Source organism: Enoplosus armatus, chromosome 13 (genome assembly GCF_043641665.1).
Source record: "Enoplosus armatus isolate fEnoArm2 chromosome 13, fEnoArm2.hap1, whole genome shotgun sequence".
Taxonomy (NCBI): domain Eukaryota; kingdom Metazoa; phylum Chordata; class Actinopteri; order Centrarchiformes; family Enoplosidae; genus Enoplosus; species Enoplosus armatus.
The window spans coordinates 4,318,280-4,462,458 of NC_092192.1; the positions used below are offsets into that span (position 1 = coordinate 4,318,280).

The following is a 144,179-nucleotide window of genomic DNA, read 5'->3' on the forward strand; positions in this document are numbered from 1 at the left end:
CATACAGTACTGCATACAGTACTGCACACAGTACGGTGGCCTTTTTGTTTCCAGTTAACTACGTTCAGCAAAGTAGAAGAAGAGTCTTTACACAGTCACATTTTGCAGTTTTTAACATGGTGTACTTTACAGATGAAAGTGTAAAGGTAACATTTTATAGTAAAAGCAGAAAAACTACAGTTTAGTGATTTAATTTCTGCTGCAGCACATGTTTAAGTACAAATACCCCATTTTAAATGCCGGAACATTTAAAGCTATAATGGTTTAAATAGATCAATTTCAGTGAATTATTAAAGCAGAACTGAAGGGAACTGAGATGACCATCGTCTCCCTGATAATTCCTTTTAGGAAATACAAACAAGTTGGCAACATAAATAGCTTGTGTGGCTAAAAAAACCCAGACTGTACGAGTGATGAAGACAACCCATGTCCCAGGGGGAGGGGCTAAGTGTATTAATGATCCATTAGTGGTCCAATAAGTAGATTAACATTTAGTTGGATGTGGCACACTACAAATCAAAAGGAATCTGTATGTACAGACTAATTTTCTATATAAAAAAAGATCCACAGATTCATCTTGAACAGGGGCGGTAAACCTTTTGTAGAGCAGCAGTGAAGATTTACAGCATGCAGTTAATTTCCAGCCAAGTTCATCCATATGCAGCAAGTCACAAAAAGTTCAGCTAATGCCAAGACAGAGCGTCTTATCCAGAGCCACAGGGTGCCAATCTGGCAACTGTCCCAAACACAGACCTATAGATGTGCACTGAAATTTACTGCATCCACAACCCAAATGTACAGCAAACCGTTAGCATACACACACAAGCCTAAACTTCTGGCACTTGTGAAGTAAACAAAGTCCCACGTCTAAAAAGCTGCGATAATGACAGACCGCAAGGTAAAACTCAAGCTGCTGCTCCTGCTAACACCACATTTCACTGTAATTACATTGCAAGCACAAACCTGTGTAACTGAAATATTGATTTTTAATCCCGTGTTGAGGAAATAATGTACTTTCTCAACCTTTCCCAGGTCTGAGCCCCATGTATAGTAGGCTCACATGATATGCAAACAGAGGTAAATACATGCATAACAGATATATTATAATCACTGTGGAATAAATGTGGACCTTTCAGCATGCTCTTGAAAACAGAATACAGAAATATGCCTTATTCAAATTCACATTATAACTTAACAACTCTTTGCTGTGGTTAGGAGAGCTCTGCTAACCGACCTGAAACAGACAGGTTTGGTTATTTTCAAATAAAATGTATTACGAAATATTTGTCTTTTTCTCTGTAAGTGTGCCTGTAAGCCTGTAATGGATGACAGGTGATGACTTCTGGGACCAAACGAGACTAATTGTAGTTAACGTGTTAGCATGCTAACATCTGCTGATTAGCACTAGAGCACAGCTGAGCCTGATGGTAATGTCATTAGTTTTGGTCATAAACCAAAATTAAAATTTTGACCTGCTGGTGGCGCTAAAGGAAAAGTCAGGTGACCACCAAAGTGAGTACGCTTCATCCTCTGGGGACCATGAATGTCTGTACAGAATTTCATGGCAATCCTTCAAACACTTTTTGAGATATTTTAGTCAAGGCCAAAGTATTGGATTGAGCTAGCGTGGCTAAAAACAAGGTTATGGTCCAGAACAAGTTGAGAAACTCTGATTTAATGTTGGTAAAATGGGACTTTCCAGGTGCTAAGTGCTACCTTGGTAGTACTGCTAGTTTCTTAGCTCTATAATCAGCTCATATCTGATGATTTTATTATTCATTGTTTGCCATATTGTCATTTGCCAAGACTCTAAATAACGGTAACATTTTATAATTACAACTGCACTTAAGATGCTAGGCTAGCTTTTGGTTTAGCATGAACGTAGCTTCCCAGGTATCTCTCATTAGGCATTTCCCTGCCTGTTGTCTTTGACAGATATACTATGCAATTATTCTCGTAAATGATGCTATTGGTTAGCACGAACAGTCCACAGCAAACACAGTCAAAACTGGCATCAGTAGTTTCATAAAACACCAAATGAAGGGATGCGTCTGACTAACATCCTTCAGAATAAAACAGAGATGCTTTATTAGACCTCAGCTCTCCGACATCACAGCCCATGAGACCTCAAGTCAACCTGGTCAGAGAGTTTCATGTAATGGCCAACAGAAATCTTGCTAATGCCTCTGCCGCTAATCTCTGTGTGTGGCCTTTAATGCTATTCTAAGACTCTGTTGAGTAATGTATGTGTATCGGTTCTCTATCAGACTCACATGGCAGGGATTCAGAGGTACAGAGAGGCGTGAAGCATTCATCGTTGACCAAGAAAGCTTAATGTTTCCATGTCTTCCACGAGTTCTGTGGTTCAGTCTGCAAAAAAACAACACAGACGTCAGTGGTGCAACTTTACTAAGTGCTCAAGTACTCAAGAGAAATGTTGCTGTACTATGGTTACTAGTTACTTGTTGTTTTGCCCCCCACTTCAATCTTTACTAGCAAGACATTTGCAATATTTAATAATAACAGACACTGTTTGGGAAATACATACACTAATCACATGATGTCCATCGTTCATGCAGTCCTCTATTCATAGCTGCATTATGATCTTTTTTTTACATGCTATTAATAGTAATTTAACCAAATATCTGAACACTTTCTTCAGAGAAATAAAGTACCATACAACTCAAAGGGACCTTGTACGCTAGTGTTTCTTTTACATACCATTTCTCAAAACAGTTATTTTCTGACATTTCCAAAAATTAGCTGCTTACTTTTAACCTTCTTTACGTGCCAAGAGTCAAAATGCCTGTTGAATATGAAGCTGGAGCCAGCAGCCGGTTAGCTTAGCTTAGCATAAAAGACTGGAAACAGGAGGAAACAGCTGGCCTGGTTCTGTCCAACGGCTAGCTGTCTTCCTTGCTTCCAGGCATTATGCAAAACAAAGCTAACCATCTCCTGGCTGAAGTCTCATATTTAACGCAGAGACACGAGAGTCTCTTCTCGGCTAACTCTCTCTAACTGTGCCGAGCGTCTAGCTGACAGAGAGTGCAGTTTTAAGTAGAGTTATCGGTGATCGAAACACTGCAGCTCAGGAGAGAGAGGTAGTTAGTACTGAACCGGCGCTTTGTTTAAAGCTAATTCACATTTTTCTGAGCTCAACTGCAGTAACAGTGAGGCCCAAGCCAAACTAGGAAGTGTGACACAATACTAGCTTCATTATAAGGTCAGCACTGCTTATGTGAAATCACTGATTTGATCGTATTACTTGATGTTCTCATATTTCTCAGCAGTTGATTTTGAGTGTAAAAGTTCATTCTTGGCCTTTGTAAAGAGCAGTTTGACCCACTCACAAAAATCCTTACTTGAGGTCAGTTTACGAACTTTTCCCGGAGATTTTAAATGCATCTCATGTTCACATAGATGTGGTTGCAAGATCCGTAAAAAGTCATTTTTAAAGCAAAAATAGTAAAACATCCTCTGGTTTCATGTCCTCAGATGAGAGGATTTTCTGCTGTTCGTCATCATAATTCACTGAAAACTGAATATCTTTAGGTTTTGGACTTTTGTTTGAACAAAACAAGACATTTGGAGACGTCACCTCGGGCTCTGGGAAGTTGTGCTCAATATTTTTTCACTATTTTTTGACATTTCATACATATGTGCGATTAAGATCCTTTTTTTTGGTCAAGCCGTCTTCATTTTGTCTTGCTCTGATCCAAATGTTTACAGCTTTTATGCGGTCATATCTCCTTATCCTCCTGATTTTCAGCCTTTATGCTCTACTTAACATGATAATAGCTACTCACTTTTATAGTTCCAACTAACATCTTTTCTGTATGACATTTCTAACGGCCCCTGTGTTTAATCAACTCTCTCACAGAGACACTTAAAACTGTTGTCTTATCTGGAAAGAGGCAATCTCTAATGGGATCTAAATTGTAAGTAAGAAATCATTCAGACTTTATGCACACACACTGCAGCCAACTGTGTTTACTTGAAGGGTACATAATGGCTCCTTTAAGTGCTGGCACAGGACGACGAGCAGTAAGAGGCTTTGGCCTAAAGCTACAGCAGAGCAGCAGCACTGTGGCCTGGCCGCAGGCTAAGCCCTCGGCCTCGACCCACGTTCACCTGCCTCACTTCTCTCACCTCTCAACACACTTCTTCCTCCTGGTCTTTTCTGTCCCAGTTTTTTTTTTTGGCGCGAAGAGGCCAAAGTTGGACAGGATGGTTGATCGAGATGGTACAGGACTGGAGATGAAGCTGGAGGATGATCTCCCGGCTCCTGTCAGTTCCCTTCTTTGTTAAAAAAAAATCTCCCCCCCCCAAGGCGTCACCTGTTTCCGTCCTCTCGTGGTCCCAGCCTCCTGTAGGTTGTTCAGCGTTCGCGGCCCAGTTACAGTTTGAAGTCTGGGTCAGTGACGGGGCTCTACAGGCTCTCTCGCCGTGTCTCATTCATGGCTGCTGATCCTGATTAGCTGGGAGGTGGAGCCTGTTGGTGACACAGAGACCAGCTGGGAGGTGGAGAGGGAGTTGACCCAGGCCATGATTTCCAAGTTGTTGCTCTGTTACCACATGCTAAGTCAGTTTAAAGGGTCAGTTCACAGAAATTAAAAGAGAAAACTTTCTCACTTACCTCCAGTGGCATCTTGCCATGCAGATAGCTTTGATTTTATGTGCCCAGGCTCCGAGATTTCTGCTAATACTTCTCCACCAATACAAACAATTTGCCTTGTGATGCTCACAGCACTGAAAAGTTGCATTTAAATTTTCAATAACATCTCTTTCCAGACGCAGTTCTGCTGTTACTTTGGATATTAAACTCACCTCATCTACCGCCATCAGCTTGACCTGCTGATAAATCCAACTAAACATTATAATTAGCTAGTGTTAGCATGCTGCATGCTAAACTATGATAGTGAACATAGTAAACATTATATATTTTTTAATACACTTCAGCAGTGTAGACATCAGGCAGGGATTTATTTTCTTTAAGCCTGTCTTATCTACTTCATCACCTCATTTCTATTCAATATGTGATTCCTGTCTTACGCTGACATTTTGGCTAAGTCTCTCTTGTAAGATGTTAAGCCCTGCGTCCCTAAACTATCCTACTTTCTCTATATAAATGTGAATTGTGGAACAAAGGGCACACTATTTCACTGTCTTTGGGGCTGCCCAATTATCCAAGCTTTTTGGACAGAGGGTTTGGATATTCTTTCATATGTCGCAGATTGTAGACTAAGCAACAAAATGACTGTCACAACATACTATGGCAAAGTTTTGGGGATCAGTTAAAGGTACTAAATGTAACAATACACATGTATTTGCTTTTTATTGCCAATGTGTGAACAGATTGTGTCAAAACTTTAAAAATTAGACCCTCCCCGACTTTCTCGGACTGGACTGATTTCTATGTAAAGGATTCGAGACGTTTTTTTCCGGGAAAAAAGGATGTGACGTTATGCACTCTCCCGACTGCTTAGCCTCTCTTCAGTCTCCTCTGCTCCCCTACAGAGTCCACTAACGTCAACAAACGACCGGCACCCCCCAAAACACAGAGTCCAACACAACATCCATGTAGCTTGCTCGCTAACATGGACAATTAATCAAGACTCTTGGGGCTAATCTGGCTGGTAACTTGGCTCGCTTGCCGTTTGCAAATCACTTTATCAGCTAACGTTATGAAGCAACCAATGGCATGAAATGATCCATGAAAAGTCCATCTAGAACCTTTAACACACAACTAGCTTGATTGATGATTAAGTGAAAATACTTTACAGAAGCCTGTTTTCCTTGAATATTTGCTGATAGAATTTATGTAAATTCTTTTCATGGATTTGCTTATACTTATATATGTTGTAATTGTACATATTTGATGGCACACTGATGTGAAGTCTTTTGTTCAAGTACTTGACGATTTATGTTGAAAATCAAGAGACTTCTCAGTTATATAAAATGATGACAAAAACCCAGAATAGGTTTTCCTGTTTTATTTCAAAGTCATGCCACAAGTTGACATTAAATACAAAAGAAAAAATAATAATTTCAGATTGTAGCTATAAAATAACCACAGTGTAACCGAGAACCAAAGTCAACGAACACGCATTGAAAAAGAAAAGGAAAGCTCACGCTGAAAAGAAAACACTGACAAGCACACAGTACAGAACATACAGCACGGCTCTCTGAAACCTAGCTATCAGTAAACATACCAGTTTGGAACAGAAGGTAAAGTGGATATATAAAATTAACAAGGTTATAAAATACTGATAAAAGATACTTGTTATAAAGATCGTAGCATCTTCTAGAAGTGTCACCATGCAGTAGGTATTCCAGTCTCCAGTTAATAAACATCAGCAGAAAAATACAAGAAGAATCACAAGCTCATTCCTTGAGTGGACAAGACTCGATATCCGATAAAAATGTCAATGACAAGAATGCAGAAGGTTTCCGGTGACCTGGTACGACGGAGTCAAATTCAATACAGTCTACAAAATGCTGTAATTGAGATAAACATAACACCTGGTGCACTCTTTCTGGAGCTCCGTCACCGGTGTCTTGTAACATTAGACACATGCAGCAGTATCGAAGTTGACGAAGCTATAAGATCAGCGGGCAAGCGAACCTCAGCTGCCATCATGTCATTGTTCTGTCTAGAAGTGAGAAACGGGACAAATAATCATAAAATAATTTACTTTTCCACTCTGAATCTCACATATTTTCAGTTTTGTATCACTCCGTGTCCCGTGATACCTCGTTAGCGCTGTGCTAAAGGTGTCTTTTCTAAGAGGTTTTAGGGAAGAAAACGACACGGGAACACAGTCTGTCACACCTGAAACCAGATAATGTGATTATACCTCTGCCTCCTACTGGCAATGGGTGGGAGGACAAACTGAAAAAGTGGTCTCGGATAACGTACAGTAGCATATTTAGCTAACCCTGAGGCTAGTATTTCCACAATAATAAAGAATCTTGTCTATCTCAAAGCAGAAATGATGCCAAGTCCAGCATATATTACAAATGTTGAGCTGATTATGAATATGATCTGGATAATACAACTGATCGGACCAAGTTGGACCAGGTCTGTTCCAGTCTGGGTCAGTTGGACAGTCAAACAAAACGATATAGTGTGTGACATGTTAAGAGTCTAGTCTTGAGTCTTCAGGTCAAGTTGCTGCCAGATGTTCTAACGAAGATTTTTTAAAATATGTTCAAGATCGACATTGGCGAGGGAGATGCAGCTCGCAAATAAAACAGCTTTAAATTCAAGTTAGCTTTGTTTTTACTGTAGGCTATAAAGTCTCACCCAAACTGTGCTTTTTATTAAACGTTTTGGTCTTTACAATGCAAATTGCACCGCATATAAACAGTGCATATCTGTAGTATATCTGTACTGTAAATATGAAGCTGGACACTGGAAACAAGGGGAAACAGCTAGCCTGTCCAAAGGTCACAAAATCCACCTTCTAGCACCTCTAAAACTCACTTATTGACATGTTGTGTCTCATTTGTTAAATTCGTACAAAAACAAATTGTAAAAACGACAAATCAGTGTTTGTACAGATTTTTTTTTTTTTTAAAAAGGAGTAAAACATGTTCATTCGTGAGCTTAAGAGGTGCTGGTAGTCAAGCTAACCGGCTGCTGGCGGCGGCTTCATATTTACTGCACAGACACAAGAGAGGGATCCATCTTCTCATCGAGCTCTCAGCAAGACGGCAAATTAGCGAATTAGCAAAGTGTCTAACGTCTTCTTTGTGACAGGCTGTGTTCCTCCATCATTCTTCCCACAAGGTAAGACACCTTTAGCATACCGCTAACTCTTGCAGGTGCTGGTTTCCGTGAAAGGAATAACCGGAAGTTGAGCACATAATTCACGCAAGTTATCATGGGGTTAGGAATAAGGTGAATAATTCACTTGACTGATCACTAGAGGTAGTGAACAACAACATCTTCCTCTTGAAATAAATGTTTAGAATATACTGTATAATATCCATCAAAACATGGATCCCATAATAATAACTGATAAGTCAAGTTGCTGCTACTTTTATATACATACTGTATACTGCAGGTTACTGAATACAAAATATTAGAAAACTGGATACAGTTTTAATGCATGCAAGTGTGCAACATAAGCCTTCTACTTCACACAGTATGTTTATCAAAGTAGCAACAGCGGATTATGTTATACAACACTCAAAAACAAAAATATATATTCTGTGTTTCGTAATGGTGCGAGCAGATTTGAAGCGGTTTTGCTACATGCACTGGCATTTTTGGATTCGTACAAAAGTCACCACCGTTTGTGAGCAGTTCAACTTCATTCGAATGGTTTCGTGTTCTTAAAACCTGCTTTGGCTTGGCCGTGCGGAAAATATATATATATACAAGAAGCAGATAAGCTTTATAGCAACTGTCAAAAAACCAGTCAAGGTCCGCACACTCCAACCAAGCCTGGTGGTGGTTAACAGTGAAAGCCGTAACACTTTTGGCAAAGAATCACAATGTGCAACAATTACAAAGAGTAACCATAGCGACGTGATGAGGATCACAAAACAAAACAAAAAAAAAGACAGAGTAGTGGAGAAGAAAAGGTACAAATAAGTTGAAAGGATGACTTCACCTGTCTTACATTTGTCCAACAGTTAAATAGCAAACATGTTTACGATGTACAGTATGACTTCATCACCCACAAATGCATCCCTTTTCAATAGACCATTCGTCTTTTTGGCACTCCTGTGGCACATGAGTAGAAGCTTGAGGAGGAAAGCCTTGATGAGATTTCACATTGAGCTGGACACACTGTTATTTCGGCTTCTTACTCTTAATATTACTGCAGGATTGTGAGCGACACGGTGACTCTGAAGCCCAAACACTCGCATATGTCCGAGCTGTCAGGTGGGGCGTCAGCTGTTATATTTCTGTGCCGCATCCATACAAATAAAAAAAAATAGGGAGCCACGAAATAACACAACTGGTCGCTGCTGAAAACCTGATGTGAAACCTCAAAGTAGAATATGTTACTGGGAAACTCTGGAGTATAAAATCTATGATGACCGCAGGAAAGTGCACATTGTCAAATAATAATAACAACATGGCACATTCATGAATACTAATTCACTTCTTGTCAGCCTTAACCCCAATGTCCACTGGACGCATGGCCGCTCTTTTCTCCACTCTACCTTTACACATGGAAGATGCGCATGAAATTCACTTGTGGACGTACATAAGTTTACTAAATGTGTAAGTTAATATTCAATGATGCATTTTCATTCGCTATTGTCGTTGGGTATATATTGAAGATTAAGAGTCTACAACCATGCAAGCAGCTCTGGGAGGCTGACTGCAGTGCTTTGAGCTACAAGCTAACGTCAGCATGCTAACATATTCACTATGACAATGCTAACATGTTGATGTTTAGCATCTTACTGTGGTGCATTAGCATGCTAACATTAGCTAATTAACACAGCTGAAGCTGGGGGTGGTGCTATTAGTTTTGCAGGTATTTGGCCATTAAATTAATTTAACATTTTGACCTCGTGATGGAGCTACAACTACATCCAGTGGACACGAAGGGGTTAACTGGGATGTTCATACAACCTCTACTTCTTGTGACATAACAGGTAAACACGGTCAACGGATTCATTTACACAAACTGCACAATTCAAAGAACTTGGTCTGGCATTTGCAATAAGGAACTCAGGACGTGTTATTAAAGTTTATGGACATTTGTGCTCACAGTTCAATGAATTAGCTCCTAATGTAGCTTGCTAGCTGCTACATGGCTACCTGATTACTGTTCAAAACTCAGCTCGAGTCCATGTAGTAAAAACATTTGTCAAACATTGATGCAACAGCTTATAGCACACGAGTCATATTAGCTACTGTATATAGCTAATGTACAACACTTTGGAGTAATTCACTCATGCTTGCTTCCCATTGGTGGCTTATTAACACTGTGTTTAGGTTTCTTTGCCCTCCTCTGCTATGGCACATCCAACCTCGTCACATGTTGTGGTGTCACTTTGTTCTGTATGAAAATAAAAGTAAACTAGAATTCCATCACACAAATTTACATGGAATAAAAAATATAGAAAATATACCTACTGCCATGAATAAATGTTGGCACTATTTCACAACCATTACAATGGCACAAATATCACTTTAAACACTGATTGAAATTAGACATTAAGTTTGAATTGGCATTCATGAATGTACCATGTAGCGATTATTAGCCTAAAGTCATTTTTGTGTAATATGATAATATTCTAATTGGTTCTTTGACAGTCCAATCAGCAAAATAGACTAAATTGTGATGTAAAATATCCACGTTAACCCAGCAGGGTTTGGCAACAGGCTGCCGTTTGTTGTTGTTATTAATACAATGATATCTTTCCAAAAAAGTTGTGTGTAATTTTAGCAGGCCAAATCAGGGTTTCCTGTTTTTCCTGTTAGTCTTTAGTTGATACCAGTGTCACCAAACCCCAGTTTCTGCCTCTAATGTATAACCATTACTATCGAATCACAACGCTAAGCATCAATATATATATATATTAAACTAATAAAATAATCAAGAAGGTCGTCTAACAAAACTTACCACTGTGTGGAAGTGGTTTCCACAATCCTCCAAGACTCTTCTAACCATCGGGATAAGAAAATATTTGGTTTGCTGAACAGTTGTGACTATATTTCCTATCCAGGAAGCTGGAAATGTCTCCTTGCCCTTTTTTGTGCAACACAAGAATGCATTATTTAGTCTGAAAATATAAAAGAAAGTAACATCAAAATAGTCAGATATAAGTTTGTGCGAAACGTCTTTGACAGGCATCTGATTTTCCCAAGTGAGCCTTGTGTTCATTTCTTATTAAAAACTATAATAATTTGTAATATCATTGTAAATATTTCCATTTTATTTAAACGATATTGTTGGTTGGAATTCAGGGATGAATTAATGAATTTGTTCATTTTGTTAAGAGGATGCTGCAATATGATCATTATGCAAGATTCACAATGGTTTTTTTTTATGTTATTTTCTGGCTAAACCAAATTATGCATGAGGTGCATTTGTGATTAAGCCAATAAAATCACAGCATTACAGTTACACTTTTGTGAAAAACCTTCGTAATGCCCTTCGTACATTAGTCTTAACATAGTAAAGAAATGTACTGTGGACATCAAGATAACTACTGTACACAGCACAGTCGTCACTTATGACAATACCACTCTTTCAAAAGTGCCGAACTTCATTTTGTTCATACTGGATCATCCAGATGGTTAGAAGAGTCTCTGAGGATTCAGAACAGCTGTAAGTTTTGCTAAAAGACCTACTGGATTTTCAAAGATTGCAGGATATTTATCGGATGCTTAGCTGTGTGACTCCAATGTAATGCTAAAAATTGGTAGGCACAGACTGGGGCTGGTCTGTGTAAGCCTTCATTCCACCCTCAGTTAAACATTACTAGCTGATTCTGAACATATTCACAGTATTGACCTGGGGGGGTTAGAGTTGTGCACTCACACCTGGAAGCTGCTCTGTATGATAGCTGGCCATTACGAGGCTTCACTGGTGCGGTTAGGAGGTCGGTGCCTTGCACGAGGACACTTCAGCAGTACTCAGTGAGGGAGGGAGGAGGGCTTCTTTCTTTCCCCACCTGGTCCGTAAATAAAAGCCAGCAGCTATCCAGGCACACGCTCACATGTCTAACCTCACACTGCTTGGCACTACAGTTTCTAACACCGTCCGTCTGCAAGATAACGCGACATTTTCCAAACTCAGTCTTGTTACGTTTCCTGTCCCTCCGTCAGACTGAAAACAATATAAAAGAGCACAGAGAAGATAAATAGCACCTAAATAGTAGTCAACAACTGCTGCTAATGTTCACAGATGCTAGAGGCATTATGAATGCATCACTGTATTACAAGACATAACTGTTTCAAACCTGTTGATATGATCAGACTGACATGAGGTGCATTAGTGTAGACATGCTGACTGCCCAAAACTAGCATTTCCAAGACTTTTGAGATAGAAAGAATAAATATATATAGTAACAATTGAACAGTACAATACAAGGCCATGAACATATTTGGAAAATAACCCATGCAAGACACATTTATAAAAGATGCTGTACACAAAAGTGTGTGATCAATTAAATGCCATGTGTGACAGTTCAAGTAATGGAAAAAGGCGCTGAAAAATCAGGAAAACGGACTTGATAGTTTGAGATTAGTCCACTAACGTTTGTCTTACATTCAAAGGAAATGTCTTGATAATGAATGTAACTTACATTTTCAATTCTTATTATGAAACACAGGAGAAAAAAATAAAGACTAAGACAGACCCAAAAGTCAGTAAGACTTGGAATGAAAAGTCTCTGCGATGATATTGCACTTTTGAAAAACAAAAACAAAACACAAGTTGTGATTTTCTGTCTGGGCTTCTGTCACAAAACGAGCTAAAAGGTCAAATTGGATGGCCACATGATCTATGCAAGAAATGCCGTAGTTCATCAGAGATAGATTTAAATGTACCAGTGTTGGTTCAATATACAAAAGCCATCTGAAATCCTTCGACAATCACTGAACAGTTCATGTCCCGTGTTGTCTTCCTGCTGTGGAGGCAAAGCCAGGACCAAAGCGATGGCACAGGTTGATTGGCAGGACGTCTCCTCTGATCTCCCTCCTCTTTGTCATCCTTAAGCGTCTTTTTCCCGCCTTAAAATGAAATAAAGTGCAAGGTGTGTGTTCCCCTAAAGGGCTCTTTTCCTTTCAGTTCACACCTTTCCTCAGAAATCGTTTTCTCCTCCAGATACAACGTGGATTAATAGATATACATTCGCCCCAAGCACTCCCAGACACTCCCATTCAGAGCAAGGCTGGATCTAGCAGGACATACACACACACACACACTCTCTCTCTCACACACACACACACACACACATACACACATACACTCACGCCCGTTCTGTGCCAACATCAGAAGCACAGCTGCTGTCTCTCAGGGTCACGTGGCATGAGTCTTCAGCCCGGGCCAACAGACTCAAGTCAGAGGAAGCGTCAGGCAGTGGTGTTGCCGTTAAGAGATGATGTGGCACAGGGGGTGGCGGTTTGTAGCTAGGCTTAGCCCAGGCCGGGCCGGGCCGGGCCAGGCCAGGGCGGTCTGAAAGGGACTAAGAGAGCGGAGGGTCTGGCTCATCTTTGGTCCCATAAAGCACTTGATTATGTCAGGGTGAATCTTTGCACTCCACTAGACTGGGAAGGTGTACACATGGCACATGGGGGGGGGGGGGGGGGTCAAAGAGGACTGGTAGCACTATCAGAAGCACCGGCTGCTAAGCTACGACTGGAGACGTGCAGCACAGGCAGAGAGTTTAGTTGTTCTTTTTTAAGCCATGCAGTTTTGAGATCGTCCATAGCAACCGGCAGAAAGCGTCACGGGGAGTCTGAAATGGTACTAGTGATGAAAGACGGGAGGCAAGATTTCACACATGAGCGCGCTCACAGAACAACACAGAAAAGCTCTCAGTAGAGGGAGAGAATAGCTGCTGTTGGCTTTCGTTTGTAAAGTCCACAGTAAAAAGTGACAGACAGTGCTGCATGCTCTCCAAAGCACCGGCAAACTGGTGAAGACTTGAGGTGTCTGGGTGAGCGGACCGGGTGGGACGATTATCCACAGATATAAAAGAGTATACATCATGTTAATATATAGGAGATAAAGACTGAAACTGTGACAAAAAGCGGGGCGTAATGTTCATTTTAAGGAACAGAAATAGAGGCTGTGCTAACACTGTGGACAGCTGATGGAGAAGATAAAGAGTATTTAACATAACCCCCACCCCCCGCCTCCTCAAGGTGGAGAGACAGACTCAACCTTAAGGCAATGCATAGCCCTTGGAAACATTGGCACATGCATGGAGAGCGCAGAAATGTCTGCATACGCATCATATGTGCATGTATGAGTGTGTGTTTGTGTGTGTGTGTTTGAATATAACAATACGCGGAAAGAAGTTTGTAGATTAGCGTCTGACAGATAAAACTGAAAAATCAGTTAAACTGCAGCTCAGTTGTTGGAGATTCTGGCTACAAAATCTGCGATGAAACCTTATTTTACTTTATATTTTTGACAAAAAAAAAACACTAAATAATGGACAATTTTGGCAGGAATGTGTTCAGAGATATCAAATGTGAATACCAAATATTGTCTATGGACACCTTCCATCCAGAAATATAAGTACAGGCCTTCAAAAACCCATGAATTTAAATGCTGAAGCAAAAGAAAATAGGGAAACAAGTAGAGACACGAAGAGAGCGCAAGCAGCAGAAAAAAAGACACAGTGAGCTCCCGCGATGGTTGGAGGATGAACGGTGAACATGAGCGCCGGGCACGATTGAACGCCACCTTTGAGTGTTGATCATCATAATTACATAAACGATCGCATCAGATGTTGGTGAGCGTGGTCGAGGTGACGAGGCGCACAGTGAGCGTGCCCGGGAGGTCGTTGTCCTGGCGGCTGCCCTTGTCGCGGAGGTGAAGCGTGTGCTGCTCCTGCCGCTCGTTGGGGTCGCTGAACAGGATCACCTGACCCAGGAAGGTGTCCACGATCATGTTCTTGTTGTAGATCTGTTCGCCGCTCGTGGGAGGAAGGCAGAGATCCGAAAGAAGGCCGAAGGAGAGAGAGAGAAGACAAAAGGCAATAAGCAGTCACAACTAAAGAAGAAAACCACAGAAGGAAAAACACAAGGGGGACAGGAGGTAGTGACACCAGAGAAGAAGAGTGGAAGAAAGTGCTGATGTACAGGAGTTTCTAAGTAAAGTATTAAGTTAAAAAATAATAAGCTGTACTTACAGAGCACTCTTCGAAAGAGAACGAATTTATATAACACTTTATATTTGATTTATAAAATATTGAAAATCTAAAAACAGATGAGTGCAGAACAATAAAACGGTTGGAGAAAATAAAGTTCAGTCAGAAATGACCAGGACCACATGGTAGGGCTGCAGCGATCTCTTTAAAGCAGATCGGGTATCAGCCAAACTTCTCCACATTAAATACAGTTTTCTGTTCATTTACAGCAGTAAGATAACATGCGTCGCCACTTTCTGCATCTGAAATAAATGCATTTTAATGTGCAGGCAGTGGTAGGCCTTTACCGTGAAACCGCAAGTATTGACTTTGACTATCATGTTACCATAAAATTGACCCCATATAGGTTTTTCTAACAGTAGATTTAGACACTTTCTTTCAATGCAAAGGCAAGGACGGAATACATTTTATTTCGTGATGAGCAATCCTTGATTAAGGAGAAAGGCTCAGGGAACTACGTTGTCCAGCAGGTCAGTTTTGGTCTCAGGGAGAAAGACAAAGCCACGTGCAGGTTAAGTGGTTTGGAGAAGAGATGAAGAAGCATGTGATTACACTGAGGGAAGTCTTTTAAGTGTGTGAACATGGAGGACTGTGAGAGCAGCATCAACTGTTTGTACGGTCTGTATCTGTTCACAACACCTACAGGACTGACGAGGGATATATCCTTATAAGTCTTGTGATTATAAATTACATTTTCACAATCCTAAAAAAGCATGTGTGTGTGTGTGTGAACGTCACTTATAGTTAGGAATTGATCTGCAGTTGGAGTTGCATTACAGTTTGACACAGAGAGGTTAATAGATTTTACATTTTGGAAAAAAAGGAAGATTAGTGCCTCCCTATTACAGGACCAGCCTCTCCACAGAGCAGCACACTGCTGCCTCCTTTCACCGACATACAAATTATGCAATTTCACAGGTCTGATTGAGTAAATGCAACATCATATTACCGACAATAATTCCCTAACAAGAGCACTGGCTTACACATACTGCCTGATATTGAGCCTGTAATTGATTGGTCCTGGATGTTCGACAAATGTCCTAAGCAGCACCACTCTCATGTGATAACAGCCAGACACACAGAGATGATGGAGGGAAATTGGATGAAAAATGCAGGTGAGAAATATGGTGTTAGGGTTCAGGAGCTGAGGAAAATACAGCTGTGTATGAAAATGAGTGACAGCCTATAACGCTTCCACGGCAGGAACTTTCCTGTGGGAGGAACATAACATGCATTTTTTTACCAGAGGAACAACAGATTAAATTTAGTTCCAGGTGTAAAAAAGTCCAGAGGTAGAGCTTTAGAAAGATTCAGGAACTTTAGGGGTTGAGTCTGCAGGGCTGAACATTTTCCGATTGGAAAAACACAGGCGCCGCAGCAACTGCAAGTTGTGTACCGCTTCATTCACAAGATAAGAAAGTAGTGGGAAGTACTGTTAATATTAATTCATATTAAAAACAAAGTGAGGGGCTTTCCGACTGGATTAAAACACAGTGAGATAAAGAGAGAGAGAATGAGCTGAGAGCATGAGAACAATTTACTGATTGTTTCATCAAGGTTGTAAAGTGGAAATAAGTAACCACCAAACACGGAGCAGATCATCTAGTTTTCTGGTGTTTCCACCTGCTTTTCATTCATTCATTACATTCAACTCAAACATCAGAGTCATGCAACATTAAATACAAAATAACAACAACAACAGGATGACTGCGTTGTTGTTTCTTTGTGTGTTAAAACGCTGTTGTAATTCTTTTTTAAATCCATCAAATACAGTGGAAACTCCAACAGGAATGCGAAAAGGTGACATTTTCCTAGTTTGGTTCCTGAGTTTAAGTCCTCTGGTTGCATATTAACTATGGTAAGCTGGATAAACATATTCTTCTTCTAGGTTAAAATGCGGATCACAGCCACACAAGGCGAATACTGCCACCTACCAAGCAGAGAGTACACTAACTATCAAATTGAATGCCTCCCCTCCTACAATTTCAGACATTTCTCCTGTCTCTATTAAGAAAGCTGTGAAGTTCCTAACAGTCTTTTGTCCTGTTGGTTTGGCAACAGCAGCACAATAAAACATGCTTGCGGATATAATCATTGTCTCAGATGACTGATCTGGTCCTGCTGATGCCTGACAGCTACCATTCAGAGGACCTGAGCTGCTACATTGTGGTTGCAGCCATCATGAACGAGTGGCTGCAGAGAGTGACAGCTCACCTCGATGTGGATGCCCTCCTTGGGTTTCTTGCGGTAGAACAGGCCTTTGATGTCAAAGTTTGGGCACCGTGTGTCCTTATGAACTGGTGAACGAACCCTCTCTCCTTCACAGGTGATGATCACGTAGGGATCTACAGCTGAAGGAGAAAAAAAAAAAGTCTAAATGAGTACATTGTGCTGATAACAGACACTGTGATTACTATGCATCTGGTTTGTTTATGCATGTCTGTGTCAGATTATATGTGTTGATTAGGTGAAGAGTTTATTTACATTGCACTGTATAATTATTTTCATTATCAATTCATCTCCTGGTCATAATTTCAAAGTCGTAGGATCAAAAACTCCTGACTGTATGAACAATGTTTCAGGCCTGTGTTCTATTCTTGCGTACCACCAGATGTTCTCAGTACAGGTTTTGGTCATTAAAAAGAGCCCATTGACCTTCATTTGTATGGATGCCGGTGAGGTGCTGCTGGCGACCTCTGACCTCTGTGTTTTTCCCCCCTGAGCTACGTTTATGAATATACGTTACTGATGAAAATCTGAGGACTGAAATGTTGTTAATAAATGTTTTTTTTTGTCAATCTAATTTTGAAACGTATCTCTTCACCTGTACTACAATCACAATCAGTCACATCCTGCTCACCAGTGGTGGAAATGAACTACGTACATTTACTCAAGTACTGTACTTGAGTACTTTTACTTTTGTACTTTTACTTAAGTAAATGATCAGAGTACTTCTTCCACCACTGCTGCTCTCTCAGCAAAGCAATCTCAATATTAAAGCCACTGTGTGGAGCGCTTAAGATTTCTGACTTTGGCGCCATCCGGTGGACACTGTGGCAGTCACCATGAGGATCCGACCCGGGGATGACGGATGAACAGGCTGACAGCACTGATTTTCACTGAGATCGTCTCATTTCAGAACAATTTTAAAAATACTATGAATATAAAACATAAAGATTCTGCACACAGTGGCTTTAAAGGTGAGCGAGGTGTAAAAGTTACAGGTTTGTTCACACAATGTAAGAGCTTTAAGGGGATAAGGACTGTATACTGCAGGGTAGGACTAAATAAGTAACTACAGTTTCAGCAGATGGTGCTGTGGTACCTTGTGCTTTGCTCAGACGTCTTTTCTTATTGGGATTGAGGCAGTGAAGCTCTGTGGGTGTTCACAGGAGTTTGCAGTGCTTTACAATAAAGGAACATCATCATCAACATGCAAAAACACAATGCACAGGACTCAAAGTCATGCAAAGACACAGCTCTTATCCACTGTGTGTCGTGGTCCTACCTCCATTGGAGTCCTGTCCCTGCAGACCCTCAGCATTCAGTACATGGACCTGAGTGACCAGCTGAGGGTAGCCACACATCCCCGTCCAACATGTCTGAGGAGGCTCGTCCAGAGTCAGCTCTCTGGGAAAGAAAGAGTGTACGTGAATGTGAGAGAACTATTAAAGCCAACTGGACTTGTGTACTTTCGAGACATCTGTTTTACATTCGTGCTTCCAACCTCTGTTTCTTTAACAACATACAAGACAAGCAGATTAGTATGCAGACACACAAACTTAACAACACAACATAACCCCTTGTCCTGGGAGCTGAAATGAGAGCAAAAGTTGAAACTTGACCTTTTTGGGAAATGAAGTCAGCAGCTGTGCATGCAGCAAGCACAAAGAAAAGTGGGAGTTTAAACACATTGAAAAGGATAGGTTCACGATTTCAAAGTCTGCCTTAAGACAATCGTCAGATGCCCATGAGTAAATATTTTCTATGACTACGTTAGCATTGTGACTTGTTGAAATGCAACAAAAAAAAATCTATCTATTGGACTTAAAGCATTTTATAGTGCTATATTGGTTGTAAAACACTGATTAGTATGCTCGGAAAGCTAGCTATCTACCAAGTCTGCTAGAATAACACTATCACTAGCATGATGGGGAGCCAGCTTTAATAACAGACCCGTGCACACTGGTCATTCTGTTCTTATCCAGACAATCAATAATATAGAAATAAAAGCCTCCAGTACGTCTTTTGTTCACACAACTCAACTCAACTCAACGCAAGTCCAGGACTTGCATCCAGAGCGTGCACACTGCAGGTAGACCTACAGTATGTGACTTTATTCTGACACATACTCATACTCAGGATATTCAGGTCGTTACGCTACGTGTTCAGTGGTAAGATATCAGATTTACTTGCAGTCTGAAGGCACATCAGTGAAGACACGGAGCAGGAAGTCGCCCTGCTGCCCGGGGTCAAAGGTTGTGGGAATGATGACGTAACGGCCCTCCTTCAGCTCCTTCCTGAGGAAGACGCAGCGCGAGTTGATGTAGATGGAGCCCGCTACTTTCTGCTGGGCTGAGTGCATACGGTACTTCCGATTTAGCTCCACCTGCAGGATGAGAAGACATTATAGCAGAAGTCCACCTGAGGTATTCATTAGTTTATGAACTGCCGTGCGTGTGTTTTTGTGTGTGTGTGTTTCTACCCGGTGAATATCAAAGCCAATGGCGAGGTTTTCCCCTTTGCCCTCTTTGGGTGTGGCTCTCTTTTCTTTTTGCTGTAAGCAGATCAGCACCTCGTCCTCCACCTTCTTCACATCAAACACGTACTGGGAAGAGAGAGGGGGAAATCACATCACACTCCAACACCGGTCACACATCCCTCTGTAACACACACTACCTCGACTAACCTGAGGGTTCTGCAGGAAGGTGGCCTTGTGATTGATGCAGCCTCCGGACCGGTTGCGAAGGGGGTCCTGCCGGTGGACCCAGGAGCCCCTCATCACCTCCTCCTCCCAAGTCTTGTGGATGCTCAGGTAGGAAGTGTTGATGAGGCGGCACAGGATCAGGTCAGTGAAGTACTGGCAGAAGTCGTCGAACGTCATCCTGCAGGAGGGCAGGAAAAGGAGAGGAGAGAAGAGACCGGAGAGAGTGGATACCAACTAGAGGGAAAAGCTTGAAAGAAGAAGTCTTTGAACAGGTACAAAAATAGAGGAAATGAGATCAGGAACAAAGAAAAGGGTTACATGTTAAAGCGAGACTAGGATTTCTGGTGCTGACATAGAATGAGATGAAATGTTGACCAATATGTGCTTCTGAAAAACAGTAGCATAACTTACTTGATAATAATCATTTGACCATTTTAATGCCAAAAATCCCCCAAAATCTGTTCAGTGTTTCCTCTAAGACTTTATGTTAGTGTGGAAAAGCCTCTTTAAAGGAAGAGTTTTGGGAAATACGTTTATTTACTTTCTTGCTGTTTGATGGGAAGATCAATACCACTCTCATGTCTGTCCATTAAATATGATGCTAACGGCAGCAGCTATTTAGCTTAGCTTAGCACAAAGACTGGAGGCAGGGGGAAACACCTAGCCTGGGTTACCATACACAACCAGGACAGTATTAATCAATTAGTCAATAAACATGTAATCATCCTTTCATTTTTACAATGCCAGCACCACCTTAATAAATGCGTCTACGTTAAGGGAACAACTAAATCGTCAGTATATTTATGGTTCTCACCAGAACTCGCCGTCGTCCTGCACGGTGACACCAAGCTTTTCTCTCTCGCTCTTGCTCACCTTGTTCCACTCCTCCGAACTGCAGTGAACAAAGACATGAGAGCAAACACACACACACACACACACACACACACACACACACACACACACACACATATAAGACAGAAGATCATAAATAAGTAAATGTTAAATCTCTGCACATTCTCAACCCTGTAGTAATGCCTTAACTGCGGAGACAAGCAGGCCTTTATTTGAAACAGGCTTATTTTAGAGGCAAACCTTTATTTCTTATTTCACCTGTTTTAGAAGAATGTTTTCTGATCTGCACCCGTTTTAATTTGCTGCAAACACACTTCCTCCATGTTTACATGTTGTGTGGATAAATTGGGAGTAATTGTAATTGAGTTTTTTTTACAGGGCTAATTCCATCAGTATAACAGCGTTATGTCGAGGTCATCACTCTGCAGAGTTTCTCTTTTGAACAGAAAGAAAAATACTGTGTTCAGTACTTTCCAATCACAGTCAAACGTTTCCTGTACAAAATGTTTCATAATAAAAGTCTTCCAGCAGCTCAAAGTTTATAATACCCCTCTGTCCTGGTAGGCTTTTAAGAAAGGAAGTGTTGAGCTTCTTGATGCTGCCACCAACAGTTGGTTTCAGCGACCATTTTGTCAGATATGTGACCAAACAAATACTGACAGACATCTTTTAGCTACTCCCCAAATGCCCTTGTTGGAGCAACAGCTGTTGTGTTATTGTTGTGATTTAATAGAATTTCAGTTTTTCTATGATCAGCTTACTGCTAACCAAGCTAGCCACTATACTAGCTTTCTGAAGCTAAAGCAACATCCTAAGTAACTGTTGAATTACTGTTTTGTATTTTAACAGATTAGTTGCCGTGCTGTACTTCCTAGGGAGACTTAATGTCGATCTTTTACTGGTGATCAACAACAATCGCGCTTGTCTTCAACTTCGCATTTTTGTTCATCAACAAACAAGTGAAGAATTAATTATTCAAAACACTTTTCATGATTAGTAGAATATAGATATATATTAATGGTGGGACATTTAGCTGTGAATCTTTTAATAATCATAATAAATGTGAATACAAATTCTCAGTTACTGTATCAAGTTCAGATATATAAATGATGTATGTGTCTATCCCTCACGGGCACGATTATGTTAAAGAGTCTACTATGTTTGTTAGTGTGAATCATACCTGAACATCAAGGTCTGTTCTGTATTCACTGCTCAGGGGAAACGCGGTCATTTACTGGATGCATTAGCTCTGTGTTTATGTCCCACTGTTTATGATTCACTGACGAGCGTCCACATCTCAACAGCCTGTCAGACTCCATTTACAGTAACAGGTTTTATCAAAACATGAATAAATCATTCAGTGAGAGCGAGTGAATGATTGAGAAAGAGAGATGACTCGCGTCTCTTCAATAACATGTTTCTCTCTTTTGGCCTTATCAATAATTCAGACTCCATTATGATCCAGCTTTACCACCTCCCTGTTTGTTTCACAGAGCCTGGTCGCTAACAATTCAAAGACCACATGGAGGAGTAATGCAGAAAGTAAAGCTGGAATGAAACACCTGTTTTCTTGGAAGAAAAGACATCTTTGTCCACCTGATTGAATGGCCACTTGTGCAAACCAGTCATTTTGATTCACCTAGACGTTTGAACTGAAGGGTTAGTCAATTCAATTTCAGCCCGTCTGTTTTGGGAGGGTCTCTGGAAAATGATATCTGAGCTGCACGGACTCTTTGATATTGTTCTCTACAAACAAGGAACGCTCCAGCAGGGCTGAATTCAATCATTCTTCTTTGCTCTGTGGCCCATTAGCTTGATTGCATCCCTATTTTTCATTGTCTACATGACATTTCCCGTTGAGCAGCTCCTCGTCTACGATGTGGGCATTACATATGGGTGGGTCTGTGTTCAGTCGTTTGTTGTTTGCTCATTCATCACATGCAATCGCTTAGAAATGTGGAGAGACCAAGGAGACCAGTGTGCTTTGTCATTTTAGAAATTAATTTAGTGAAATTGGTTAAATTGGTGCAGGTCACAGCAAGGTCACGTACGAAAGGACAAATACATTCTTTGTGTTACTCTGGAAATGTTCCACGTCCGACTCACGTAGACCACCGCATGAAATTGGGACAGATGGATGAAAGAAGGCTCAATGAGACAAGATAAGATTAGATGAGCTGCAGTAGTTCATCCACACCTGTAGGTGGCAGTGTTGTGGTTACCTGTCGCTCCAGGGGCCGCTCCACTCCTTCTCTCCCCAGGGGTTCCTCATGCGGATCATGTGCAGCTTCTCCGATTTGAAGAAGGCCAGCAGTCCGTGACCGAGCCGCACTTTCCGTACGTCAGTCACAGCGTAGGCATGGCCTTTGACCAGGCCACAGTCCAGCCGAGCCTCCATGTCCTCCACCGTTGTTGCCTGCAAAACAGGAAAACGGGGAGGTTTAGTGGTTGAAAACAGATGCTTTTGTGGATCTCTAGAATATGTAAAAGAGGGAGGTTGGTATAGTTCCCTGGGAAATTACAAACAGGTAGGTGTTTGGAAAAAAGGCACACAGGGACCCTGTTGCAGCTCTGCTTTTGTGTTTGTCTGGGAGCCAGAAACAGAGTTTGTGCATTTATTACAGACAGTAGAGAGATGACAGGAAACCAAGCAGAGAGAGATGAAACAAAGTTCCCCAGCTGGACTCGAACTGTGGACGTTGCAGTTCACTTGCACGGGGATGCACCATGTTGCTTATATTGTGCAGCTGTTGCTTGAAGCTTTAACGTAAAAATCTGCTTTATTACAATGTGACTCTGTAGTTTTAGGCATTATTTCTACCGGTTATGATAACATTGTTTTCACCAAGGTTATTGTTGAAATCTGGGGACTTCTAGCCTCTAGAACCAAACATTTAGCTGACATTTGCGGATTATTTTTGCTGTGCCACTTTCTGGTGTGACTTCTGCCTTCATCAACATGTTAACATGCTAACACATTAGCAAACACTTTCCTGTTTACACATCTAGCACACAAGCAATGAGCTAAAAGAGAGCTGTCTTATAAACAGGCAGGCTTTCATAACGGCACCAGAAAGCACATTTAAGGGAGGATTGTTTTGTTGTTGTTGTTGTTGTTGCCTGGCAAACCACACACACTGAAAGAGTTTTCGGTGAGTGTGTGTGATTGAGCAAATGAGAGTGATGTGACACTTTCAAATTTGAGCAATGCACCATTTGTGAATGGAGAGCTTTGGAAGGTAAGAGGAACAGAGGAGAGGAGTCATTAAGCAGCGTTATCAGAAAATTGGTTCTTCGATCCAATAATTATGTGTTCAGTGCACTTGGCTTCTCTGTGATACATTACTCTGCAAAGTCCGCACGTTATTATCTTTGCAACAACTGAGAGTTTGATTAAGATGACACACAGGCAGTCGAACAGACAGACAGGACAAATAGGAGCTGTGTGAGGGAACACTGATCCCCAGAGTCCACAGCTCCTGAAAGACCAGCTAATAGGAATCATGGTGGCTCGACTATCTTTGTGTACAGCCCTGAATGGTTTATACTCCGATTATATTATAGTATCCCTGTTATTCCTTGCCCCATGATACCTTGTGTGAATTATGGGTTAGCGGTATGTGTCAGGTGTCTTCCCTTTTCTTAGAGATTTGGGGGAATTAAATGATGTGCTTGGATTAAATAAAAGTAAGTAAATTGATTTAAGATGCAGATCGTTTTTGGATGTTTCTTGACGAAATGCTCCTTGGGATTTGAAGTTAACTTCTGCCTCGAATACTTTATGTTCACAGACTTCTACTTTCGACTTTTTATCAAAAAAAATATATAATTTTTTGTACTGAGATTTAACCAGGAGAATTTCAAACCGTAGAAGTGAGTCGAGTAACATTGTCTATGGGAAAAATGAATGGGATTTTTACTTCTGGAACCAGGGGTTCCCAAAATAGCTCCTCTGACTTTGCAACTCTTTTAGGGTTTGTTTGGGTCAACCACATTTTGAGACCAGAACTAATTATCTTTGGGTCTCTCTTTTTTTGAAAAGGTGCGGTTATGTTTTCCACGGGTTGGTTTCAGGGTCAGATCCAAATTTTGGGCCCGAGAAGACTACTACTACTACTACTGGACACTTCTACAAGATCACAGAACCGCCATGCCTTTCTCTCCTGATTATTCCCTCCTGTTTTTCCCTTCGTCTGTCCAAGAAAGATGAAAATGAAATGAGACTAACAGCCTTGGGTCTCTCAGAGGAGAGGTGTGGAATTCATGCATCCCCAGAATAACAATTTATGATTGAGAAGCTAAAGTAAAAAGAACAATGGATGAAGGTGGAAAATGCATTTTTGTACGGTATGTATGGTTATGTTCTCTGAGCTCTCATTACTCTTGCAGTTGAATAATAGGCCCTCCAGTGTAAAAACTCATGCATATAAAATATGCCATATTGTTTAAAAATTGAACTGCACCTTATTCTGAATCACAATAAGGGATTGTGAATTAGCTGTTGCTGGAGCGGGACGCCAGGGAATAAGATTGGCATGAGACGGAAGACCAAGGGCCAAACAATGAAATTCAGACAGCATGCGCTTGTTTTCTCAACAAGCAGACGTGAATTCACAAAAAGCAGAGAGCAAAGAAACACTGCAGGCAAGTCCAAGACTTCTTTGCCTCGAATACTAAAGCATTATTGATTAAGCTCTATTTGAAACGCACCTACAACAACATAAAACTGAGACTTTAACATAGTACAATCAAACCGTTTCTAGACATTAAAGTAAACTTCATATATCTTTGTTCACTGAAATACAGTCCTTCAGGCTGACAGCTCCCAATCAATATGGATCATTTCAGAGATGATCTGCCATTCAGACGCAGGAAGTGTTTGAGGAAACGCAAAAGAGCTTCGTGTCTAGAGGGCACCAGCTGTAGCTCACACAAGCGGGAAGCAGAAGAGGGTCTAAGAAGCCCGATGTTTTGTCCACATCTTGACAAGACTTGCTCAATCGCACACTCAGGCAAGGAACTGGCTCTTAGATTAGTCTAATGAAAGTTAGGCAGTGACTTATTTTAAAAAGTTAACTACCCTACCGCTCTGAGCCAAGAACCACGTTTCCATGGTAACAATCAGTGACACCTGCTCACCAGTGGCACCAACGGACAAAAAAGGGGAAATTATGGCTCATAATCGACTAATGAAAGTTGGAAAGACGCAGCAGTGAGGACAAATACTTCCTGCTGGAGTGAACGGAGCTGAGCAGTTTGACGAGTTTTTTCAGTCAGTCTGGTTTTTATTGTTTGAACAAAATGTACCCAGAATTCCTAGCAAATTAGTCCTATTTAAGATAGTCAAGAACTAGACAGCTTTGTCAATTGTGTCTATTGTGGCTGGTTTGCGTGTCACTTGTGGGAGGCTGTTCATGAGCGAGAGGTGTGAATAATACCTACACAGTGTGACCACATTCTTAAGAACATTTTAACATTTTAAAAAAGGTTCCCTAACTCCACCTCTCCCTGCTCTCTCTACCATCACAAAGACAATACTGTACACCCATTTAATGTATGATAAATCTTTACCAATATCATTTCCTTCCAAAGAGATCAATCCACATCGTTCACCATAGTTTCCAGGCACCAAAGACAACTGTTAAACTTCTTCTTATGGCACTTTTTCATCTTCCTCAGAGAAGTGCTTTGGTTTCCAGAAAATGTCAGCCTCATCACACACTGAGTGGGTTCACTGGCTTCCTCTTGTACCTCTTTTTACATAGACTTGCTATTATCCGGGCATGAGTACATGTGCTTCCCTGTAAGAAGCACCTATAACAATACCCTGCCTTGTGCACATATTCTTGAGAGGAAGAGGCACACACAATACCATCAAAATGGACATATCAGAAGTGCCTGCTTTTCATTTGTGTGTACCTCACATAATCTCACACAAATTACTGCACCGCATTGAAGAGCTTTTGAAAAGTTGTAGAGAGAATTTATGCTGAGATTTGGCACCAAAGAAGGCTGCTATCTCTGCTGTAAGACACAGGCAGTGAGCATCTCCACAAAGTCAGTCACGACAGACAGAGAGAGGTTTTTTTTCTTCCATCCCTGGATTTTAAAATCATAGCAGAAAATACTCTAATTATTGAAGGGCTCTGGGGCACAAGACGTCGGCTTTGGTGGATTAGACAATTTTCAGAGAACAGGTATTGAAATGCTGCAAAAAATGCCAAGTGAGCATCCTTATGATTTATTGAAATGTTAAAATGTTACTTAGATGGATTGGCACAAAATTTGGAACCCAAAAAGCACAAAGTACAATGTTTTCGCCAATGGGTTTGAGCCATACGTGTGGCTCAGCTGATCCTTAGACAACAATAAATAAGACCTGGAAAGAATCCTCCATCTGTACAATGGCCAAGTAGGTATGATCAAAAACGCATTTTTCAGGGAAGCTGCAGTATCTGAGCCTGTCATGCAGCTCTTAGCTTACCCTGATGGAGCAGCTGATGAGACCGTCTCTGTTGTGGACTTTGAGAACTCTTTCAAACAGCTGGTTACGGGCCACTTCATCTGTTGCCATCTGACCCTCCAGCAGGTCCACGGGCTCTGAAACGCCACCCGTGAAATCCACCAACGCATCTGCAGTGTTTCCCCCATCCAAAGCCTCGTAGCAGCCATAAACCCTGCAGGGAGAGGAGGGGAGTCGGGTCATGTTTATTCTTTTGATAACACTGGGGAACACAATTTTTGTTGAGTTAGGTCTGACAGCTGTTTTTAACAAATTTTTGGGTGCGGAATCCAAAACTGATCTCAGTTTTTCTCTATCACGTCAAGTTTTTGAACTATAGGATCCCCGTTTTCTTAAAAAATATGAAAAATACTGTACTTAACAGATATGTGTGTGATAGTACTGACCTATTGGGAGCTGCACACACCTCTCACCGCACTGTCTCAATTGTGACTGCACAAACAAGTTGCCACGTAGCTGTAGATGAGTCCGATCGTAATCAGCTGGCAAGTCTTACTATAGCTAATCAGTGGAATTTTGCTTATCTGGAGGTAAGCTGTGGAGAAAAAACTTGACGTGCTAGAAAAAAACTGACTGCAATTTTGGAATCAGCATGCCAATTTTAGTTTTAATCAGCATAAAAATCTAACTCAACAGAATTTTTTTTTCAAATTGTTCCCCAGTGTAATCAATGGAGGAATTTCTGCTTTTCTGAGTATTATATCAAAGTAAACTGAATATCTTTGGGTTTTGGACTTTTGGTCAGACAAAACAAGACGGACATTTTTCACTATTTTCTGATTTTATAGACAAAACGATTAATCGATTATCAAGAAAATAATCCAATCAGCCAATCAATGGTTAATGAAAAGTTTTTACTTATGTTGGCAGTAAAAGTTTTTACTTATGTTGGCAGAATTTTAAAACAATTAAATCTGTTTGTCTGTTTTTCTTCTCTAAAACTGGATCTGTATATCTGCTGGCACTGATACTTACTTGGCGTAAGCCTTCTCCACCAGGGCACTCCAGAACTCGTTGCTGTCGTTGGAGTGGCAGTAGACCAGCTGGTTGTCCACCGTCGGTAGCCGGTCGTCAATCACCACGTCCACCCACTCACCGAAGCGCCAGAAGCGGAAGTGGAAAATCCCGGCATACGAGTCTGGCTTCTCTGTGTCCCACTCCTGCTCCTTCCAGTCGGGAATGACCTGGAGGAGGAAGGTGGCAGGGGAGGAAGAGGATGGAGGAAGAAGAGCAGAGGGCAGGTAAGCCAAACAAACAGCCGTTGGTCCATGGAGCATAAATAATGTCAAGGTGGAGTGGGCTGCCAGAGCGAGACAGCGTACCCTCATGTCTGCTGATGCATTTAGGATTAGGGGACAAATTTATCACCTTGGCTCGCTCAGTCATAAATCCAGCTGTAATAGGACATGGGTGAGAGGTAATAACTGTTTGACTGCAGTGTGTGTGTGTGTGTTTGTGTGGGTTTCAGCAGCCTGCATTTGCTGTGGTCCAGTGAAGCCCCTATGTAAGCCTCCATTTTGTAAACTGTTTTGACAAGAAAGGCAAAAAAAAACAAAAAACAACATATTCACACAAAATCTCAAAACACACACAAGCAAAATCCAGAGTAGTACAGAGCATATTGTACAGTCAAAAGGAGACATATAATAGATGGCTTTATACCTTTATACAAAGAAGTCAGTAAGACGACTTGGCTGAAAGGCATGTAATTAGTTTGGAGTTTGTATTCCAGTCATGTCCTTCCCCTCGTGAGGTGGAAAATGTGTATAAAATCTGATAGCTATGCTAGCTTAATTGGAAAGCACAAATCAAGGTTAACTGACAACAGGGGTTCTCGACCTTTTTGGCTTAAAAAGAATAAATGTCTACTGTACTGTGACCCCTCATCACAGGTCACAGCCTTCACCGATATATTTCTGTGTTGTCATAACCACTGTCTCTCAAGTCCTGCTAACGTTAGCGTTCATTTGGAATGAATGTAAGTCCAATATTCACTCCCCTTTTTGCTCTGTTTTGGTCTCAATTAACTTCCAGAGAAAAACATCATGCCTCTTTAGCTGCTAAATGTTTGATTTCCTCCACCAGCTAGTCACAAATTTTGTCTTTAGGTGCTGAGCAGGTCGTGTGCAGTGGAGTTTAATTTTCTGCATGATGTCATGTTGTGATTGCTCTTTCCAATTTATGAAGCGTCGCTTTCCCACTGTGACTCAGTGTCGTAACAGAGCACCCAACCTAGAGGCGACCTGCGAAAGGGCACCTGTGAAACCTTTACAGGTATAAATACGACACGCAATAAAAACTGCATATGATGCAGTGAGCGACACCGCATGTGAATTAACTGACAGTGTTCCAGCGGGTGTCCTTGGAGATGTCAAGGTGCGCTAACTGAACAGCAGTTCCTGTCAAACCTCTCTCCAGGAGGTGACACTCTGCTGATGGAGAGAATCTGGCCTCTCCAGAGGACCGGCTCTGTGAAGCAGCAACAGCTCCTTTAAAAAGAGGAGGAGGGGGAAGAAAAAAACAAAACAAAGCACTGCACCACAGAAACCTCAGAGTCATTTTGTAATCCTTCGGGAGGCAATCTCTCCTGCACTCCCCCCTGCTACTACTTACTCTCTCTGCACTGTGGATAGTGAGAGAGCCAAGGCTCCATCTATCTCAGCTTTCATCTGGGCCAAGTGTCGCTATGCAGCAACTGAACTCTGGTAGGTAAGTGACCTGACAACTGACCAGAAACACAAGCAGAAGGCACCTTGGCTTCCCCTGCTGTCTATCAATATGCACACCAAGGGGAATAAAGGGGCTTTCCTCTCACTCCTTCCTCCTCCCCCTCACCTGATCCAGAGAGTCCAGCACCAGCATAAACTCTTACAAAAGACTTTTGATGTTTACATTTACATTGCTGCTCAAGCCTCTGACTTTGGTGATACAGTACTTCATGTCAGGTGTTAGAGTCAAAGATCTATAACCAGACAAACAAATGTGTGACAAACAGTACCAAGCACAGCTCCCTAAGGGTAAACCCTGTGCTGTGGTTGCAAATTAGATCTTGTTGCCTAGTACCTCTGCTCTCCTGCACTTCTGTGTAAGACCCACCCTCTCCTATCGATGCTACACAGACATGCACGCATGCATACTGTACAAGCCTGCAGGCAGGAGCACAGAGTGAGAGTTACTGGACAGAAGGAAGAGGACAGAGAGAAAGTGAAGACGCTTAGTTTCGACATAGCTGCCAATCTAATCCAGCCTTGCGGTTGGTATCGACCTCTCTGCCTCCTGCGGTGCGCCGTCCAAGCATGTCTACAGAGTTGGAGCTGCCCTTCCGGCCGGACAACCAGCTGACGGAGGTGATGCGCCTGCGGGTTCAGTCTCTGCAGCAGCGAGGCCAGAAGAGGCAAGACGGTGAGCGCCTGCTGCTGCCCAACGAGATCGTGTACCGACTGGACTTCTCCAAACAGTCCCTCCGATTCTCGCAGTGGTCGGTGTGTCTGGCCCAGGCGGGTCGCCTCACCATCACAGCCATCTCACAGCTCTGGACGCCTGACCTCACCAACCTGATGACACGTCAGCTGCTGGAGCCCGTCGGGACTTTCTGGAGGGCGCCGGGTGATGCCAGCGACGCGCCTATCCAGTGCTACGAGGCTGACGCACACGAGTTTGGCGAGAGGATCGCTGAGCTGGCTAAAGTACGGAAGGTGATGTACTTCCTGTTTGCATTTGCAGAAGGCTGCAGCCCTGAGACTGTCGACTGCACCATCACCTTCACAGTGGATAGTTGAGACTGAAATACTGCAAACTCTTCTTCTGTGCTTGTGTGTGTAAAGTCGAGGAAGCAAAGTTAATTTTAGGTTAAACCTGCATTTTTTGTATACAAGGCTCCCTCTTAAGTGTCAGAAAATGACTGCTACAGAAGAGAAAGCCTTCAACGTCACATCATCTGATAACCTGTTAGGACAAGACTACACTCTGCATCCTCTCCTCCTCTCATCCCTCTCTTTTTGCAACAGAACTCATTTACAAAAAAATATATAAATCGCTTCTGTTACTGAACCTGTTGATCACAAAAGGTGTTTCTTTGTTCGATGTTGGGCATAAATACAAATAAATCCAATAAATCAACAAGGTGTGTCTGCATTTTCTTAACCAATGTCTGCACACGGATTGTTTTCTGGTCTTGAGACCAGTGTGTTGGGCAGAAATGTTATTCTCCCTCTCCTCCTGTTTGACAAACAGCCCGCCCTGATGGGTTTAGCAGAAATGAGTCCCACATGAGATAATGGATAGAGACAGCGTGTATTTGTGTGTGAGTATTCCCCGGTGGACGGGGAGAACAGGTTCCTGCTGCCTCATCCGTCTCCGTCTTGCATGGTGACCCTGAAAAACAAGCGAGTGGAGGCATGTGGATTTCATCCCACAGCCTCCTCCTGCAGGCTCGCTGCTTCACACCGCAACGGGGGATGAAACAGAAAACTGTGACCGTGAAAGAGAAGACGCGTGTCAGATGAGGTGTGAGAGAAAAGAAAATAACTGAGATGTCAGGCGGTATTACACTTGTTTCTGTTTCGGAAACAAAAAAGCATGTAACTAACTTGCAACCTGAACCGTCTAACCATTAGAGGCTGAACTCCCCAAATTGTTCAGATAAAAAGTCGAACGCTGCACATTCTCAGGAGTCTCAATTAAATCGATCTCGCCTACAGCCTTGAATGCATAAATATAATGAGTGTCCTCATTGGTATGTGTCCTTTTGCTCACTCTAACTTGTCACCCATCGGTCATCTTATTATTAAGTGATGATAAATACCATGCCAACATTTAAACATATACTGTTTTGAGTAATTACAAGGATCTGAGAAAGGCTAAATTAGAAGTTATAGCAGCTCTAGAGCTAAATGAAAGGCACTTTAAAGTCTGCCCGTTTTTTGCAGGTAATTAACGTGAGCAAAAGCAATACAAAATAACAATGTTTTGTACCAGCACTCAAGTCTCACAAGGGAACAGTGTCTGCTCCTGGGAGACTTGGACTATTACTTGTTTTGCTCTCACAGGAAGTAAAGCTAGTGGCCAACAGGAACAGATGAACATCTCTGCACAAAGGCTGCGTTAAATTACATGAGCCCCCCCCCCCCAAACCAACCAACATGTTTTTCAGAGTTTTTCTCATTTGGATTTCTCCCCAGTCTTTTGATTTAGGACAATCATTTCATTTTTTAAAAACACTGCAAATCAGAGCGTAGCATTTGGCTCTTTATTCATATTCAAAACAAAAGTTTGATATTTTGGGAAATAAGCTCATAGCTGTGTGTTAAATACAAGGCTACAGGCAGTTAGCTTAGCGCAAAGACTGGAGACAGGGGCAAACAGCTAGCCTGGCTCTGTCCAAAGGCAACAAAACCTCTAAAGCTCACTAATTAACATGTTATGTCTTGTTTGTTTAATCGACATAAAAACAGAGGAATAAAAATGAATGTTCACTGTGCTACAGGGGATTATGGGCCGGACAAATTTTTGGCTCTGAACAGAGACTCCAAGAAGAAATAGTTTCCAGTCTTTGTGCTCAGCTAAGCTAACCGGCTGCTGGGTGTAACCTTAAATTTAACAGCAGATGTGAGAGTGGTATAATTTTTTCCTTGTGACTCTCCACTAGAAAGTGAATAAGTATAATTACCAAAATGTCAAACTACTCCACTTTACAGTAGGTAGAGCCAACAGCCGTCTGATTTACCGCAGTGCACCGGACACTTGATATCAAAATGTCTCTTTCTAAACCCAAAAGACAGGTTGACCTGGAGGACAGACGGTTTCACGACAGGTGGTCAGTTGGTTGAGTTTAATGCAACAGTTTCCAAAAATGTAATTACTATCCTCAACCAAAAGGGGAATTAAGCAGTAAACATGCTGCTCATTGGATATGGAGTTGGGTGATGATTGTGTGTGACTGCGAGTTTGAAACAGAGAGTAAACAGAGGGGAACATGCCGTGTAAGCATGCCCGTATGTACACACTCTCTCCGAGCAGACTGTCACAATCCAGCGTCTCGCTACAACAGGCCGAGGCATCTTGTTTCAAATCCCATTAAACCTCAGTAATCACTTTGTTTCCTCTGTCAAGATGGATGCCAAAGAACATTTCAGAATAATCCTGACACCCGAAACTCCAGAGCTCAGTACAGTTCAAATAATATTGTCTTTTTGTTAATACGACACCACCAGTTTCCGACTGAAGCTTGCAACAGTGGATTTGTGGTGCCAATCTTCATGCAAAAGTTTACACATTTATTCTAATCGGTGTGTAAAGGGCTTCAAACTGCATTTACATTGCGTGACACTACATCTCTGAAACTGATTATTAAATTAAGTTAATTAGGGTCGATTCAAGGATCTCGATATTCTCTACAGTTAGCAGAAGTAGTTAACTCTTGCAAAGAAAGGACATCTAACCTAATGATGAAAGCTCTTATAACAACAACAACTGCACTGCTCCAGAACATCAATGAGTTCAAAAACAATGGAGGGTTTGATAAGTGTATTTTGAAACTTTAAACAAAGCCAAGCAAGCTGTTTCCAGTTTTTATGCTAAGTTAAGGCACCTGGCTGCTGGCTGTAGCTTTACAGTTAATGCACAAATATGAGAGTGGTATTGATCTTCTGTTCTTCTGTTGTAAATGTTGCTACATCCGACCCAGTTAACTTGCCATCAAACGTAAAAATGCCAGCATGTATGTAACAAAGGGCATGTTTGACAGGATTTTATCTATGTATATATTTGTTTCTCAATCCATCCATTCATTCATCCTCTATACTGCTGTACTTGCTAGCTTTGAAAATGTTTCTCTGCTGCTTAGCCATGTGAAATGAAAAAAACAACATACTAAAACATTCACCACCGACAGAAGCCGGGACATCCATCTAGCCTCAGTGCTTCCATCTCGTCCTGGGAGACTCTACTTTAGACTCCACCAATCAGGCCTCTACTGACTGATGGAGTCTGCTGAGACCACGGAGGCGTTGTGGTGCTGTAATGAGTCCTCTGGTGTTTATTTCTTATAATAATGGTTCCTAATGGGCATATTACAATTGGGTACACAGAAAGTTCCTTTTTCAAATTGCATTATAATGGCTTTTGTGCAGGAAATGATCTCTTTTCCAATATCTCTGGATTAAAAATTGGTCCTGTTTGGAAAAACTTTGACTCTTTTTAAACACTTTCTTTAAAAAGCAGCTTAATTAGTTTGATTTTAGCCCCCCCGCAAATAATAGAGATCTGGTTGTAGGGTGGTGTTGAGTCATCGAACGTCTGTGACCGACACTCGCCCAAAGTTTTTGTGTTATGTCTGTCACTGTTGGAAATTGTCTTTCTTCGCAGCCGTTCAGCCGACTGAGCATGTTGAATCAGCACCCGAGGCAGTCAGTGAGAGAAAGCTATCAGGGATTTCACCCGTATAGTGTGGTTCTCTTCTACCACAAGCAAACAACCACAGGCCGACACCACAAGAGCAAAGGCGATCACAATGCAAGTTTAAACTTTCTATTAGACATATATGTGAGAACGTCAGCCATAACCTCATAAACCATCAGCAGCAGTCATCTGTTCTTTTAAAGGAATAGTTCAATGTTTTTGTGAAAGTTAGATGTGACGAGTGACGCCACTTTCATGTCTGCGTGTTAAATACAGAGCTGGGGTCAGTACGTGGTTAGCCTAGCTTAGCATAAACACTGAAAGCAGGGGGAAACAGCTAGCCTGGCTCTGTCCAAAGTTTAAAAATCTGCCTACCAAGACCTGTAAAGCTCAGCCATTAACATGTTGTATCTGGTTTGTTTAATCCATACACAAACAGAAATGTAAAATGTGGTTTTAAGGCAGCAGTGAGCTATAACCATTTCTTGAGGAACTACAGTTTATCCATCCGCCCATATCTTCTGTGCAGAGTCTCCAGCTATAGTGCATGTTGCCTTATTTGGTCGGTGAGCACAGCTTTTAGTCTCGGCAGAGAAACCATTTCTCTTTATGTACAGATTAAACAAACGAGATGCACCGTGTTCATTAGTGGGGTTTAAAGGTGTGGGTTTTTTCACATTGGAGAGAGCCAGGCCAGCTGTGTCCCCGTTGCCAGACTTAATGCTAAGCTATGCTAACCACGTCCTGACTCCAGCTCAGTACTTAACCCACAGACGTGATGTTTAACTATGAGGCGGAGACATCCCAAAGCTGTTTGATCAGTAGTTGTTTGTCTGTGCTACTTCTTCGGGGTCAGGTCAGCGCATCAGGGACCTTAGAAACACCCATACGAGATTTACTTAACATTTTCATCTGGTGCTAAAAAAAACAAAGACAAGGCAAAGACAGAAGAAGAAACGGAAGAAACAGACAAACACACATGTACACACACTTACTTTTTGCCATAGGGATTCTCTGGAGGCCAAGCTGGAGCACGCCGCCACGAACCAGCAGTTACCCAGCTGTCCCTGATGCAAATCATGTGCGCTGATGCCATCTACAAACAGGTGAGGGTCTTCACACAGCTCCTACACTCCCAAAGACAGACAAGGAACAGTTAAGAGAATACGTTTGCTGGTGTGTGTCAACATTTGATTCATAAATGTTAAAAAAAAAAAAAAGCCTCTGAAATAAGGTTTATTGTTATCAAACTGTGTGTATGGTCAACAGTACAAGACACAGAGGAGCATAAATGGGTTATTGAGGCAAATTAATGAATCAGAAAGAGACCATCTGTCCTCACGCACCCACGTATCATATTCATGATCTTCTACCCAAGTGTGGGAGGGCCACGTGCATGTATGAAATCACATTTCCTGTGGCTGCTGTGTTGAGGTCCATTTTCTGCTACAATGTGCTCAGACAGACCTCTATTACAGCCAACAAACATGGTGGTCAATGAGCTGCTCTTTGTGTTTTCTCACTCGCATATGTACTGGACTCCCACACCTACCCACATCCATACAAAACACACACACACACACACACACACACACACACATAGTACAAACACACTCAGACATCCTGTGGTTCCTGTGATAATGCGTGGGATGAATACTACAAGCTGAGCGTCGACACTGGCCATTTACAGAGAGACGTTTACATTACACTACACATTATAAATCAATCTAAAGTTCTGTACTGTAATTACCAAAAAGAAAAAAAATGTAAGTTTTATGTTTTTTTCTGCAGTGATAGCGGAGCAGTTGCAACATTAGCGTTCTTCAGGAGGCGTACATCTTTGGTTCCAAGTGACTGTAATTTGATTGGTGTAATATCTGTGTAGGCGAGCACTGAAAGTAGCTCATTATATTACTTTAATCCCAGCAGCTACACAGGCAGTTAACCAGCTGGAGGGCTGATGCTGTTAGCCGTTGTTTAGTTCCATCTGTGAGCACTCCCTACATTACTCTGTGACTCAGTTTGTACATATATATATACATACACACACTCTGTGTTGTGATTTGAATCACAGAGTAACGTACAAAGAGCTGAGGTTACTGTAGAGGACTTCTTGTTGTGAGTTTTCACAGTCTGGTTATTTGCCATCGCCACATCTGGACAAATGAAATAGAGGCCGCTGACGCTATTTAGACCCCCATCCATTTTGAAAAGCAGGACAAACACAGCGCTGAGTGTACAGGAGCTGCAGATAACTCAGCAAGGGGGGAAAAAAAGTAACATCTAGTGGGAATCAATGCCCACCAGTGCCTAACTAGCTTCTACTTTCTGAGCTCAAACATGATTGGTCAATATTACTCAAACTACAAACGCTCCTGATACCAAGGTCTTGTCCCTTGCGTACAGATTCTATGCAGATATCTGTTTATAGGGATGCTTTTAAAATATAAGTTAAATAAACTCAAAACAAACAGCATCATACCCATAATTTCAGTGACTCGCCAATGTCAGATTTTTAATATGAAGGTTAACAACACCAGCTCAACATAAAACACAGAACATCTTAATGTTTACTACAGTCTGCAGAGCTCTGCTGGCAGTGGTCTGGGTGTGAACAGTCTGTGTGTTTTCTGCTCGCTGCTTTATGGGACCGGCGGGTCGATGGGCACCTCGGCCATTAATCAACAGACAGAGGAAAGCACAGCACCACTTAACAGCTCTTTATCTTTACACACTTGCAGCACTCAACTAGGGTTGGAAAAGTAAAAGAGGGAGAGAGATGGTGCATGAGGGCGTTGACTCATGTAACATACGTACAGCAGCCATCTGCACTGGGAACAACTGCCGTTTTATTAAAAACTTTAAAGACAGAGTCAATGAGATCATCTCAGCTTGTGAATGTTTTAGCCTCTTTTACACTTGTCATATCAAGTCTCTAGTATCAACACAAAATGCACTTTTGTTTACACTTCGCTGCACATATCCGTCTGTCGGATCACAAATCTGACTGCAGTCAGTCTTGGTTTTCCTGGGCTACATGCCAATCAGGGTCCACCCAAAAATGCCAGAAGAAGAATAGCTTTAGTAACAAAAATAACAGTTTAGCTAGCTAGCCAACAAGAATCCATACTAACTGCAAAAACTGTATGAAAATGTATATATAGTGTAGTACACAGTTAGTATGTGGTATGGAACAAATTCAAAGTCCTTGAAGATTTTCAAATGCGTCACAGGTCCTACATTTTGGCCAAAGTGCACATATATGGATGTTTCAGTCATTTCTGGCATCCAGTAAGGTGTGCAGAGTGACTCCTACCACTTTAATATGGTGTGAAATGATTTTGGCAATCACAAAACTGTGATTTTATCAAGCAAAAATGCCAAAGATTCGTGGGTTCCAGCTTCTAAAATATGAGGTTTGTAGCTTTTCTTCATTATATATCATTGTAAATTGAATATATAATATATTCACAATATATAATTAAATTTGGATGTCATCTTGGGCTTGGCAACTTCAGATTTACAATGTTGGCCAGCTGCAGCCTTTCTGTGGGAAGTCTGCATATTGTTTTTCCTCTGAGAGCTCCTCCGGTTTCCTCCCACAGTCCAAACACATGCAGGTGAAGTGAAGTGGAGACTCAAGACATTCCCCATAGGTGTGAAAGTGAGTGTGAATGTTTGTCTGTACGTGTTAGCCCTGCGATAGCCTGCCGACCCGTCCAATGTCAGCTGGAATAGGATCAAGCTCACCATCCTGCTGTAACCATAAACACTGGTGATGGTACCAGCCTTCAAGAGTCATGTGTGTAAACGCAGATCATCACATACACACACACTATGGTGTATGTTCAAGTGTGGGAAACCAAAACACACTCACACACACACACACACACACACACAGAGGACACAACCAAGGTCAGGAATTTGCTGACTCTGCAAAGCTGATTGCTGCAAAAGCAAACTTTTAATCAGAAGCAGAGGCCACTGCAGCGCTCCCCCGAGGCCTCCAGTCTCTACCTGCAGCCCCTCTCGCCTTACAAAGACCAGCACTGAAGCACTTCCTGTCTGAGATGCGTGTCTGTGCACGCAAGTCGGCACAACTGTGTGAAGCAATGTTTGGATGTCGTTTCGTGCTCCTCCGTCTGACCGGTGCCAGAGTTAAGATCTCTAATAACGTTTTTTTTTTCCGCTGTCCACAACAGCATTGATTGGTGGAGTCTGAGCAGCGGCGAGGGCTCCCTGTGGTGGCCTGCCGTCCAGGGATTGGCTCAGGTGGAAGAGTAATAGAGTATCGATCTCTGCCCGGCCCTGCAGACACTGAAGTAATGTGAATATTGTGGCTGAGCACAGCCTAATCATTTACCATGCTACTGAGAACCTTTCAACCAGCTTCATAGCCCTCCTCAGCAGCACCATCCATCAAAAACACACGCAAACACACAACCGAGGGCACAACCAGCCACGAGCACAAAAAGTGGAATCTGGCAGTACGAATTCAAAAGATCCTGATTGGGTGAAAAGTAGAACAAGAGTTTTCAGTTTTTCTCATCAAAAAACGCACTGTGTGTACCCTTGAGGCCTAACAAATTCAACATGAAATATTGTTTACATACAAGTTTGATAACTAGCAGTCTTCTTCTGGTCGATTGGTGGATCAGCGAGAAACTGCAAAATAAAATGCTCATCAACCCATTTCTCCGTAGCACAGCTAGTGGTCAAAACCTCCACTGGGTACCTTTAAGGGTAGTGAAAACATGTTATTTTAGCAAATACATGGATTGTAAATGTCATTTCTCATCAGTTAAGACCACTGGTGGGCGACATGGATAAAATCTTCCATCACAATTGGGTAATCTTATATGGTGTTAAGTAAATTTTCTGGGAAAAAAAGAATCGTGAATTAAATCAAAAGACTCTGGTTCATTATAACTTTCTCTTTTTGTAATTTTGAGCAGCATTATGATGACATTGTTTTTACTGAGGTAATTGCTGAGATCGAGGAACATGGTGGCATCGCTACAACAAAGTCAGACGGAGCAAGAAACGAGTGTAGCCAAATTATTTATACCACTTTATTTAGTAGTAAACCTGAAGACGAGCAGAGAATCCCTCACTGCACAGGAAGACTACAGCAAGTACAGCAGAGCAAAACTGAACCAGGACGTCGGTCTATAAACTGTGATGAATGTTTACAACGGAGCGTTTCTGTAAAAGTTACCTTTTTTTACCTTTAAAACTGTCCGATAGTCTGACAGCTCATGTTTTTTTTTTTTTTTAGCTATGTTGGCGAGTTCCCAGATGTTAGCAATTATTATTATTATTAAATAATATCTAAGTTGTAACAAACCATAATTATCTTTTCAAGATACTTCATCAAGTAAGTCAATGAAACACTTTTTTAGGGATACGTAAACAGATGGTGTTTACCAATACAGTGTAATGATCTGATAAAACCTGTATACCGAGTTGCATGGAACTCATGGGGTAATTGTTATATAAAGGTCACACGAGGGATTGCTGTGGCACTAAAAACAGAGTGAGTGGCCCACTGTGACGGACGGAAATCCTGAAGTTTATAATGATAAACACGTCTGGCCTAAACCGGGTCCACTTAATCAGGTCAGTATCAGCACCGATACCAATCAGGCACATTGGAGCATCCCGAGCAACTTTGCCCAAAATAACCTCATACATTCAGATATGTTACAGGGATAGCTACCGCGGTATAAATGGCATAGAACTGAAAAATTTCCATTGTCTCACAGTACACATCGTCATATTGCCCCTCCCTCGCCTAGTTAGGACATAAATAAACACAAATCAGTGGAAGAGATGCAGGGAGGAGGAGGAGGAGGAGGAGGGCAGCAGGAGAGAGACAGACAGGCTGAGAGACAATGAGAGACAGACAGAGAGGAGGAACGTTTTATTAGAGCTTGCTCTTTATGCTCGCATGCTCTGCCACTGGGACTTCACTGCAGCCATAAATATCGCCTAGATGCATCTGAGCAAGGATAACGCCGAGCGCAGCAACCTCTGGGGGGGTTTAAGCCTGTGAACCTTCACCCTGCCACTGATAACACGACCTCTCCCATCGTCACACTCACACTTGACTGTACCACTGTTCCTTTGGAGACATTTCTTCACATATTCTGTCAAATAAAAACTGTACAGACCAGGAAAACGTATACATGTCATTTTCCATTTTTTGAAAGAAGGTGAGAAGTCTGCGGATGCAAAGGTCCAGAGCGAGTCCCTTTCAATGCCGGTGTTGTAGTTGTTTGTATATAGAACGTAACATATTTTGTGCTGTCGGCAGGGCTTATATTTCAAAAAATGTCATATCTCCTGAACACTTTGTGCTATTGCAACCACATGGACGTTTGTAGATAAGATGTCTGAGTGACCAGAACAACTTTGGTGGCAGCATCATAAGTTTGAACAGCCATAATGCCCCCGTTTCATTTTGTTCCATGACAAAGCAAGTCCTCAATGGCTCACAGTCACCTCACCTGAGGATACAAAGGGTCTGGGTTCAAGGCCGAGAGTGATTGAGCCCTCACCTACTCTTCAAGCTTTTCAAGCTCTCTTCTTCTCTAAAACGGAGCATTGTGCTTGGGCCCCGTCAATTGATGATACCTGCACCTTTATATTTTCACTCTTTCCTACTTTGTGCTGCAACTGCTGCACAACAATTCACCTCAGTTCCATCTTAAAATCTCTGTTTTACCGCATCAAACTTGCGTGATTTGTTATCGATTTCAGGTTTAATCGTGAGAGATAAAACGAGGTGGACAGAAAACATCACTGCCATGTTTTTGCCGATGGAGACTGAAGATTCAGAAGTTGTTTGAGCTAAAAATGTAAAGTCTCTTATAGGCTTTTCACACAGCATATTCTTAGCCCTGGGCTCACTAACCCTGTGTTTTCAGGGGCTAACCCTGCTCTGGAGCAGGGCCAGAACGCCCTTGGCCAAAGTCGGGGTTAGCCCACTTGTGCCAGGATTGTGCCAGTGTGAAAGCTTTCTTAGCCTGGGGCTAACAGCTCCCTTAGCCTGGGGCTAAGTGCAGTGTGACAAGCCTATTAGGGAGCAGAAATCCATGAAGATGATTTTCCAGTTTAGATGAATCTGTTTTTTTATTTTATGCGTCCACTCGCTGCTACATATCAGACTGCTGCTGGCAGGCTTTTAAAAAGGAGAACATTTTCCAGTCTTTTGAAGCTGTAAAGGACACTGAAATGTAACTCCACATTTGGATATTTATAGAAATCCACACCACTGCACTACAACTGTCTCATGCAGAGCTAAAATAACATATAGTACACCACAGTACACCATACCATCACTATGTAATATACAGCTCTAAATATTAAGAATCCCATTAATGACTACATCACTGAGGTCCTTCAGGACCATCCACAAACACTGGGTTACCAGGGGAAACCGCTTCCGAGGAACTGCCTACTTATTGGACAATTCTGCAGCGCACAATTTAAATCAATGCATAATATAGCCAGTTTCAAATAGAGGCCAATATTAAAGAATTTACAAGACTGAAACTTTGCCCTGCATATTATTACATTTGTTTAGGAATAGGAATTAAGCAAAATGTGTTCAATAATGTTGTGTGACCATATTATACTTTGTATGAAGTTAGAAAGACTGAAGTGCACTGCAGAATTAGTGGGATATTCTAAATGAGCTTTTGTCAGGAACTTCATTAAATTTTGATTGTTCTGAACATTTCATTCTTTCAAACCCACTCCGTCCCTAAAGTAGTTTGAAGTTTAACATCATTATCATGCACTCGCCTCGGAATGAAACACTGCATTGAGAAAGAGCTTTCAGCAACCATTAGGAGGAAGAGGCAGACGGTTTCCAGTGAATTTGTATTAGTAGAATGAAAATGTTGGTGAAATTAAATTTGTCTTTTGGTGAGCTGCTGTAGCTGGCCAGCTAACTACTAACATGCTAGCCAACCAGGACATGCCAGGGATGTCAGGTCAGTCACAAAAGCCCCCCAGAGCTTCTTTCTATTTTTATCTATACTGTACTGTTTACTCCCCCCTGGCCTTTTGTTACTGGGATTGTACATCGCTTCAATCAATGAAAAGATTTATTGAACAGGGGAAAAAAGCTAGCCAGAATACGAACTGTCTTATAACGAGCCATTCCTCTTTTGTGGAGCAGGCTATACTTTGACAGAAGGGGTTAAATATAAGTAGATGGTGCAACACAGCTAATAAGCTACAATAGCTTCCTCCATTTTGGCTCTCCATTCCCTCAAAGGTCAGCACCTCAAATTGCAAACTCTCCCGTCACATTGCTAGATTTCCTGAAGCCTGAAAATGGAGCCATGAGGAGGTGCAGAAGTCTAGTTTCCTCTCAGACCACTTGAAATATACTGAAAGCTTATTATGTATTTTTTGACAAATTATGCCAAAATAAAACTGCCTACCCCAGCTTTAAGTGATTTTGGTGCAAATATGTAACTGTTTCAAATGTTGGTATGACACCTTGTTTAGTCAAAGCTAAAAACATAAATGCTGACAATTGTATGAAGCTGGATGCCACATGCAGTGGACCCCAACTCCTTTTTAGAACCATTTTAACTAATTAAATACCCTCTTAAATCTCCTCACATCTTACTGTATTCAAGAATGTGCTTCTCATAATGCCCATAATGGAAAATGACTAAAGCAAGTTGAATTTACTTGTGTTTGTAATTCACTAAAAATAGGTCCATACAGTACATGTGCTTCAATAAAAATGCTGAGTTAAAATATGTCTGTTTAGGGTTCCTGACCTCCTGCCGTAAACCACTGTCAGTGAATACACAAATCGCGTCCCGTCGAAAATGAAAAGGATGCTCCTCCTGCTTTTTCTCCTCTTGACTTCTTCCAGTTTTCAGTCTGCATGACTGACATCAGCACAGACCAAAACATATAATCTGTGTGACCCAGTTTCCATGGCAATGCACGCTGGCTGTCGCTGCAGCGGCACACAGGCAGAAGGAGGTTACTCCATCCAGAGCCACAGCCTGCTGTGTGAGGGGGATAACAGCGGCAGGGGAGTCAGCTCTCTAAATCCTGAGGCCCTGCATCTGATATCATCTGCCACTGAAACATACATACAGTACCGGCTTATACAAGAAGACTAAAGAGTGGAGTGGAGCAACGACTGATGACTACTGACATGCAGTTATTTGGTAAATTATTTCGTCAGAGATCTTCAAACTCTCCTCCTGGAGGGACCTTTGGCACTGAGAGCTCCCTGATGCAATAACCGCTGCCCATTTACTGTATGTCCAGAACCATAAAATGACCTTATCATGTGTTTGCAGGGAGTTTGGCCTGATGGTTAACTGACAACTGTCTCACTGATTGACCAGGTGCTGAGATTACGTAGATATTCGTTTATTTTGTTTACATCTGTAACAATGGTCACCGAGGCCCCATTAACGCTTCATTTCAAGTGCCTCGTATTCGGATAAAATCCAGATGAGATTCAACACACTTTCATTTAAACATGTCTACATCTGTCTTGATTTTCCCGGCTACATGCACATCAGTGTAAGCTCCACTCCAGCCCAGAGGATGGTGGTAATGCTCCTAAAGCTGTTGGGTAACTGCCAAAAACAGCAGAAGTAGGATAACTTTTACACTTCAGCAGTTTAGTTATAACAAATAACGGCTAGCAATAACAACTCTCTAAGTACTGACACACACACATGGAGAAATCGCTTGTTTGGACTACAGTCGAGACAAAAGTTCTTCACTCGTCTTCACTCTCTGCAATTGAAATCGCTTTTAGTCGCTTTTATCTCTGCTGGTTTACAGGAAGAAACATTTCAGTGTCAATTCAGCTGCCATTACCACAGGAGGCAGACGAGACAGAGGCTTCTTCTGCAGTCTGCTTACTGACGTAGTTAAGACTTCGAAGGAGTAAACGTTACATATGTGTTCATACCTTGTCAACATCTGGTGAGAATGTGTCTCAAGACACCTCCTGAGAGTTTGAGCAATTGGATTTCAATTCATCCTGAATGCTGCTTGAGTGCATTTACACTTCTATCTGATAGCTATCTGATCTGCCTAAGACCCAAGTGATGAAGTAGAAATAAGGTAGGATGGTTGTACTATAATTCTTTTTGTTTAATTGTCCTTGTTTGGCTGTTCCCGGCCCATTTTCTGGACATCCTGCTGAGTGAATTTTATACATTATATGTATTAGCACCCATTATCATTTTGTCCCACACACTTCTGTATATATTTTGAAACTTTTGGGGCCTGATAAAAGGTCAGAAATATCTATGAGATACCAGCAGCCTCAAACCATAAATATCCATCAGTTGTTATCAGTTGAAACTCATTTACTGCACACACCAACTTACCCGAGGCCTCTTCCAGACCACGCGTCCGATCCTGTTGCCCTGGTGAAAGAGCGTGTCGTCGGTGGCGGGGAAGCGGGGGTCCTCAAACAGCAGACCACTCTGCAAGCACTGCCTCTTCAGGGTGGAGTACTGCTGCCCCTCGAAGGCCTTCACTGAAGTGAACATACTGCAGCCCTGGAGGACACAACCAAGACGACGAGGACGGACACCAGTCAGACCCAGCAATCAGTTCAGCACATATCACAGGCATCATATCATCACACGTCCACTCACACATTTTATGAACACTGTATTTCATCCCGAAAACTGGTTTCTCTTCAACAAGTGACTTCCCCTGGCATTTGGAAAACCAATTTTCCCCCCTACACCTCTTCTTCCACTCACTCACTCACTCAGTCACACAAAGCTGACTGACAGCAGACTTTAATACCTTAACAGTGAAGGCTCACAGTGGAAATAGGAAGTCGATGTGCGCCGCTGCCTTGAGCACAGCCTTGGTTCACTGGGTCAAAATGATTAATCTGTCAATTCACTGATATCCTCCGGGGCCTAATTATCACTGCTATGCATTAAAGGAGCCATGTACACATTGATCAGCTCAGTACTGGCAGGGCACACGGTACAGAGGGACTGGTGAGTCAGCGTGGAGGCAAGCTAACATGGAGCTATTGAAGGGATAATCAATTCTGAAACACTGGATAAACACAAACCTTCCTACCTAAATGTTATTGTATTACCTAGTGTCCTCTCCAGTCTGCATGACCAACACAGAGATTACACTGTGCTAATTATCGCAATACAATATTGTCACCCCTATATTCATTTACATGTATTAATCAGTTAATCATTAATAATTAACTCTCCTTTTTACTTCTGTCTTTGGTCTCCACCAACTCCTAAAGGAAATATCTGGTCAGCTGCTAAATCATCCACTATGTTCACCGGAGTGATGACACTTTTCCCCTCAAACATAGTCATTTCAAAAACAAATATTTGCCGAAAGACAGTTGAAATATTACAATATTGGTATCGGCCTCAAACCATTTTAGTAAGGATGTATATGACAATATTGATTAGTGGAGCTTTAAGCAGTTGAAACATGAAATTTTAGATTTTCTTTATTCCCGAGCACACGCTGGATAAAGAAACAATCTGTGAGACCTCATTAATGCTTCACAGCCATCAGTCAGATTTGTCACTTCCATGAATTTTTAATGAAGACATTTAGATCAACAGGCTTCAGGAACATCTGGAAATGTATTTATCGCTGAAATGTACTGATCGAGAAGACATGATTACTGGCAGTTTTCTGGCAGTTGGACTGAAGACGTTATTTTGAGCTCTGATAACTTGCGATTTATGAACATTCACAGATAACACGGCTAATCAATTATTTAATGATAATAAATTAAATGCTCATTAGTTGCACCATTAGAAAAAGGTAACTGTGAGCACCATAATCAACTAGTCTTCATATTTCACAAGAGCTGTGCCATCAGAGAGCCTCGACACGTGGACAGTCGATATGTGTTCCAGATGAGAGAAATTATTCATGGCTGAACTTTTCATGGTCATCAATTTGCATACTTCTTAATCTATCCGTGTCATGTCATTGCATAATCAATACTTCTGAATACTTCTTAGAATTATTGACAATGAACAAGAGATTTATTACCTGCATTCAAAGCCTTTCAGGTCACCGAACGCTTCAACAACGATGTTTCAAGCACGGCTGCGCTCGTTACGGACTGACTAACAGTTTATGTTTCTTGACGGCTGCAACTAAGGATTACTTTCTTCACAGATTCATCAACTGACTATTGTCTAATTGTCAGGTCTGTTAAATGTCAGAGAATAATGAAAGTGTCCTGGATGACGTCATTAAATTGTGTGTTTTGTCCGACCAACTATTAAAATAAAGCAGTGTCTGCTTGCTTCCTGTCATTACAGGTGTCTACAAGTTAACCAAATGAAATGTGAGACTTTACAATAATAAGACTAAACAATATTACTGCCTACGACAGGCAAGAGAAAACATCTAAAGCCTTTTTTGAGGAAAACTGAATTCACTGCTTTTTAAGACTTTTCAAAGACCTGCAGACACCCTGTTTGGCTTTGGTTTGGTAAAAAGTTTTAATCTTTCAACTTCTCATATTGTCTTATCTAATACATTTCCCAGGAATTAAGAGGTAAAACTATTTCACCCAACACATTTTGTGCAAAAAGCAAAGATCGGAGATAAATCCAATTTGTGTGATAATCCAATTTGTGCAGCAGAACTTTATTTAACGTTTTTTTTTGTTCACAACCTATCTCATCCTGTGCCCACTGGAGGGGTCTCGAGCCCCAGGTTGGGAATCACTGACATGAGGCAAATCTTTACAACCAAGAAGCTGGAACAAGGACTTTTTATTTTACGGTTTTGCTTGAAAGCTTTGCTAAATGATTAATTAATTGCCATCAAAGTTTTAGCGATGCCATTTCCATCAAGGTAGCTGTCCCTTCAGTATCTCTGGTTATACTAGAAGCTTGTGGATTGAAAAGTTAATAAGGTGTAACATCAGCTTGTCTAAGCTTTGTCAAAAATGTGATAAAATGTGTTTCTTCCGTGCAAAAAGTGCAGAAAATCTACTTTTAGAAGAATTACATGAGAGTGCATCTTTGGTAACATTAGATAAAACCTAATGACACGGTCTACTCTTGCAGTTTTACGGTAAAGGCCTACCACTGTTTTCACATTAAATGCATGCATTTCAAAGCACAGTGTGGGAGTTTGTATCAGCAGTAGCTTTACTCATCAACACTCAGGCTCACTGCAGCAAAGGAGTTGCTTGAGCACACAGTGTTTCCATGCGATGGTAAACTGTTTAAGGAGCTTTAACAGGATTCCTCTTAATCACAGTAGGGCCTTAGCTGAACCGAACAGTGTACAGCGCTCACGTTAACATGAACTGGTTGGGTGGGGATCTGGTTGAGTGCAAAAGTCTCAGGACTTAAAGATATTGTGTATTGTTCGGGATGATTTCTGCCTAATTTGAATGTATAATTTGAGGGGTGGAGATGAGGTTGAGGACACCTTTGTAAATCCTAAGAGGTGGTAGAGATCAGGACTTGACAAATCCATATCTACATCTACATGCAGATCAATACAGGCCTGCTGTCCTCAAGGTTAATTTGACAGCCAGCTTTATTCTGATTGAATTGCCAATAAGCACCTAAAAATGATAGAATTTACCTGAACAGTGCTTTTGTACACTATATAAAAGGATTTCTGGCATGACAATAAAGTTCGAAATTTTAAATTTGTTTTCTGTAGATTAGTTAGTTTCTGAAGAGATCTGAAGTAAGAACACAATTTTATAAGGATCTTTAAAAAACTGTGACCGCACGCGAGCAAGTTATTTAACAACTAAAAAACAAACTTTTTGGAGCTCTCTGATGGACTGTAACAGCGACACTGTTTAATTATCTCAAACATAACTTTAATTAAACATAAGTGCAATGTTTTGGCCAACAAATCGAATAACACTGTATCTCTGATAAGTTCTAGTTTTAAAGCCAACACATTCTGCAAGAAAAAAAAAAACATACTGAATGCAAAAGACACCACAGTATCATCCAACTGCTCGAGGCACTTGAGTGGTAGGAGTCAGCTTTTAACGGACGCTCCAGCAGGGAGGCGGGGGAGGGATGTTCAGATGATGTAGGAGGGATCGTTCCTTTAGAGCTTTTCAAACTCTTGTTAAGCTCTCAGATGAGGTGTTGTTTGTCGAACGGGAATGTGTTGACAGAGAATAGCACACGGATGAACCAGTGCAGAAACATCCCATTTACAACTGCTATTAGCATGCTATCTTTATCTGGATATCTCATCTGGGTCAGGACAAATACATGTTGATCCCAGTGTAAATACACGTATTAAATGCATGCAATCAGATCTCAGGCAGGTGACCTCATTCTTAAAGGAGTTCTCCACCCATTAGCATCGCACTTCTGTAACACTGTCGGATTCACGATGCACAGTTTTTAAAAAAATGCTTTCGTCTTTTATATTACATGCATTCTTCATCCTTGTCAAAGCTCGGCACCTACATTACCCAGAATGCAACTCGACCGCCTACAGTTCGGTCAGAGATTCAAGTGTGTTAAGCTAGTAGCTGCTAATATAGCCTTGAGTCGCTAGCCTCAAGCAGAGATGAGGAACGGGCTACAGAGGTCTGGTAAGCTCACTTCTTTCTAACTCCAACATCCCAGATTTTTTCATTTTTTTTCATTTTCAAACTTGTAGTCTTCAGATATGAAGCAGTACTCCAAAAGACCTGTAAACAGCCCCCCTATAAGAGGAATATCCTAACTCTGCCCCTTCCAGCTATCTGCTAGTCAAGAAGCTACAGACAACCAGCCCATATATACAAAGCATCGCTTTAGGAGACTCTCAAAGAGACTGACAAGGTTAGCTGAGATAGCACTAATGGTACCAACCTCCTTACACCATAAGTGATGTTAGCCTATTAGCCAAGCAACCGAAAAGTAGCCTATGTAACCTTGTCTGTTTTGACCCTTGCCTTTTCTGTCGTAGTGGTCCCTTGAAAGTATCTCATATTGCTTCCTTGATCCCATGATCCGCCGACCCAATTTGCATATTAAAATCCATATTACAATGCGGGTAGAATTGAACTCAATTGAAAACGTATTAATACCAGGTGTAAATGCAAAGACCCAATAACCAGATGTCATGATCCTTTTAACATGTTGATACCAGGTGGAGATGGAATAATCCAATGTATCTAGGATCAAATTCAATTAAACCTGTCCAAACATTTTTACTTCTTTTTACTAAAAAAATGCTCATTTGTATGACACTTTGGACAAAAGCCCCTTTTGTCATCATTTAAGCAAAAATGCAAAATATTCTGGTTCTAGCCCCTAAAAGGAGAATATCTGCTGTTTTTCTTCCTAAAGTCTTCTTTGATAGTAAGCAGAATATCTTTGGGTTTTCAGCTGTTGGTCAAACAAAATAAGCAATAGGAATATGTAAACTTGGGCTTTGGGAACTTTAAATAGCTCCTTTTCACTATCTGATGACATTTTATAGACCAAATGATCAATCGATTAATCAAGAAAGTATCCTGTAGATTAATCAATAATGACAATATTTGTTACAGCCTCTGATCTAATTGAATGAAGTCATACAACATGCAACAACATAAAAGAGAAGAAGAAAACATAAAAAACATGTACATTTAGTGCATGTTACCCATAATATAACCGTTTAGTTTAAAATTCATCATCCATTCCAACCTGCTCACTGCAGCAAAGTAATAAAACCAAATCCAGTTTAAGTCTCTTAATGCCACATTACCACCAAGCAGGACCATCAAATGAAGTATTTTTTAATTGGGCTGAGTTGACCTTTTCACCTTCCAGCGGTGCTCAGTGACATCTAATATCTGGGGAAAATGAAGTGAACAGAAAATGGAGGGACGCCAAATCAAAAAGGAGCAACTTGAAATCTGACTACTGTACCTTTCAAATATCATTAAGCTGAAGACATCAAGAAGCAACTTTTCCTGACATCCAGGGAGATCCAATTCTTTCAGTAGAATCCAAACAGGCTGTGAAACTGGCTTTAGAGCATTCAATAATCTTTATTATCAAACATGAATATGAATAATATGAAGAAGACCCCTTTATACAAACTGCGGGAGCAGGTCTACAAGCGAAGGTCTCAGATAACACCTGGTCTGTGTTGTTACCATTAACTAAAGCCTTGAGTCTGCACAATCTTTGCCCTTAATTAAAGAAAATATCCAGTAACTTCAATTCAGAGGCATTAACAAGCTAGCTCGCTCTTGAGTGAGTGGTAAAGTAAATTCCTAGGGGAATGAGGAGGTCGCAGTTGGAAGTTAAATCTGACAGATGGTCCGGTGTCTTGGCTCGTGACTGCAATGGGGAAAACCATGCTGTCATCTGGCCTCTGCAGACAGCCAACAGCATTACCTGCAGAGAACGAACCCTGAGAAGCTGCTACACTGGATGCCTTTACTACTGCACAACAACAAGCTCTGAATTAAAGCTGAAAGGCTTCTTTATGACAAACAGAACACACTGTGTTATCCTCAAATCTTCCAAGAAATACCCAATCATCCATCATCAATGATCAGTCTTAACATGCATGGTCACAGCTAACAAGCGCATCTGACATATAATGACCTTATAAAGCTGATATAATATAATGTGTGAGCTAATAGTTTCCTATTTACAACATTAGCACTCATCTGGAGTCGTGTTTCTGTCCACTTGACCAACCAACGCCTAAGAAAAATATCTGGGTCTGTTCCACTTTTTTCACCAGCTCATTTTGTTGAGAACTCTGACTGACAACAGCAGGAAATGAGGAAACCAAAAACAATGAGCTAAAAGATGCAAATCTGGTTAAACAGTATTGTTTAAGTTGAGTTTTTCCATATCTGCAGACTTGATTCTTTTTCAGATTGACACTCCTGTTCTGCACTGTTGTTCCTGTTATGATTAATTCATTTAGAACTAATTATTTTTAAATTGCGTACACGTCTTACAAATTGTGCAGCATCTGGGGATGCCAAGCGTCTCTGCTCTAAATGAAAGTTATCCACGCTTGACGATTGTGCTCGACGTGATGCACAGAAGTCTTGAAATTGTTCAGACTTTTGCCTGTTGGATCATTAAAGAAATCTCACCATCAACTGCTTCATTTTTCATCTGCACACCAGTCTTATCTGACCCAGGTAAATGTCAAGTATGTCAACATCTGAACTGTGATAGTTTCTAGATTCACTGAGAGAAGTCACCTATGAAAGAGAAATTCTATCTATCTTTATCTAAAGCCTTCATCGCAAAAAGGCACAAACGTTCACCGATACATTAGCGGGCACAGATGCTTTAATGTGGAAAAAAATACTGTTGGACTGCAGGCAGATGTTTGGGAAGACGTGATCTGTGATGATATAAGACTTCAGCTCTCCTACGAGTGGGGAAGCAAAACAGATGGCAAAGTATTGAAAGGAATAAGGAATAAATATAATAAAAACCGCCTACGCTACAGGAAGAATGGGACTGCAACAAACCACAGGAGATGGGACAGATCCTGTTAGTCAAAAAGTGGCTATAAGAGGCCAGTTTGTTTATGATTATTTCTGAGATAATGGACAACATAAAGCCACGAGAGAGACAAGATGGCTGGGAAAGATTAGATTAATCAAACTAAGTTATTTGATCACCAAAATTGAGAAAACTGAGAAAGAGGCACAGCACTACGTTAATGAGAGTTTCATTTATTTTTGTACAAATAATCCGTCTATGGCAGATTATGTTTAAAGGAAAGTGTAAAATATGCTAAAACATGAGAAAGAATATGTTGCAGAGGAGAAATTTGCAGAGGAGGGAAACTTCTGCTGAGGACGAAATGACAGTTTAAGAATTCATGAGTGAAAGATGATGCAGCCAGCCCCCCCAAAACAATTCAGTCATGATTCAGAAATGACAGCTCCTGCAGAGGAGAGAGGTGAAAGGCTGGAGGGGAAAGTCACTCAACCAATGATCAATAATCTGAGGAGCGAGTAGAAGGAAACAAAGTGGCCCTTCCAGCAGATGGGAGCACTGTGGACTTATTAATACAGTGTGTAATGCAGTGTTTCTAGCAATGTATGTTAATCATTAGCTACAAGTCTAACGTGTTGATCTGGGATGACAAATAATTCATGATGCTTACTCTCTCCTCATTTCTGACTGTGTGCGCAGCTCCTCTGGCGTTTCACTGATTGTTTACTGAGCAGTAATAGAAGCTTGTGAAGTTGGAGACTTTGGTGGAGAGGCCAAAGCAGTCCTAACAAACCAATCCCAGTCCCAGACTGGTCTATGATCTGTGCTGCAACTGAACAACACACCTGAAGAAATGGGTGAATATGAGCCACAGTCCGGCTTCATTCCGCTCTGCTAGCCTTACTGAGCAGGAGTAACTGCTGGTCAGCACATGTCAACATTCATCTCTTTCTCCTGGTGTAGCACGGCACTGTATTGGCATACTGGTATACTGGCAAAAGTACCACAGAGTTTTGATAATGGTACAATGGCAGACGTTTGACTGACAAACTGATGTATGGCACAGAGCACAACTTCTCTTTTAAAAACAAATGCTTACGGTGGTGATGTGACACTATTGGTGTGTGTGTGTGTGTGTGTGTGTGTGTGTACCTGCAACAAGCAGCGGCATGAAGATGTACAGACTTCATGAACTAGACTCGAAGAGGTGACAAAAGAATCCCACCGTTGCCTCAAGAGACAGCAGCACCTATTCTATTCAAATAAGAGCTATTTCAATTGTAAATGTACATTATCTGTTTGTTCCTAAACCTTCTTTAAACCTGTAATAACTGCAGCGGAAACAAGCTGCAAAGACAACACTGACATATTATCACCTTTTAAAGTTGATGTGGCTAACTTGTTAGCAGTCAGTTGCCTGTTTATACATCCAGCAGAGCAACATTAGCATTCATTTGTAGTTGTGTTTCTGGCTACTAAACAGTTCACTCTCCTTTTAGCTCCTTTTTCTCCACCAACTCCTGAGGGAAATATCTGGCTTTTCAGCTGCTAAATGCTCCACTATGTTCACCAGCTAATAGCCAGCTTTGTCTGTCTGCTGTTTAATGCTGGGCAGGTAGTACAGTGAGGTTATCAGAGCATGTTTTGCTGAAAACAGCTGCCTGCTGTTCCTGGAAACGATGCTATAAGAGCGGCGAGAGTGAACCAAAACAGTAAAGTTGCGGGCCAACCAAAACAATGAGCTGAACGATGCTTTAAGCTCAGTAGAGCTGAGACTTCAGAGTCTTTCACTTAACTTTCATTTGTCTCTTTTCATTTATTCTGCAGGTAATGGGACATCACATTCAAACATGGCAGTTACAAGGACATGTTACTGGGAAAAATTCAGCAAAAACAAAAAAACTGATTTGGAAACAGTAAATTTATTACTATCTAAGAGTCGACAGGAGCATCGAGACATGCTCAGGAAAGTTCCCTTGGACAAGCGACTGACGACGTCCTCACTGCTGCATATTTCCAACAGTCTCTAAAAACTCTCTCATTAGTCGTTCCACAACATTATGAGCCACGTTTTCCTCTTTTTTTTTTGTCCTTTGGTGCCACTGGTCAGCAGGTGTCGCTGATTGTTACCATGGAAACATGGTTAACTTTTCAGGCCTACAGTATGTCAGTCTTTATGCTTATGAAACTGTTTAACTTGCTTTAGACTAGTCTAAAATTAAGGCCACAGACCAGTCTAAAATATCTCTGTAAAACCATAAAACCAGCCCCTGGTTCCTGATTGGCTGAGCATTGAGCCACTGTGGCAGCACCATGGACAGCATTTATCTATGAACTACATAGAGCAAACTGAGCAACACCATGGACAGCTCCTTTGTTACAACAAAAGGGGACCAGAGTGTTTAGCCCTGGGCAGCTAAACGCTTCCTTTTGACCAATCAATTGATTTAGAAAAAAGGTCAAATCTACTTATATCTAGGGAGGCAGACTCACCGGAGGATAATGGTGCACCAGCCTACACTTTTCCCCGCACTCTCCCTGGCGTCACAGGGAGAGCCTGTTACTTTAACTGTTTTATTCTGGGTATGATGTTGCCATGTTGTTGCTAGTGACTCTAGGCTACTGAGTTTCTCTGGAGTGACCATTTCAATGCAGATGTACAGTGTGCATGCAGGAATCAACGTTAACTCCCACTAAGAAATACAAAGAGAAGCGTAAACACATGTATATCCAGTGGTTACATCTGTATTATAGCAGTATAGTAGTATATATCTGTATGTTTGCTGCAGGATCATAAAATTAGAGAATGATGCAAATATTAGACAGCACATGAATATTATTATTAATGATGCCATCAGAGATAAGGAACAAGAGCCACATAGACTCTTTGAGTCCTCAAAGGGAACATTACATTGTTTTGATGTCAAGGAAAACATGATTTCTTCTCCCCGATTAGATATCATGATTATAACTGTTCACCAAACTGTGCATCACCTCATTAACATGCACAGCAGGCAGCAGCAGATTCTGGCAGTGTTCTGGTCAGAGATCAGGGAGGAGTGTGTTCGGGGGTTGGTGTCGGTGGTGGTGGGGGAGTGACTGATTGAGTCTGCTTCTGCTGACAGACTGATTACACTCAGAGAAGTGAACAGTGAGCAGTAATGCACCAGTATACCAAAGAGAGAGAGAGGGAGATAGAGAGAAAGAGAGAGAGAGTGGGAGAAAAAGGGAGGGAGGGGTGAGCCAGACCATCCCTCATCCACCCCCCCACCACCACCACCTTCCTGCATCAGGGAGGAGGGCTATCCCAGCCTCCCATCCCTCCCAGCATCGTGATCTCCTCTCTGCAGTATCTTCTCCTGCTGCCAGCTACTGAAGGCTTGGCCATGACACACGACACTTACACTGAAAGTCACTTCCCTCTGCTTACAAAGTCCGCTCAGCTTGATTTATTCACTTTAATTCTGGTTAGCACAGGATCTCCCATTCATTTGAATGGCATTATTACCTGCTATGAGTTCACGTAGTGAGGGAGAGTATTATCAAAAACACTGTCCAAATATCAAGTTATAAACTATTTTATTGACTCTGGTAATACAATAAGACACGAGGTTGCTATGCACTTGTTATTGGAGTCACACTTAATCCTGATAACAGCACAGCATTGATTTTTTTCTTGTGGATCAATCACGTGGGATATTGTTTTTTTTATCTTTTTCTAATGAACAATAATGCAGAATAGGCACATACGCTTGAAAGGTCAGGTCGCCAATTTTTTTTATCTTTAGGAATCTTACTTGAAGTGCACTAAGGTTGATGCTGATCACTTTTCCAGTGAAAGACCCCCAGATCGGGACACAGTTGGGCCATGGACCCCTATTTGATAATAAGTCAATTTTTGCAGTTATTTTTGTATGAAATTGGACTGTGTATCATTATATCAGATAACAGCAGTAAGACTCAAATCCGTTTTTAAATCAGCCACTGTTGAAAGACCTCTTGACAATTTATAGTGATTTTAGAACCCGTAGAAACCCCTATAAGACCTGCTGGGAGTCTCAGGACTCCACTTTTCAGACTATTACACCTGGCAAGCAGCCTAAACTGGGGTTTACACATGGGCATAGACTATTAATGTGCATTCATTCCCCTCCTGGTGCTCTGCAGAGCAATACACTTCTGAAATTATTAATTGATTGCTCCTCATGCAGAGGAAAACAGGCTCCACAGCATCAGACGGAGGCAGTAAAGGCAGGGGCGTCCAAAACATGACACAAGAACTCACAAACAAGTCCCAGTTTGATTTCAGCTGACACCAAAACTTACAAGGGGAGCCGTTATTGATGACTGATATGTTCAGTGTTATTTTGTTTAATGTTACCAAACTATGCTTGAAGATATCTCTGCTCCTGATTGCTCCCCTGATGTTATTTTCAGATGTGGCTCCCATATAAGTATATGGCAACTGTGGCTTTATCTTCGCTCTACATGGTAATTATGAAAACAATATAACATGTTTTAAATGGTATATTGAAAGCCCCACCTTTGCCAAACCCAATTAACGCCCATATATTCTACTGACAGTGAAAACAAGCTCAGCAGCATACAGATAGAAGCAGTAAAGCGCCAGCAGCGGCTCTGAGATCCGATATATGCCGCTATTTTTTGCGCAAAGTAAAAACGTAAAGCACATTTCACACCGGTACAATTCGGTGGTTTGATGAATATTTCTTCTCACCCCCACCCTCATCTCACGCTATCGGCTCAGCCACCCCGGACAGAGAGGCCACATAAATCAGACGACTACGGTAAGTAAGTAATAGGATCTCGGATCTCCTGAGACATAACAAGCCGCTTCTTGCGGCTCGCAGACCGCCGCCTCTCCATCTCCAGCAGCCCTTCAAAGCACCTGCCTGCTCGGGATGCAGTGAGAACCGGTTTCACGGCACGGTTACCTGAACTGAGGCCTCTCCCGTGGCAACGTGGTTCTCTCTCGGGTCCTCCTCCGGGGGTCCAGCCGGTCCGGCTCTCACTCTCCTGGGGCTGCTGGGATTCCTCACCACGCTCTCCCTGGTCCGCTGGCGGAGCTCCTCTCTCCTCTCCTCACCCGAGCAGCGTCAAGCTGCCGCGGAGTACACAGCGCGAAGACAGGAAGTTCTGTGCTCCTAATTTCAAAATAAAATGATTTATTTTTTAAAAATGCAGCTAATGTTGGTGGGTGTATTTATACCAGCTATGTTTTGCAAAATTTAAAAAGTCTATAATCGACATTTTTTATAATAACAATGGATTCAATGACTATGTGTCATGCAAAATTGTGATGAACCCAAAGATAACTGTCACCGGACTCAGTTCCTCTCAAGCTAGCTTCAATCAGTTAGCATTAATATTTAGGTTTTACATCCCGCAACTTTACAGTTTTGGTTTAAAATGCTTAATAATCACATATAAACTAAGCCTAGCACCAAACGACGAAGTTAGCGATGTCATAGCAACTAGCTAACTGGTGAACATAATGTTAGCGGAGCAGCTAGCTTAACAATCAGTTACTTCCACAAGGAGTTAATTAGCAAAGACCAAAAACGGAGCTACGGTGAGTGAACATTGGACTTACATTTGCCAGGTAGCCAAAAACACAACTCCAAATTAATGCGATATTATAATTCAGTATTTGCTGGATGCGTAAATGAATAGGCAACTTTGCAAAAAAAAAAGTTCGCCTTATCAACTTCAACAGTGTCAGCGTTGTTTACAGCTTGTTTCCGCTGCCCCTAGGTGACCAAAAAAAATCAGTTTATCTGGAAGGCCTATATCAAAAATGTTACTTATGGATCAAAAGATCATTTCATCATCATTGATATTATAATATGATAAATTTGCTATTAATATAAGTTTAGTATCGTTTCTCAAACGCCTCAAGAAGTTTTATTTTGAAGGTAAGAACAGGAAGTGTTATGTTTCCTGTACTAGTACCTGACAGTGGTCCTCAGCTCAACCGCGAGAGGAGGTTGCGTGCGGATGGGGGGGGGGCTGCTGCAGACTGAGCATGCGCACAGCTAACAGGGCCTGCTGTAATCCCCTTTGTCACCAATAACAAGAGGATGCAATATGCAGTAATTAAGAAAAAACTATCCTCCTAATTACAGCCTTCCTTTTTCATTGCTGTCTCTATGTAACACCTGAGAAGATGTAACTGAAAAATAATCACAGGCAGTTTTATTTCTTATTTCTGTATATTTCACAAATATCCGCAAAAACAATATGGGCCAGAAGATTTTGGATATGGGACAAGAAATACCGTCTGGTCAAATACCACATAAGGATATTAATTTAATTAGATGTTACATTACATTATTAACCTTTAACATATACCATGAGGTGAACCTTTTCATTCAAAGGGCATGAAACATTATATTTTCCCTGTCAAAACCAAACAATCTTACCTTAAGTTATTTAACATTTCAGTTAAGTTCATGCAGTGTTGGTAGTACTGTACTGTACATAAGTACAATTTCGAGGTACTTGCCCCTTACTTAAGTATTTCTATTTTATGCCACTTTATACTTTAACTCCACTACATTTTGGAGGCAAATATTGTACTTTTAACTCCACTACATTTATGTTTATATAAAGCTTTAGTTAATAGTTACTTTGCAGAGTCACATTATTAATACAAAATATAATCAACCAATAAATTAGGATATTATGGTATTATTATGGATTAAGCTACACAGCATTATATAAAGTAGTTAAAATCAGCCCCACTTTACCAGCCAGAACATTACAGTGATGTACACATTCATGCATAATTGATGCATCAAATGAGCCATTCGGCATAATGAATACTTTAACTTTTGGTACTTTAAGTATATTTTGATGCTACTTTTACTCAGCGGTGGAAGAAGTATATACTTTATATACTGCTGAGTAGCTTAATCTACATCATACATCATAATTTATTAGTTGATTTATGTATCACAAAATGTATTTAAGTACAGTATTTGAGTAAATGTACTTAGTTACTTTCCAACATTGCTCGTATTCAATCTGATAAGAACCCAATAATTTCAGCAGAACTGTTCCAGAAAAAAATAAAGTAACTCAGTTGACTCAATGCTGACAGAGCAGTTATTTAGCATTGATATAAGTTTATCTTCATATATGACTATTTTTTTGTGATCAACACATGATCAAACAGAGAAAATAACATATTATATATTAAATATATATTAATAACAAAAAGCCTGTAAAGCAGTCACTTTACAGTGATAATAAATAAACCAATGCATATATGTGTGAAATCTAAACCAAATGTGGTTATTTGAAATTGCTTCAGCCCCATTAACAATCAATACAATATTGAATAATTCTATAATAAAAATGCAATCAATCAAACTGCATCACATCAATCATACAAGAGGTGGTCGACGCTAAATGGTGTGTTATTGCAGGCCAATATATTGACAAACGGGAATCCGTGTGATGATATTGATTGACTAGAAGTGAATCCTTAAAACAGTCCTGACAGAAAATCTATATCTAAATATATCTATATAGCTTCTTACAACCTCAACACAGAAACTGCATCCGTCTCAGACGCACATCTAATACGCCAACAGTTGAAAACGGAGAGGAGAGAGACAGTGAGAGGAAGAGGAAACACTTGCTGCTCATTCTTCAAATCAAGGTTTGGAGCAGCATTGCTCTGGTGCCATCTACTGGTCAGCCATAATTAAATGCTCCTCTTGTCTCCATGAAGGGGGGGTGTCATTTAACTTGGTTTAACATCACTGTAAGCATGCTGATGTTAAAACGTAGTTAGTCCGTTAACTGAAGGTCTTGTATTTCACTTATAAATCACTTTTCAACCTTAACAGTTCTCAAAGTGCTAGTGTTCAGTGTCTTGCTCAAGGTGCACCACCACATGTGGTATTCAATGTTGTTTTTGTGTGAATGTGTTTGGACTTATACGGCACTTGGCTGGTAACACTTCAGCCTTTTCAAAAAAGATGTTACTTACTCCAAACAGCTAGCCTACTGGTTGCTTCACATGAGTCATGTCTTTATGACATATCCATCTACAAGATCTAAACAGGGAGTGGTGAGCATAAACACACATATACTGATAAGTATGTGCATGTATACAGTCCCATAGTTAGTGGACTAACAGCTGATGTGGTTACTGTTCACCTCTGAACCACCTGCTGGTAGATATAAGAAGTTTTCTTTCCATTAATGGAATGAGGAAGAAAATGATGCAAGAGGGAGAACAGCAGAGTTGACCGTTGTGTAAAATGTAAAATTGGTTAGTTATTGGTGACAATTTATGTCACTTGCTTTGCTTGGTTGAAGTCCGAAGCATTCTCCTAAATTATGAAGCTGTTTAAGAATCAATTAAATGTGAAAAGTTGTATTTGAAGACAAAGGATGGAAGTCAATGGCAGAAAAAGAAGAGAACTAATGGTCGTCACAGCAGGTGAGGTCCAGCTGTCATCAGCCCAACTTGGATGGGAAACCTTTGTGAACGGCTACATACTGTATTTTCTTCTTCTTACGCGCAATTGTTAGAAGTTTGATAAATACAGGCTCTGATCTTATAACTTTCTACTCCCAAGGCCTCCTCACACTTCTGTGGTTGTCTGCTAAATATGAAGCTACAGCCAGCAGCCGGTGAGGAGACTGCTAGCCTCTTTTTTTACCTCTGCCCAAAGACAAAAACATTCACCTACCAGCACCTCTAAAGCTCACTAAGTAACACTTTGTATGTTATTTTATTTAATTTTTTAATCCATACAAAATCAAAAGGTGGTAAGAGCTTCAGTTGGCTAGCTATTTCCCCGTTTCCAGTCTTTATGCTAAGTTAACCAGCTGCAGGCTGTAGCTTCATATTTACCGTAAAGACATGAGCGTAATCAATCTTCTTATCCAACTCTCTGCAAAAAGAGATTAAAAAAATGTTGAATTATTCTTTTGAGTGTAAAATTGGCAGGGGTCCCCTTCAAAACACTCCCTGGAAGATAAAACGTTAATAATTTCATTTGTATGCAGACCAAAAAACAAACCAAGGTTAGGATGAATGACAAGCCTGCATGTGGTTTTATAATAAGGTGCTGTTTATTTAATCATTTCATTATTCACATCTCATGGTACACTCTCCAATAGCTTTGAATTGTAGTATTTACCACATGTAATACTGACCTCAGCCTCTTCTCCCAGGCTTCCTGCAGAAAGGAGAGCAGTCACAAACATGAGCTGAGCTCCTGCTTTGACTCCAACACCACCTCTGTCCCTGGGTACACTTGGTAGAGGGAAATGGATTCTGGATTATAGCAATATGCGCCCCCCCCCCCTCTCCACATTCTCCTTTTTACCCAGGGACAGAGGCTTGACGGGGGGTTTGGAGCTGGCTCTGCGTTGCTGTCTGGTTCAGTCCTGCAAACTGTGAAGTGCTTATCTGCCTCTTTATACACACTGAATATCCGGATTAAGTGTTTGATCACTTTAACTATGATTGCAGAGAGTCACAACAGCATCGGGGCCCCCCGCGACAAACCGACTAGCTGGGTTAAAGCAGCCATTGAGTGAAGAGCGTTTTGTTCAAGGTTCAGATGGTCTGGGGTTTTTGACGTGGATTAAAACTGGACTGCAGATATTTTGAGATCCAACGTTCCTCAGCTTTTCCTGTCAGCATGCCTTTTAGACTTGCACAAGCATCGAGTGTTGTAGAAGTAGCTGCCCAGATGACACACCACGGCATCAAAAACAGACCATCAACAATTAATAGCCTCATCTGGACAGCGAGGAAACTCCCTCCAACTAAAAACAGTTATAACCACTTGGTGAAGACTCCCACTGCAACTTCTGCATTCTTCTTTTTTTCTTTGTACAACTTTAAGGCAGGAAGTTCCACGTTTTTTTTTAAATAGGTAGGTCTCAGTCTTAAATTCATGCCTCCCTGCACAAGATTGGATTTTTTTTTTTTTTCTTTTTTAAATAGAGGACGGGGAGCCTGGAAGTATCCTAGAGTCCATCAGGCCTGATCCACTGAAACCAAAGTCAACACGAGTCATCCTAATGTGCTGTGCTACGCCATGTAGATGAAGGTGTTTATATCGGTCTCATCCCGCTTGATGTACTTGTGATCTATCAGCCACTCGATCTGCTCCTTGATCATCTTCTTCTGAGGTAAAAACATGTTCTTTAGGATCTCCACCAGCTCCGTCTGCAGCTGGGCGTTGTTGATGCGCTTCCTCATCTTCATGATCTGGATTATGGCCTCCTGCACATCAGAAACAGACAGAACGGTGTGAAAAATGATAAACAAATGGGTCAGAAAGTGCACTGTAAAAGAGATGGATTATATTCTAGTTTATTTTAGAGTTTATATAAACATGACCGCAGGTGTCTGTTGAAAGTGCATGATGGGAACTGGAAGGTGAAACCATTTATTCACAGCAGGTGGTGTCCGTCAGCACGCTGTGAGCTCATACCTGCGTTCTTAGTATCCTGAGCTGGACGATGCCCTCGTTCTCCTCCTCTCTCATTCGCTCTGTGGTGAGCTGCAGCCGACCAATCAGATTAATCTTCCCCCTTTTCTGAACCTTTGAGTTTTTTCTGAATTAAAAAACACAAACAAGTTTGTCATTGTACGGTACGGGTCTATATTTTTTAAATCAAATTAAAAAAAAGGTACAGTATGTGTAGGTGTACATGAGATGTACCGAGAAGCATGTGAAAAAAACAAAAAATAACATTTTTCTCACAGAAGACCAGATGCCAGGATGTTATGGGCATTTCTACTCAATACAAATAAAAACTGTAAACAAGAAAGCCACGTGGCACACAGTTTAAAGGTAACAGAGGAACCCCACAGTCACAAACTATGTTTTAGCAAGACGAGCATCCAAAGACCAGACTCATCGCACAAAAGTGATTTGCAAGCTTGGGAAGTTCTCTAGTAATGCATTTGTTTTGAGTTGTTAAACTTGTAAAAAATTAATGGAAGACGACGTTATCTCGTGTTGCAAATTGCAGATTGCATGTTTTGGAATTTAAGGCAAATAGTCAGCCAAATATACATTACAAGTTTTTACCTATCATAGTCCTCTCACTGTTCAACAGTTATATTCCGGAGTGTCGGAGGTTTTAAATAATTAACGAAGGTACTCGCCGTGTGAGAAATGCGTAAAAGCAAACACTGCGTATCAAAGAACTAGAGACTAGAGATGCAGTGCAGTGTGTGTTTCAGTATTCAGTATTTGATGGATGCTGGTGTTTAATCCATTTTTACTTTGACGTGTATCTAAATCTGCACTGCATGCACATATAGGAGGCCTATCAAAGTGAAAGTGGCTAAACTGAAGGTCTGAGTGTGTCACTCAGCCAACAAGTCATAATGATTGCACTTTGAGAGACGGTGTGAGTGGGAGTAAACAAGTGAACATAATCTACTGACAACACTGAGCCTGTGTTTGCCTCCACAATTTTCATGGATCGCTGCGTTGTTCTCGTCTCCCTCTGCCTCCCCACACTAATTAAACGTATGACTTATGAATCACACATCAAAGGCCAGGTGAAAGCAGTGTGCAATGTTTGATTTGTTCAACCTAAAAATAAAGATAATAAAGAGCAACAACACAACAAACATCTATTGAGTTACAAGTTCCTGTGCCTTTAAATTTACTGCAAAATGCAAATAACAAAATTAGGCACAAGAGAAAGGCATGCTGGACATTGTTTTCCTTACATGAGAGAAAACTCCTGGTTGACGTAGAATAGCGTTCCTTCCGCAAAATCTTTGGGTGAAGACACCACTGGGTCGTACGACAACACCTGCCGCTTGAGTTTGGGAAACGCCACCAGAGACTGTGAGAGTGAGAAAAGCACAATGGTTCAGAGAGAAGTGGTAAAAACTACATCAGGTTAATTAAACATATCAAAAACTAAACTCAATGCTAACAGCAGTAAACGAAATCTGTGGTTCAGAGATGTGAACTTGCTGATTCATTTGTGACAACGATGATGGGGCCACATTACCAGTTCTATCGTCAACACCTATGTACCCCTCGTCTACATTTACCCAGAGAGTGCGTCGCAGCTCGGCGTCCGGCAGCTCGGTGGCTAGCTTGAGGTTTTCAAAGCTGATCCTCTCCCTGGGCCTCTGGTTCCAGGCAAACAGCACAGCCAGCTGGAAGGTGGTCACCTCCAGGTCGTACTGGCCCACCTCATTCTTAAAGGTTATCTGGAGAAATTACATTTTGTTTAGTTCCTTTCTCAGGTTTTTTCACAGAGAGAGAGAGCAAAACATGACAGACTGAACCATGACACTCCCCACAGTAAAACCTATGCTATCGTGATGACTAAGTTTGTGTGTTTCTCTGTGCAGATCTGGTCCACTCACAATGCCGTTGGACATGAGGTGATGCCAGTGAAGCTTCCTGCCACTGTGGTTCTTCTTGTAGAAGTCTTCTACCTCTGGTATCAAATCTTCCAGCTCTGTAGGCAGAGAGACGAAAACCTTCTCGCTGCTCCTCGACCACGCTCCAGCATTCAGGATCTTTATGTTGACCGAGTCAGCTGCAGGGGAACAACAAAGATTAGCACGTTAGCAGTTAGCACGGCTTGAACTATACAGGTACATACATTGTCTTTACTACAAGGATTAAAGTTGCTGGACTATGTCTTGGCAGGACACAGGGACTCCACTGCACTCATTTGCTGGTCGCCAAGAAATAATAAAACCACAATTTTTACTTTTCTGTTTGTGTAGGGATTAAACAAACAAGATACAGCATGTTAATTAGTGAGCTTGGGAGGTGACGGCAGGCGTTTTCTTAAACTTTGTGCAGAACCAGGCTAGCTGTTTCCCCCTCGTCTCGTCAAGCTTCATATTACACAGACTTGATCTCGACTCATGGCAAGGAAGTACATTTCTCAAAATGCTGAACTATTCCTTTTCTGTCTGTCAAGGAATCAAGTAAAAATACTACATTTTTACTGGTTACATGTAAACATTATGTGTTGAAGACTTTTTCGCCTGCACCGTGTATATCAAGTGTGTGAGTGAGACTCACTTCTACCTCTTACCTGGTAAAGCAAGCTTGTTATGTTTGTGCATTTCTTTGAAAGATTGGTTGAGGTCCTCTGACACCTTGATGTCTTGAAACATCCTGGCCAGCTTGTTGACATAATCAGCTGGCATTCCTACTTCCTGTTGGGATACATGACATCACAGGTAGACAGTTTTTAAAAACGTCATGAAAATCTACCTCCTCAAATAATTACATTTTAGTTTTTTTGGCCACACTTTTGTTTCTGATACAAAATAAAAACAGTATATTTTGCACTCACTCTCACTGATACATACAGCCATCCACCCAGATCTTACCCTGAGCCACTCCACCATGTTCTCCTCTATCTCGCTGTCTGCTGAGATGTCCAGGATGAGTCGACGGGTCAGGTGAGCTTTGTGGTAGCGCATGAACACGTCTTTGTTCTGGACATACTTCAGCACTAACAGCTGCAAAGAGCACACGGATGTTTACTGACATTAAAAGTAAAGTTAGACCTTTTTGCTGCTGCACCTACATGAACCAAAACGGCGGCTGGAGACGCCCACACAGTCTGTGGCTACCACTTTACTCTGGCCCAAATAATGTTAAGTGTCTTGTGGTTTCAGACACAAACCAAACAAGGATTACCTGCAACTAAAAAAATCATTTGGACCATCCTGAAAAACATTAAAAACTTGCAGCAGATGTTGAATGGGAATGAGTTATATGCGGTACAGTACATTTTAACTGACGCACAGGTCGGTATCAACTGACCAGTAAATCCATTAAAAACATGAAGGTTCCCTGAAACATACCACTTCCTTGAGCTTGGCCTCTATCTCCTCAGAGGTGAGCTTCTTGCTCAGAGGGGTCTTCCTCAGGAGCATGTCGCAGTAGTTGGCCAGCAGCTCTGGACACTTGGACTCTGGCTGAGTTTTCAGGCCTACCCTGTAAACACAGGTGAGGAAAACTAGTGCAGTCAGACATTATTGCCTTTATCATTCAAAGCAAAACCTGAATTTAATACAGGGAGCATCTCTTACCCTTTCTGTTTCATAGGAAGTTCTAATTTAAATATAGTGGCATCATTCACAACAGCTTTATATGCCTGCAAAGAAGTTTGAAAAACAGAACTGCAGTCAGTAAAGAACATCTTCTGACAGGTGCATCCTACAATGACGTCGTATTGTTAATTAGAGAAGTTAGTAAAAGCGGGGCTCACCTTGTCTCTAGCTGTCAGGAAGCGCGGGTCGTCCTGAAAGGCCTCTTTCACCAGTCGGCTGAAGCGGTTAAACAAGGTGAGCAGCTGCTCCACATATTTCTCTGAGTCCTGCAACAAAGAACAGATGATGTAACCAGTCAATGTGATGAGTATGAAAGTTCATCCTTGACCTTGGAAATAGTAGTTTGACAAAATAATCTTAGCTCAAGGTCCAACCTTCATTAGTTGACGTCTTACATATTATTTTCTTTATATTTGCACTCTTTCCTGCTTTGTACTGCAGCTGCTGTTTGCCTCTGGATAAATAAAGTTCTATCTTATCTTATCTCTGAAAATATCAGGTTACTCAAATTGATGCATCGGTACCCGAGGAAGGCTGCTAATGTTTTTTCTTTCCAGGCCACAGTGGATTTCAAATCCCTAACACTGACAATACAGTTTTACTGCTCTAATAACCAGCTATCAAAACAAGCCCATGTGACTCTCTTGGTGAATGACAGGCAAATTGCAAATCAATTAATGGTTAAACAGTTGAAATAGTCAGCTTAAAGTATTGGATAAACAATGGCAATTGTTAGCGTAATGTAATGAGTAAATAGACAGAGAAGATAGCTAACACTAATAGATAAACACAAATAGTCAGCTTAATGTAATGGGTAAATTGTAAATGATGGTCAAAACCCTGAAAATAAGACCTACGTTGTAATAAACTGGAACCATCATTAATCTGATCAGTCTGTGTGTATGTGACACTCACAGAGGTGATCGTCTCTGCTGAGGCCACCATGTCAGCCAGGCCGGCGCTCATGATGTGCTCCTCCAGGTCCTTCAGCATGGGCTCGATGCCGCTCGGCACTTTGTCCATAAGAGAGAACATCAGATGCAACTCTGACGGAGAGAAAGGGCAACATCATCGTCACTTTTAGAGTCCACAGTAAACTAGTAAACCTACAGAGACGCTAAAGGAGCAAAAACATGCTGAAAGAAACTTAATGATTCTGGTGTTACATGAAATCAATGTTTGTTGTTATTGTTTTGATATTTCATAGATTAAATGAAATCAAAAGATAATATGAAGACAATCATTAGCTGAAGCCCCACAGGGTTGTCTTATAGTGTAACAACAGAAGTGTAAGCAGTACTTGATCTGATGTATTGAATACTTCAAGTTCTTGTAGTACTACTTGTGTTTAGACAACATTTGAGAACTTTGGCTTCTTTTGTTAAATGAAGAAAAGAGTTTTGCAGAAAACTTAAAAACTAGGGTCTCTCCGATGCAATGTCAACTCTGTCAAGCACTGCTGACCTGAGAGAGTTTCCCCCCCTTTAAAATGTGACGGAGGATATAAAAGATTACAAACTATAACCTTTATGGTCTTTCTGAAAAGCTCAAGGTTACAAATTCAAATATGTGAAGGGAGTTGTGAAAAACTGCTGATAGTAGATGTTTGTCGACCCTTCACATTGATTCCAAAATGACCCCCAAGCAAACAGGTGACTGCTGGAGGAAAACATGCAGATTAATTCTGTAGGTGTCAGATGGGACATTTTGAGCCTCAGTAATGTAAATTATTGATTTATTGTTAATATTAATGGATTTTGTTACTCTTTGTCTGTCTTCTATTTGCGGAGATAATCATGCTCTATATTTTGGAATTACAGCACCCATAATTTGTGAGCGTTGGGGAATGTAAACAGGAAGTATAACGGTGCCATGGAGTCAGTTAGTTAGCTGTGGGCTACAACTTGACGGCTGCTTTTTAGCCGATATTTGTTTATATTTTGGCAAATTGGCACCATTAAAAGTAAGCCGAATCAGCTATTTGCACTTCCTGTATTTCCTGATTCATGTCCCATTTCGGAGAGAGCGTGGACACTCATCATCACACATTGATTTAAAGGGAGTGGTGGCAACACACACGGATGTTCTACAAGCGTTCAGATGCTGGACAAGAGGGTTCGGTTAGGGCTATTTCCTGGTCCTGGTGCAAACCTGAGCTGGCTGTGCCTTTGGTGGGAGCAGTCCTGCCGTACTCACTCTCTGTCTCATTTCGTTTGATCATGCCTGGACACTCTGCTAAGATGGTCTCCTTGAATGATGTTACCAGTGCATTGACGCAACACTCCATTAACTGGGAAGATACACGGAGGGAAAACAATTCAGCAGACACACATTTGAGATATGTGCAGTACATCAATTAAATATTTTGGGAAATGTGCTTTATTGTTTTGTTTCTGAGAGTTAGATGAGAAGATCGATATCACTCTCAAGTCTAGTTTGTTTGATCTGGACACAAACAGAAATGTAAATTACAGTTACGCGCTGTAACTCTTCCTGGACAGTTTATCCATTCATAGAGCACTTCTGTGCAGAATATCCTGCTATAACGCGGGTTGCCAGATACAGACATGATCCTATCAAACCTGGCAAGCGTACAGTCACTGCAACTGTACACCAACAAATATTTCCAGCACATAACTCCCTCTAAAAACATAAATTGTCATTTTTACATTATGGTTCGTGTACAGATCAAACAAACGAGAGACAATATACTTAATGCACAGACATGAGACTGATATCTGTCTTCTGATCTCACAGTCAGAAAGAAAGGAAATAAACATATTTCCCAACATTACATTATTATTATTCCTTTAATAGAAAAAATAAATACAAGTTGTCGTTAAAGTATGAAAAAATGTGTAAAAATGTCTCGTGTGTAGAAATATGGGTACAATGCTGTGAAATAGGATAAATATCAATATCTTCACAGTATGAGGAGCCCTTTTAAAAATAAACATAAAAACTAAACAAAAGAATAATAACAGTGGACAGCATTGTGATTTCAACATTTTACCTGTAGAATGTAAAATAAGATCCACCTCATTCACGTGAAATACTCACTGCTTGTACAGAGTTACAGTCACGTCTCGTCTCCAGGTATCGAAGTGCACGTTTCTCCTCTTCCCTCAGCTTTGAATCAGCCTGGTGAAAATACACACCGATGCATGCACATTTACTTTATACATTTACACACATTTATTTATATATACACAATATACAGTATCTTTTTCTGTTGTGACGCATGAAACCACAGAGGAGAGGCAAGTACTCAGAGTACATCTCTACCAGAAAAGTACAAATAAATGATGAATTTTAACTAATTTTGATTCACTGGAAATGCAACCATTAGCACACCAGCAGTCAACAAAATAACATGACAAAATTATTTGACAGTTTCAGTATGCAAGACTTTCAACCTGTCTGTGTACTTCGTTTTGCCCGAGTAGTTCAGGACATTTGAAACATTTTTAAAGCAGAATCAGATAATCAAAAGCATTGTGATTCCAGTGCCTACAATGACATATGCATGAAATCGATCCTATGCCAACAATCAGTCCAGTATCCTTCCTCAAAGAAGGACATTTTCCAAATTCAGCTGAGCCCCCTTTGAAGTTACAGAGCCCGATTCACATTGACTTACATCAAGTATTAAAGCTTGACCAAGCCGTGACTGTTTCTCAACAGAGACTGGCTGCGCTTTAACAGACACAACCCTTCAGTTTCGTTTGGGTATGAGGGATGGTGTGAAGAAGACAAGCATGATATCAGCCACAGCAGGGGATCTGCTGTCTGACTGTTTTCTCTTTTGATTCATCCAACTGGCTTCTGGCCAACATCATCAGAACAGGGAACAGGAGCCTCAAGTTTCTGCTTCGTGTTGTCAAATGCAGCTATAGGACAGCAGCTATTGTCTTTGTTACGAAGAGAACTTCAGGTGTTTTTCTTTCAGTGTGAGCAGAGAGCAAACTGGGAGCGGCAAATAGAAACCGCAGAGTGGTTGGAAGCGAAGTGATTACAAAACGGTTTGAACAGGGAGCAGAAATTATTTCAGTCTTAAGTCTATGACTAATGAGAAACATTAGCTCTATCATATGATAGCGGCTGTAAAACAGTGAATACACCCTGAAATGACTCTTTGTTTGATCAGAATTTGATTTTAAAAAAATCTAGAGGAGCCAAATTATTAAATTATGTGTCCAGTTCCTCTTAAGGCCCCTGACAAATTGCCTCAAAATGGACTGCCTATTTCTCTATAACATGAAATAGTCATGACTAAATAAGCAATAATCAACATTAAAAACGCCCGCCTACTTCAAACCAGTCAGGAGAACAGAGAAAAAAACAACAACAGAAACCTCTGATGTAAAATAACCAAAAGTGTTTTAACTTTGGCAGATAAATTGTGTTTTCATGTTTGATCCCATTACTCATAGCAAGATGCTGATTGAGAAAATATGTTTTCAGGGCCTTTAATACATCCCTGACTCATACTCACATATTTCATGTAGTTTTGGACCCCGTTTTGCTGGAGGTAGGCGGGTGCCTGTGTTCTGTAGAACCTCTCAGTAGAATCCATATATGCCTTCTCAAAGTTGTCCCTGTAGATCTGCAGCTTGTCATCAGGGTTGGAGCACAGGTTAACTGCGCGGAAAATAAAGACACAGTCCCATCACAAAGAGCTATGGAGAGGTAAAATATTTAAGGGAGCTCAGCAAATAGTAGAAACTTCAACATCACAACCACAGATCTGAGAGAGGTGCTACAACTTCATATAAATTGCTTAAAGGTACTTTGTGGAGTTTCTGATCACTAGTAGTGCTATTGAGCAGAATTTTTATGTTTTTATCTGTATCATGCACACAAAAGGACGCCCATGTACGTGGACATATGTTGCTGCCAGTAGTTTCACGCTATTCCACTGACTCACAGTTGGTGGCGACAACGCACAAAGAAACATAGTAATGCGCCAACAGAGGTAAAGAAGAAGACTGAAAGCTAGATAATTTAAAATATCTATAAAATCAACTTTGCAAATGTGTTTTGAACTGCGTTTCTCACCGTAGGACTCCCGCACTCCGATGACCAGCTGCGAGTCAAAGGCCTCGCCCAGCCTCTCAGCGTGGACGAGCTTCATGGCACTATCTTGTAGCCTGTTTTTAATGTTGGAGAAGATGGACTCGTTCCACGTGTCCAGCATCAGCTGAAGTCCCCACAGTGAGGACGGAGACAGAGACACATGATCAGAATATAGTGATGACAGTGTACATGCTCAACGTGCTTACTCGTAGTGTACTCGTAGTTCGCCCTCTCCTGCTCCTCCTCACCTTGCGGACGATGCTGTCCTCCACGTTGGACTTCTTGTTGCTTCCTTGTTTGCCCATCAGAGTGATCTCCAGCTGACAGAAAGGCTTGGGCAAGATGTCACACTGTGTGAAGAACTTCCTCCACTCCACGATGTAGGCCTTCAGCAACGCCGTGTCATCCTGGTGACTCAACACCCGCTGAGAAAGAGTAAGAAACATAAGGCAGGGTTGATTAGCGCCTGCAGAACCTCATTGACACATTGACAGATTTAGCAAGAGGAATAGTTTATGACGGTGAGAATTAGAAAAACACAGAAGTAAACCAGCAACAGCATCAGGTCAACCAATAGTGAAAGTCAAGAGTTGGTGCCATGATCTAAGATCTTTACTGAACTGCGCATATGATAGAAAGAAATATTTGCATTAAACTGTGCAAACAGATTAATAAACTGCATTAATAAATCAAGTGGACAGTTTAGAGGAAACTGGGGCTTTTAATTCTTTTTTAAAAAGCATTTTTAAGTAATGTAATGCAGTAAGACAGCCATTGTACAACTCCTCTTTGATTGTTCAAGCACAAAATATCTCAAAATATATTCCCTGGCCTGTACTTTATCTTTGCATATAGATTATGCATTAACAATCAAACAGGAGTTGCACAGTGTCTAATTTATATACACTTCAGGCTGGTTGATGGGCACTCTATTGTGTGCAACATACAGAGGAGGATACGTGTTGTAGTATTGTTACAGTATTATCATTCAGTGGATATAAATAACAAATTAAATTACCTTAGCACTATTCTAACCTACTGCCTCTTTGGATCTGAAGGTCCGATGAGCAATCCTCCAAATATTTCTTTCCTCTTAAAGTTTATTAATCTACGTGCTCAGGCTATAAATAAATTTGCTCAGTTTATTAATCCATTTGCACAGTTTCTTTCTACCATATGACCCTTTGTAGTAATGTATCATAGAATCAAATAAAAAGACCACAATGCAAAGCAGCTCCAAGAAATGTCTTTTTCTCAGTGAAATCTTTGTTTTTTGTTTTGTTTACAAGCTAACTAGCCAGCTAACTATATGTATGTATACATTCACCTTCCTGTTTGTGGAAGCAATAACTTCACACTCTTTTCTGTGCTTATTGAAACACCTGGCATGTAAAAGAAGTGGACTCATGGGGGAATATGGGAACAGCAAGAATGTAGTTTAGACATGAAACAGCATCATTTCACAGATGCTGAGACAAAAATCCCTTTATGGTTCTAGTCTTACTGCTTGTGCTTGTTTGATGAAATCTAGGATGTCCTCTTTGAGTGCCTGGTGGATCTTAGCTGGACCTTTGTCATCCCACAGGCATACAGCATGGACGTCTCTGTGGAAACAAAGAGGAGAAACGATGTTGGAAGAACTATTTTTCTTAAGAAATGTACCTATTCCTGTTTGCCATCAACATCAATGCCTAAGCTGAAAGCAGATGCATTACGGTAAACTTACGAGAACAGGTCAAACCACTGCTGTTTGGTGACGGACTCCTGCCGTAGCAGCTTCAGTACTATGGGACGCATCAGGTCCCATTTATCCTCAAATTGAAGGGAGCCTTTGTTCTGGAAACAGACAGAAAGGAAGTGAACTATATGATTCAAACCGTTCATGAGCTTTGTTGCCAAGCTAAGGTTTATTTATCAAACATTTGAAACATGAAGCAAAACAAAATATTAGGGTTAATTACAATTTCACAATACAAATTGATATTTATCCTATTTTTTGACAATCCTCTTGGGCCATTTACCTAAACAGTAAAAACACAATCACAAAGAAACAATACAACAAAAAGTAAGAGAATCAGTGTACATTGAAAATTGGCATTGGCATAACGTTTCTTACTCCAGTGATTTAGTATTGCACTTCCAGAAAATTGGGGGCCTCGCAAGACACAGAATGGGTCAAAATTGATGCAGCAGAATAAAAGTCAGGCTCCAAAATCACTGGATCCTACATTCCCCATAAAGTCAGCCAAGCAATAGCATCTTTCCATTAGACCTTCCCTACCTTGTAACTGCCAATAGCTGTGTCACAAATCCATGGTACATACTAATCCTAAGCAGGTTTGGGTATGTTCTGTGTTCATGCAGGAAAAATGACTAAATTAAGCATATTCAAAACAGTCAATATGTATACTTAAAAAAAAACTTGATTTGTGAGTGTGCTGTTGGTGTACACTATTCTCCCACAATGGGCAAACCAGCTGCAAAAAATGAGAGAGCTAGAGGAAGAGCTAAAGGAACACCTTAGAAAACATAAAATAACAAATAACCTTTTGGAACAACATTTTAGTATGCTATAGATTAGATTCAACTGTACTGTCATTGCATGCAGTAAGTATCAGCAGAACAAAATGCAGTTTAGCATCTAACCAGATAGTGCAACCAGCAGCACAAGTGCATTTAGAGATGAATAAAGATAAACAAATGAACAATGAATGCATAATAGTCCAAATTTGATATATACAAAATAAACTAAAGAAAGCAGATATATGTCAGTATATACCTATGATATGTACTGTATGAACCCAACCTAATAAACAGTATGTACATTCAAATATAAGTGTAGTACATACATCAGACACAGCACATTCAAACTCCACGACAGCTGTTTGTAACGCAGGCTTTCTGCTATGTATTTGTAGTTTCCTAGCCAAAGCTGAGATATCCCTGACCGCATCATCAGGGGTTATTTTGTCAGTCTTGAAAAAGCTCCCTTCAGAGCCACAGACGGCATTATAGAACAACTGGCTGTGTGACTAGTAAGCTGACCTTTATGTGCAAAGTTATGGGGAGTTCCCCTTTAAAGCACTGGCTGAACTTAGGGTGTGGATGGTCCTGCTGTGGTGTAAAGTATACATGATAGGTATAAAACATGCCAAACTGGCATATTAACTCATGTTTGACCAGATGTGAACATGAACAGGAGGGAGATAGTCACCGTGTTGCTGCAGTGCAAGAAAGAACAGAGGTGGGATAGCAATTAATACACTGAGGCTAGCCAATAGTGCAGATTAGCTTACATGCATGTTCTGGTATTGCCTGTCTGCTCATACTATACATACAAATACTATATTTCCTTGCAAAAGTCTTGTGTTTTGACTGCGATGCCATTTCCCTATAACCGGCAAACAGCTCTAGTCTGTGTCTCCTAGCTGTGTCACCTCCCCTGTCCATCTGCTTGACGATATGAATTATGACCGATTTAGACACCGTGCCATAGGTTCCTGTCAAGCTAAGCTTAGTTAGCAAGATAGCATCTGAGGATTAACGTTCACACAATGCACAGAAACTACTACGACTGTTGCTTTAGGCAGCCTTTAGCGTGCCTGTCAAGGGGCTGGTCAGCTGCAGATTCCTGTTCCACAGAGTGACAGATTTGAGATTTGTAGCTAACGTTTACACAGATAATAGTTGTACTTCAGCGCAGGAAAAGCTAACGATATGTCCCACACCCGTTATCTTTCTCTCTGTGTCTCCGTTTCCCCCCGTATCTGCCTCTTTCCTTCATATTTAGCTGTGTTGTAGCTATTCTATTTAGCCAGCTAAATCACTGATAAGTAGCTAATGTTAGCCAGATGTAAGTTAACAGCTCCCAGCTAAAGTCAACGCTGACAGCACAGTCGTGTACAGGCGCTCCGTATTGTTCGTTAAGGTTAAAGCTAAACGCCAACATCACACAACGCAAGTGACAAGCACTTTAGCGAGCGTTAAATAAAAATAATTGAATTGAAGTGGGTCCTACCTTTAGCAAATTAGACGTCGCCATGTTCCCTCAACTTATCCTCTCGTAAAATCTCGCGTGAACTTCACGGAGGATGAAGATTAACCTTATCACATCACTGACTCTTTCTGAACAGTGTTTGAGTTCATTATAAATATTAAATCGATAAAGAACATAAGCATATAACAGTTAAAACTACAATTTCAGTCTACTGAACATACTCTTTAGATTTAGTTATGACCTATTTATATACAGAATGTAATTTACGTTTTCACATATGAGTATTTTAACATTATGTAGCCTACAGCCTTTCTTATTTTTTATTTTCTCATTATCGTCTTGCAAACTCATAATTTTGTAAATATTTATTCTTATTATTATATTTATTCCTAAACGTCCTTCTATGGTATTCAAACAGACAGTGGTGTAAATGTAACTAAGTATTAAGTACTGTACTTAAGTACAAATGTGAGGTACTTGTACTTTACTTGAGTATTTTCATTTTATGTTACTTTATACTCCACTACATTTCAGAAGAAAATACTTTTTACTTCTTACGACATTTATTTCACATTTATAGTAACTACTTACTTTTCAGATCAAGATTTTACATTAAAAAAGTATACAGTATAATATAAAACAGTATACAGTATAATATGTATACATGGTAATATGTAAAGTAAAATTGGCTTCGCATTGACAAACTACATGATTAAAATGCTCTTACATGTATTTGTTAGTGATAAAAACTGAATAATATACTGTAATAATATAACTCTCTGAAAGGAGTAATTCTGCATAATGAGTACTTTTACTTTTGATACTTTAAGTACATTTTGTTGATTACACTGAATACTTCTTCCACCACTGCAGGACCTGCACAACCTTCATCTGTTTATGTTTACTGTTTCAGAAGACTTTCCACTTAAGACTAAAACTCTGTTGCAAACACACCTTTAATGTTTTAAAACTTTTGAAATAGTCAGATTTAAAGATACTGAATTTTCATACAAAATACCTGTTGTATAGTCTAAACATATCACTGTCAGCCAAAATACCCCGAGTCTCTGATATGTCTTGGTTGTGGTGAACTGAATGCTTGGTGAGTTCAAGGACCTCATGGATGTCAGTGTGTTTCTGTGTGCTGTGAATTTGAGTCACTACATACTGGTGTGCTCTGTGTACCTGGACAACAATAAGACACCTGAACTGTAAATAAACAAATCTATTAATGACATTTAGTCCACTCTTGGCACTGAGAGGCCATATGCACGTGGAGTAAAACTGGAGGCAAAGAGAACAATGTTTGCACAGCTTCAAGGACAGTTACAATCAGTGTGATGTTTGTTATCATTCTTTCTCTGTCTGGCCATCTTGGTCAAATGCTTTCTCACACAACTTAGAAGGATTTTAACCTTCATGTAAAGATAACAAGGGCAGTTTACAAGGGCAACAGTGGCGGTTTCATAGCAGAAAATTCTGAGGGTTGAAAAATATAAAGCTACTTGAAGATTTAGTAAAGGGCTTGAGACATATTTTCTTGTGTTGAGACAACATATATTTTAATTAATTATTAAGCCCTACTTGGTTGGTTGGTGGAAGAAGTACTTAGGTCCTTTAAGTAGTATCAATATCACTTTTTGAGAAAATAGTTAGGACTCACAGACTGAAATGATTTGATATTTGATATTTAAAAGGTGTGATGTGTAAAATCTTAATTAGTAACGAAACTACAGCTCGTAAATAAATGTAGTGGAGTAAAGATTTACGATATTAGAAAAGTAGAAGTATACAGTAGCTTAAAACTGACATGAAGTGAAGTGAAGTACCTCAAAATTGTACAGAACTTGACCAGTTTAAGTGTGTTTACACTGTTGGCGAGTAAAGAACCATGTGATTCTCATCAGCACCACACCAAGTTTGACTGCACGGTGCAGACGTCATTCTCTTCTTTGACCAATCAGCGCGCAGAAGGCGGTCCTAGATAGCACGAAGTTAGATTGACTCTCTCAGGAGTGGGAGAAGTTACCCCGCGTGGATGAATGGAAGTAGGTGCGATCTTGACAGACATGAACATTAATCGCAGCTGGAGAATTTCCCCGCACCTGTCATGACGGAAGGAGGTATGTACACTTACATTATTTGTAATTTATTAGAATAGAGCTCGTAATTACGTTACGGTTTTATTTAGCTATTTGTAGTTTAAAGAAGCCCCGATAAATGACGCTGTTACCCGCGCGTAGAACACGATGCACCAAACTGCCTTTAAAAAAAGTCACAGTTTAATATTGCTGTGGTTAATGCCAGTTATCCATACCTGCATTAACGTAATTAAGGCCATACTGCGAATCATTAGGAGACACATTCAAATTCGGGATATATCAAATGTCGTAAGTATGGCTTATCATGGTTAAACATTTACAAAACATGCTTACCTGTCCACCCTAAAAGCGCCAGCGCCTCAAATGTAAACATATTCTGTAAGTGAGATAACTTGAAAGGACAGTTCTGCAGCCTATGCCGAATTGACCACATGACCGAGCAAGTTAGTTTGAAGCCTCCTGAAGTCTTCCTGTATGTATGCTTTAGACTCTAGAAACAAGGTAAAAAAGGTTGTCCGATTTACGTTTTGGACTTAATTTTTTTTAAATACAGAGGAGAATGAATGGCAGCTCTCAGGCATATTTATCGTGGACCATAATTTTAGTGAGACCCTCAACTCATCAGCCACATGAGGCACATTCCCATTACTGTGGAGATTTGGCACCATGTTCTGCTTGGATTGTCTGATGAAGACAGTAAGCGTGAAAGACACTAATTCTTTTTTTTTTCTCTCTTGGTTTTCATCTTTCTGTCCAGGTTTAGCTCTCAAAGACATGGAGGTGCTTGAAGAGGATAGACTGTGTGGGAAATGGAGGGTTGGCTGTGGTTTGTACAGTTACAACATGAGGGATGTCTTCACATGGTGAGCACTGAATCCAGCTGTCTAGTAAAGTTACTGAATTGTCAATAGGTGTCAGTAACTTTTTCACAGAGTACATTTTGATGTGTAAATAGTACAATTAACTATGCCTGAATTCAGTTTATCTGCTTACATTTAAGGGTCCTGGTATTGTGCATGCTGGCAGAGCTATTGATTGGCAATGTTCTTAATAACACCTGTGGTTTTCCCACTCTGAGTCAAAATGTCTGTTGAGAGACAGGCCTACAGTGCAGGGTCAAGTGACCTACACACACCTTGTGTTTATTATGTTGCAGTTATGTTCATTATTTTGGTATGTTACATTAACCACATTTAAAATCTGTTTTGCTCTATGCATGCTGTGTACATGATACCATATTTATGTTTAAAAATGAAAACAATGTGAATAATGTAAGAAGAAAGAAAAAACTGTGCAGTAAAAGAAGACATAAATGAGAATCAAATGTGCAGAATCACCGCTATGATCACACAGGAGAAAACCGGGGAAAACTGTAATAGACAGTATGCAGTTTTTTATTAATCCTATTAGAGAAAAAGAGTACAGATACTGTCTTAAGGAGCAACTTAACACCCCCTGAAAACCTTGTTTTTGCTGACCTCAAGTGGTTTAACGTCTCAGCTTACTGCAGTGATGTAGAAGTGTACTCCAGGATGTGTCAGTACACTGGGACATCACAGTTGGGTGTGCAACAGAGCACCCTTCTGACCACACTCGTCAGTGTTGTGATTGTAGTGAAAAAACATAACAAAAAGCTTGCAGCCTTCAACCAGAGAGGGCAGTGAAACACAGCTTTTCAGCCTGGTGTTAAGTCACTCTATAAGGCAAAGTACCCCCACTGACTCTAGGGTCTTTTCAGCCTGGAATACCTCCACAGGGACACATCTTGATCAGATGCCCACTCAAAGCTCCTCCCTGTCTTATATATGTGTTCCTTTTACATAGCTCGCGGTCACAGGTGAGCACTGGAATGTAAACAGACTTGTAAATCAAGAGCTTCAGGCTCAGCTCCCTCTTCCATTAGTCTGACAAAGAGTCAACGGGGGGGGGCTGTTGTGTTGTGTTGGAGTTGACCCACAATGCTCTTACTGACTCTCCAGGCGTCTGCTGAAGACCATAGTCATGGGGCAGGTGTTGTCCCTGCTGATCTGTGGGACAGCAGTGAGCTGTCAGTACCTGGCCGATGCCGGGGTGGATACGCCCATGCTGCAGAGCTTCCTCAACTACGCCCTGCTGCTGCTCGTCTACACGACCATCCTCAGCACCCGCAAAGGTCAGATTATCTGGACTTCTAATTGTTCTCCGTCAAAAGCTGGTGATAAATTACGGTTCCTCTTCATTCTGTCATTGTTGGGGGGAAAAAGTGTCAAAAAAAGGACATGAATTTGTTCAAAAGTAGCTTTTGGAATAACACTTTTTCATTCCTTTTTTGAAGTCAACCTTATCGGTTTCTACAGGTGACAGAAACATCCTACAAGTCCTAAAAACCAAGTGGTGGAAATATTTGGTGATGGGTCTGGCAGATGTGGAGGCAAACTATACAGTTGTGAAGGCCTACCAGTTCACCACCCTGACAAGTATACAGGTAAGAGAAAACATGAGTCATCAGTCCAGCGGTCTGGAGGTGTGAACTGCTGCTTTAATATAAACAGAACAGAAGAAGTGTTATATACTGTATAAGATCCAATTCCAACTTCTGCTGTCGGTACCTTAATGCCCAAAATATCTAGAACATGGGGAATGTGACCTTCAAAGCTTCCCGTCATTGTGCTGTCACTGTATGTTTCAGCTGCTGGACTGCTTTGTGATCCCAGTGCTGATGGTGCTCTCCTGGTTCTTCCTGAAGACTCGCTACAGGCTGGTCCACTTTGTAGCTGTGATGGTGTGTTTGTTGGGGGTGGGGGCCATGGTAGGGGCCGACATTCTGGCTGGAAGAGACCAGGGATCCAGTAAGGACACGTTTTCATCATTTATACCTGTAAAGTATTGAAACTTGATCAGTTTATAGCGCATAACAGCAGTATACCATTAATGAAAATATAAAAAAGTGTGTTATTGTGACCATAATGTCTGTGGATGGCTGACAATACCTGATTACTCTGTTAGACGCCTTTTTAAAGACTTCTGTCTGTAGCTCAGATTGTTTTGGAACAAAGACTTTTTGTAGTGTGTGCTATGTTTTATCTTTTAGAGGATCTTTCCAGTTTATTGCAATGTGGAGTTCATTTTAATAGGTTTCATTCAGTCAGTTATGATAATATTGTAGTCTCCAAGTTAATTGCTGAGATCTTGGAACTAGAAAGAAGTCTGACAAGAAACATGAGCAATCGGACGGGTTGTAAACGAACCCTCAGAACAGTCAAATTTACCAGGAAGAGAAAATGAAGGTGAACAATAACATTTTTACCCAAACTGTCTGTTGTAATCACACTTTGACCCACCATACTGATCGCAGTTGTGTACATTCATGGTTTTTCTGTGCAATGAGGATTTATCTGCTACTCTTTGGGTGCTTTACCTCCAAATAAAGTGTTTTTATCTGTCAGCTTGTTTACAACCTGTCTGATATCAGAAATTACTTTGGTGAATACAGTCTTATCATAACTGATGGAAATGACGACCAAAACTCAACCCAAGTTCTAATAAACTGGAATAATCCCTTAAATATATCTTGTTCTGTTATTGAAGGATTTCCTCCCTTTGGAAACCATTGTGCCTCTTGCTCAAAAGCTGCTTTATAAATTGTTAATATTATTAATTTGTCAATAACTGCCTGTCTTTCTCTGTGCAGCCAGGGATGTGGTGCTGGGAGACGGGCTGGTCCTGCTCAGTGCTGTCCTCTATGCCGTGTCCAATGTGTGCCAAGAGTACACGGTGAAGACCTTGAGCCGAGTCGAGTTCCTGGGCATGATGGGCCTCTTTGGGACCCTCATCAGTGGCATACAGCTGTGGGTGGTTGTTTAAATCCCTCGTGTATTCTCACAGAGAGAAGTACTTCTGATACTGTAATCAATTAAGCCAAATAAATCTAATTTATAAGTTATATTGCAGATATCTGCTACATCACATTACAGTGATTCATGCAGCGTTACAATATAAAAAGCTTTTCATGGACATAGTGAAACAAGATGGCGCCATAATGACTGGCAGTGGTTGAGAGCTCTATTACATTTTGTTCTTGTCTATAAAGAAATGAGAACATATATTTAACCTTATAGGCTTCTTTTGACAGTCATCCGTGTGTACTCATAAATATTACAAGTTGCCATATTAGTAAATCAATAGTTTGAACAACAAATCTGAACCTAAACTGGTTTTGCTTCAGGAGCTGGCACCAGAACCTGATAATGTAAAACTTTAGATGGATAAAAACACTCTATCAAACTTAACTGCAGCTGTACTGTAAAAAAACCCAACAAATATATATAAATATACACCACCGTACTACAAAAGACACTCAGAACTTAAAGCTGCAACACTTTTGTGTGTTTTCTTGTGTGTAAATGTGTCCTGTGTTGGTTGTCATTGCAGAGCTGTTCTTGAAACTCACGCAGTCACGGCGATAAAGTGGGACTTCCACATTTGTAAGTAAACTTTCCGTCTTGTTAAATTCGAGCGTTTATGATGACGGCGGTGGAACAGAATCACAGCCGCTGAAGTTGTTGTCTTTGTGTGGAATATATCGCTCCGCTGTCTCTCACTGAAGTCCGCTCACTGTGCTCTGCAGCGATGCTGTTTGCGGCCTACGTCCTGTGTATGTACGGACTGTACAGCTTCATGCCTGTCGTGGTGAAGATGACCAGCGCTACTGCGGTCAACCTCTCTCTGCTCACCGCCGACCTCTTCAGCCTCTTCTGTGGCATCTTCCTCTTCCACTACAAGGTGAGTGTATCACAGTGTTAGCAGCAGACGCTTTACTGTCGCTGTCAGGTACTTCTTCATGTTTAATGGGCTTCATAACTTCTAGTTTTTCTGTTTTTAATGTTGCATAACGTGCGGAAATATGCTTTCTTTTGTCATGCAGCTCTGCTTTTGTCTCTGACTTTTATTTCATTTTCAGCAGCAGGAAGGGATATTATTCATAGTTTAAAAAAGGCACTGTAGTGGAAAATCCATTAGTAGCTGTTAGAGTGAAGAAAGCAGCAAGATAATATGTGTGACAGATACATTATGACTGAAATAAAAAGCAGTACATCCTAAATATTACACTGTCACACACCGTGTGGCTCTTTAAAGTGGAACAGAACTTCTCACCCTGGCAATGTTACTAGCATCTCTTCCTCGTGTCTCATCCTCAGTTTTCAACCCTCTACATCATCTCGTTCGTCGTCATCACTGTGGGTTTCGTCATGTTCAACGCCGTTCCCACCTACTCTGCTTTACCGGAGTCCGGCTCCAGCGAGGACGACCCCGCTGAAGTGTTTGCTGATCCCGCGGCTGAGAGCTCCTCAGACCTCCTACTGTCACCAGGCCGAGACCCTCCGAGAGCTGAGACACTCGCAGCTGCACTGTGACTGAAACTGCCTGGAGAGAGAAGAAAGGTCTCTGTGTTGTGAGAGAGGCAGAGAGAGGTTGATGTCTGTGGGTGATCGTTTTTCTTCCATTATAGGTCAGTGGACAAATCGGTCAGTTTTGACGAAGTCCCTCCGTTTTCTTACATCGTTACTGAAGCGCACATTTTCTTGTACTTGGCCAGAAAGTTCACTTGTTTTTGGTATTTTGAAAATGCAGTTGTTTGACATCGTTTGCAGTGAGACAATTTTTCATTCCTATTTATGTCACGTCATTTTTAAAAGATATTTCTTTATGAACAGTGATCAAATATCACCCGTTACTGCACTTAAACACAAACAACACACCAATATGATGATGATATGGCTGCTATTTATTGTCCTTAAACTGATCATTTATTTGTTAGTTCAAATCTTTTTTATTAATATATTTGATATTTTCTTTTTTTAACACTGCATCATGTCATTGTTTTGAATTTAAGCACAGACCCATCACAAAGTTGCATTTTACTTTCGTTTGCGTATCGTGCTGTTACAGATCTGATGTAAATCACATGGCTTTCCTTGCCTTGTATTGCCAAAAGTAAACCATGTTAACATGCAGCAGGAGGATTTACTTTTTTACTATTAAATTAATTTTTATATTCTCTTTGGTTCTACATCATTTCTCTGTGAAGTTACACTTTAAATGCGTCTGTTATTGTACATAAGTGACAGTCAGTCTGTCTCAGTGCTGCATTATACATGGAAATGTGTGTTTATTCTACCCGGAACTACACGCTGCTTTAACCAGAGTGCATGTACACAGGACATCTGATAAGTTGAAAATATTAATTTTTTTTACAGGAAATACAATAAAATATATTTGGCTTTTTATCAAGTGTAGGTAGAACAAGGATTCTCACTAATTTGGACCAATAATCCAAGTGGCACAGAGCAGCACTGCAGCTCCTCGACGCCGTCGTTAAGAAGTTAAATCCTGTTACTTTGTTTTTCAGGAAGGCGAACAGTTAAATCAATAATTATTTGCAAAGTTGAGGAAATAGCTAGCTAGGCACTTAAATTAAGGCAGTGCTTAAAACGCGGGCGATGTTGTGTTTATTACAATATTTACTTTTAAAGTACCAAAAAAATAAAAGTACTCATTATGCAGACAAATGGCCCATAACAGTGTTACTATATTAATATTGATGGCATTAATAATAATGTAATATAAGGTACCTAACATTATATTATTAACACAAAAGGAAAACACTCAAGTACTTCAAACTTATACTGAAGTACAGGACTTGAGTAAATGTACTTTTAACAGGTTGGATGTATCGGCTTTATAAAGTGATATCTTAGTGTTGTTTACTGCTTGTTGCACTGCCCCCAAGTGGCCAAAAAGGGTAATGCAGGTTAACAGGGCAGGTGGAGGGACAGGAACTCCTAGCATCGCCCCTGCACCCTCCTTACAGCAATGATGCTTCTGTCCTACAGCTCACAGGTCCTATTCCCAGCAACAGAAAGCTTTATTTTAACTGGTGTTGAGCAAGACACTAATCCTCTGGTTGCTTTGTGATTTTAGAAATGAGGAGTGTCAGCAAAACCCCCGGAGTGCCTGTAAATACATAAAAATACATGTTAGATGGGACAAAATGTAATCATTCACTGAATGTAACGGTGTTTTAAAGCATTTCCTAAAGAAGGATGATGTATAAATCGATCAGAAGGCGGTGTTGGTGGAGGTTTTGACCCTTTGTACTGTGCACTGCATTGCTGTGCTGTAGCTTTTAGACTGGACGTCAGTGACTGTCATCATGGAGGAAGAGCAGACGACTGTAGCCGAGTGAAGAGGACAAAAACGCTGCACCCCCATCTTTGTTTCGCCTGTTATTATTTGAGATCGGTAAGAGAAAAATATCCTCTATTGTAGCATCGATTTGATGGCTTGTGTTACCGCACAGCCGACGTTACAGCCACCGTCCGTCGCTACGGATTATAACGTTAAGTGTTCGTGCTAATCAGACCGGAGGCGATGGAGCATTAACCGCCTGCTTTGCACTGGATTGCGGCTCTCTGAGGGGTGAAATAAACGTTCATACACCTTGAAAATAGGTGTCTTTTTGCTTGCAGCGAGTAGAAACGCTGCGCACCGGCGGCACCGAGGTAAAGCGCACGGCCGCGTTAAGTGTCCAGCACCGCGGACAGCTCCGGAGCCGCCGCGGGGCCTCCGCTGCCCGCTCCGGTCGGCCTCATCCAGACACATTAAAACACTCATCTCGTGTGTTTACAGGTGATCACTCCTCAGAAACCGCACCGAAGACACCTGCGGGGTGACAGCGGACAACATGAAGCATTTTCTCAGGTAAACAGACAAAAGGTGCGGAGCGAGATTTACATTTTCTTTTGTCAAAACGTGAAGGAGTTCATTGTAAACCTCTTCCTGTCTTTATATATATGTTTGTCTTCGATCTACTGTAATGACCTGTGTATACCAAATAGCAGGCTAGGATTCCCAGTTCTCCCATTTAAGATCTTCCCAATCGATTACGGCATTGTGTGGCCGGTAAGTGGCCGTGTTGAAGTGTCAATTGGTTTGAGTGGGTCGCTCAGAAAAGAGGCCTCTTAATTATGGAGCACCAAGTGGTCTCCCCCGGTGCCTCTATTAATAGTCCTGTTGCTTTCTGCGTGTTTCTGTACAATATTATGTACTATAGTACAAACTATACTACTATACTATACTATATTAATGAGCCTTGTTATTGGTTTACTGTACATAAGACATAACAAGTCATTAAGACAATATAAACAAGAAACATACAAATAGGATAGAAGATGTAGAGAAAAGGCAGAAATAAGCTCCAGTGAATTTAAAAACAGAGAAACCAAGAGAATAAACAGCGCTGCCACAGTGCAGTGCAAGATATGAACAAATAGTTCCTTATTTAATTAAATTAAAGGAACTGGGAGGAGTTTTAAACCTTTATTTAAACAAACTGAGAGTTGGAGCTTTCTGTGAGTTGTTTGTTGACCCTTGAGGCAGAAGGCTGGAATATCTATTTCTCTTTAGACATCAACATTTCATTTTAAACTTATTTAATTTATTGACAAATGACAACACTATAGATATTCAGTGCTTATGTAAACGTTTAACTTCCCATAATTCCCTTTTGCTTCCTGGCCCCGTATTTAAGAGAATAAATCTGTTACGAAAACATTTTCTAGTTGATGTTTTATTCCTTTTATATTTAGATTAATTTGTTTTCAGTGAATAGTGGAGCCCAGTAGAAGCTGCCAATTTGTTTTTCACTGGTGGCTGTGATTGTTTGCAGTAATTATACTAATGCGTTAAAAATGAATGTGGTAATAGTTTACTGATGTAAAACTGATTCGTGCAGCACCTTTAATGGTTTCTGGCTGATCAGAGTGTTCAGAAGGTTTTAAAGGGGTACTTCTGTATTTTAGGGATGCAGATTGAATAAACAAAACTATCAAAATTAGAGCAGCAGAGGTGGAGATATCCTGACTTTTACTTCGTAGTTTGAGTCAAACTATCTTTTGTTGCTGCCTTTCTTTTTGTTGGACGCCCACGTCTTAGAAACTCCACGTTTACTGACTGCCACAGTCCCAAAGTGCCAGTTGAAGGGAAATTCTGGTCATTTTAAACCAGGGCTCTATTTGTACATATTTTGGGGTCTAAGTAGTTACCAAAAGTAACCCTAACCCTTGGAATTGGTCCTGTAGATCGCCTCAGTCGGCTGCTGTAAATGAGCTGCAATGGCTGCAAAGTAATCCCTCACAGCACATCCACTAAAAGTGCTTGTTTTGGCCAGTGACAGGCTCAGATTACAACGTTATTGAAAGCATCTGGACATGAGGTTGCAGGTTCTTTTTTTTTCAAACCTGTCACAGTTTGGTTGCAGTATAATCTCTGAATCCTCCTCCCATCTCCCGTTCATGGCGCTCACTTCCTTGAAGGTTAAGAATAAGAAAGAGCGTTTATATGAGCTGTTTAACATGCCAGTCTCACCATCCGCGGGCCTGCAAGGAGGAATTAATCATTCAGGACTGTGCTTACCTTCTTCTTTTTGTTGACATGGAAGGTATTGTTATGCTGTGATCCCTCAGCATCAGGAGGATTTATTTCTGCCTGAAAAGGTTGTAAACTCTATTCCATTAAAACAAACAAAGAGGGAGGTGAGGCGCTGCTCGTGCGGCGCACAGATGGAGGTTTGTAGGTAATTCAAAGTGCAGATGCATTTCCCAGCTTCACTGCTAATGTAATGGCTCTGATAATGGAGGAAATATGTGTTCCTATCCATAAGTACATTTCCACATCTCTGGCATGTTGCACAAACTACGTCCTGTCCTGGATCTTTAGTAACATGAAATCAGAATAAAAGGTTTTACATTAAAACAACATGAAGTGCGTCCCTTCCTTCCTTCCTTCCTTCCTTCCTTCCTTCCTTCCTTCCTAATGTTCAGTGCAGCGTGAAGCAGGTGAAGGCTGGAAATCATTTAGCCTCCACAGTTTCTTAATGGGTCACTATGCATTTCCCAAGACACACATCTCCATTTTCATTCCCAGTGTCACCTGTAAAAATAGATCACTTTGATCCGCTGCCAGTCCAACCTGGTCGACAAGACGTGCAGCACAGTTTTCTGACTCTCTTTGCTTTATATCTTCCTCCCTGCTCCTCTTCTTTCCTTTCGTGTCTTCATATTATTTCTCTTTCCCTCTTCATCCTCTACGTCTGGGTACTCGTGCAGTCACACAGTTGTATCTCTACAGTGATTATTTAGCCCATTTTACCTGTTTTTGTTCTATGAAATTGTGCATTTTTTTGTATACTAAAGTACAAAACTCTCAATTAGAGAAAATTTGAGAGAAGAAATGTATTATGGCTGCAACTAACGATTATTTCCATTATCGATTAATCTGGCGGTTATTGTCTTGATTCGGTTTTAGGTATGTAAAACACGAAAAACTGATCTTAGAGCACAAGATGGATGATTTAACTGTACTGTCTGGTCTAAGGCACTCTGTACCAGTGGTTCCCTATCTGACCTCCATGGGTCAAAAGATAAATATATATAATATATATTATATATACATATATAAAGGGTCACAAATCAAAACATTTGGGATCAGTTCTCGATACTAAAGTACATTTACAGAATCTGTCTAGTCTAACCCCTCCCGTCTTCTCCTCTCCAGAGTGGTGACCCAGTTCTTCGTGTTCCTCTACTGTAAATGTCTGTGGCGGGGCCTGAAGTTTGTCGCCAGAAAGTTTACAGGACGCTGCGAGCTGCAGCGAATCTGCTACAACAACAAGCACGGAGCCCGCAGGACCCTCAAGATAGGTAGGCCCACGCACTGCCAGACATTTGTTCTTAAATGTAATATATTTAGTTCATCTATGTATAAACCAACTATCATTTTACAACAGCTTTAGATGGATAGATAACAGATGGCTGTAGTATGTTAATGTCATGTTGTTCATGTCTAAAAGCGTATTTGTATTTAATTACATATTGTTCCTATTTCTTATCCAGGCTTTTAGTGGAACCTTCACATCTGCCTTGTTTTTGAAGCTACTAAATAGCGCTGCCTTTAATGTTACTGTGTGCAGTTGTCTTATTCTTTGCAACTCTTTCCCTTCCAGAGTCATCTCTGAGGTACTCCAAGAATGAGGTACGGGTCTTTAAATCTGTGAATGTGCTGCGTATAATGCAGGTGTTTCGCTCAATATTCCAGCTTCAGTCTGTCTTCAGCTGTTCTCACTCTCCTCCTCCTTCTGTTCCTTTTTGTTTCTGCCATCTTTCTGTCTTTTCTGCTCTTGTCTTCTCTAGCTGCTGCAGTCTGCCCTCAGCGTCCATCCTGATAAAGTGGAAAAAACCATTGACGACATTATGGCCTTGAAGAAGATTAACCCCGACACCAACCCACAGTGAGACTCTACGTTTCATATCACGTGTCTGTTATTTTATCTTCTATGTTAGGGTGTTGTGGTACTGGACTGTCAACACGTTGAATCCTTGTGGTTGTGGGCAGTGAATAAATAACACGTTCTTCTTCCTCAGCAATGAATACAAAGCTGCCTTTGAGCAAGGCACTGCACCCCCGCCTGCTCAAACTGAGCTGATAAGTGGTTCAGAACAAGAGACTGTGCTTACACATGACAATTAGCTGCATTAATAGATCTAATATCCCTCATACAAACAGCCCTTCCTCTCCCTGTGTGTCCCCAGGCTGGGCATCTCTCTTCAGGCCAGCCTGCTGCAGATTGTAGGCTACAGGAGCCTGGTGGCGGAGGTGGAGAAGCTGCGCAGGGAGCCTTATGACTGTGAAAACCCAGAGCATGAGGACATGCTGATGAAGGTACACAGCTCTCTCATGTATGACAAATATGACGTGTTGGAATAGGCTACACCCAACTGCAACCCTCGACAGGGTAAACCAGTGGTTCCCAACCTTCTCTGACAATCCCCCAACTCAACTACCTCTTCATCGACAGTGTCTGTTATTTAAACCATTTAGCCATTACTTTTAGCTAACTATTCCAACCGTTTAGCCATTACGCTTAGTTTGAATAACTATGTCAACATTTATCCATTACTTTTGGCTAACTATGTCAACATTTATCCATTACTTTTAGCTAACTATGTCAACTATTTATCCATTACTTTTAGCTAACTATTTCAATCATTTAGCTGTTACCTTTAGCTAACTATTCCAACCGTTTAGCCATTACCTTTAGTTTGAATAACTATGTCAACATTTATCCATTACTTTTGGCTAACTATGTCAACATTTATCCATTACTTTTAGCTAACTATGTCAACTATTTATCCATTACTTTTAGCTAACTATGTCAACATTTATCCATTACTTTTGGCTAACTATGTCAACATTTCTCCATTACTTTTAGCTAACTATGTCAACTATTTATCCATTACTTTTAGCTAACTATTTCAATCATTTAGCTGTTACCTTTAGCTAACTATTTCAACCATTTAGCTGTTACCTTTAGCTAACTATTCCAACCGTTTAGCCATTACCTTTAGTTTGAATAACTATGTCAACATTTATCCATTACTTTTAGCTAACTATTTCAATCATTTAGCTGTTATCTTTAGCTAACTATTTCAACCATTTAGCTGTTAACTTTAGCAAACTATTTCAACCATTTAGCTGTTACCTTTAGCTAACTATTTCAACCATTTAGCTGTTAACTTTAGTTTAAATAACTATGTCAACATTTATCCATTACTTTTAGCTAACTATGTCAACTGTTTATCCATTACTTTTAGCTAACTATTTCAACCATCTAGCCGTTACTTTTAGCTAACTATTTCAACCATTTGGCTGTTAACTTTAGTTTAAATAACTATGTCAACATGTATCCATTACTTTTGGCTAACTATTTCAACCATCTAGCCCTTACTTTTAGCTAACTATTTCAACCATTATCCATTAATTAATTGACCCTCTCATCTAACTCTTGGCAAATAAAAGCAAATATGCGTACTTCCCAAATTGTCGAACTACTTCTTTAAATCAGTATTTAAATATTCATATACTCAGAAAGCTCATATGTATATGGTATACTGTTAAAATTGGCATTATAGTTAAATAATTATAGCATTGTCATAGTTTACAAATGTAATCTCTTGTCAAGAGAGGACATAATTTAATTGCACTAAGCTGTGGTGTGTGTGTGTGTGCGTGTGTGTGTGTGTGTGTGTGTTGCAGCTATGGAAGGAGCTGCGTCCTGACACACCTCTCACTGGCCGTATCTCTAAACAGTGGTGTGAGATTGGTTTCCAGGGCAGCGATCCCAAGACTGATTTCAGAGGCATGGGCCTACTGGGCCTGCACAACCTGCTGTAAGCACTCAGTCACTTCACTTTACATGTTTACATTTGGGAGAAATGGAAATCTTTAAATCAAGTGTTTCCTAAATTCCCTTTTTCTTGAATCTTCTCTCGTCTCCTTGCAGGTATTTTGCAGAACATGACAAGGCTACTGCTTTGCAGATGCTGCACGACTCCCTGCAACCAAAGCACAAGTACGGAAGCCCTCTTTTTCCTCAACTTTTACCAAAGCATGATCAAATCAAAGGAATACATCCAGTGTTTTGGTAGAAAGTTCTCATGAGATCACCAACTCCAGGGTAGTAGGATCCAAAACAGACGAAATGTGAATTAAATCATATAAAATCATGGAAAGTATAGTGCATGTATAAGCATCCAAACCGTCCTGATCATATCAAGCTCTGCACTCGTCCTCTGGCAGCTTTAAACAAACAGTGAATGTGGTCCCGTGAAACAGAAAGGGAGAAATTCTTCGTCACTTGTCAAATTTGCAGTGAAGTGATGTCATGCCGTAAGGTCATTTGTCAAGTACTCCCACGATCCCACATCGTGGCCAGAATCATGACTCCAATTGAATGATAATGTTAATCCCTGTCTGCTGGATGTGTAAATAGGCAACTGTTTGCTAACAACTTCACAATATCAACTTTATAAGACGATAACGTTTTCAGTTTGTTCGGCTGTGCCTTGTGGCCAAAACACCAATTAATTCAACTTTAAAATCTAACTTATGGAAGAGTACCTTTTTACCAGACACATGGTGTACGCCTTCAACTTTAAACTGCACTCACTCATCCATAACTCTGCATTTACCACGTTCTGCTTGATTATATCAATTCCTACAGCTTGATGTCATTCACTGCGTCATCTTTTATTGACTGCTGCTGCTTGCATTGTTTGTCATCGGCATTTCAGCGAGCTGTCTCATTTCACAAGTGAAGATTCTTCTTCTTTTTTCTCCTCCACCTCCACCTCCACCTTTCTGCCCATGCCTCCTTGTCTGACTCTCACATGCACTGTAGGAGCACACACAGAACGCCAAGGTACTTGATTTCACTTTCATTCTTCTCACTGCATTCATAGCTTTCTCTCTTGGGTTGTTGTTTCATGCATTTAAAGCTTCACGAAGCATCATTTACCTATATGTAAACACCCAGCGGTGTTATCAGCCTAAAACACGGTGCGGGGCTGAAACAGAGAAGAAAATTACGGAACATTGTTTTAAATTAAACTCTCCATTTGTGACCCATTTAAATATTTACGTCCTCAGAAGGAACAAGTGGGCACGGGGCTGAGTGCCACAGTCATGGTAGAGAAGTTGGAAAGTATTGAGAGACGGACTAACACTTTGTTGGTTTTGGTCTTTTTGTTATCCTTTAATGGAAACCAGGAAAAGCTAAAAATATTACATTTGACTGGCTCAACCTGATATGATTAGTGGGAGTAGAGTTATGCTTAGATGATACTCCTTTGGTACAAAGTCACAATAAACTGAGAAATTACCTTTGTCTCTTTTTAGCTAAAGTTACTTGTAATTATATGCAATTTTCAATGCATTTTTATATCAAATCCTATTGTTGTAAACTAAGTGAGATGTGTGTTGATCAAAGTTTGGTCAGTCATGTTTCATCTCTTGACTTTAACACTCTTGACTTGGCCTTTGCTCGTCAGTGGCATTTTATAAAGCACACTGTGTATTATGTAAAATTGTGTGTAGTATCTAAGCTGAGAGAGTCTTAGTACAACAATTTAATTGGATAAATTCCTGGTGCTTCCTGTAGATAACAATAAAACTCATATTTTATTATGAATAAATAAATGGATAATACATTGATGGATGTCCTGCCTAGTTGTTTGTTATGGGCTGCCACATTTGAATTAATAAGAGAAAAACGTTAACTTTTAAAATATACACCTTTTCTGATTAAGTCAGTTAAACATGCAGTTTAGAGTCACTGTTGTAAATGAACTGAAACTCAATTTGAGGACTTGAGACTCTCAGATTTGAGAGTTTTTAACTTGGACCTGAGCTCAGATTAAAGCCTCCGAAGCTCCACTGGACTTCGACACCGTTTAACTGTGACTCTATAATGTTATACAGGCAAGAAGACCATCACAGAATATTTTAAGTCCATGTAAAGTAAACTACCCATGTCGCCCTCAGTGTGGTTTCACCTGTAGACAGTACATGACTCAAGTGTGTGTCCTTCACAGTGAGATAAACAAGCCTGAATGGGAACAGAAGAACCTAGACAAAGCTATTGGGTAAGTATCTTAACATGTACTGTATGATGGCATGAATGTGTGTGTGTGTGTGTGTGTGTGTGTGTGTGTGTGTGTGTGTGTGTATGTGTGTGTGTATGTGTATGTGGAGTGTGTATGGAGGAGGCAAAACTGGGCTGCTGCTACTGGAGCTGTGTGAGATTTGGCAGGAGAGCCTGTGTGTGTGTGTGTGCGTGTGTGTGTGTGTGTCAATAGACAGGAAGTGTTTTACTGCTGTGTGTCCTCCTGCTCTGCCTTCTGCCTCCAGTCTGCATCAGCTCTGATAAGCACCGAGGACTGACTCTAAAAGCACAGTCACATAAAATCCTCCTACACCCACAAGGTGTTGTGAGGACACTCCAGCAGAGCAGCAAGCTGTAAACTGCAAGTAATTTACTGAGTCTGAAACTGTACCCTGTCTATACTGAAGCGATAGTTAATGATTGGTTTACAGCCTTGTCCTCTCTGGTCCAAATGGTCCACCACATCCCACACATTTGGACCGTTTGTACTTTGCCATGAGGGGAAATTCGGGGGATTTTGAACAACAACAACCAAATGATGACTGAGCCTTTACAAAAAGGGACACAAATACTGTATTTTCACTTTCACTTTCACAAAATTATGTTAAAGATATTATATTTTTTACACTTTTAGCCTCTGTTCCACAAGCTTTTGTCACTCTTCTGTCGAGCCGTGACGTTGAACCTGTGAAAGCTTACGTCTTATGGCGAATGATGTTCAGTAAAGTCTGTTAAAACCCACATCACCCACACTCCCCCAATAAAACCAAACAAACAACAAACAAACGGCTTCTTATAAACTAACGTCTGTATTTTTATCACCTCCCTCCAGCTACTCTTTTGCCATCGTGGGCATCAACATCACAGACCTGGCCTACTCTCTGCTGGTGAGTGGAGCTCTGAAGACCCACCTGTACAACGTGGCCCCAGAGATGCCCAGCCTGCTGCACTTCCAGCAGACCTTCTGTGAGTCCAGTTGATTGGGATATACAGTATATTAAATGTATTTTATTTTATTTCCTGCAAAATCAGATATTAATCAGGATTATACGCATTTTTTTTGTTTTGCTTTACTTGTTGCCATAAGATCATAGATATGTCAGATGTTGTGTTTTCAGCCTGATCTGCTGCCCCCAAGTGGCCACAGAATCTATTAATGCAGCTTTAAACCTGCATCAGTAAACATAACACTGACATGTTTATCATGTTTGAAGTTAATTTGGTGACTTTGTTTGTAAATAATTGCTTATTTACACACCGTGCTGGAAGTGAACAGGTTTATTTTTTAGCAAAACAGTAAAATTGTAGCTTCAGTCGGGGATAATTCTTTGTGGGTTCGTCACTATAAGTGACCCCTTTCACATACAATTAATCATGTGATCCCTTAATAAAAATTGATTATACTCACTTTAAAGAACATAAAGGATCAGCTGTTGTTCCTTTTCTTCATGGCAGGTTACCTGATGCAGGAGTTTCACCGTTTCTGGATCGAGGAGGATCCCAGCGACATCATGGAGTTCAACCGGGTCCGCTCCAAGTTCCACCGGAGGATCCTGCGGCAGCTGAAGAACCCGGACATGGCTCTGTGCCCCCACTTCTCCGCCTCCGACCTCCACCTGGTCAACCTCTAAACACACACCCCTGACCTGTGACCCCCCCCGCCCCTTCTCACTGAACCCCTCTTATCCCCTCAGAGGTGTCCCCTGGATGTCTGGTAGGCCAACTAAAGATCAGAAATCAGAAAACCCTTCCCCCTTACATAGATGATTCCTTAAACTTCTGGACACATCTGGGGAGACTCTCTTCCTTCTCTGCTCAGCCCACCTCGTCCCAGCTAACGTCATGTCGCGTCACTGCCAAGAGCTCACTCAACTACTGCACACACACACACACACACACACACACACACACACACACGTACACACACACACTGCCTCTACGCCCTCACTGCAGCGTTAGACCACCAGCACCAGAGATGACCATAGCGATTGTAGCTGTGCATGAGGAGGCTGCACCACACCGTCACAGACTTACCATCGTTATCTGTTGCTTTAATGATTCATGACGATTGTATCACAGCCGTTACACCTCAGTTATGAACCTTGTGCTTATTCTCATAACAAACCAAATTTACTTTCTCAGCCAAAAATCCCTTTTAGACTGCTACCTAGTGATCATCAGCTCAGAATATTTTGGCAATTAGCTTGTCGGGCTTTCAGACATGAACTCAAACCCATATTTTATATTCAATAAAAATGAAGAGCTGTAGATATATAATGTAAGTTTAAATGAAACATAAAAGAAATGTTGCTGGCGCTGATTCAATCAAAAGCTATCAAAAAATAGAGAGCCAGTTCATCTCTTACTGTAACTTTGTCTGTATTAGGTGATTAATATAGATTGTACTGTACTTTTTATGTCAACATGACATCAACACCTAAGACTTCTCCTTTGCCAAAATATCGAATGTGGAGAACTTACAATCACAGCTGTAGTTTGTTTCTTGTGAGCTCCAATGTAAGTTTTGTAAACCTGCTAAATGATGTTCATAAATATTTAGTCACACATATTGAATGTGAGGCATTATCCAGCCGTCTTTGGATCCTAAAAGAGCTCCTTCTGTTGCTATTGATACTCTGACAGCTGTTTTATTTCCTCACATATATTTATGTCCAGGAAAATAATTCAAAAATATTTCATGAACATTTGTTTTTACAGGTTTGCAAACGTTTTTTGTTGGCCTTTGATTTGACCTCATGCAGAGATTCTGTTATGAATGTTTCTCACAAGCTCACATTCACGATTGTTTGATCCTATTTTAATTCATTGAATGTGACACTGTTGTATCAGCCAAAGCAATAATTTACATTCATGTCACTGCACATTTCTTTAAATGTATTGATTTGCACCATGCGTGCCTAAGTCTTTGTTTTGCTTTCTAACTCAGAGCTGGAATGCTAATCAGTTTATAGCTGCTACGTGTAGCGTTTAAAAGACGTAAAGTATGACCACGCTCATTTTAAGACATTAGTGTAATTACTGCAAACAAATGTGAAGTCGCTGCGCTGCATTTTATGTCAAGCCAAAGACACCGGGGGGTGCTGGATGTGACAGGGAGCAGTGGGGTTCATGGAGAATGTAGTCTTAATGTGGTCTTACCTTAAAATGCTACACATAGCAGCTTTAAGAAGCATCTGTTATTATCCCTTCCACAAGAAATGAGACGTTTAAATGTAGAGTTGCTCCACGGAGAATGAATTAGGTGATTAATGCAGTAGAGAGCTGACAGTGAAAATATAAAATGCTAAAGACGGAGGCGTTGACCGGCCAGTCAGCGCTCCAGCTGCAGAGCTGTCACTGTCACATTGACCAATCACACAAGGGCAAGAGCTCAATACAAATTTTATTGTATTCCTAGATGTCACTGTCAGCTCCCTACTGTGGACTGCACAAAAAAGCCCCACTGAGATTAGAAATCTCTTTCTCAGGAGTGTCATGACCAAGACAGGCACCAACACCGGCTTTGACCAAAGAGGGATTTTTTTGTTTTAGAGGTAAAAGTGTTTCACAAGAAAAACGCACAGACTAGACAAAACTCTGACAAAAAAACCCACCATTTGGTGCAGCAGAAATCTGTTTTCCCTGCTTTCCTTTCTTGCTAATCATCTTGTGACCCCTTAGATTTGCCGTGCGACTCCTTCTGGGTGCCCCAACCCCCAGTTGGGAACCACTGCAGTAGATGACTCTCCATTCAAAGAAAGATAGGACACCAAAAAAAACCATCCTGTTCATTGTCTCCGTAGCTTCAGTGTGATTGTTATCTCAGCTCTGAGTCATGCTTTTACTTTTCAAGATAAATCAACAAAAGCCCAAATCTGACACACGTGTGCTTCTTCACGTCATGTGACCACTGTATTTAACATTGACGAGCGTTCACGTCGTGTGTGATGCTGACAGCTCTGACAAAATGTACCATATTATTTCACCGCCATGCTTGCACTGTTGATTGTGTTTTAATAGTATTGAATATCTTTGTCTCATTGAAGTGAACGTTGATGCTTTCTGTCAGTATTATGCTGCTGTTTACTTCAGTGCTGGTTTCATCTCCTGCTTGCATTTTAGTTTTGCTTTGCTATGGTCAGCTTTGCACTATTGTAAAAACAAAAATGCCGTTTCCTATATGATAACGAATCAGTAATTTGTGGTATTAGGAGTATAAGGACCAATGTGTCCGACGATACTGTAGATGAAGTCAAGTACATGCTGCTGTATATTCTGCTTTGAAACTGCCTATAAGACCACACAATCTGCATGAGGATATTTTCACTGTTACTGATGTGGCATTCTGTATTCTTCAGTAAAGCCTGAAGAACTTCTAGATATTGTAACTGTGTGCTTAATTTGTCTGTGCTGTACTTTTTGAGACCACAATAAAAACTAAATGTCAGGTCAAATTATAGGCGACTATTTATTTTCTTAATTTTTTTGGCTACACCTGATGGGTTAAGAGCTGTGTCTCTGTGCTGCCTGTTACTGTTAGCCGTGGTGGAAGAAGTATTCAGATCCTTTACTCACAAAAGTTGGTGTCTAAATGATTAATAGTTACCAAAAGTTTTGGAATTGCTCCAGTAGATCGCCTCAGCCAGCAGCCGCGAACCAGCTGCAATGACTGCAATGTAATCAATGCAATGTTTTTGCAAGTAACAGGCTCAGATAGTTATTATAAATATCTAACAACACTATGGAAAGTATCCCTATAGAGTTAGACCTTTTTGTTAAAGAGTAAGATCCTTTTTGTTTCACCAGAAACACTGTTTCCGGACACAACTCACTCGTACGGATCCTTTCCATAATGTTTTCAGACACTTAGCCCGTCACTGGCAAAAAAAAGCACTTTTAGTTACTTTTCAGAGGCACAATTGCCCACAAGGATTAGGTTGCAGCTGTTGCAGCCCGTGTAAAAATAGAGGCCAGGTTTAAAAATATCAGAATATCCCTTTGAGTAAAAGAAGAAATACCACAGTATTGTATAATATTTCATTACAAGTAGAAGTCCTGAATTCAAAATGTTACTTATTATTAGGAAAATGTACTTAAAATATCAAGAGTAAAAGTACTCATTATGCAGAATGGCTCCTTTCAGAGTGTTACATTATAATATTATATTTTATCATTAACAAATACATGTAAATGTAAATCATTATACTGACAGCAGAGGGCAGTGAGCTCACACGTCATATGAGACGGACTCACTGACAGAGTTGACATGAAGATGAACGGCGGAGGGATACTCTGTACATTAGGTTTGAAATGGTGATATTTGACAGGAGAAACGTGACTGTTTCCACATGAGATCATCATGGGCTGTTGATTATCGCTGGATGAAGTATGGAAGTTGTTTGTTTTACATACCAACATGCGGGATGAGGTTAAATGTGATGAGCAGTTTTAGTGAGCCACTTGATGCATTGCAGCAGCAAAATGTTACAGTAGAAGTACAACAGAAACAAATCACTGTTACTTATGGTTACTATCTAAAGCACTGACAAATGGTTTCCTCCAGCTTTGTTATATATAATGTTTAAACTGCATAAACCTGAGACTCTGTGTGTATGGCTGCACCATTCATCAAATAGAAATATTCTTAGATGTTCTTGTGCATCACATTTCCCAAAATGTTAGCCTTAAATATTTGGCCTCTTTGGAAACTTCAGGATCTCCACTAGAGTGGGGTGGGGGGGGGGGTTATTGAGACTATCCTGTGTTGGTACTTGAAGGAATGTTGTTGGTCAAGTGGCCATTTTGATGCAATGTTACAGCAGCTGATCAGACCTATGCACCAACCAAGCCAATGCGGAAGTGCCTTAAAACTGCATACATTCTTTCTAATGGCCAGTAGGGGGCGACTCCACCGGTTGCAAAAAGAAGTCAGAGAAGCCCAATTGTATAGAATTCTATGAGAAAATGACCCAACTTCTCACTTGATTTATTACCTCAGTAAACACTTTCCTAATGACTTTATGGTCTCAATCCCTAGTTTCAAGTCTTCTTCAATACAGCATGATGTTCATTTTGTAAATTATGGCCCCATTTGGAGTAAAATAGATAATAAAGCAGGAGCCAGGTGCAGTCCTCGGGTTCTCAGATCCCCATCTCCACCCTCTCGTCCGAATATGGTCACGGCTTCAAAACGGTTGTCTGCAAACCAATGGGTGGCTACGCCCATGCTGACTCCATGCTGATGTTGGAGCTGGAGGAACATTTAGGAAATAAAAAAAAAGAGTACCACTTTCTAATAAGGCACTACTACAAAGGCTAGTTAGCTGCTCTGGAGGATCATCTACCTCCTACCACACAAACTATGTTTGTTTGGTCTGAAACCACCATAAGACAGCTGCACATATGAAAGGTTTACATTTATCCACAATTTTTCCATCCACAGTAATGAATCCCAAATGTTTCCACACATTACTTCTCAGATGTTTTGGAGTCATGATTATCCGTTTAACCAGCCTCCATTTTGCATTGCTTAGTTTGCTGTGTAACAAGGCATGAAATACATCAGAGTAATGGTGCATTTTATGAATGTCCCACACTGGAGTTCAAACAGCAGGTCGTGCTGCTGCGCTCGTACACTGAGAATATTTTATTTGAAAAGATGATTAAAAATTAAGTTTAAAATTTCCTCCCAACATCGAAAGGTAATTTCAGATAAAAAGTGACAGCCCTGCCATGCGTCAACATGTTAACTGCATCCTCAGGACAAACTTGGTAAGTCTCTACAAATACTAAAATCAGCAGTATGTTCATGCCAAAACTTTACACTGTGGAGTATAATGAACAGCCTTGTCAATAAAGCTTTAGACTTTTAGTCCTGTATCTTGAAAACCCCAAATGGTTCTCACAAGTATAGAAACACAAACACACTTGTCTGACAATTTGTCAGAGGAGATGTGTTGCCAAATTCAGGAGTGTCTCCAGTTTGTGTCCTAGAATCAAAGAGAGTGAAGGCTACAGTGTGTAATGATAATGCAAGTGGAGATACATGCGCATCACATCAAAGCGGTGGATTAGTGCGGATCAGCTCCAGACAAACTCCGTGGTAATGAGAGCTAAGTCAAAACTGCAGGCCAGTGTTGCTGCTTGACACATTGACGTCAGCGTTGGCAATCCTCACGTTAGTCAGCACTTCTTAAGCTTTCTGCCTGCAGAAACCACATTTTACTGATTCAGACAACAAAAACCTGTTTGCAAGAAAAAAAACCCCCAACCCAACATTTTGGAGCAATAACTTTATTTATATTTATAAAGCTCCTTTTCAAAGCATGGAGTTACAAAGTGCTGCTCTTAAAGGATCTTGTCAAGACTAGCTTTTTTGCATCTGTTTGGGCGGGAAATTGCACCTTTATCATTCTCATTAATACACGAGTCCCACGACTTTGTGTCGTTCCAGCGTTGCTCTGCTTACCTTCAATCTGAGCCAATGGGCCGCTACGACCTTCAGGGCGAGGCTAACGTGGAGTGGGTGGGTGGATTCAAAGTTTTGGACCCAGGCAATGACATTAAAATAAAAACGATTGAAAAACAACATTGTCAAACCCATATAATATTGTAATAACAGCTCGCAGAGCCACGAGTGGTCAGACAGTGGTAAACATGAGCAGATCAGCTAGGTAGCGGTAGCGCTAACTCAGCTAACCCCGTCGGTCACGTGAGCCCATTGCAGGTTGTAGCGGCCCCCCGAGAAAAACATCTGTGTGGGTGTGCAAATCCTTCAATAAAATCATATCAAATAAATATTAATAAGTCTGAATATGACGAACCAACCATATAAAATCAATTAAAAAATCTAAGATAACAACTCCAACCACAAGCCAGAAACAACAAAATTCACATCCCTTTTTACAACAACTATGCTTTGTCATTGTTTGATTTTCTGACAAGAAGGCACATGAATGTTCAGCCGCCGATACATTTCAGATGTCGGAACTTGTCACAAGCAACTTAACACTTTGAGGATTTGCCTTCAAAACAGTTTTACCAAAAACCAAATTACTGACTGATGGAGTTCCCAGCTCATGCAAGTTTCAAGTCTCTGCAAGCTGAACTTTTTCAGACTTTTGGCCTCGTAGACGGAGATCAATCTACAGACTTTGAAGTTAATGAGCTAAAACATGAAAAGCACAAGGAGTGTTATGTCTTTTAAGGGTTGACACAGTTAAGATGATTCCTGCAATAATTTGAAATGTTTCTGTGTGGTTAAAACATGAGTTTTAGAATAATTTAAACAGCTGTCAAAAGTGAGGGTGAGGGTGATCCGGCGTGGGCGGAGCCTCAATAACACACGTCAGATGTCACTTCAGTATGATTTAAGTAATGACATTTCAGTTCAGAGAGCTCGCTTCCTCTCCACAGTTTCTCCTCATCTCTGCTGTGACCTTTCACTGAGGAGGAAATCCAACAGATGAAATGCATGCTGGGTAAACTTGGTAAAAGAAATGACATACAGGTAAAGCATGGGGGGAGGGTATCTTTCAGCAGCTATCACTGATGCTAAACTAACAGCTGCAAAGGACAAATACAAACTGCATTTGAAGGTTAAACCTGCAGCAACTGATTTTATTTGGCCACTTGGGGGCAGCAGAGACAAGATGTGAACGCAACACTGACATTTCGTCATCTTTTAAGTTAATATGGTGAACTTGATAGCAATCAGTTGCTTATTTACAAATCCAGAAGTTACATTATTATTACATTATTATATATACTGTGTCCACCTGATGAATTTAAGTCCAATATTCACTCAGCAAACCAAACCAGTGAGCTGAAAAATGCTACAAAGCTCTGTAAAGCTGATAGGAGCATCTTTTAGCTCATTGTTTTGGTTGTACGACCCACAACTGGTTTGGTTCATTCATCTCATTTCCACCAGCAGGCAGCTGTTTTCATCAAACAACCTCTAATAAATCCTCTGTACACTACCGGTCCGGCAAACAGCAGACAGAACATAGCGGAGCATTTAACAGCTGAAGAGACAGATATTTTTCACAGGAGCCGGCGGAGACCAGAACTGAGCAAAAAGGACAGTGAATATTGGACTTACATTTATCATATCAACAGAAACACAACTCCAAATGAATGCTAATGTTGCTCTATGTCTGCTAGACGCATAAATAAGCCACTGTTTGCTGACACATCCGATATCACAACTTGTTGGGCGGTCCACAAGTGGCCAAAAAAATCAAGGTAATGCAGGTTTAAAGTGTACGAGAGAGACTATCTTTGTAGTTTGACTCTTTTTATTCACCCCAACCAACGAAAGCTTGAGACAAAAGCTGCATTTCACCTTTCACCATGGGGAGATTATCAGACTGTCACTGCAGTTATTGTTCCAGGCAGTTAAACAGTTCCTTGAAACGTCCATGTGAAGGTGCTAGCGGGCAACATAATTTCATTCCTCCGTCTTCCGTCGACTGCAGCAGCCGGCTTCACCTGCAGCACATCCACACAATCCAATGCGTCCTGTCAGAAATGTGAGTCTGCAGTCCAATAGTTACACACTGTTTGTCTTGACACTGCTCTTTTCCATCAATATTTAACCTGACACACATGCACACATGTTTTAGAAAAATGGTAATCTGCTTATTTTTAACAGTCTCTTCAGAATACAGAGAAGTGGCTTGTTTTCCATGAAGTGTCTTGTTTTCCAAGAAAATCAATTTTCTTGTTTTCCAAGACAATCAATTGCATGCCATGAAGGAGGGAAACGCTGCCACAGATTTCATATTTGCAGCTCTAATTATGTTAAATTCATCAACACTGCCTTATTGATTAAGCACAGGCGGCCGCAGACGTTCCAAGCACTCTAGGGCTCTCATGCAGATATAATGTTATACAGCAGTGTGAGGCAGCAAATTCATGTATCAAACTGTGTGTATATCAAAGAGTCGCAAGCACAGCGGGCTGATTTATACATCAATATATGAGTCCAAATGGGTTGATCTGTGAGTCAGGGGCCGTGCCATGATTTTATAGATAAATGTGAGCTGTTCATTCTCCGAGACACGTCCATGTTCTCTCATTTGTTCCCAGCAAAATGAAGCAGTATTGCTTAAGACCGGACAATAAACTGAATTTATCAATAAACAAATGGTCTGAATCCAATGCATTTAAACTAAGGATAGCTCCAATCAAGTCAAGTCAATTTTATTTATGGAGCTCAATATCACAAATCACAACTTTGCCTCGGGGGGAGGGGGCTTTACAATCTGTGCAGCATACGACATCTTCTATCCTTAGACCCTCGATTCAGATGAGGAAAAACACACTGACATCTACACAGAAATTCAGTCGACTTGTGCTGAAACAATTTAATTGACTGACAGAAAATGAATCGTCAACAATTCTGATAATTCTAATGACTCTTCTGTCTTTTATATCATTATATACTCAATATCTACATACAACTCGACCACTTTACCGGCTCTTGCCATTTTTCACTATTTTCTTTTCATGGAAATCTGGTCTTTGGTTTTTCAGACGTGTGTGTGTGTTGGTCGAGGGTAATTTTGGCCTGATGGTGGTTCTGGAGCAAAGGTCAGCGGGTCACCAAATTCATTAGGACCATGGATATCCATAACATAGTTCATGGTAATCAGGACATCTTTGTTGTGGACAGATTGATCAATTTACGATACATAAGGAGCTTTCAGACAGCAAGTGGTTGCCGCTTAAAATAGAGGAAAGGATTGGCAATATGACGCGATTCATAGAGCAAGTTTTGCTAACTATCATAAACATACCTCTGCTGGTGAAGAGGTGTATAATTCAGGCAACTCAAATAGAAAAGTTAGCTGCTGTATTGTTATCCTCGCTATAGTTTCTGGTTGCCATGGTCACACTGCGAGCCGCGGCAGCTAAATGAAATAGTTGAACCAACAGCTGCACAGAGCTGTGTGCCTTCGCTGTCCCTGCTACTGCCACCTACCTGGGTTGCTGCTGTGTTTACACTGAAAACAACGGAGGCAGTAGCAGCTACCGCTCGGTACCTGAAAGCACCTTTAGGCTCTGCCTCTAGCGGTGTACACACAGACAAAAAAAAAACCTGTGCTGCAATAGGAAATGGAAAACAGAAAGTAGTAGTAATTTACAGTTCATCATTTGGTCTGTAAAGGTCACAGCCACATGGATTCCAGACATCTCAATTCAACACGGACTAATAAAGTCCTGCAGTGTCTCGGAGCCATGGAGATGCTGGACAATCATCCCTAATCATCCTGCCAATAATAAAAATCATGCTGTATGATTCACCGTGGAGCTGGTTGGAAGATCCTGCACTATTTTGCTCTGTGTGTGTTTGCTTGGGGGTCGCTGCTGAGAACAGCTTCCTCACATCAGAGTGAGTGTACATACATTACAAGCATCTGCAGTGTGCATATTGATCCGCCCTCAAGGTTCTGTTGCCGTCCTGATGTGTTTCTTGCTGTTAGACTGAATATCAGGTGTGGTGGGTTTGGCAGGAGAAAGATCTGTGTTCGGGTAACTGTGGGGAAATCACGGTGTTCCAGGTCTGCCATAAAAATTCTCTTTGATCCTCGTTGTGTTGCACTTCTTCTTCTTCTTCTTCTTCTTCTTCTTCTTCTTCTTCTTCTGCCCGTTCACACTATACACTCATTCATACATTCTCTCCTCCACTCTGCGTCTCTTATTCTCGTTGCCCTCCCACTCTTCCTCACCTTCTTTACTTCTCCTCTTTTCTCATTTTGTCACCATCTTACACCCTTTTCTTCTTTTTTTTTTTTACCCACCGCTCCCTCTTCTCCCTCTCTGTCTCTGATTAAACTTGCTGGTGCATTAATAAAGTGCAGCTCCCCCTCCCGCCCTCCTCCAGTGGGATTAGGCAGAGCACTAATTCCATCTCCAGTCCTGGAAGCTTTGAAGTCGACTGCCAGGGAAACCGCCAGCTTCTTCAATTTGCCATTTGCATAATCCCACCACTGCACTCATACATGCTCATCAGAGTGGAGGATGAGCTAATATGATGGATAGACCTGCATATTGGCATTATAATAATCCAGTCGTTCTAGTCGCATCGCTTTCTTCATCAGTGTTACCATCAGGGATCAATGGATCGCTGTCGTTATCCCCATCAGAATGTCATCATTGTTACGACCCACTTCCTCATCACTCTCGGTTAATTTTGCTGTCCTTATCATAATTAGTAATTAGCATGTGCAAATGCTAATTTTTGCTCATTGGCGGAGGCTGATTGTATTTGTGTTGCATTATCTGCCCGAGCGGCAGCACCGTGTGGGTAATTCTCGCGTCTGCGGCGCTGCAGTGATCCAAGAGGAGTGTCTGTGTACTCTCAAACAACACAGCAGAACTAATGTTTGAAAACAGAGCAGCTGTAAATGTATGAATTATCATCTTAGGAACCTTTCCCTGTGAGGCGGGGAAAGATTTGAGAAACGTTTGAGGTTTCATAAAAATAGGGATTGACTCTGTTTTCCTAATACATGAGTCAGCAACCTATGGTCGGCAACCATGGGAGTAATTTACGGACAGCAAGCATATCCTATTTCAAACTGCACATGATTACTAAAGCCCTGCTGGCACAAGACTAGTGTTAACTGTGGACCTGATGTGGTTAAACACCAACCTGATCTGTTAAGAAACACAGGTATCACATCAGTCCCGTGGGAATTAGCATCTCGTACTTTCAACTAGGGATGTTCCCGAATCTGATGCTATTCAGGAAAGTGCAGTATGAGGATGTGGAAATATATTTCATAATTAATCATATATCAGTATTTAATAAATGTGATGCTTTGAAGGCACAACGATTGTAATAGTAATTGCCAATGAATGATTGAATATTAGGTTAGAAAGTACAACATTTGCCCGATCTAACGTGACTTCTGGTATAAACCACGCCCTCCAGTCTTATATCCGCATAATACAGATGCAGATAATGACGTCTCTGTACATCTCTGCTTTCAACTGAAAATAATTTCTTTCTGCAATATCTGTCCATGGTAAGTGTAGTATGGTTGAGGTTTGCTTAGGTTAGGGAAAAGATTGTGGTTACACTGCTGGATCCCGACACCCTTACCTTCCACCTAGCTACATAAACGGCACACTACTTTCTGCATTGGTAGATGGACTGCATTTCTGTAGCACTTTCATCCACAGCGCTTTACAATTTGTCTCTCATTGATCCATTCACACGCAGTTAAACACACAGATGGCAGCCAGTTAACATGAAAGACAATTTATAAAGCAAAAATGCAAAACATTCCCTGATTCCAGCATCTCAAATGTGAGGATTTGATGCTTTTCTTTGTCATTTATAATGACGATAGTAAAGTGAATATCTTTGGGTTAAAACTGTTTGTTGAAGCTATTTATTTATTACCTTGGCCTGTGGGAAATTGGAACAGGTATTCGACACTATTTTCTGACATTTTAGAGACAAAAGGGTTCATTGATTGATCAGAAACCGTTAGGGTTTATCCTCTGAGGAACATCAACATGGGTGACATTTTGGCGTAATGATGGTGCTAAAAGAAATGTCAGGGTCTCACCAAAATCAACAAATATCACTTGTATTATCTGTGTATGTTGGTTGAGGGCAGGGGGCCAGCAAAATTATTAGGATTCATCCTCTCAGAACCATGAATATCCATATGGTAATCTAACCAAGGTGCTGGCCTGACCAAGAGCAATTGAGGTTCAGTGTCTTGCCCAAGGACCCTTTGATATGTGGAGCCAATCTCGCGATTAGTGGACGGCCTGCTCTATCTGCTCAGCCACAGCCACCCAGTTCAGTGCATTGGCACTGAATAATGGCAATGGACATAAATCATACGCTGCAAATTGTCAAATATCAAATTTGTCAAATATGTAACTCCTCGAGAAAGTGGGCTGGTGATTTGGGGATAGTTGTATCTTTTCTTCCTTTCCTTCCTTCCTTTGCTCTCTTACATGCTTCTTTCCTTCCAACTGTATTGTCAGGTGACAAGTTTAGCTGAATTTCTTCTTCTGTGTTAGGTGGTTTCAACAGTTAACTACATTTCCTAGGTCAATTGAGATTGTTGAAAGTGAAGACACCTTAGTAGCATGAGGCATAATTTGAAAGAATGTAAAGGTATACAGTGTACACTATATCCATCTGGTGTTGTTGTGGTGCTATCATTAGGTGAAATACAGGAGGAATCTGTACAACAGAAGCATATCCATCTTAATGAGGCGGCAGTGGAAATGATTAATGAGAGCTCTAATAGCATTTTGGGTGCATATTCAGGAGGCTCATCTACTCAACATGGCGGGGCATTATGTCTTAATCGTACCCACAGGTAATCCTTCGGTTTGATCAGTACATTTGAGTGAAAAAGCCTTGTCTTTTGGGATGTGATGGAGTAGCCTTTATGCCCTTCAGAGAACACATTAGCTGTTGCCTGAAAGCTGCAAGAGAAGAGCGCTATCAGTAGAGCCACATCCAGGTACAGGAGGCTTTAGTGCTGAGGCATCACATAAAAATACTGTAATCCCACAAACCAGCAAGCACTGCTTTCATCAAAGCAGGAGAGAAGCAACAGCTGAGTCAGCTGAGCTAACAATGTCCTGACTGCGGTCACTGCTGTGGCTTCTGCAAACCTTCACCTGCCAGACATTATTGTTGATGTCAACACAGGTGGCTGCATCTGACTCCAAGGGGAGGACGCGATGGTGGAGGGGGAAAAGGTTAAAGATGGGTGTTTCTGGAAGGGGTGATCTAATCAGACAAATAGTTTATGGCCATGGTAGCAGCATGACTCTAGGTATGACAATGTTGATCTATCGGTCAGTTATATCTCAACAAATATTGGATTGCCATGACATTTAGTACAGATATTCATGGTCCTCAAATGATGTATGCTACTGGACTTTGGCGATCCTCTAACTTTACCTCTAGTGCCACCATGAGGTTCACATTTGTGGTTTTGAGTGAAATGTGTTGGATGGATTGCCATGAAGTCATGTACATTCATGTCTACTTCAGGATGAATTGTAACAAGTTTAGCGATCTCCTGACTTCTCATCTAGCGCCATCATCAGGTCAAAATGATGAACTTATGAACAAATAACTGCAAAACTGTTCACATTCCCATTAGCCTCAGCCTAAGTAGCAAATATAGCATGCTAACATGCTAATCTAAGGTGCTGAACATGGTAAACGTTTTATCACACAACATCAAACATCATCGGCATGTTAGCATTGCCATTGGAAGCATGTTAGCATGCTAATGTTATGCTGTCCCTGCTAGCATGGCTGTAGACTCTTAGTTTAGTTTAGTTTTAAGACACATTTCAATGCAGTGTTGCAAGTTAAACTTTTTGTTTAAAAAGTACTAAATTCATCAAATCCTTATAAGGTTGAATACATTTAAAAGACTTCTGGTCAGGAGGATCAGTATAAGGCCTGAAACTGAGGGACATCCCAATAATGAGATTTGGGGCTGAGGGACGATGAGTCTAAAGCTAACTATAAAATGTCAAAATCTGAATCTTTTCAGACCCTCCCGAGGAAAATGTAATAGATACACAAGATTTTAATTTGGACCTTGACAAAAGGGTTTTAAATAAAACAGGGGGCAGCTGGCTGGCTGGGACACGTTAGCATTCAGGAGAAAGAGAATGAGCTCTAATCGAGCACAGAGCCGAGGATTGGCAGTTAAAGGCACGACTGCAATAGGTGAAATGAAAGCAGTTGACGGTGGTGTGTGTACGAAGCTAGGATACCGTCACAAAGCTAATTAGGACACCAGCTATCAAGGAAATGCCTGTGATATTATTAAAAGGAGATGGATAAAAGTATATTAAAGCAACACTACCATGACCTACAGTTGTCAAAGAAATATCATAAAAGCATTGGAGGAGGTGGTTAGCCTAGCTTAGCAGAAAGACTGGAAACGGGGGGGACACACAGCTAGCCTGGCTCTGGCGCTAAGTGCAAAGAAGTAGGTGGAGGCTTGGTGACACGCTAGCAGGCCAGGAACACCGCTAATCAGTCACAATATCTCTCCCAGCTTCTTTCTCTTTTCTCTGTACTGTCCTGTTCACTCCCCCCCCTGCATTTTGCTCTCAGGATGTACATAATTCATTCAAATAAGACTTACTGAAAAGGGGAGAAGTCTCTCTTTGCTAGCTAGCTTGCTAACTGTTAGTTAGCTAACTAGACTGCAAGCTTGTTAGCTTGGCTGTCATGGGACAAGTTCAAAAGCAGCTGTTAGCAAGTAAACAATAATTTAATAAAAAATGCCCCCCGAAGTTATGAATAATAAATGTGGGAGATTTAACAGATAAAAATATCCAAAAGGCCTACTTAAAATATTTGATTGGCTCTTTCAGACTGCACTTCACCTGCTGTGAGCCATTAAAAGAAAAATACAAATTAGAATTAAAAGGTGAAAAATGTTATACTGTTTTTTTTTTGTCTTATTTTGTAAACTGACTTTATATGCATGTTTTAATTTGCTGCAATATTCTTTGCTGCTGTCAAGTGTTTTCATTCTCTCAGCTGCTACTGAAGAAGATGGGTAAAGGTGTCACAAAAAAAGGAGAGGAAATAAATATCCTCAGGACGCAATTTCACAGATTTCACAAAATAACAAAATTGCCAGTCTATCACCCGACTTGTCACTGCATCTGACAGGGCTAATAGTGACCCAATACATAAATGACACTGACGAGAGGTTCCTTCCTTGCATGGTATTCTGATCATGCTCATTTATGTAGCTCAGTGTCTGCTGTAGTCCAAAAATGCTGTACCTGCACTAGAGCGCTCAAAGCAATAACTCAGCTACACAGAGGAGCTGTCAGCTTCCTGACATCATGTCCAGGACGTGCAAAGCTCCCCTCTCCCTCTGACTGATGAAACTGCAAAAACAACCTGCCCTTCTTAATCGGGCAACAGAGTTCAATTTACTGGTAACACAGGGAAAGAGGTAAGTGTGTAAAGTTCGAAGGGAGTTGAGTCAGAAGAAATTAGCTTTTGATTGTCTCCCGGCTGCACTTTAACTCTCAGTAATGCCAAGCGTGCTTAGGGAGGGCAGTAAGAACAAATGTGATTCCTGTTCCTGCAGTTTAACATGATGGAGTTGCCTGTGCTTTCTGCTGTAAGGAACCCATTTGATGTTAATATCAGGAAACTTTCCAAGCTTGAGGCAAGTCATGCGACCCTCCATCTTTATGCATCAAATTCAGCAGTGGGCAAGAGGGTGTTGGTGGTGGTTTGGGCCTAAAAGACCACAAATGTAAGTTGAAAGTACCAATATAGATGAGAGTGAAAGGCCTGTTTATTTTCTCCACATTGGATGACTCACTGTTGGGGCACTCTTATGGCTTGGATGGACATGAGACGCTCCCAGTTGAATCATCAGTGAATAAAAGATGAACAGCTGCTTTACAAAAAATTCTGGTTCTTTGATTAAAAAGACAAAGGTGTGTAAAAATGTGAGCCGACCAAGAGAGACCAAGAGAAGAGCTTAAAATACTCTTACGTGTGCCACAAACGCTAAAACTCATGGTGTTGAGAAAACTGAAAATACAGTTTGCAGCTTAAATTCATTTGGTGACTAAAGTGCTGTGTTTTGTTCCCAAAAGCGTTTGTCTGTGCAGATTACACAAGTGAGATATGACGTGTAAATTAGAGGGCTTGAGAGGTGCAGTTGGAGGGAAAGCTAAGTGTTTCCCTCTGCTTCCTGTCTTTATGCTAAGCTAAGGTAACCACATACTGACCCCAGCTCCGTACACACGAGGGTGATATCACTTTTCTCATCTTATTCTCAGAAAGAAAGTGAAGTGTGTTTCCCAAGATGTCCCAAACCTATTAAATCACTGTCACCCTTCAGACATAATCTAGACAACTGCCACCCACCCACCGACTCCCCCGGCAAAGTGATGCCCTTTTCTTCCAAATACCGCTCGCTGTCGAGATCTGCCCGGCTCCTATATAGGGCTTTACAGAGCAGGGGAGAATAAAGGTGCCAGCTGGTCTGAAAGGTAGAGGTAAATCCATGTACATGTGTTGTTTTCATTTTCTTTTAACCTTTCCCCGCAGGTTTCTTTGGGTTGATGTTTTGTCATGCAGTCAGGGTCACACTGGAGCAATTTTTACTAGTCCTTCTAGCAAAGCGACATTTCTATGGCAAAGGAACACCCACCTATAAAATGAGCAGTTGCCTCCTTTGAGATGAGTTTCCTTTGATTTCTTTAGGAAAAATGTACAGCTACTGCTTTTTTTTTTTTTAATGTGCAGCCTCTGCCAGAGATGTTTTCTCTGTTCCTACACCCCAGACCCTGGTACGACTTGAATGTTTCTTAAGAGAAATAATAAATTGCATTCTGTGCTGTGCAAATAATTGGTTATGCAAAGCAGAGGAGGAGGAGAAATGCACTGCTTTTCCATGTTTCAGCAGAAATGCAACCTCTGCTCCAGAGGGAAACATTCTCGCACCCTTGTAGAAACAAAACAGACGTTCATCTTTTTGATGCGTGCGCATAATTTCCTTAGAATATAAATTAGCCTTAAGCACAAAATGTCTCTTTCCACAAGTGCATGCCTTTGAGGGTTTGATATCACCGTGTATACTCTACCCCCCCCCCCATCCTCAGTCTAACATTTTAAAGAAGCTGTTGACAGTGATTAATATGTTTGCAGAAGAGACAGGGGTGTATGGCATCTCTCCTCCAGTTACGACACTTTTCTGGCATCAGTTTCACACTTTTCATCTGATTAAGCGCCCGGCTTTCCCTCCTGGTACTGGCTGTCTTGTTGACAAGCTCGGTTGGAGGGCACAACACACCGAAACACCAGCAGTGCTGATATTTCTGGACCCGGAGATGCCAGTAGCCAATATCTGATGCTTATATTCAATAACCTTCAATTTCATTAAAGAATACGTGCAAAGTTCTGAGTTTTCGGCGTTAATTTTCTTCATGGTAGGGTGACAATCTGCTAAATGCTAATTCTGCTTTTAGGAAGTTGGGAATCCTGCCGTCCTTCAAAGTGTCTCATTAACTCTATTAATAAACCTATTGTTGTACACGTTATGTAACATCACATCACTGGGGGGATTATTTAGTTTTGTCCCAATCTGTCCCAATGTTGCCATCACATGGTACACAGCTTCATGTCTGGATCAGGCTGCACAATATTTTGTTTCTTTTGAAATGGCCGCAGCATCAGTCTTTTCAGCAGATTCCCAAAACTACGTGGTGTACTATGACAAAGGAAATAGTGTGACATTGGTGTAGAGTCACAAAGTCTGCAGGCGGAGGAGGTCGGGGTGGTTGGATGGGTCGACAAAACGCCGGACTTTAACACGGTAGATCCAACTGGTGGAAACAGCTGTCAATGAGCACAACACCGGACTGATGTGAATCCAGATGTGGGTGGTGATCTGGCACCAGGCTACATGTGAAGAACGTAACACGGAAAACGACTGTAGCGCAGCTCTACAATAATTTAACTGTATACAATCACACAGAAATCAATAACCAAAAGTACAAAATCAGGGTAATCTTAATTCTGCTTCCTCCCTGAGAATAATTTCCCATAGGAGATCATTATGAAGACGATACAGAGGCAAAAGGAGAGCGAGATTGGGTGGGAGCAGAAAGGGGACGACAAAAAGAAAAGAAGCAGAGAGGCTGCTCATAGATGATATATGCCCCAGTAAGCACCGAAGCCCTGACAGCTTTCACATCTCTGAGAGAAACATTATCCAGGAGGGCATGCAAGAGGAGATGTGCCGGGGCCTGCAGTCCACACATAACACTGCTGTCAGCAGCACTGACACACACACACACACACACACACACACACACACAGGACCACACATGCAAGACAGCAAAGAGGTCTACAGGGTTCCAGGTGCCATGCGTTCTCATAACACACAGCGTTATATGAATGTATTTAATTCAGTGACACTTCCATTGTTGTTTTAATTCCGTACTAATTACTACCTGTCTACAGTTAGTGACAGATACTACATATGGCATATTATCTTATGGTGTTGTTACATTTAGTACCCAAGAACATACTTTTCTGTTTTGTACCAACAGGAAATGATGCAGTACACACTGACAGACTGTCTGATTCTGCAGGCATCAGGCAGTCATGTTCTCAGTTGTATTGTGATGAACAAACGTCAATTCCCGTTTGAACTTTTGTACTCGATAAAGTATTAAAAAAAAGTTTGGTTTTCCAAGATCGTTCTGGAGCTCACTCATCACCATCTGCAATGGTCGTTCTTCTTCTTCTCTTCTTCTTCTTCTTCTTCATCCAAGATGGCTACCCCTGCTTATGCTAACTACTGCTGTACATTCCTATACTATTCCAATACTAGAGTCAGAGCGTTTCAGCTCAGATTTCATGATTACCATTAATTATTGTTTTCCTCTTTTCATCTTTCCTCTATTGTTTCTCTCTTTTTCTTTTGTCTTTTGCATTCATGACAACTTGGGAAAAAGAGTTAAAGCCCCCGGTCACATGAGAAAGTGGCACAGCGAAGCTCGGCAGTGTGTCCTCGCAAATATGTGGTGCTAGAGATTTGTGATGTGTTTCAGTTTGCGTTCTTCTGTATTTACACCTGCTATTTCGAGAACATATTTTAGAAGAAGCGGTCCAATGTTGTGATCATTTCCAGTATGTGCACAACGGCCGTGTTTGATTTGAGACAACACTACCCTGTTGAAATTCATGCACTACACAAGTAAGTACATAGTACACAGGGTACTACCTGGGAGTGTATTAACGGAAGTATCTGAATTGAGACACAGCATTGGTGATGCAACTTAGTGACTACTCACAGGGCCAGTGGTGAACTGCTATAGCTGGCCAGCTAACGGCTAACACGCTACCAATCTGGGAAAATGCCAGCGCTGTCAGTCACAATCGCTCTCCAAGCTTTTTCTATTTTCTCTGTATTGTGCCATTTAATAGTAATTAATTTAACTTAACTGTAAACTGCTGTACAGCCAGAGGTGCAACATAATTAAACCTTTCAACCTATAGAGAACAGTGCAGCAGCAGCTATTTGACATGTTGAAACACCCCGTTTTGCCCATGTGTAGTCCGTGGTCTACCTCTGCAGTGCTCCTGCACCTCACACAGTATACATCTGTGTCTGACAGAGTCACAATATAAGAGCGCCAGTCTGTTCTAACACGTTTGAAAGCAACGCCCAGACTACAGTCTTTCTGTGTGCACTGAGGAAGAACGCTCTTTGTTTGATGCTGCACCAAAGACTTCATCTCCCATCAAAACCCAGGTGGATTCGCTGCCAATAGCTGTCTAGTTAGCCCCCGCTCTGAACTCTGTCTGTTAACGTGTCATGAGATGTCACCAAGGTTGCCTTTGGAATCTCCTTTTCATGCAGAATCAGAGCCTTTTCAAAGGCCCTCTGAAGTGATAAGCGTACCCTGCCAACCTGACTCTGGAATACTAATGCCCTTTTTAACACAGGGAGGTGAAAAGGGAAAGATAACACAGAGGAAATGTGTCAGCAGGGAGAATGTGCATGAATGTGGACCTTATGGCAAGGGAAGGTAAGGAAGGAGGGACTGACAGAGACCGGCTATGTAACCAAAGGATGTGGACAAAGAGGCAAAGACAAATATGAGAATATGAGAAGAGAAAAAGGTTCGAAAATGGGTTTGCTGAAATATAGATATTGATTTTGGCAGTCTAGAAAATTTCAGCCAGTATTATCTGCAAATGTAAGGGAGGGTGGTTCCTTGGTTGCAGGCACAACCATAAATGACACCAAATCCATATTTTCCACTGTGTTAATCTCACGCCCTGGTTTCCTATAGAAGAAACAACCTTTAAATATGCAGGTTTTTACTAACCAGGGGAACCGGTCTTCATTCAGAACCAGGTTTCAGGGGGCATCCTGACTCTACAATGATGAGATTTCCTACTTACTAAGCATTGATATGCACAAGTCTATTCCTGCATGTTTTGTGGTACACTTGTTTATACTACACTTAAAATACAATTTTAAGTTTTACAACAAAAAAGCACACTATGTAATACAAATACAATTTAAGCACATTATTAATTTTGAATATTCTTGCACACCAGCTCCCGAGAAGACCGACCGGTCAACGTCCATCTTCGTCCACAACAGTCTCCCCTCAGCAAACCCTTTGGTAATCTATGAGTGGCACTGATCTCGCTGTAGATAATGTAACTTCTTTAGGGAGACAAACTTTGGTCTCTCAGTCCAAATCTGGTATTTGTTAATATTAGTTATTAGTGGAACAGTTTGACAATTTTCCATCCTCATATCTGTCTGTTAAATGTCAAGCTACAGCTAGCAGTTGGTTAGCTTAGCTTAGAACATAGACTGGAAACAGGGGGAGACAGCTAGCCTGGCTCTGTGCAGCGGTAACAAAATCCTCCTGCCAGCACCTCTAAAGCTCACTAAGTAACACGTTATGTTATATCTCTAAAAGTGTAAAAACGCCCAGCTTCCTGGAGTCTCTGCTGGTTGCCTGGCAACTGCTCAGAGCTAGGAATTAGTCTGGCACATAGCTTCCTGTACAGAGTAGCCTATTGGACAATGTAAAATTATGACCTGATGAAGGCGCGAGATGAAAATTTAAGGGATCACCAGAGTTATTCATCCTGAGGAGGGCAAGAATGAGAGTACCAAATTACTTATTGAAAAGTCAGGGGATCGCCGAGGTCATCAGGATAAATTGTTCGGGAACCATTGAAGTCTGTACAAAATTTCATGGCAATCCATCCAACCTGAGAGGTATTTCAGCCTGGATCAGGGTGGTGGACCCACAGACCGACATTGTCATTCATAGAGCCACGCTGCTAGCATTGTTGGAAAAAATAAAAGAGAAGAAGAAAGTGAGAGAGAGACAGCAAAAGGGGCAGAAATGACAAAAGACGAGTACAGAGTCATCCGCCTGGGGGCAAGACTATCTGTCAGCTCCTCAGAAGTTTAACTCCATACAGCACAGCGATCCTGAGAGCAGGTTTCTTAGATTTCCTCTCTCATATGTTCACTCACCAATCCTATAATGCATATTAAATCACGGGGTGAATAATGAAGCCTATCTCACATAAATTAGAGAGACACGCTGAATTCCCCTCAGGTTCAATCACCATGAATATTAAAGCAAACTCACAAGGTTACAGCGAGAAATGAAGACAGGGAGAACAAGCGGAGGATAGATGAAGAAATATGAAGAATGAAGGACAAAAGAGAGAGAGCAGATAAAGACGAGAGCTCCTGCCAAGAGGGGAAAGCAGTCGTTATAAATTTATATCAGCGATGACCATGTAATCATTTTGCTCACATCTGAAAACAGGGTTAGAAAGTGGGGTAATTAAATTGTCAGTGCTGTCGTCACTGTTGAATCTGCAAGGTTCTTATTTAAAGCTTTATGGCATTAAATAAGATGGAATAAATAAAATATAGCTGTTAGAGTGTAACCTGCTTAAAGGAAAAGTGATGTATGATCAGAATTAACTACTGTAGTGGAGGAAGAAGTATTCAGATGTATTATGTCAGTAAAAGTAGAAATACTACACTCATTGTGCAGTAAGTCAGTGTTTTACTATTATTATATCTGATTTTTCTAGATGAATATTGCTGCTGCATTAATGTGAATGTTGCATTTTACTGCTGTAGATGTTTATGGTTGAGCTCATTTTAACTACTTTAAACACTTTTAGTTTAATCTGCAGCAATGCATCATCTTCTATAAGATCATCGTATGTTTGTTGCATCGCTGTCCTGTGAGAACCACGTTCCAGCTGATCCAAGGAGGGTTTAAATAGTTGATTTATCTTAAGAAGGAGTCAGATTTCTAAAACCAAAAAGGAACACATCATCCTTCAGTTTATCAGAAAAAATCAAAATCACCAACTTTGGAGATAGTTTTGCTTGTTTTCTGGTTGCTGTGAGGTACATAGTGACTATCATAAATTAAGCAAAGAATCATCATTTCAGAGTTGGGAAATAAGGAATATTCTTACCTGTTAAATCAGATACACCCATTATTAGCACATTCCAAAACACAGACTTCTTGGCGTTCCCACAGAAATGGATAATATGTCCCAACACAACCACCGGATATGAGATGTCATCAACTTCATCTGGTCTAAAGTCCGAGGAGTAAAATATGCTCTGTGAATGTATTTATAATGCTATATAACATAATATTCCCAAGATCAAGAATGAACTTCCATGCTCACATATTGTTAGCTTAGCTGAACTAGCATTAGCATGTCAAGATAAAGAAAAGCTGCTATATTTGGGTACATGCTCGAGGATAGAAGATACTGAAATTCAGCAACAAAGTCTTTTGTTGTTATGTTTCCTTTTATTATGTCTCACTCTGCAGGAACAACTGCAGAAATCTTGCAAAATGAATATTTGGAGCAAACACTGAAAAGGGCAAAAACTGACTGATTTATTTGGGTTATTGCCAAAAGCCGCCTTCAGGTGAATTACATGTGTTGCACACGAGTAAATGAGGGCAGGTAAGATTTGCTGTAAATGTTTATGGGCAGAGAAAATGGAAAATGTTTGTTTCAGTGGTTATTATCCAAGTGTAGACTCATTACATTCCTAGATTATAAAGTTGCATCTTCTTTGCTCTGCACTCTCATGAGCTGGCTGTCAGTTGAAACATTATCACTTTGTCAATCAGCAGCATTAATTTCTTGCAGATTATTTCTGAGAATCAAACGCAGGGTCAAACCCCCTGGTGCTACCAAAAAGCCAGAGTCGACTTTTTGCATTTTATCTGATGTCAAGCGTTGTTGTTATTGCCTGTGAGAATTACACTTCTCTTTTCCAGAATCCCCCGAGGGAGAAATGAACAAGTGGAAGTGGACTGGCACTAAATGACGGAAAGATCAAGGGGATTTTGAAGCGGCAGAGGGAAGCGTACAGCAGCAGATTACTGATCGGAATAAGACATTCATGTTTTCAAATAGATATTTGTCCTTGCTTGAGTGAAGTTTCCAATTTTAGCCGTCGGTTCAGTTCCGAGGATGTTATCTGAAGTGTGTAAATAAGATTCGAAGGCATGAAAGTGGAGCTTTGTTAGTGTGTGTGTGTGTGTGTGTGTGTGTGTGTGTTGGTCTTTGACCTGAGCAGCAGACCACAACCCTAACTCTGCATTCAGAACCACACTTAGATGTAATTATAGGGTCATATCCATACCAAAGACTGAAATCCATTTTGGACTCAGCCGTATTTCATGGCTGCTACCAGTTCTCAAAATTACTCTTTCATTTTTCTTGTCGTTTCAGAGCCTGCAGTTCCCTCCTCGTCCTGCAGGCGGTGTTTCCTGCCTTCAGCCATCACCTGACTCGCACACCCACCTGCTCACCAGCTCCGCTCATATGTTGACCACCTTTTCTCAGTCCTCCACCCAAATCCTTCATAGACCTTTTTCACAGCAGACATTTTGAAATGCCACAGCAGGAAAAGCACAGGTGTATTTGACATTAAAACAACTTCAGGTGAGCTACTTCCAGGGTCCTCGACTGTGCGTGGGGGCTTCACCTGTCAAAGTGTCCTCTGCTGCTTAAAGCACGGTCAGACCAGATTTCGCTTGATGACATTCAGTTACACGATGTGGCGAAAAAGCAGACGTGTTACAAAATAGCACGGATATTTAGCACATTTAAACTGCGGGAGATAGCAGAGCTAGCAGGGTAACAACAGCAGTCCACAAAGTCAAACACTTTACTGTCATCAGCGTCTGTGACTGTCTTTTAACTACATCGACATTCACCACGCAGTGAAACAAGAATATAAACAATCAATATTTCTAATGAGAGGTCAATCCCACCTCGTCTATCAAACTGTCTGGACATCGGAGAGCCTTGAGATTTCACATGTCAAAGTTTAATCACATTGAACTTGAAAAACGTGAGGTCAGTTTGCCTCAGTAAGCGAATACGTCTTTCTCTTTTACCTGTGGAAATGAATGGGGGGCGAAATGTTGTGCCCGGCCTTCCTGTTTCTGCTCGTCTTGCCCCTTTTTGCTTTGTTTGGACTGATCACGTGGATGAACCATGTTTTCATGCCTAACGAACAGGCTCTCTGGTTGCTTGCACACTGGCATTTATTTAACAAAAAACTTAATTAATTTAACCTGTGAGTTCATTACCTGCAACACTGACAAACAAACTTTACATGTACAGTCCCTCCACTGGTAACACTCTAATAATGGCAAAATAGTTTGTACATCTGGTCATTAGAAAGTAAAATTGCCATCATAACTGGCACCCAGACATCCAGCGTGAATGTTTTATACAAGGCCGGATGTGAATGTAGCATCACAGAAAGGCAGGAGACGGATGAGTCACCTCGTGTCTTTTACCTCCCTCTGTTCTGACGACTAATCGGATAATAGGACGGCTGCATGCTCGCTTCTCCATCTGGCATTCCCACGTCTTAATGCCCCCATCTCTCTTCACTCTGTTCACACTTCGCAAACACACCAAACTACCTTTTGTGGTAGCAGCACACACACACACACAGGATAGCCTAGCGTTTAGGTAAATGGCTTCAAACTGACGACCTGAGTTTAAATGCCAGGAACCACGAGCAGCTAACCGTTTTATAAAACATGCTGCGGTGTATACTTAGCTAGCTCTTGGGCTGCTGCTCTATAACTGACATCAGACTGGTCCTCATAGATGCTGTCGTTACATTTTGTTGTACAGAAGTTGACAAACTTCTTGACTTAAGGGAAATCATGATCTGCTCTTCTCCAGCCTTGTTTCCCGAATATGAATTATTGTCACAAGAAACCCACCTCCTCCTCAGCTCAGCAGCGCCATCACTTCATTATTAAATTCAAAATGTTTGAGACGGGCTTGAGGTTTAACAAATTATCCTCATGTATAAAGTACGGAGGAACGATCAGCGCTTGCTGCATTACAACAAAACCGCGCTCCATTTTCTGACACAAATGAATATCAAATCAATCTTTAAAAAAAAAAAAAAAGGGTCGCACAATTTTCAGGCCATTGTTTTCCTAATTACAGGTTTTAATGTATTATAATGTGAAATCTCTAGCTGTGTGCCCTTCGCTACAATGGAATAATCCATCCACCCACCAGCTCATTCAAGGCTCTGACAGAAAGCAGTGGTTCGCAGCCCACCAGCCTGTGGAGAATCGATTGGCTCTGGCACACACACACACACACACACACACACACACACAGACACACTTGTGTTATTATGGCAAAGAGTCAGAAAATACAGACACACAAGTGAGATACAAAAATGGCACCTCTGATCTGTGGAGCTTAGACCACTTGAGCAGAAACTGACAAGTAAAACCCCCAATGATCAGCCACATGCCAGCGGCGACGTTAGGTCACTTCATTTCCCACATTCTGGTGAATTTTAATGCACCAATTTGTGACAGTTTGCCACCATTGCTTTTGAGGTTGCGTACCGTCACCACCGACTTTACCGGAGGCATTGCGTTGCGTCTATCAGTCGTGTCCTTGCGGTTCGTCAAAATAAAAGTCTTCGACTACTTTCATGTTTTTATAAATGCAATAAGTTCTAAATACTGAGGACGACTTGTCCCCTAGCCCCCCCCCCCCCCCCCCCGAAATCTACACCTATTCAATTCAATTTAATTCAATTTAATTTGTATAGCACCAAATCATATCAGAGGTTATCTCAGGTCTAGACCGTACTCTTTATGATATTTTTTAAAGAGACACAACAGTTCCCAATAATTGATTTTCGCAATTCAATTATTCTAGTTTATATTTCTACACAACAAGAAACAAGCTAGGAATGTTTTTTTCTTAAATGGCAGTACTTTCTGTAGACATACAGGTAGCTGGTGTTTGCAGGAGCTGAGCTTACCGTCACAACTCCGGCCTTTCCTGCCATATATTAACTCTCCTGACATTTCAGATCCAGCCACTTCCTCCTGCCCTGCAGTAACTCATCACCTGACCATCCCCGCCCTCCTCCCCATCACCCTCATCAGTCTTGCAATATATATACCAGCCCATTTCCACTCTGTCTTTGCCAGATTTCCTAGTTTGCATCGTCCATAGCTCTCCAGCCTTTGTTCTGCCTGCCTGACCCTCTGCTGGATCCACGGATTGATGATTTTCTGCCTAAACCCCTTTCTGGATACGTTTGCCTGTTCTGACTGCCTACCAGGTTTTCACCTCTGCCTGTTTAAGGATTCAAGTCAAGTTTTATCTTAACCTGTCTGCCTGTGTCGTGCTTTTGGGTTTTTGTGAGCTATTACAGCTGCCTGCGAGCCTTTAGCTTCTACAGCCAAGAGAGGAGCTAGCGATGATGAAAACTAAGCTTTAAAGGCCCTAAAAATGTATTTTTTTCAATCAGCCTCTTGCTATGAGCAATGGGGTCCTGCATGAACAATTGTCTGCTACATGAGAGATCTGTATTTGTGTTTTTGTCCTTACTTTTCTCACTTGAGACAGCTGGGCTCAGCGGGGAAAGGGTGACGCTACACTGTTCCTTACATCAAATAGGACTTAGGCAATATTTAAATCCTAAATCTGATGACAGTTGGTGGATATTTTGCTCATGTTTCCAGTCAGTGAAATCCCACACAGTCCTGGTGAAGCAGATTAAGAGTTTTTGAGTGTTAAACATTTAATAAATAATACCAGAGTATGTTTGTTGTACATGTTGCTTATTCAGTCATTGGTGTTGAATGAATACTTGAGATTTGACACCAAGCTTACAGGGACTTTAAGTTGAAATCTTGTCCAACTGTACCAACAACATGGCCAGACTAACCTGCAAGGGGCCCCCGGGGCAGAACTGAGCTGCTGCACCTCTATCAACCACCATCGCTCTCTGTGCATTGTGTACACTTCTTCCATGCTTGAGTGTTACCTTGCCCCAGGTTCACAGTGTGGTAATTTGATTAAACACAAATTAATTTAAAAATATGCATCCTGTAGGGCTGTACCTGAATCACAAGTCGACTAGTTTGAGCCCAGTGTTTGATTTTTCGAGTTGGGGGGCGTTCCACTTCTGTCTTCTGACTTCTGTATTGTCATTTGCTTGTTGTTATATACAGACTTTTGTTTGTTTTTATAAATGCTCCACATTATGTATTTTTCTTCAAAACACGTAACCTACGGCTACGGGAGAAATACATTATGCATGGCTCAGTCTGCAGGGCAGCTGCACCATACTAAACTCCTATAACAGCCTACATGTCAGGCCTCATAATTCACCTGTAAGACTCACATTTTAATGCCTTTGTTCATCGTCTGTGACGCGAAAACATCAGAATCTCCCAACCGAATTCCAGACTTCCTGTTTAAAGTCGGTCAGGACTCTTCATTTGTAATGTGGCAGCGAGATGGAGGTGGATGGTGAATTTATACAGTGTTTAATTTATTGATCTGAGTCAGCTTGACGTTTGTGATTCCATATTAATGGCCCAACTCTCTCAGACGGCATTTAATTTGGTGTTATCAGAGTCACTAACAGGAACACAGCTGTGCCGTCTCATCAGGCGTGCCGAGGGACAAGAAGGAGAGCGAGCTGGGACCTTAACAAATCAGCTGCAAATGACAAGACTGATTTGATTTTTCATTTTGGCATGGGAAAGGAGTATATTTTCAGGCTGAAAATGGGAAAGGGAACATTAATTCATTAGCATGAAATATAACTTTAGGTGGAATTTGGAGTTGTTATCATTGCTCTGGGGAGAGGCAGCGCTGTGTGGGACCTGCAGCTCAGATGAAATCCCCAGCCAAGGTTGTGCAAATTGAGTAAAAGCACACTTTGACTGACACACAGGATAGATGGCTGCTGTAGCTGGCAGTTTGCCAAGAGAGTCATACCCCACAGTCCTCTAGTCCTCCGCTTTTAAATATAGAAGACCATATGTCTTGAGCAAATGGAAAAAGAGAAGACCAGTGCCAGTAACAGTAATGAGACGTGCAACAAACTGGCCTGAGATATGGGTCTGACATTTATCATCTGAATGCCTTCTTTTTATTGCATTTCATTTTATTACATTTATTGTATTGCATGATATGCATTCATTGTGTCAGTGATTACGGTAGCTTTTCTAATGTCTGTCAACCAAGATACACTGTCTTCTTAATAGTTAATGAAACAGAAAACAGATTGTTCAAGAGTCCACAGCCACGCTAGCAGCTCTGTGAGGCTGTGCTGCGAGCTCATATCAGCATGCTAACATGCTTCACAGTGACAATGACAGGTGTGATGTTTACCATGTTCTCTCTGGTAGTTTAGCACGTTAGCTCACGTTTGCTGATTAGCATTAAACAGAAAGTACAGCTGAGCCTTATGGGAATGTCAGTTGTTTTGCAGGTATTTAGTCAAACACAAATTCAATTTTCAACGGATCAAAGTTATAATTCACCCTCAGGGAACCATGAATGTGTGTACCAAATTTCACAGCAATACATACAATAATTGTCAATATTTCAAAGGAAAAAATGTCTTGAAGAAAAGTCAGAGGATCATCAAAGTCTGCAGGATACATCGACTGTGCACCATAATGCCAATCCATCCAGCAGATGTTGAGACATTTCCTTGTACAAGTGAAAACTTTGACCTGCTGGTGGCGCTACAGGAAAATTCAGAGGATCATCAAAGTCATTAGCAAGTCTCCTCTGGGGACCTTGAATATTGGTAATACATTTAATTTCAATCCATCTAATAGTTGTCAAGGTATTTCACTCTGGACCAAAGTATCCATAATGCTGCTAAAATAGCTTCTGGATCGGATGACTCATTGTTTGATGTCTCACACGTCCGTCTACCTGATAATGAGCCATTGAACGGACAAAGCAATTAGACAAAGGGTTTTGAATTGGCTATTAACTGGAGCTAACATCATCTAGCGCCACATCCATGGATTTTTTTCCCACTCTGTTGCTGTGGGCTGACAAAGCAGCACACACAGAGCCAGCCTGTCTTATATACCATATTCTACAATATTTACCTCTAAAGATAATTTTATTTACCTTGAAATACCTTAAAAATTACCTCTTGCATCTTACAGTAAGGACAAGCGCAAAGTCTCGGCTAATTCAGGCTTTTGAACGTATCTTAATGAGTCACTCAGGAACACTAAAGCCTGCAGAACTCAATGTAAACATGGTTTCATACACAGCAGCCATTAAAATATTCAGTGTGATTATAGTTTCAGGTGGATAAGGATGCTGAAACTGAATGTGAAAAGACTGGACATGTCACATGCCATTACTGGATGTAATAGTTTTGATTAGCCATGCTAGTGACAAATAATTTTATACAGGCATTCATTGTCTCAAGAGGATGAACTGTGATAACTTTAGTTTCCTTTAAGTTTTCATCTTGCGCCATCAGCCAATTTAAATATGTCCGAAACTTTGGTTTGACTAAATATCAACAAAACTAATGGTACTTCCATCAGCCTCAACGCTACTTTTTAGTGCTAATTATCAAGTGTTAGCATGCTAACACGCTGAAATAACATGGCGGAAATGGTAAACATACCTGCTTAGCATCAATATGTAAAGACCATAATGAAGTCTAATAAAACTTTTTTGATGACTTTTTTTTCCCGCCACGAGGAGGTGCAGTTTCCTCTCAGACAACTTGAATTACAATATACTGAAAGCTTATTATGTATTTTTGCCCAATGATGCCAAAACAGAACTGCCCACCCCAGCTTTAAGTGAATCTGCATGTTGGCATGTAGTTCAGTTCAGCTTCTGAACAATTAAAATTAGTTAAAAAGTCAAATAGTTTTGGGACACAGACTACTTATAACATACTTATAACTTAGAGTTTTACAGTTAGATTTGGCGGGAAACGCTATGCTCTTTGAGGGAGCTCCCACAGCTCCCCCTTTGACAAACACAAATATAAACATTAAAGTCCATCTCATCTCCACTGAAAGACGTGTTTTGCTTATTGTTACTTCACTTGGATGTTTGACCTTTTCTGTGCAGAATGATGTATGTGCAGAGTTTGACACAAGAAGACTGTTTTCTCATTCATTTGCTGAAGGAGGAAAAGTTTCTCTCAGTTTAACACGTGTACGTATGAACATGAATTTTTTTAATATCACACCTAGTTTGGAGGCCGGTCGTGCTCCAATATGCAACCTAAGTGTGATGTAGAAACTTGAAACTTCCAGCGCACAAACACGGAGGATGGACTTTATATGAATAATGGACATCTTGCATCCAGCAGTTTAACTTTGGAAATGAAAAAGTTTTGCATATTAAAGGTTTTTGAGGGAGCAGGAGTAGATGTAATTTGAATATTTTTTAACAAGATAATTGAACTTTTTATGTGGAAAAAACCCATCAGACACAGACAGACAGAGTATTTTTATGTCTCTCTAGAACGTCTGGAGAGGATCTTTAAATCTTAGTTATGTGAACAATACCGACAGTATCACTCTGAGATCGGGGTGGTGGAGGGAGGTGACATGAGCGGACTGCCAGGCGTCATAATGGTCGCACTGTGCACCTGCGTGAATATGATTGGACGTTACTAGTCAGCTGAGAATGAGCTGGTGATTGTGAACTGTCGCTATGCTTAATGCTTGTTTTTTAATCACTGTAGTCACCAGTGACATTGCAGCTAATTCTTTTGTATGTAGTTAGCTTATAGGTATGCTGCAGTGCAATTAACTCCGACAGTATGGCTACATACTGCACCATTATGGCCACCAGCTAGACCCTAACTTTGTCCGTGTGTTGTTTGGTGCTGGGCAGGAAGCGTACTGTGAGTTTATCAGAGCTTGTCTTTGCTGAAAACAGCTGCCTGCTGCTGCTGTTGAGGAAGTGAATCAAAGCAGTGACGTCGCGGGTCATAAAACCAACACAGCGATGCTAGAAAGCTTCGTACAGCTGTGGTGGATTCCTTTCATATAAAAACATTTATCGTGTTGTTGTGTTTTGAACTACGTTGCTCGGACGGCCGTTCTGTTTACATTTGGTTCCTTCAGTGGATTTTGATCACTGATAACTTGTTTCCTGCAGGATATTCATAGATGTCCGCAATCATGAACAGACGTCGTAACACAGCAGAAAAGGGTAAGCTGGAATTTAACATTTAGCTCAGGGTTCTGTTCTGTGTTGTACATGACATCTCACAGCTCAACCTCTCTGTACTGATGAATAAAAAATACACTGACACATACTTTAACTGTTTTCAGGATCTAAAAATCTGGAGTTATTGTTTGCTTTTTGGGCCTTTTGTTCAGGGCCCTTTGAATTATTATCTTAATTTATCTATAAATCAGCTTTGTAAACTTTACTTTTTTATTTTGAAAAGTCTCTAGAAATAAAGTCTTCATTGTCATTAGTACGTGAGCAATATCTTATTTCCGAATCTGGTGCTCTCATTGCAGTTGCTTCATCAAAAAGATATGTGCTATGTCAGGTGCCAGCAGAATGGACTGCTCTGCCTGTGCATGCTGGTCTTACGCCTCCTCCATCCTGTGACAGCATTGCAGTTTACAAAAAGACAAGGTCAAACAAAAGCCTGGTTTATGAAGGCTACATTTGTCCAACTGCTCCTGAAAAGGTGCCTAAGTCGGCGCTGCTGCCACCACAGAAGGAGGAACGCTTTGGGCAGAAGTACGCAAGACTGCAGGAGAAGATCAGAGCTGAGGAAGCCGAGGCTGACGCTCTGGCAAAAATCATCTCAGAAGATCAAAGGAACAGAGTGGCAGATCCTGCAGCGAGCGGCAAAGCAGCGCAAGGTGTTGTCAAAGCAGAGCCAAGCACCATGCCAGGCCGTGAGGATACGGCTGATGCATCAAAACAGCAGATAGAAGCAGAGGCTGTAGCCGCTAGTGAAAGTAAAAGCAAAGCAGAGTCTCTAAATCTGTTTTTGCAGAGGACGGAGTCGAACTCCCATTATCCTCTTCCTCTAGAAATCCTCGACAGAAGAGAGCGTTTACTCCACTTCCCACCTGGAGGACAGACGGAAGAGTTCATGTCTTGTTTTGAACCTTGGGAGAACACAATGGATTATTATATCTAGCGTCATATTCTTCTCTCCAACGGTTCATCCCGGCCACACCTGCTGACATTCTCCCCCAAAATGTTCTTGGACTTGAACATTTTTTGAATAAACATTTAATGATTTTGAATTTAAAATTGTGCTTTTCTGTACTGTCTAAAGTCATAAGGACACAGATACTCAAATCATCTACTTCACTGAAACAGAAAAAATATCTTGTTTGCATAAAACAACTGACAAAACTACCAGATATAAATTAGATACCTCGTTGACATGCGTCCATTAACGAACTTCACATCACAACGTTTCTATCAACAACTCAACACATAACTTTGATGCAAATTAAAACGCCACATCAATCATCACAGAAACCTTAATTAATTGGATATTTCATCCACAATTGCAAAGTGGTGGACATATTAAAATAATACAATACAAATATTTGACATAGAGAGAGAAATATAATTAAATGGGGGTGAAACAGATCATAAACAACAATAATCACCATAAAAATAACAGAGTAAAAATATGTTTAAACATTTTTATAAAGATCTAATCCATTACAAATAAAGTCTCCACCAATTACAGTGGTCTGTTCTTTAACATTAGTTAGCTGTAATTATTTTTGACTGTGCGCTGCTCTTTAATGGAGGTGGGGAAGTTAACCTGTCGTACATTGTTTAATCCGATGTCTTAGTCCTCATCCTCATTTTATTCTCCTTAAAAAGTGAAACATCCTCTTTGAAATCTTTTAAAATAAAGCTTAAATTGCACCTGTGTGTGGCTTGTATGGCAGAAATGCGTTCACTGCTGCCCCTAGTGACAAATGGAGGGCTACAACCCCAGGCTGGGCTCATTCCTGTGTGGATGTGTATGTATGACACGTAAAACTTTGTCTATATATTGCAGTCAAATTTCTGCAAGTGTATATTTTTGCTGCAAATCGGCAAGAATGTGAATATGCTGCAGGTGACGAGAACTGAGAGTGTTTTTAAAGCAATGTGCTTCTTTGGCAGTAGCAGTTCTTATGTAAATGTGGACACTACACATTGGTTAAGCAAAAATAATCACACCGCATGATGCAACAAGTGCAGCAGCCCATCACACAAATGTTGTGGAAAGAAAATATGTGTTGTATAATATTGATTTTAATGGAGTGAAGTGTTTTCAGACAGCAGACAAAAGGCTGCAAGGATGAGGACTAAGTGGTTGGTTTGGCAAACGTACATCGGGTTAGCCTCCCCAGCTACGATAAAGTGCAGGGCACAGCTGCTTCCTTAAGCTGAAGCATCTGCCTCCAGAAGAAAAGCTAATCCAAAGCGTGCGGGAGACAGTCCCATATGAGGCTGGTGAATTGTTTGTGTTGATGGCACGACTTAAGATAAAAGGTCAGTTCATCAGTGAGAAGAAAACATATTGTCTCCACAACAGAGCAATGAAGGTTGATGGTATTTCATTTATGGTGTTCGCTGTTTACATTCAGAAACAGTTCAACAACAGAGCGTCTTTCCACAAACACTGTTTCTATAACTCTGCTCCACAACGACAACACAGCTTGTTTTCCTTTATTCATCTCCTGCTCTCTGCGCTTTTCTTCTGCGCCTCTTAATGGGTATCGATTTCCTTCGTACAGGTTTGATTGATTTTGCTCGTTTTGCCAGAGATTAAAGTCCTGACCCTCTTACACACCAACAACATGTACAACTGATTCACACTGCATGACTGTAATCAGCCTAAAGGTCATATAGTGAGTCCCAAGGACTAATAATGCCTGAAAGGGGGGAAAATATCTTGATGCTGTGGTTCTCTCTCTAATCTCTAATAGTTTGTTACAACTCATCTTGTCCTTTCTCTCTGATGTGTGCCACATTTGTCCATATTGCCTCTATCTTTGGCGATAGGTGATCATTGCTGCCGTGGATTTACAGCTGCTGTTTCTGCATGTTTTTCATTAAAGCTTAATTGATTTCTTTGGCCACTAGGGGGCAGAAGGACTCCACAACAACCTGAAAACACAACAGCTGACATATTATCACTGTACAAAGTTGTTATAGTGGAGAACAAAAAACATCACACTAGTCTAAGATCCACTTACTTGCTTTCAGAGCTTTCAAACACATCTCATGGGACTTACTGTATACTGTCCCCGAGGGAAACTTCCTAACCCTTTGAGTCATGTTTCTGGTCCAATATGCACTTTACCGTATAGTTCTGGTTTGGTCTCTTTAGCTCACCAGCTAACTTTGCTATCTTTGGATGCTGTTTGGTGCTGGACAGTTAGTGTACAGTGGGTTTATTACTTTTCTTGCCGGAAATAATAAATAATAATACACGTGCAGCCTGTAAAACCAAAACCACGAGCTAAAGGAGGCCTTAATCGCTCTGTAGAGCCTTTCACATGACACCTTGTCATTTGATACACTGTTAATGTAAATACAATTTGTGGCGCTTTAAGTTTTTAGCCATGCTTTCGGCATATCAATGTCTGTCAGTAGGTCGGTTCCACCACTTTGGTCCAGACTGAAATATCACAACAATTGGATGGATTGCTATGACATTTTGTACAGTCATGATCCCCAGAGGATGAGCCTGACTGACTTTGGTGATCCTCTGACTTTTCCTCTAGCGTCACCATAGCTGCCAAACTGATGACACATCAGCCTCATCTGCGCTTTGTGTTTTACGCTAATTAGCAAATGTTGGCATGCTGAAATGCTAACTAATATGGTGAACATTACATCTTAACATTGCATGTTAGCATTGTCATTGTCAGCGTGTTAGCATGCCGATGTTAGCATTTAGCTCAGCCTTACAAAGCGGCTAACATTGGCTTTAAACTCCATCTATTAGGAGCTATTGTTGTCGATGCTAACTAAAGCCTACCCAGAAGAGTTTAGGCTGTTACAGAAGCAGATTAATTCCAGTGTTTTTCAAATGAGATGTCCAACAATATAGTGTATCATGACTGATATGATTTCCGTATCTTACCCAGTAGCAGATTCACTCGGCTAAAGGCTAAAACACTCTTCTTTTCCACCAATGAACGACGTTTTATTTTGACTTTCGATCGAGAGGCTGAACCGAGATCCTTGTGCCTCTCTGACTCTTATCTGCTGTTTGTTTTCTGTCACTGTGTTTCTTCCTCAAGCTGAATCAGACGGTAGAGAATTTGTCTATTCCGGCTCCAAGGTCATGGATAATAACTTACTAAGTGGATAACTGGATTACAGGCATTCACATTTGCTTGGTCATGCACCACACACACACACACACACACACACACACACACACACATGTAGGTTGAATGTTGTCATTGCCAACAATTATCTTTTGTCAGCCTCCTGACCGTTTTCTGAACACACAGACTTTGTCCCCACAAAGTCAAGCTATCACTGAATCAAGCTGCCTGCAGTTTGTATAATTTATCCCACTCTAATTGCCTAACTCCAATATTAATAACTTTCCTCAGTCATGCTATAATCCCTGCAGAAAAAAATTATCAAGGAATTACACATGCTGCAAACAAACCTTGTGACTGTTATGTTTTTTTAAATAAATTACTTTATAATCCTTCAGAGGAATACAAATGTCATTTCACAAGACAGACAGAAGACAAGGAAGAACAAGCCTCTGACTCTTTACTTATTTCCCCAGCTGTCAAGTCTCAGACACTAAATCCAAATCTTTGCTAGCCAGAGCTCTTATGCAAAGTCTTAGCAGTAGATTGGTATGAATGGCTGCAAGCTGTTTTGACGCCTTGCAGAGTTTCACTGATGAAGTGCATTGACATTGCAGTCACAGTGCAGAATTACCACTCATGCGTTTATGTGGTGCATGTTAAAGGTGCCATATGCCTACTGTTGAATTTAAATGTTGCAAAACTCACAAGGATGCATTATCCATTAAATGTGAGTCACAGCAACGGCAACTATGGTGGAAGTCAGTATGACCGAAAACAGCGGTTCCCTCTTTTCTGGTGTCCTTCTGTGACTTTACATTGTGGTGACGTCAGTTCAAGTGATGCAGAGGAACTTTTTGCTGCAATACCTCCAGTGACCAGAAATGCTAACATGCTGATGTTTAGCGAGTATAATGTTTACCATGGTCACCATCTTAGTTTAGTGGGTTAGCATGCTAACATTTGCTAATTAGCACTAAACACAGCTGAGGTTGATGGGAATCTCATTAACTTTGCAGGTGTTTGTTCATAAATCAAAGTATTGGACAAGTTTGTGGACAAAGTTAAGGGAAGTGATTACAATTCAAATGAGAACATGAAGTGTTTTATTATCATATCGCCCAACAGAGACTGTTCTTCAGACAACTTAAGGAATTCACAGTGAAACACAGAATCCTCCTACAGTTTTAAACAGCCGTCACTGAAAGTATCCTCACTACATCCATTACAGTTTGGTACGGCAGCCTCGACACCCATACTCATAAAACTGCAGCGCATTCGGTCAACAGATCATCTGAAATCTCCAACAAATGCATAATCAAAAGGAGCAGGTAAAATTATATTTGAGCCATCCCACCCTGTTTCAACATCCACCCTCTGGGAGGCGCTACAGGTCCTTGTCCACCAAAACAACCTGGTTTAGGACCTGAACTCTGTCTCTTAATTTGCACTTTGCATTGTGGTACATTCAGCTCTTCACTGTCGAGGAATATTGTGATTATTATGTGTTGTGTAATACGTCATGTCTGCCTATATGTTGTGCTGCTGACACTGTGTACTCCTTCCTTCAGGCGATGATCCACCCCGCGGCCTCACAAAACCTCCTCTAGATTATTCACCACCAACGCTGCCACATTAGACAGACTCTGTGTGTGTGTGTGTGTGTGTGTGTGCTGTCATGCTATGCGGCACACATGCAAGTCTTCAGAAACCCCCCCCCCAAACTGTTCATATTCAAAAAGGGCTACCCTCATCAAAACAGCAGCTGTCTCACTGACTGCGTGCAGCGTATGTTTGGTCAGGACAGGACCCCCCGCTGACGCCCGAGCCCACTCTGTGAGGGACTTGTCATCCTCGACAGCTCCGCTCAGAGAAATGTTGCCGGAGGATATTAGCATGGCGTCTCTGTGTGATAAGTTTCAGTTCTGGACGAGTCATTCACTGTTGAGTGTGCTTAGCGATGTTTGATGTTATTTTTTATTTCCTTGGTTGGCAACTCCGTCCTCTGGTGAGCCGTACACGCTTGTCTACAGAGGGCCTCGCGGCTGAGATGCATTATGAATATTGTGACGCATGCACACGCTCTCTCATAATGACCTCTGTGCAGCTGTTCTGCACCATTAAAATGCGTAACTCTCATCATGGCTTTATCTCTCATATGACCATTTATATGAGAGGTTTGTGTTATTATGTGTCATGGGCATTCTGACGCATAGTTAAACCACTTTACTTATCTGATCGGAAGCGTTACACACATAAACCAGAGTCTCTTCTCTCTTTCCCAACAGTAGGATGCTGTCAGCTTGAATGGTGCTGTGTTTTCTACCCCCGTCATGACAGTCGCTCCACTTACCCACTCAGGGTGCTGTGACGCCCTTGTTCCTTCTCTTGTTAGAGGGTTGTTGTTTAATCTGTTAATGTCTAACTAGATGTTTGTTGTAGTTACACTTGGACCCAGCGGGGCCCAGCTAAGAAACATACTTGTTCTCTTTTCTGCCGCGAGTTAGTTGAGAAAATTGATACCACTCTCATGTTTGTCTCATGTTGCTAAATATGAAGCTACAGTTAGAGCCAGCAGGCTGTTAGCTTAGCTTAGCATAAAGACAGGAAAAAGGGGGAACAGCTAGCCTTGCTCTGTTCTGTTTAATCTGTAAACAGACAGAAATGTAAAAACAGTAAATTGTGGTTTTACAAGGAGATTAACTGAAAAGAGGCACCTCAGGAAATGTGATATCTCGGGAAATGATCCCTGCAGAAGCTGCATGCTCTGTAATGCCATGATTCTGGGCGCATTGTATGCTTTACCTGTTGATGTACAGTATGTGTACGTTACTCTGCTCTTCACTGCTTTTTGCACTTCTGGTTAGATGCTAAACTGCATTTTGTTGTCTCCGTACTTGCAATGAAATGGCAATAAAGTTGAATCTAATCTAATTGAATCTAATATTAATTAATCATGGCTTTGATTGATGATTGGGGGTTGGAGTTGAGGTTAATATAATCACTGATATCAGATACTACACACACACACACTGAGGTGCGTAGGGCCTGAAACATCCATGTGTGTCGTTCACTCTTGCAAATAATTTAACATAAATTGAAATGTAAGAAGACCTCCGTTTCTAAGTGAATTCAATGGACTTAAAGCTCGTTCCTTCCTGCGTTTTGTTCAAACACTACAAATATTGATCCTAGTGCCAACAAGTGTTTGCTTACAGTGTAAATGAAGCTGTACACAAGTCTGTATTTGACCTGTAATATGTGCATGTCACTGAATGGTCCGTCATCAGTTATTATTGACGTGAATGTCTCAAAATGAGTGTGTAAAGCATTAATGCCTTGGTCTTTAACATTTAAAAGACAGCTACACATGGCTGTGTTATGTCTCTGCGATGCTCATAGTGAGTGCTTATTTAATACAGTGGAAAAGCCTCTTTCCTCTTGGGAGATGTCACTCTCTTTGGTACCGTTTTATTAAGCTGTGAAAATGGCTGCAGCAGATTTGTGTGTGTTCTCCGTCAGACTGAATTTGCAGGTATTAGTCTGAATAAAAAGGTCAAGTGTAAAGTGGGCAATGGGATGGACTGGCGTTGGTATGAGGGAGGCTAGAAGGCTGATAAAAGGTGTTTGTGTGTTGTCAAACTATCGATAGTTCCCAGAAAGGTGTAACAGACTTGACTGTTTTGAGCAATTGAATATATCTGTGCATATTACCCATCCGTTCAATTTACAGTTTATTGGCCAGAACCATCCCACTGTAGAGCTGCGCTTTTATTTGTATGGCAGGACTAATGAAGGGTTGGCAGTGCAAAAGCAATCAGCTGAAATATGCCACTTTTATGAAAAGGGAATTATTGTAATGCGTATTATGGGTGAGTCACCACTCCGAGGCCACATTTGCAACTCGCTCCTTGTTATCTCCCCACTGTTAATTAAGATAGGTGAACTGAAGAGCCTGGGAACTGGATTTCTCTCTGAATTAAACATACAAATGTGAATTAGCCTGTGCTAAAGCTTTCCCCTTCCACATTTTATTGTTCTTTAAACAGCACTTTCTATTGCAGGAGGCAGAGGATACGTTCCCTACTCATCTACAGACTCCGCAGTAGGGAGGAGGACAGTGGGACCAACATGGGGATTTTATCCATTTTCTTGTTCCTTCCTCAGACTATTTCTTGTATCGAAAACTATTTCAGAGCCTCTAAGGGACTCCCCTCCCCGTGAAAGGGTTAGTCCACTCCTGCAGTAGAGTGGTAACTGGAGAGAGGTCCATCTGCCTTAGTGGTCTTTATTTTGACAGAATCAGTGACATCTTTTAAATCACCTATCAAAAATGGTATAAAAAGCTTTTTTTTTTTTAATTAATGGTAGTTATACTGTTTTATTCCTTATGTGTTTTATTATTATTGTTTTTACCTGTTTATAGCACTGTTGGGTATTTAATTCCATTTTATGTTTGTGTTATTTTTAATTGTCTGATTTTATTTGTCTCACTGCAGTCCTGAAATGTTTTAATCCTGGTTCAACCATGTAAATCACTTTGTAACTTTGTTTTGAAGTTCTGTACAAACAAAGTTTATAATAATAATAATAATAATAATAACAATAATTAGTAGGAGTAGTAGTGATATGCGTCACTTTCTTTCCCTGTTTTTATTCATTAAAAGTCAGTCAGTTAAAATAAATAGATTCTTTCTTGCTGTGTGTTAGATGTGAAAGAAATATGATGAAAATACAACCTGGCTGACGTTACATGAAGTGCAGATGATGCTAACATTTACGTTAGCGCTATAAAACCATGTGAAACGGACTGTAATATAACATATCGTCACCTTCCTAAAATAATGGCCTAAGTCATTTTTTGACAAAAAAAGATTTTCTTTTGCCTAAATCATCTCCTCATGATGCTGGCCACCTCTGGTAAAAGCGCCTACATCCTCAGTTGAACAGATCATGCGAGTCTACCACTGTAGTATAATGGCCTATGTCAAAAATGTGACTTAGGCAATTTTACAAGCTTTTCAAGATGTCGGCTGCCTCAAGAAGAACGAAAATCTACCCAGCCGCTGAAGTTATGTCAATGATTCAGGGCTCGTCCCCTGTTGGTAAGTGATGAGGTTTACTGTAATATAGGCTAGGCTATAAATATTACATAGTTATTTAGTCTTTTTAGTCAGCAAAATAGCTAAGTCCATGAAGCTAGCATTTAGCAAAGAGTGGAAAGGCTCCAGAATCTGTGGCTGTTACAAGTGAAAGGCTTTCTGTTAGTTTTTGTCTTATTTTTTCCACATTACATGATCTAATTAAGAAAGATTTGAATACCGTATTATAATCTAACAGCTAAAAATTATGTGTATAACTAAAAAATTACAAAGGATCCTCTTTACTTTTGTGTTTTTATTTAATGAAAATCTCACTTGAACATAATATTAGTAATCAGAGTTGAAGGTTTAAAATTTCTTAAGTCACAAAGGCATGTTCAAAAAGTCATTTATTCCTCTTATGTTACATAATTGACAGACATTATTATTAGTATGTCAATAGTCATCTATTGTCATAACCTTTTTGAGTGAAATTATTAATAAATATGATATATTCAATATTTGGTTCAGTTTTTTGTGTTTTCTGAAAAAATGACTTAGGCCATTATTTTAAGAGGGTGTCGATATCCTCTGGAATAAAATGTTTATTTCTCTGTCTTATGCTCAGAGAATAATGAAGACCTAAAGAAACCTCATAGTGAAACCCTAAATACATTATAAACAGCTCATTACTGATAACCGCAGATGCATGTGTTTACTTGCACAGGCATGAAAATTAATGTATTTAAAAGGGAAGGGGGCCTGCTGAGACTCTTACTGGAACTGGATTTTTGTGCTACGCTGCTGCCTCTAGAGGCACCAATCCAACATCTGCACACCTGTAGGCAAAAGACAGAGTTTGTTGTACACAGTAAATCTTGAATAACACCCGAAGTGTCTGTGTGAGGATCCTCCAGTCAGTCTTTTCACCTGGAGGACTGCACAACAAATGGAGACACTTTGTGGTGATGGGCCCTTGAGACTTCCCTTGTCCTTTGTTTGCATCAGCTTTTGGCAGCTCGTATCAGAGGCCTTGGTTTTGTTCATCTTGGCTATGTTTATACTGACATTTGGCATCACTGGACGTGATCACAAACAAGCTAATAAAGGCTGACAGATGGCGAGTCCGTCTGAAAGAGGGGCCAAACAGCTGGCAAGACTCTGTCCGGGTTCTGCAGAAATGTACGTCAGAAACAGAGCTACTGGTTCATGTTCCGTCTTATGTTTTAATTGGAGCCATGTGTAGCATTTTAATCAAAAGATTTCAATAAATAAATGATTACCACGTGAAATATTGATCCACGAGTATAAACAGTGAGAGCAAACAAGACCATCACCATAATTATGTTTGCCAACCTCTACACTGCAGACAGTATCTGCTGCAAACAGGAAGACGGTGACACAAACACAGTGCTGGATAGAGGACTGAACGGACAACAGAAACGCCAAAAGACCTGAAATATTACCGTGAACATGTTTCTTCAGAGAGGAGTAGGGGTGGAGAGGAAGCAACTACAGGAGAGTAGAGGAACAAGCAGAGACGTGACTGAAGATAGTAAACAAAACATTAGTGGTTAATTATTCTAATAGATTCTTACTGTGACCTTGGCCCTCCCAAACATAACCATCTCTGATCTAATACTGAAATATAACCATTCGTAATGTCTAGGAGCGGAAAGCTGTACATTTTGCAGCGTCACAAGGAAATGACATGATAGACCATTAAAATGTGTTTATTGCTAAGTGACAACAGCCGACAACAACTTCCTGAGTATGACGCAGGTTACAGTGGAGCATTACTGAACATGAGAAGAGAAATCCTCTCTGATAAAGCAGAAATGGGAAATACTAGATGAGAAGATGGATACCGCTCTTGTGTTAAACAAGAAGCTGAAACCAAGAGAGGATTAGCTTAGCTTAGCATAGAGACTGGAAGCAGGGGGAAACGGTAGTCTGACTACCAACACCTGCAAAACTCATTAATTAACATGTTTGTTTCTCGTTTGTTAAATCCTGGAGTGGAGTGGGGAAGTCGCAGATTATATCACCGTTTTAGCTTAGCGTGTTAGCAGGCTAACATTTGCTAATTTGTACTAAACACAAAGTACAGCTGAAGGGAATGTCATTAGTTTTTCCAGGTATTTGGTTGTAAAACAAAGTATTGGACAAATTAAAACCTGATGATGGCGCTAGATGAAAAGTTAATGCTCATCAATGTTTTTACAGTTCATCATGAGGGGAACATGAACGTCCGTGCAGAATTTCATCTTAATTCGTCGTGTATTTGTTTCAGTCTGGACCAAAGTGGTGGACCGGACCGACGTTACCATCCACACACACTGTATGTTGTAAGGCCCAGAGTCAAGTTGAACGTGCCACTTTTAATACTAAGAAAACGAGAGGCAACAGTGTTTAAAATCACCTGATGTGGCTGTGAAGGCATGAGGCTGACAGACTAGCTGATGAGTGACAGGAAGGATGACATCAGCTGCCACTCTGCTGTCTGTTGACGGCGGGCGGCAACAACACGGACACGAATGAAAGCTCTGTCCTCTGCACCATTACTGAACACTTCCCAGTCACAGATTTCCACTGTGTCGCGAGAGAGCGCTTGCAGTATTTAGACTATCCAAAGTAGTCAAATACTGAGACATACACAGTATAGTCATGCTGCACGTACAAGCATAAATATGAAGTAGTATTCTATAATATTTTCATTCAAATGGCATCAGTCAGTTTTTAACTGCGTCCTGGCTAATGTTCTGAAACCTAACGATGCCTATATCGAAGATGCTGTTAAAAAGCTGCCTTAAATTATCACACCAAATGCACAACCACCACATGCCAACCTTAGTTCAAAACGCAGGTCAGGGCGAGGACATCTGTCATTCTGCCAACCTGCATCACATGTCAAGGCCGAGGCTTTCAGTACCTCCGAAACAGTGAGTGTCTTTTCCGTGCAGCGCGATTCGCTTCATAGTTCAAGAATCAAACCTAGTTTAGATTCTGAACAAAATTGAAATTGCTGAAATTAGCCTACACCACCGACAACAAGCAGGTATTTCAGGGTTTTTGTGTTGGTTGGTTTTTAGGGATATATGTGCATTTTATTTCATACTACCAAATCTGGACATTTTCAAATTCAATGTTCAATAAAAAAAAAACTATAAAACCTCAATTTGCAACCAAGAAAGAGCCAAATAATATATTAAAAGTTGTACATTTCACTGGCTATTCCAAGTTTCAAGGGCAGATTCATGGAAAATGATCCACATTTGAAGAGTTAAACTTAGTGCAGGCATATCTCAGGAAGGTTGTGGTGGGGATGATAGATAGACATCACAGAATGAATCTCTTTCAAATCCAGATACGTCATCAAAAGTTACAACATCTCTACTGGAAGACAGACAAAAAGATGACGTGAAACTCCCACAAAATGTTCCCATTCCAGCCCACTGACAGTTGAGCTGCTCGTAACTTATTTGGCATTTAAATCCACCCATGAAAATAACACATATGCTCTCTATACTCCTTCATCTAACTTGCAGCACCGACCACAACAACAGGGGGAACCTCAGTAATCAGAAGTGAAGTTAGTTTTCAGGGGAGCTGCACTGGACCGGCTAAAATTAAATTAAATTAAACGGATAGATAAGCGTTTCCAAGAAAGACAAACAGCACAGGAGCCGGTGATAAATGAACACAATAAAGAGCCGATGTTAAATTAACTTCTGCTGCACATGGTGACTGCAGTCTTGATGAGTCATTTGCGGTAGAGTGGTACTGAAGTTACTTTAGGTTCAGAAGCATCCGCGTCCTCCTCCACCTGCTCTGTTTGTTAAGTCTGGATCAGCTCGATCCCGCTAGCTGCGGTTTCATTAGGAACAACGTTTTCTTCTGTTTGGCTCTTAATGTCCTGCCATCTCTCTCTGACTTTGACTCAGGAGGTAGTTTTGTGAATCCTGATACATTTCCGTCCTTCAATTTATCAATAAATCAATGTCAGCGTCGGTGAGTTCCAGACTTGATTTAAGAGTGCACCTCGAAGGCAGTCCTAGTCCCTGATTGGATGACAAACGGCTGCTTCTTAAATCAGACGCTAACTGCACACCAATTTAAATTGAACAAAAAGGCAGAGAGCAAATTGTTTTCATGTCCACAAACCAATGGGTGACATCAGCAGCTACATCCACTTCTTTTATATAATCTATGAGTTTGATCACTACTTTGGTTTATGACCAAAATACTTCCAAACGTTCCCATCGGCCTGCTTACTTACTTTCTTAGTGCTAATTAGCAAACTGAATTGGTAGCCTTGGTAAACGCTACCTGCTCAGCATCAGCGTGTTGACATTGCCATTGTGAGCATGTTAGCAAGCTGACATTAGCATTTAGCTCAAAGCACCACTGTGCCCTTGTACAGCCTCACAGAGCTGCTAGCACGTGCAACACAGGCAACAATGCAAGAGCTGTTCTTTAATTGTTGCGTGACAAATACGTAGTCCAAAAGTTGTATTGTGACATTAGCATCTGTTGCATTGTTACAGGTGAAAAGATGTTTTTTTTCCACTGCATGTTCTTTGCAGTTTCCCCCTCAGACTTTGAGAGGAATGAAAAATAAATATACACACGGAGAGTTTGTGCTGAGACTCCATGCAATCCTAAATTCTTCGAAAAGCCAGCCCCTTTTTCTCTTTGTGTTCTCAGTGAACATACAGCAGGAATGTACGGCCTGCTTACACCTGCTGAGTGCTCTTTTACCTTCTGCCAGTGAGAAGAATAACTCTGACAAGGTGACTGGCTCCAAAGAAAAGAATTCAAATCAAACCTCTTGAGCCCTGCGCGACAGGCTCGTCCAGATGACAAAGGACCAAATGGCAGGCTTTACAAAGTCACACACGGTCAGCATTGTCATCTCTTGTCATTTTATTTATTTATTTTTCTCAGATTTATTCAGTCCTCGGTCAAAGATGCTCAGATTACAGCAGGCAAACTGTGTGGCTAAATGCAGACGTACTGTACATTTTTCCACGTTTTACTGCTGTTTCACAAACATCCACATCTGACTGGAAATGTGTATTCATGTCATAATCTGAATATCTAAACTAATAGATAGATAATGACTATAACAGTCAGTGGAGGTGGTTATGCTTTGACTTATATCAGACTCTGATGTGATGGAGGTCTACTGAGTGAAATATTGAATTTTTAAAATATATTTGTTGTGATGTGGAGGGATTGTAATCAACAGACTTACACCTTAAAGTATTTAATCATTCTGGCCAGCAACACGGACCTTTAGAGTCCCAGGATGGTGTTAATGCTGTTTTCCAGGCTTTTAAGACTTCAATTAAATGTCGCTGCCCGTCTGGTGTTCAGCGTCCCCCAGCGCACCCCTCTCCACTCTGCTCCTGTGATCTGATGTCCAGTTTCAGACTCTGCTGCTGCCTTACAGCGCAGTGAAGGAAACTGCTCCTTCCTACCTCAAAGCAGAGGGGAAAATGTAGCTCTGATCCAGGATGGGCTTTGATGGCCAGAACATTTCAGAAACTCAGCGTCATTATTGGAAGAAATGCTGAAAATGAAAGCTCATTGGATGGCGGGCAATCTTCTTACCAGCTTAAAAGGTGGGTGCAAAGTAATAATAAAACATGATTTACTCAGATCGAGAAACGTATCTTCCATTAAAGTCAATACAAACTGGGGAAAATTAAACTGAAGTGCTGCTCAGCAGCTGAGAGATAAGTGCTTCCACTGATGGCTGGAAGATACCGACTACCGCTTTATTCAGTAATAATAATAGCTTTACTTAGATGGTACTTTTCAAAAACAAAGCAAGAAATACGTTATCAGATCAAAGTGGAATAAAAATAATAAATGAACTGCACTAAAAACACAGGGTTAAAACAATTTAAGCTAGCTATGGTTTCTGTTGACTTTAATGGAAGAGATGTCGGAGTAATTTGTGTTTTTTTGACCTTCAAGAAGACTTCCTACCATCCAACAATCTGCTTATAACAAATCTGAAATGTGGAGATGACTGTGTGATATGTAGTTTTACAGCCCTGGATCAGTTTTTCTTCTCTGTTCTGGTGTTCTGACTCCTCACTATAGTTACAACAGCAGACTCGCCGCCAATCTTCTGCTGCAAGCTAATTATCCACAGCAGCACTCACTAACGTCTAATTTCCTGGAAACCACAACAAACCCAAGCACCTTTACTGTAGCACTGAACACGCTCTCAGCTGTATGTTTGGAAGCAATGCACTTGATGACTTCTAGCTTTTTGAATGCACTTATTATGAGCTGCACTGGACCAAAGCATCTGCCAAATGACGGTGTAGTTTTCAGGTTTTATCACATTTATGATCTCATGCAAAGTGAAGATATACTTTGCACCAGTTACTCTTTGTAATGTAATGAAAGGAAATGGCAGATCAATCAGCCATTTTCACTCACAATTTTATTTTAACAAAGTAATAGTGGTGTGATTTTCAACAGGAGCTGATTTTACGTCTCCTGTGCTCCCAGAAGTTGTGTTTTCTTCTGCACGATGACGCTGATAACCACAGTTTACAGCAATGAGGTCCTCTGTGATGTGCAAAACTCGGGAAATGCTTCCAGTAACAGGACGTGAAGAGAAAAATAATTTTAAAAAAATCAATACACACTTGAACCACCGTTTTAGGGAGTTTGAGCTCCAAATGGGTTTTGTTTAAAATCACCTGAACGTGAATATTTTAATCCATTGTTCACACATTTTTTTTAACATTCAAAATAACCTTAAAACATCTGACTTTATTTAAAAAACAGAAACTGAAAGGAATGACCCCTAAACATCAGTCCAATCAGCCTTTGCAGCCCGGCATTGTTGATGAATGGCTCCTTTGAAAATCATCTCAACATGCAGCTCGGACCAATTTCCCAGCAGCCACTTCAGCTTCCCCTCTCATGCTCCTCTTCCTCACATCATACGGTGGTCAGGCTTACTTGACAAGCGCATCCTGACATGCACTGCATCACGAGCAGCTCTGCAGCTGCGACGCACCATGAATAATGATTGTGGCGCGTATATCGATGATGCTAACTTGTGTGAGCACCAGAACCGCAGTTTATTGACAATCGTCTGGTCTTTTTCTGGCTCGTGTGCGTATTCTCGTGGGAAAGCAGCAGACGATGAAAAGCTTCTGTCTGCACGTGCACAATGACTTTAAAAGGCCAACGCAGGCATGCGGTCCTCCCATCATGAACACAAACAGCCTTCAGAGTCATTACAAGTGTGCTGATCCAAATTAAAAGCAGTGTTTTTGCAGGGATACGTGCGTCAGATCCTGATCTCAACTTGGTTTTATCATTCGCTACTTGCAGCATCCCTCCTTCCCTCTCACCTCTGTCTCTCAAAGTTATTACAGCAGTGTGCTCTTTTCTCTCTGCTCTGTGCAGATAACAAGCAACTACACTCATCTGCTGACTCCTCTTCACCCAAAGCAACGCTTATCGTCCTTAAACACACTGCTCCTGTGAAACTAATTATTGTGCTGGCTTTCCGCCGCTTTGTCGCTGGACCGGTAACGTAAAGAGTGCGAGGATTTCCAAACCCAGCCTGTCTTCTCTCGTCCTTTTTGACTTGTGTCTCTCAGTCCCCGCTCAGGTGACGATTCAGGTGTTTAAAATCGCACCGTCAGTCTGAATCCCACGTTTTTCCTTCTTCTTCCAGTAAATATTAACACCAAGGAGGCTTCAGACTCTGGAGTGTTTAACGAGAGGGACCGCTGCCAAACATTTCTTAGTATCAAGAGGAACTGAATCCAAATTTTGTTTATTTTGTAAGACTCCCACACATTGAAAGTGAGATATTTACACGTTTTATTTGCACTTGACCATATGCTTGAAGAAGAACGTGGTGTTATTTTGCAGGATACATTTTTTTTTGCAGTTCTCTTGTGATTAACCTGTTGGGGGGGGCTCACCCTCCTTCACACCTCTGTGCTGTGATGCACAGTGTACATGACACACAATACACGCTATCTTATATGTTTGCCCAAAAGTCCAGAGACGAATCAGTACTGAGCTGGTCCGAGACCCAGATGAGGACTCTGAAAACTGTAACAGGAGTCATATTAATATTATTTGTATATGTCCTCTAGTAGCTGCACTAACTGAGCTCGAACACTCACAGAGATTCACAAACACGAGTGGTGGAAAGTAACTCACTCTACCACAGTACTGAAGTACAATGTTGATGTTCTTGTTACTTGTACTTTTACATGTTATTGTTACTTTTCTGATTTCGATTTTACACATTTTATCCCGACAAGCTATGATGAGTTTATGAAATGACACATTGATAAGGATTAAACTACTCAGTCGTATATAAAGAAGTTCAAATTAACGCTCCAATAAAATATATGACAAGGAAATAAAACACCGTCAAGCAGTCTGCTGCCTGATAAGCACTTTTACTTTTGACACTTCAAGTACATTTTGTTGCTACTTATAAATAAGTAAACTTTTGAATGCAGGATTTGTTTCAGCAGCGTGGTGCTGCTCCTTTAACTCAAGTAAAGGATCCGAACACTTCTTCCGCCAATGACACACACATAAAACCCTGCACACCTCGTAACGCCTCTGTAGGTCATGCTGAAAAATATCTAGGACTTCCACGTCTTCGTACGCCAATTATTTCGGGTTTCAGACCCGAACCTGAAATCCCTCCCCGCGGCTACGCCTTTGATGCCGGGGGAGAAACCGCATCATCAAATTCAGAGAGCGAGGAGAGAGGTGGTGTTGGTGTGTTTGTGATGCCGCTGAGAAAAAAAAAAAAAAAGGTAAATGCTGCTCAGGTTAATGTCATCCACTGTGAAACATAATGACACTGACCCTAAGAGCCCGACAGCCGGCAGAGACTCAGAGTCCTGCTCAGAGACACTTCAGCAGGACGAGATACTCACTGGCTCGAGGGTTTGAAGCCTCTTAGTTCAAGGACAGCTTCTCTGATCACTATGTCAC

General features: G+C 41.0%; 5 protein-coding genes across 10 annotated transcripts; 3 read left to right on the forward strand and 2 right to left on the reverse strand.

Annotated features, from left to right (window-relative positions):
- Window positions 1-14,432: 14,432 nt before the first annotated feature.
- capn5b (calpain 5b) lies at window positions 14,433-45,115 on the reverse strand. Of its 5 annotated transcripts, none has more exons than XM_070917189.1 (13): window positions 44,951-45,115; window positions 35,555-35,686; window positions 28,137-28,345; window positions 27,123-27,315; window positions 22,861-23,054; window positions 20,601-20,678; window positions 19,769-19,964; window positions 19,565-19,687; window positions 19,272-19,468; window positions 18,368-18,489; window positions 17,821-17,832; window positions 17,074-17,204; window positions 14,433-14,615 (listed from the first exon to the last, which is right to left on the reverse strand). In XM_070917189.1, exons 1-13 carry the CDS (start codon window positions 45,113-45,115, stop codon window positions 14,433-14,435), a joined length of 1,935 nt encoding a protein of 644 aa, XP_070773290.1. The 5 variants fall into 5 exon arrangements, with proteins under 5 accessions (XP_070773290.1, XP_070773289.1, XP_070773292.1 ...); XM_070917188.1 differs by lacking the exon at window positions 17,821-17,832 and adding an exon at window positions 18,185-18,235 and having other exon boundaries at window positions 17,074-17,210; XM_070917191.1 differs by lacking the exon at window positions 17,821-17,832.
- ompb (olfactory marker protein b) lies at window positions 30,458-30,940 on the forward strand. The gene has a single exon (XM_070917193.1). It carries the CDS (start codon window positions 30,458-30,460, stop codon window positions 30,938-30,940), a length of 483 nt encoding a protein of 160 aa, XP_070773294.1.
- A 16,013-nt stretch (window positions 45,116-61,128) lies between the features above and the next one.
- cul5b (cullin 5b) lies at window positions 61,129-75,264 on the reverse strand. The gene is made up of 19 exons (XM_070917021.1): window positions 75,241-75,264; window positions 72,949-73,058; window positions 72,727-72,826; window positions 71,471-71,647; window positions 71,205-71,346; window positions 70,642-70,787; window positions 69,207-69,287; window positions 68,343-68,436; window positions 67,062-67,192; window positions 66,305-66,412; window positions 66,126-66,190; window positions 65,898-66,030; window positions 65,418-65,549; window positions 65,117-65,240; window positions 64,431-64,606; window positions 64,110-64,271; window positions 63,777-63,895; window positions 62,521-62,644; window positions 61,129-62,309 (listed from the first exon to the last, which is right to left on the reverse strand). Exons 1-19 carry the CDS (start codon window positions 75,262-75,264, stop codon window positions 62,115-62,117), a joined length of 2,343 nt encoding a protein of 780 aa, XP_070773122.1. The 3' UTR covers window positions 61,129-62,114.
- Window positions 75,265-77,218: 1,954 nt separating this feature from the next.
- Window positions 77,219-82,714, forward strand: LOC139295417 (solute carrier family 35 member F2-like). The gene is made up of 9 exons (XM_070917611.1): window positions 77,219-77,342; window positions 78,079-78,184; window positions 79,301-79,473; window positions 79,658-79,785; window positions 79,990-80,149; window positions 80,992-81,148; window positions 81,732-81,784; window positions 81,928-82,082; window positions 82,499-82,714. The coding sequence occupies exons 1-9, from the start codon at window positions 77,330-77,332 to the stop codon at window positions 82,712-82,714; spliced, it is 1,161 nt and encodes a 386-aa protein (XP_070773712.1). The 5' UTR covers window positions 77,219-77,329.
- Window positions 82,715-85,044: 2,330 nt separating this feature from the next.
- On the forward strand, window positions 85,045-94,490 carry elmod1 (ELMO/CED-12 domain containing 1). 2 transcript variants are annotated; one of them, XM_070917560.1, is made up of 10 exons: window positions 85,045-85,061; window positions 87,915-88,060; window positions 88,363-88,391; window positions 88,550-88,647; window positions 88,949-89,078; window positions 90,453-90,586; window positions 90,700-90,768; window positions 92,756-92,839; window positions 93,692-93,825; window positions 94,315-94,490. In XM_070917560.1, exons 1-10 carry the CDS (start codon window positions 85,045-85,047, stop codon window positions 94,488-94,490), a joined length of 1,017 nt encoding a protein of 338 aa, XP_070773661.1. The 2 variants fall into 2 exon arrangements, with proteins under 2 accessions (XP_070773661.1, XP_070773662.1); XM_070917561.1 differs by having other exon boundaries at window positions 92,789-92,839.
- The last annotated feature ends 49,689 nt before the right edge of the window (window positions 94,491-144,179 follow it).

Excerpts from the sequence above, each read along its gene's own strand:
- ompb (XM_070917193.1), top strand. The coding sequence starts at position 30,458 with ATGTCTACAGAGTTGGAGCTGCCCTTCCGGCCGGACAACCAGCTGACG.
- capn5b (XM_070917188.1), bottom strand. The coding sequence starts at position 45,115 with ATGTTCACTTCAGTGAAGGCCTTCGAGGGGCAGCAGTACTCCACCCTG. Across the intron at positions 20,679-22,860 it reads AGCGGCCCCTGGAGCGACAG|TTCGGAGGAGTGGAACAAGG; the intron begins GTAACCACAACA and ends TGTTCACTGCAG. Across the intron at positions 17,211-18,184 it reads ACGTCTGAGCAAAGCACAAG|CTGTAGATCCCTACGTGATC; the intron begins GTACCACAGCAC and ends TTTCTCCTTCAG.
- cul5b (XM_070917021.1), bottom strand. The coding sequence starts at position 75,264 with ATGGCGACGTCTAATTTGCTAAAG. Across the intron at positions 71,347-71,470 it reads AGGACAGCATCGTCCGCAAG|CTGATGCTGGACACGTGGAA; the intron begins GTGAGGAGGAGC and ends TGGGGACTTCAG. Across the intron at positions 67,193-68,342 it reads CAAACGAAATGAGACAGAGA|AGTTGCATCTGATGTTCTCT; the intron begins GTGAGTACGGCA and ends TCTCTCCGTCAG.
- LOC139295417 (XM_070917611.1), top strand. Across the intron at positions 79,474-79,657 it reads CATCCTCAGCACCCGCAAAG|GTGACAGAAACATCCTACAA; the intron begins GTCAGATTATCT and ends CGGTTTCTACAG. Across the intron at positions 79,786-79,989 it reads CCACCCTGACAAGTATACAG|CTGCTGGACTGCTTTGTGAT; the intron begins GTAAGAGAAAAC and ends TGTATGTTTCAG.
- elmod1 (XM_070917560.1), top strand. Across the intron at positions 88,392-88,549 it reads TGAGGTACTCCAAGAATGAG|CTGCTGCAGTCTGCCCTCAG; the intron begins GTACGGGTCTTT and ends TGTCTTCTCTAG. Across the intron at positions 93,826-94,314 it reads GCACTTCCAGCAGACCTTCT|GTTACCTGATGCAGGAGTTT; the intron begins GTGAGTCCAGTT and ends TCTTCATGGCAG.